The sequence below is a fragment of the Lepidochelys olivacea genome (genome assembly GCF_965140295.1).
Source record: "Lepidochelys olivacea isolate rLepOli2 genome assembly, chromosome: 25".
In the NCBI taxonomy this organism is placed as follows: domain Eukaryota; kingdom Metazoa; phylum Chordata; order Testudines; family Cheloniidae; genus Lepidochelys; species Lepidochelys olivacea.
In genome coordinates this window covers 16,640,343-16,776,939 of record NC_140435.1, presented here as the reverse complement: position 1 = coordinate 16,776,939, position 136,597 = coordinate 16,640,343, and the positions used below count along the sequence as shown (strand labels likewise).

The following is a 136,597-nucleotide window of genomic DNA, read 5'->3' as shown; positions in this document are numbered from 1 at the left end:
TTCTCGTGTATCAGTGATGGACTGTGTGGGCATGGGATGGGGGCGGGAAGACGCAGGCAGGGCTGTGACTGGGGTTGGTGGGTTGGAGTTTTGCGTGATTGTCTCTCCCCCAGCCCCTCAGGCTGGCCTGCTGGGAACCTGGGCAAAAAGAGAAAAAGCTGCAGCTCCCCAGAGCGGGAGGGGAGCACTCGACTGCTGGCTTCTCTCCCCAGCTCTGCCACATTCTCACTGAGCAACCTTCATAAATGTTTTCCTTTTCTGTGCCTCAGTTTCCCATGTAACATAGGGACGATGAAACTGGCCCCACAGAGAGGGCTGGAAGGTTTGCTTCTCTACTGTTTGAAAAGTGCTTTGAGACCCCCCCCGCCCTTGGAAGAGGATAGAAAAGAGTGGGGTCTGGATCCCCTCTCTGCTCCTTGAGAGCTGGATGGGGGTGGGGCCCAGGACAGGCCCTGTCCCTTCCTCTCACTAGATTCAAAGCTCTGCCCGCACAAGCCAGGGGCCTTTGAGCTGCCAGCCCTGAGGTGCGAAGCACCTTGCAGAGGCCAGCCAGGTCCCCAGCCGACCCCAGCCCCTGGTTCAGAGGAGCAGGGCGGGGGCAGCACCTTTCCTGGTTAAGGAAGGTGGGATGGTTCCAGCACGGCCCCTGCCCAGGCGAGAGCATGATGGACTCTCCTCGTTGGGCTGGAAGAGCTGGAAAATGGAGGGCGCTGGCGATCAGCGAGTCAACCCAGAGTCCAGCTGGGAGCCTGGTTTTCCCCAAGCCATTACTATCACTACAGAGAATTGCTGACTATGATTGTCAATGATTTGATCAAACCCACTAAGATTGTAGACTCTCTGGAGCAGCCATTCAATACTAATACATAGCTCTTCCCATCCCTACGTCTCCAAGTGCTTTACAAAGGGGGTCAGTATCATTACCCCCCTTGTGCAGGTGGGGAAACTGAGGCACAGAGTGGGGCCACCCAACAGGTCAATGGCAGGAATAAAACCCAGATCTCCTGAACCCCAGTCCAGAGCTCCATCCATTCACTTCATGTCTGTACAGCACCGGGAACACTCAGACACAAGCAGGTTAGGGCCAGATTTTTAAAGGTATTTAGGCATCTAAAGACTTTTCAAAATCTGGCTCTTTGCTACGAGACTCAACCACAGCAGAAAGGGCAAATATTTTTTTTTTTTTTTTGGCAAAGGACTTTAATTGAAACATCATTCTGTTTACCAAAAGAATCTTCCTGAATGTTTCACTCTACCAAATGTCAAGACTAATTCTAGGTTCAAGATTTTACAGAGAACATTCCACTCCCAGTTGCTTTTCAGATGTATTCTTCAGATTTATTTAAATCAAGTTATGTCTTAATATCTTAGCATCCCAAAGGACAAAATCCATTCCCATTTACCAATTTATTTTTGAGAACCCTAAATCATCCCCCATATTTAGATAATAAATAATAATCCCATTAATAAAACACCCTTAGGATGACAAGCCATCCATTTGACCAGAGGATTTTTAAAATTTTCCAGATGTTGAAAATCTGACTCAAAAACTTGACGGTCAGTAAATATTATTTTGCGGGGGAACGGGGGTAGGGTTCAGTTTCACAGCCACACGCTGTTTTATTGCATAACAACAATAAAAAGTTTACTGAAAGGGCTATTTTTAAGCGGCCTTTTAGAAAAGATTTCATGCCAGACAATAACATGGTGTCTTGCTGAAATTCAGAACACAGGACTACTAACTGCAGGCAGGAAGCCAGCTGGGGCATTTTAGTGCAACCTGTTCTTAATTATTATTACTGGGGACGTTGGTCTAGTGATTAAAAGGAAGGAAAATGGGAGCCTGGATTCATGAGTGGCTACTTTGATACATGGGGCTAATGAGCCAGTGGTGACCTGTGCCAAGGAGGCCCGATCCATACCAGCAGAAATGAAGCTTTCATGTAAATAAATAGTTTCAAACTATTTGCTGCAAAGAAATCCTTCTGATGCAGGCTGCCAGCTCAAGTCTCCAACCAGACAGCCTGAAACAATTGCTCTGAGAGGTAGAAGCAAGCTAACATCAGTCATCTCAGCAGAGACATTGATTCTGAAACCTAATGATGATGCCATTGTAACTTTCAGCGTGGTTAACTATGTCTCCGCTGCTCATAGAAGCGCAAACCCTGAGATACCCTAGAGAAGAGCTTGCTCAGAGTACCACTGACTTTCCCAGCCCAACTCTGAACCCTGACTCCAAAGGGTTAGCTACACAAAAAATGCTTCGCCGGCAAAGCCCCCTGGTGAAGACACAGCTTATACCAATAAACAGAGTTCTTTTGCCAGGATAGTTAAGCCCCCACCCTGAACAGCATAACGCTAGAACAGCAAAAAAGGCCTGAACTGCGTCTACACTGGGGCTCCATTGATTCCAGGTGTGCAGGATTGGGCCCTCCCTATGCTGTTTGTACACACACACACATACACACCACTCACTCTCTGTTAATTATTTGCCCCCCTTCCCCATTGTCTCATTCAGCTCACTTGGGATCCCTGTTGGAATTAAAACAAAGCAAAGCGTTCGACCCATGGGTCAGGCAGGGAGCCATGTATGCAGCAGGGCTCGGGGCTGTGTCTCCTTTTAATTAGGATTAGCAGAGCTTTATGAAGCAACTTTCCATCAGGCTGGGGCAGGATGATGTGCTGCTGGGAAGGGCACCCTGCTCTAGGAACATCGCCCCACAAACTATAGCCCTCCCCAGGCCCCCCGAGTGCCGACACAAAAGTCTGTGCCTGACGTATCTTTCCCAGCACCATGTGGTTTGGGGGGCACTTTGGCTTGAACCTGCCTTCTTTAGAGATTTTTGTTTTTCATAAAAGAAGAAGAAATCCATTTTCCAGCCTAAAAAACCCAACTCGAATGCAGGAACCAATGACCTCCGCAATCAAACAGGCCCAGCTTTGAGCTCCAGAGTGTCTCAGGATACCCGGAAATAATGGCACCCCGAGATGTTCAGAGGGCAGCTTAGAGACTCAGGCTAAGATTTAAAAAAAATTGGGACCCAGATTTTCAAAGGAGACCAGTGATCGAGACACCCGAAAGGGGCCCAGTTTCCAGGAAGTGCCCCGCACCCCTCCCTCTGAAAATCCCCCTACATTAGTTTCATTTGAAAATCTTGGTCTGGGCTCCTAAGTCCATCCAGGGGCAAGTAAATCAGGGGCTTGGTTTCCAAAGGGGCTGTGCTGCCAGGCATTTCGGTGGGAGCAGCTGGTTGCTCAGCCCTGCTGAAAATGAGCCCACTTATTTAGGTGCCTAAATGTGGATCTGGGAGCTGACTGCAGCCCCTACCCCCCACCCTGGTTTTGAAAACTCTAGCCCTCCCTGCCACCCGCGCTTGCTAAAGGAAAGATCCTGAGTGCGGTGCTGTGGGGGTCAGGAAATTGAGTATAACTGGCCCAAGTTATCACCGCCCCAGTGGGTTCCCCTGTGTCCTTTCTGAGATGAGGCGACCCGCACTGGACACGGTAATCAAAGGGTAGGCGCCCCAAGGATTTATACAGTGGCATTATGATACCTTTTGTCTCATTTTCCATCCCTTTCCCAATCGCTTTTTGGACCACTGCTGTGCACTGAGCAGAAGTTTGCAGAGAACTATCCAGAGCAACCCCAAGATCTCTTAGAAACAGCTCACTTAGAACCCATCATTATATCTGCACAAACATCCTTCCTTCCTGCAGACCACTGCACAACAATAGACCACAGAGACATGTCTTCCTGACCCTGCAAGTAGCGGAAACTTGAAGACTTGTACCAGTCACGGTGGTCTGTGGCCCTGTAGAGATTACTGTCACTCTTTCCTTTGCTGAGCTTTGCCTTTAAAGCATCCTGCAGCAGTGAGTTCCATAAGTTAATTATTCCTTTGTGCAATGCTTGTTGTAAGATGGCAGAGCCGCAGTGCAGTTGGAGACACTGGGCTCTGAATGCTGATTCAGAATGCTCCTGTCCCTACCAGTCTTATTTGATTGCACATTAACTTGGGCTGAGATCAAGGGACTGTTACAAAGCGCCCAAGGATGAGCTCTGCATTTTGCTTGAAGAATCAGAGCTAGCAGGGCTGACAGGGAGCTCATGGTTCATCTGACCCTGTTTGATTAGCTGGTTCCCATTGCCCCCAATAGCCCCCAATTGTCAAATCTTGCAGCTCGCCTGGGCAGCTGGTTCTATGGTTACTATTGTCATAGCAACAGGGGGGCAAAGTCTCTCTTGGCAGAAGAGAATGGGACCATTATTGCAACCGCAAGTGTTTAAACTTCATGAGATTTTTAAAAAATGATCATAAATGTGGGGCTCCTTTTACTGGCTGCCTCTTTCTGACTCCCTGGGGTCGCACGCAGCTCACGCCTGCAAGCTTCTCTCTGCAACCACCAGGGCTGGAAACGTACTTTGCTTTGTTAAGCTGCAAGCCAGGCCCATTCACTGTGGCACTCTGTCCACAGCCATGGTGTCTGGGCCACGGGGAGAGGGGGATGAGCCTGAGGCAAGCCCAGCTGACAGAGGTAGGTATTTCAGCTCAGGCTGCAGGGGTTTATGATTTAAGATCCACAGGTCCCAGGGTCGATCCCCGCTGCTGACCCGGCATCAGAAAATAAAAGCCAAGAGTCTGATGACATAGCAAGACGCCGGGAGCAGGGGCTTTAAGAAACCCAACACATGTTGTGAGATTTGCAGGGCCGGCTCTAGGTTATTTGCGACCCCAAGCTCAGGTGGGGCTGGGGCTTGCAGGCGGTGCTTCTCCCAGCGCCTGCAGGGACTTCCCCACCTCCCCCGTCCGGCTGCGCAGAGAAGCCCTGATATAAGGGGGGGCACAAGGCAGCGCAGCCTCGGCTCGACTCACCTTCTCCTCCCCAGGATGCGGCTGGGCCCTGGCAGCTCAGCATCCCGGGGCTGGGGCTTCCCCTTCCCGCTGCACCCTTGCCCCATGTAAGTGGTGTGGCTCCAAGAGCGCAACTGCCCCGAGAAACAAGGATGGCCAGAATGCTGCCCCTGGAAATGTGCCACCCCCAGCACGTGCTTGCTTTGCCAGTGCCTAGAGCCGGTCCTGCGTCTCACGCTCACTCTGTGCTGGTTTAGATGACGGCATGAGGTGATAGTGAATCAAACTCATTGAATTAGTGTATAACAGGGAGCGGAGTCAAGCTTTGGGTTCACACAAACTTACTCCAGTTTGGTTAAATAGGTTTAAACCCCCTGTGCGGGCACCCTCATTTCAGTTTGAAAGCAGCTTATTTCAGTTCCTAATAAACTGAAACTAAACTGAAATGAGCCTGGTTGAAAATGAAATAAGATCATCCAAACAGTCTTCAGCAGCAGTGTAGCTAAAGTGGTTTAAAACCCACGATTCAACTCTGCATGTAGACAAAACTCTCAGACCTGATCACTTTTATCCCCTACCAGATGTAGCCACCGCCACCTAGTGGTGAGGAGACTTTCTCTCTCATTCCTGATCCCCACCATGCCGACCAATCCCCCATCATTTCAAAAAAATTATATATTTTACTCAGAGCGCTCCACCCCATCTAACCACAATATTTTGAAATACTTTGGAGGATGGAACAATTATTATTGACTTTGGTTGGGTTCCCCCACCTCACCCCCTCCATTGTGCATTAAAAACTGTCTGCAGGAAAAAAAAAATTAAAAAAAGAAGAGAAAAAGAGAACTTTAGCACACGTACCAGGGAAAAAAAAGGGTTTAAATTTCACCACAACGGAACCAAACATTAAGTGAAATTCCGGACTGCGCCGCTCGCCAGCACAGGACAGGAATGTTGGCTATTTATATCCAATTTAAGAAAAAGCCATTTGTTTTACAACTGGGTTCGTTGGACCTCAGACAGAGTTGGATTTTTTACCCTTCTAAGTGACATGGTTTCTGGCAGCCCCGTGGGCGCGCAAAGGATTCAAAGTTCATTCCTCATGGTAAAAGCCCCTTTCACCCCTGCCAACTAACAGCCCCCTTTAAAAATTTCCTTCTGAGAGACTGGCGGTGACCATATGAAACAGGCCACTTTGCAAAAAAGAGGTTTCTCTCAGTGGATGGCTTGTAGCGGGATCTTAATAAGGTTTATGAGGCGCTGGCCAGGGACACTTTATCAATTCTCTGTCCTGCCACAGACTCCCTGGGAGCCCTTGGCCAAGCCACTTAGCCAGTACCTGCCTCAGTCCCCATGGGGACAACATCCTGCCGTGCCTCACAGGGCTGCTGAGAGGATAAATACTATACAGTAGAACCTCAGAGTGACGAACCCCTCGGGAATGGAGGTTGTTTGTAATCCTGTATATGATGGAATCTCCTTCAAGCCAAGCTAGTTCCAGCACCTCTGTTATCAGTAAGTTTCTGGGCAGCCTGTCCCTGGGTCATCTGGATGCCTGAAGCGTGGTACAAAAGGCCCCTCTGGCCCCCTAAGCCCTGGCCCCATGGACAGCGATGGGAGACTGATGCAGAGGGACGAGTGCCCCTGGCAAAATCACCAGCACCCCTTTCTGTGGCATCTCCCCTTTCCCTCGAGGGCAGTCCAGCAAACGTGTGAGCAGCCCTCTCCGCAGCTGCAAGGGGAGATCAGAGCCAAGCCTCACCGGCTGCTGGTTGTTTTCACTGAGGAGAAGAGGATCACCTTTTCCACGGTACCCAAGTTCCACTTACTCTCCCCGAGATTTGTGCTCCCAGGGGCCAGATTTGGAAAGGGGATTCAGGTGTTTTGCAGATCCCACTAGGTACCTCTGGGAATCTTTAGGGGCCTAAATCCCTTTGACAATCTGGCCCGTCGGGCCTAGGACACTTTTGAATATGGGATTTTAGGCTCCTCAGTCCCTTAAGGGTTTTTGGAAATGTGACCTCACGGCCCTCAATATTTGTTATCAGATAAAGTCGGGGCTGGGCCGTGGTTATCATCTGTATTATGGTGGTGCCCAGAGGTCCCAACTGAAATCAGGGCCACACTGTGCCAGGTGCTGCACAGACTCCCCCCTCCCCGGGCTGAGAGCAGGCCCCCATGGTGCAGAGCACTGCCCAGACACACAAGCAGGCAGGCCCTGCCCTGGAGAGCTCACAATCAGGGCGTCTCTGGTCACTACCATGCTACAAATGATAATAATTCATATAAAACAAGAGGCAGGGTGGTTCGTCCCTCTTTTGGCAGCTCGGGTACTGCTCTGACCCCCATTCCCAGAGCATCCGAGTCCCTCCCTATCTTTCGAGATACGAACTCCAGAGTTACGGACGGCTCAGTTGACCATTTGGAACCGGACGTACGCAATCAGGCAGCAGCGACAAAAGCCGAGCGAATGCCGCACAGCGCAGCATTGCGTTAAACAGTCACCGGCTAACAAAATAAAGGGAAAGTTTAAAAACAATGTTTGAGCAAGGGAAGGAAACTGCTTCTGTGTTGGTTTTGTTTCAATTAAGATGGCTCGAAGCAGCATTTTTCTTCTGCACAATCAAGTTTCAAAGCTGTGTGAAGTCAATGTTCAGTGGTAAACTTTTGAAAGAACCACCCAGACATTTTGTTCCGCGTTACGAACATGGATGGTGGAATAAACACATGGCAAGGAAAGGGTTAATGCACCATCAATGAAAACTAACGCCCTGGGGCAGCCTCCTCGCCCCCTCCTGGGACTGCGTGGGGACAAAGCCCATGAAGGCAGGGGGGCGAGCTGGCTAGCGGGACAGGTTGCTCGTGGAACTGGGGACGGGTGCTGGAGCGAGTCAGTTCCCATTCGGCTCGGGTTTCTAATAACCAGGTCGTTTCTATCTGTTTAGCGCACCCCCCTGCTGAGCGCCTACCCTGACCCCCTGCAACACAGCACCCCACCCTGGAGTATTGGGGTCAACCGGCGTGCAAGGGGAGAGCGCCCCCTACTGAGCTCCCTGCCCCCAGCACAGCGCCCCCTAGTGCCACGCTGGTGCATCGTGGAGAGTAAGGCATGTTACAAAGTAGCTACCAGCCTAGAGTTACCAGAGGGTGGAAAACCCCATTCATCCCATAGGATGGGGCCACGGCGGGGACCTCACTCCACAGGCCTCCGAGGGGGAAGCCTGGAGTCTCCCACAGGGCCATGTACACTTCCTCACTGGGACGGCTGCACATTCACCTTGTGTTGTTGAAATGCAGCAGCCATTGGGCAGGCGGATCCCTCAGGAGCTGCCGGGGCTGCCAAAGCAAACACAGGCCGGCCCGGCTCAGCCCGGTGTCCAGTTACCACTAAAATAACCAGGAGGAGAATAACACCCCTGTTCAGATTGCAGGGGGCTGATGCAATTGTGTGTGGGGTGTGCACGTCTGTGCCAGTGTGTCTGAGGGGTGTGTATGTGTGTGTCTGTGTGTGTGATTCCGGGGGTTATTGTACGATCAGGGCCAGGGCCGGCAGGACAGGGCCCCACAGAGACCAGCCTCTCAGCCAGCCAGTCACCACGACTCGCTGCAAAGCCAATGGGACCGTCAGAGACAACGGGCCCAATTCATCACATCGATGAGCCAGAACAGCTACGCCTGCTTCTTGAAAATCTCTGGGCTGCATGGACCAGGATCCAGATGCATCAGCAGAGCTGGAAGGAGGGAGCCCAGACCCAGGAGAGTATGGGGATGCGAGTCAGGATCGAGGGGCATCGGCAGGGCTGTGGCAGGGGTCCCAGAACAACAGCACGTTGCAGGCAAGACAGAGCCGGGGTACAGGAAATATGGACAGGCTCTGGTGTTGCCACAAATATTAATATTGAGCCTCCCTCCTCGTGCACCCCCCTGCTGGGGCTGCTGCACACGGCTCATACTGGGACACCGCGACCCAGCGCCGTGAGAAATGCCGGGGGGAGGGGGGGGGCAGCCACTCTGCACCCGTCTGGCGGCTCTGCTCTGCTCCCTCCCTTCCACTCACTGGCCTGCACGGACCTCTGGTGGCCTTGTGCAGCCCTGCACGGCTCAGACGCAAGAGTCTGCGCTAACTTCTCCCTGCCTTCAAAGCCATCTGGCTGCGGGGTGGGGATATTAAAGATGGAGCCAACCCAGGCACCCACCCACCCCCCCGCCCCAAAGCCTGAAGGTGCCCAGTGTTAGACCCGACACCGCCCTGCGGTTTTGTTTTGCAGAACCAAGCCAAACGCAGCTTTGCTCTCCTCTCACAGGAGCCAGATGCTGCTGAGGGACGAGAGAAGGGCCCTGGTGTTTCAATTCCTGGCACCTCCCCGGGGCAGTCCCCAGACCTGCTGGGATCTGTGCCCCTGCAACTGGGGGATACGCAGAACAATCGCTACCCTTTTCCAGGGCCCTCCTGCTGAGGATCTCAAAGCACCTGTCCAACATGGGTGAGCCGAACCTCGCAGCACTCCCTGGGTAATCAGAACCATTAGCCCCATTCTACGGGACTGGAGGAGGGGGGGAACCACAGCAGACAGAGGGAAAGGAACCGGCCCCAGGCACACAGTGGCAAAGCTGGCAATGGAACCCAGGAGTCCTGGCTCCCAGCTCCTGGTGTTTTAACGCACAGACCACAGTTTCATAGAGTTTCAGGCCAGAAGGGACCATTAGCTCATCTTGTCCGATCTCCTGCATAGCCCCCGACATTAAATGTCACCCTCTTCCCCTGTATGGAGCCCAATAACGTGTTTGACTAACAGCTTCCCAGAAGGCAGCCGGTCTGGATTGGAAGACATTGAGAGATGGAGAACTCACCGCTGCACCCGGTACTGTCCGGTCTTCTTAATGGCTGCCCCCCAGCTACTGACCCTTTGTCCAGAAGGGGAAGAGACAGGAGGGAGCAGCGAGGGGCAAGCAGGGTGGTGGGAGGAAGGGACAGTGGCAGAGAGCAGGATGAACTGTGGGGATGGTCTCTCCAGCCATAGTCCCTGGCTGCAACACACCAGCACATGTCCCACCGTGACTCAGCTGATCCGCCCGGTGGAGCGGGGACCCGGACTGTCAACCAAGGGAGAAACCACCTTGTTTGTTTACGCTGCAGACTCCTTGGGACAGCGATCATCTGGCCCTGTGGCTGTGCGGCACCCAGCCCAACAGGGGCACTGATCTTGGTTCAGGCCTACTGGGATCCCTGGCCCTACAGATTTATCCTAACTGAGTTCAGCTGTGAGACGGGAAGGGAGCATCCCGACAACCTAGAGCGACCAGCGCTGATGGGAAAAGGGGCAAAGTGAAACACAGCAAAGCTGCGTTAGCCTAAGTAACGAGGCCTCCTGCGGGAACTCAGGGACCGCGTTATGATCATGCCTGGTGACGAGGAGACGTGTGGGACCGGAAGTCAGTGAACCAAACTGGGCACGGCAGAAGTTAGCACTAACTGGTGAATAAAACAAAGAGAGGACTGACTAATCTGCCCCCCACCCCTCTTTCGGGGGCCCTTACAAAGAGACTTTGGGGGCAGGAACAGGCAGCCCGACTGAGGGTTCCCAGAGGAGTGGGAGGCTGTCTGGCCTCTGCTCCCAGGATGCTGTGGATCGCAACCGTTCGCACCCCATCGTGAAGCCCCGACTTTGGCCAGCAGCGGGAACACCTGGCCATCACTGCCGTGCCAGCGGAGACTCCAGCCAGAGACAGGTGAGATTCCGCTCTGCCTCCCCTTCCCTTGGAGGTCCTTTCTGCCCCACGATTTTACTTCTCTCCCATCTCTTTCTTGGCTTTTCATCTGATCTCCAGGTCAGCCGTGCCACAGGGCATCAGCGCACCGAGACGAGATGACCCAGCCAACTCTGCCCACCAGAGAGAGGGGTAAAGGAGCAGGACCAGACCCACCCGATGGCATCCCCGACCAGGAGAAAAGCCTGAGCCCAGGGCAACTGCTATTGAGGCCAGCCTGCCAGCCTAGAGAATACACCCGTGATGCACCAGTCGCCCGGAGTCCTGAGAACATCAACAAAAGCTGGATTTCCCCCTCTTTACGGTTCTGTCTCTTCTCCCCCTGTCTGTCTGTCAAAGGCAGGAAGTTAACTATTCCTCACATCGCTAAGCTGAGCAACAGAACTGGCCTGTTCCTTCCCCCCAGGAAAGGTTGTCCAGCAAAATAAGGGATTCTAACCGATATCCTGTTTTCTTGAAGGGACTTGGACAGGTTTGGGTTAAGTTTGTTTCATATCGTTCAGTTTCGCTGTGCTTTATAACTCCTTTTCTCTCCTGTTTTCTACTAACCAATTAACCTCTAAGCCTCAGCATGAGTTTCTTAGTTTGTTTGCCAGGGTACTAAGTGGGCTAGGGACACTGTATACCAAACCTTGCATAATGACAGGTTTCAGAGTAGCAGCCGTGTTAGTCTGTGTTCGCAAAAAGAAAAGGAGGACTTGTGGCACCTTAGAGACTAACCAATTTATTTGAGCATAAGCTTTCGTGAGCTACAGCTCAGCATCCGATGAAGTGAGCTGTAGCTCACGAAAGCTCATGCTCAAATAAATTGGTTAGTCTCTAAGGTGCCACAAGTCCTCCTTTTCTTTTTGTGTCTACCAAACCCTGGACCTTCGTTAACACTGTTTCATGCTGGACAGTGACAGGCTCAGGGGAACACCTTGGACTTTTGGGGACCCTTTATTCCATTTAAATTAATACAGCAGGCCTCTAGGTACTTGCAGAGAGAGATTCCCCAACGGAGACTCACCAGTGTGGCTGGGCACAGCATAGCCAGACCTTCCCCTCAGTCACCTCCTTCAGAGCCCTTCAACCCAGGGCTGATCTGGTTCTTCTAGTCACTTGGGCCCGCGCCACGTCCTAGCCACAGTCTCACCCCTTCCGGGGCACCAGATTCCGCTGTTCAGGTTTGAACACAAAACGTACCACAGCCGGCTCTGCCGTGCCTCGGGCTGGGACCCTCGCACCAGCTCAAAGGGGCCAGCACTGACTCCAAGAAGCAGTGAATCCCCATAGGTTGAAGACTGAACTCACTCCAGCTTCTTATTGCATCCTCTGCTCCTCTCAGACCCAGGACAGAGACCCGCCCCTCATGCAGCCAAGGCCAGGTCGCTGTACAGGGGCTGCCTGGCCTCCTGCAGCCCCAGCCGGCTGCCCTGAGCAAGAGCCAAGCCCTAATGTACCGACTGCTCCAGCACCCCTGAGCTTCCTCCGGCCAGCTCCACCCTGCCGGACACCCCCAGGTGTAGCAGAGTAGATCTGACAAGGCTCAGGTGCTCCCATTAACCCCTTCTTAGGTCCAGCTCCCATGCCTGCCCTCTCCCGGGGGGGGGCGGGGTGGGGGGGAAGTTGAACAATCAGTCAGCCCCTTCCCCTGAAAGGGGAAGACACCCTGTGGCAGTACTGTTATTAGTTGTCTAGTGGTGGAGCCAAAGAGCCCCAGCAATGGGCCTGGACCCCACTGCGCTAGGGGCTGTACATGATAATAATCATCAATGCAAAGTCCATTATCTACCAAACATCCTGGCCGCCCCCAGCTCCTGCCAGGCCAACACCGCCAGCAGGCAGGTTGGCCTGTGGGGTTCTCTGCCACATAGCAGCCACATGCCGGGCGCTCCAGAACCAGGGGCAGTTCTAGCGGGTCTGGACCCAGCATTTCTTCCTCATCCACTCCCCCGAGCTGGAGCCCAGCCCCTGCCCATGGATCTGAGCAGGCTGGAGCAGGGGGGCTGGTTTGGGTTTTGGGGGGAGGGGTCTAAAGAGGGGGCTGGCTCAGCAGGGGAGGAGGAATGGCCTGAGGTTATTGTGTTTAGCTGTGGGGGAACCTGGGAATATTGGGGAGGTTTTTTTTTTGAGGGGGGGCGTTGTGTTTAAGAAAGAAAGAAAGAAAGAAAGAAAGAAAGAAAGAAAGAAAGAAAGAAAGAAAGAAAGAAAGAAAGAAAGAAAACTTTCTGTAACTAACAAAAGAGCCAACCAGCACCGGGCTCCAAGTCCACCAGTCCCTCCGCATCGCTCGGGCTCTCTCCTCTCCGCCCCCCTGGCAAGCAGCTTCTGCAGAGAAACGAAACCTAACAAGGGCGGGGGGGGGGGGGAGGTGAGCAGGACGGAAACTAAAACTGATGAGCCCTGGCCACTTCCAGTGGATGTGGATTGGGGGTTTTTGGGCTGATGGGAAGGGGAACCACTTTCCCATCCTGGGGCAAGAAATGTGTGTTTGCAGTGGGCTGTGGCTGATGGTCACAGCCTCTCTGTGCCTCAGTTCCCCCCCACAAGGAAAGCGGGGATGATCCTCAACTGCCCCCCTCCCTGGGTGGGGGTTGAATTTATCCCAGCTGGTGACCATCTTGAGTGGGCAGCGTGTTATTAATTGATAATGTCCCATTATTGTCATCAGCATCACGCAGGAGGATGAGAATAGAATACAATGTGGCTCAGAAGAGACCCCAGCAGCCCCGGAAGTCCCAGACACAGAGACCCCAGGGGGCTGGTTCCAGGGGGCTGTGTGGCACCAGCTTGGACTGGCGCGGTTCCCAGCAGGGCACTGCATTACCTACCCCAGCAGCTCCTGTTCTGTCTGCATCTCTTTTCTCCCGGGGGAGCTCAGCACACAGACCCCTGCAGCACCTCAGGGCTTCTCACCCACACAGCACGTCCCAGACACCCGCATGCTGCCCTGGGCAGGGCTCCTCTCCCTGTCCCTGCTGCCCGCCCCTAACAGAATGGGGCACAGACCACAGCAGGGCAAAGGCTGGCCACTCCGCCACCAGCCTAGGGGGATGGCACAGTGTGCATGGAACCCGGTGCCAACCCCCCGGGCTGTGTGGGCTGCTGGGCTCTGCCAACGCAGGGGAAGGATCCAGCCGGGTCACAGAGCAGCCCAGGGGCCCCACCGTGTGCAGGAGGCACAAATCCCAGCCCCGGAGTCTGGGGTAGAATCGGAGCCAGCTGCCCTGTGTGGTAGCCCAGAGCGCTAGCCACCATGACCAGCTTCTGCAGCAGGCCCCCCTGGTGGCAACTGGGGGAAGAAGTGAGACCAGGAATCAAACCCAGGTCTCCCCCAGGGCTAACCACGGTGCTAGCCCACAGCCCTGACCGGCTTCTGCAGCACCCGGCTACAGGGCCATCAGAACAACGGACGGGGAACTGGGTCTTCAGCCAAATGACGCTGACCTCAGTGCTCCCTAGCGCCCTTTAACAGGAGACCATGTGATTTTCTAGAAAGCCCCATTCTAGGGGGAGTCCTTCCTCCCCAGCCTGGGGAATCTGGAGCTGCACCTCCCACTAAGGAGGAGCACAGCACTGAACACTAGGAGGCCAGAGAAACTCTTTTGCAGGGAGCAGTGACTGGGCTGTCGGCTCAGTGGGGTTGGCACAAGGGCAGCAGCTGCATCCAGAGACACAGCGGCAGGAGAGGAATAAACTGCGGGGAACATTTGTCGCTCAACCTCCACCCATCTGAGTCTCTGGAGCGAGAGCTGATGGGGGTCGTGCCCAGGCCCATCTGTCTAGGGGCTGAACACATGGGCACCAAGAGTAAGAAACTTTGCGTCTGCCTGGTAGGTGCCTCCGTCCTCATATTAGCTGCCATATTAATCACTCTCACTTGCTGTGTGGTCAAGTGCCAGGAGCAGCTGAAGACCTCTGATCTGGATGAGAAACTCGCCAACCTGGAGGAGGACAAGGGGGCCCTGGAAAAGCAGCGGGACGGGGCGAGGGCAGAGGTCACGGCGCTGCGGTCGGAGCTGGCTGGCGCCAATCAGACCCTCTGGGAGACGCGTGGGCGCTGGGACTCCTGCAGGAGCCTGACGGTAGGTGCTTTGAATAGGGCCCAGGAGCCCCAGTCCAGGGTCAGGGTGGCACAGTGCTGGGGGCTGTGCAAAGGTGCTGGGCCCTGCCCTGGGAAGTTCACAGCCTAGGGACCTTTCCAGGCTGCTGCTGGGGTAGTGAATGTGCTTGTCTAACCCATCCCCCCGCCTCTCCCCAGGCACAGTACACAAAGTTTCTTTCACAGGCTCTGCCACCGGTGCTATGCCCCTGACTCCCCCCACAGCCGTTCTGGCCCTGGGCCCCCACACAGTGACATGCATCACCCCCATTGGTCCACTCATGACTGTTTCCTAATCAAGGACTTTGTCCTGTTGCTCTGTGGGGTGGGCTGGGGCCAGGGGCACCGGTCCAGCAGCTCACGTCACTTGCTCCCTGCTGGGGAATTTGAACCCCGCCTTGCAGGGGTGAAAGGCTGCTGCATAGACCCTGGGGGCATCAAGCGGCTTTTGTGACCAACATCATTTCATTGAATTCTCCGTATCTGTGGGGACGTGGGGTTGGGGACAGTGTATGTTTTCTGCCAGGTTTTAAAGAAAGCCATCCACTGAACTGGTGGAAGTCACTGGCTAAGCACCTGGAACCAGAGATGGTTGAAATGCTGAACCAGCTGTTGACATTAGTAGTCATTTCTGGACATGCAGAGGAAATATTTTCTTCTGTTCAGTTTATGCCCCTAGTTCAGTTCAATGACTAGTTCATTCAAAGTTGAGAAAACAGCTGGGAGTTGAAAAAGCAGGAAAACGACACGTGAGGGGATGAGTTCTTAAATCTTAAAGGGCACAGTGGCCAGAAACGATCAGTTTCACACGTGGGTAAGGGCTTTCTGTGTTGCTTGCACACTCAGTGATAATGATTCCTTTTCCTCTCTCTCCCTCCTTTTCCGGCTCAGCATAACCTGCAGAACAACATCACTGCTCTGAGCAACAAAATCACACAGCTGGAAGCCAGAGATGCTGAGCAGGAGGCCAAGGAACAATGGTTACAAGGTGAAATGCCTGTTAGTTCCATGGGAGCTGGATGGCTTGGCAGAGATCCCTTGTGGGGGCTGGAGATGTGATGCAGCAGGGAGCGGGGAGTGCTGACCTGGGAATGTGGCAGGGGAGTTTCACTGGGGATAGGAGACCTGAGAGCCTGTTACCTGAGTCAGGAGGGGGTTGGGGGAGGTAACACCTCTTCCTGGAAACCGTGGAAAGCTGCCCAGGCCTGCGAGTAGCCAGCAGGGAGATGTACGCTAAACGCCTTAAGAGCGACCTGGTGGAGCTGTGCAGGCAGAGGGGGCTGCGCATTGGGAGGTCCACCAAGGAACAGCTGATTGCCCAGTTGGAGGAGAGGGATCGCTTGGATGACCCGATCTCTGCCTCTGAAGGAAGCCGCCCGGTGGACACAGTGTGGGCCCTGGGGCCTGACCGGGCTGGGAGGGGTCAGACTGCTGCCGAGGACATCCCGAGACCCTTCCTAACTATGCCTGGGGAAGGGGTTGGGGGAAGCCCAGTGAATACCGAGGGCCAACCCTGACCTAGGCAGCCAGCGGGGGATCCTCCCGGCGGAGCTCCCGATCCCTGGAGCAGAGGCAGCTAGAATGGGAGAGGGAGATGAAAATGAGGGAGCTGGAGGATCATGAAAAGCAGCATCAGCATGTGTGGGAGGAGAAGGAGAGGCAACATCAGCATGAACTGGAGCTGGCCAGGCTGAGGAGCAGTGGGGCCCCGGCTGCGGTGAGTGAGGGGGGACCCAAGACTGCAAGGAGCTTTGGTAAGTGCTTCCTGGCCCAGCGTAAGGAGGGGGAGGACATAGACAGCTTCCTGACAGCCTTTGAGAATGCCCGCGAGATGCACAGGGTTGACCCTGCAGACAGGCTCCGGTTTCTCACCCCCTTACTGGACCCCAAAGCCGTGGAGGTGTACAGCCAATTGACAGGGGTGGAGGCAGGGGACTACGATCAAACAGGCCCTGCTCCGTGAGTTTGGGCTGACCCCCGAGATGTGCCGGAAAAGTTCCAGAGTCAGCATAAAACGCCTGAGGTCACCTACCTACAACTGGTCAACCGGATGCAGGGATATGCCCGCAAGTGGACAGCTGGGGCCCAAGCTAAAGAGGACCTGCTTGACCTAATTGTACTGGAGCATCTGTATGAACAGTGCCCTTCCGACCTGAGGCTGTGGTTGGTGGACAAAAAGCTAGAGAACCCCCAGCACGCAGGGCAGCTGGCCGACGAGTTTGTGAACAGTCGGTCAGGGGGTAGCCGGCAGAAGTCCCAAAAGAACAGGCCCCCCACGATGCAGAGAGAGAGTCACCCTGGGACCTCCCAGCGGGGAAATATGGAGAACCCCCTCCCAAGGGGAATGCCTGGTGTCGGGACCATCCGACCCACTCGAGGGGACCAACGTGACCTGAGCTGCTATCACTGTGGTCAGAGAGGCCACGTACGAACCCAGTGCCCCAGGCTCAGGGACAGACTGAGCAGACCCAACCCACCCAGGGTTAACTGGGTAGGGACCCAGCTGGACAAGGGGCAGATGGCCCAGGCAAGGGGGGCTGCCAGTTTACCATCTGCTCAGGAGGGAAGAGTACCCCAGCCAGCCCCGCCAGAGGGCTGGAGGCTCTGGATTCAGGGTGCTCGGTTTACAGGGTAGGCGCGGGGTTGTCCCTCCGGAGAGAGTGCCTTGTTCCCCTGGAGGTGGATGGGAGGAAGGTCAATGGATACTGGGATACGGGCACGGAGGTGACGCTGGTCCGGCCCGAGGTGGTGGCCCAGATCGGGTGGTGCCCAACACCTACCTGACCCTGATGGGGGTGGGCGGGACCCCATTCAAGGTGCTTGTGACAAGGGTACACCTGAAATGGAGGGGCCAAGGAGGGCCCCAAGGACGTGGGGGTACACCACCATTTGCCCACTGAGGTTTTGATGGCGGGGGGAACCTAGAGGACTGGCCAAGCAACCCCCAGACCGCCCTGGTTGTGACCTGTAGCCAGAGCCGGCGAGGGGCACTGCACCCTGACCTTGGGGAGGGTACCACACCAGAGGCGCAGGACCCTACCCTGGTGGGGAGGGAGCGCCGAGGGGCACGGCTCGGAGAGGCTGTGGCCTCAGACCTGGCCAGTGAGAGGGAGCCGGTCCCCATCCCTTCCCCAGCCGCTGAGTTCCAGGCCGAGTTGAGGAAAGACCCCTCCTTGCGGAAGCTCAGGGACCTGGCCGACCTCAGTGTGGTAGGGACCATGAGGAGAGGCTGCCAGGAGAGGTTCCTGTGGGAGAAGGGGTTCCTGTACCGAGAATGGGCTCCCACAAGGGAAGTGGAGTCCTGTGGGATCAGGAGGCAGCTGGGGGTCCCCCAGAAGTATCGCCGCAGGCTCCTGTACCTGGCCCATGACATCCCCCTCGCAGGGCACCAGGGAATCCGGCGCACCCGGCAGAGGTTGCTACAGAACTTTTACTGGCCCGGGGTCTTTACCACGGTACGGCAGTATTGCCGATCCTGTGACCCCTGTCAGAGGGTGGGGAAGGCCCGGGACAAGGGGAAAGCGGCTTTGAGAGCTTTGCCCATCATAGAGAAACCTTTCCAGAAGGTGGCCATGGACATCGTGGGGCCTCTCAGCAAGACGACCCAGTCGGGGAAGAAATACATTCTGGGGGTGGTAGATTTTGCCACCCGCTACCCCGAGGCAGTGCCCTTAGCTTCCATTGAAGCAGACACCGTGGCCGATGCACTCCTGACCATTTTCAGCCGAGTGGGGTTCCCCAAGGAAGTCTTGACAGACCAAGGATCCAACTACATGTCGGCCCTGCTCCGGTGCTTGTGGGAGAAATGTGGGGTCTGGCACGACTAGGCCTCAGCTTATCACCCCCTGTCCAATGGGCTGGTGGAGAGGTTCAATGGGACGCTAAAGATGACACTGAAAACCTTTATGAACCAGCACCCGCAGGATTGGGACAAGTACTTACCTCACCTGCTGTTCGCGTACAGGGAGGTACCCCAGGAGTTTACCGGATTTTCGCCTTTCGAACTGTTATATGGAAGGAGGGTGAGGGGCCCCCTGGACCTGATGAGAGACGAATGGGAAGGGAAGGCCACTCCCCATGGAGAGTCAGTGGTGGAGTATGTCCTGATCTTCCGAGAGAGACCGGCTGAATTCATGGGCCTGGCCAGGGAGAATCTGGCCAGAGCCCAGAAGAAGCAGAAGGTCTGGTATGACCGCACGGCGCGGGCCCGTGCCTACGCCACCGGGGATCAGGTGATGGTTCTCACCCCCGTGAGAAAGAACAAACTACAGGCCGCCTGGGAGGGCCCTTTCAAGGTTGTCAAGCAGCTCAATGAGGTAAACTACGTGGTGGAGCTGTCGAACCGGGCGCACCACCGCCGGGTGTACCATGTGAATATGATGAAGCTATATTATGCCAGGGGGAATGTGGTGTTGGCTGTGTGCGGACATTGGGAGGAGCAGGGAGATGACCCTTTGGTAAATATATTCCCTGAGACTGGGGCTGGCTCCCCTTGGAAACAATTCCCCTCTCGGATTAGCTAACCCCTGCCCAGCAAGCTGAGGTCAGGGGGGTGCTGCATCCCTACCGACAGCTGTTTTCCAACCAGCCTGGACGCACTAATCTGACTGTCCACCGGGTGCAGACAGGATTGCACCCGCCAATAAGATGCTCCCCCTTCCGAGTCACAGGGAAAACTGCTCAGGACCTGGAAAGAGAGGTCAGGGACATGCTGGCTTTGGGGGTGATCCAGCCATCTGCCAGCCCTTGGGCCTCGCTGGTGGTGCTGGTCCCCAAAAAGGACGGGTCGATCCAGTTCTGTGTGGACTATCAAAAGCTCAATGCCATCACTGTATCGGATGCCTACACCATGCCCAGGCCTGATGAGCTCCTAGACAAGCTGGGAGGAGCTTGATACCTTACCACCACCTTACAAAGGGCTACTGGCAAGTGCCATTGGATGTAGATGCCTGGCTGAAATCAGCCTTTATCACCCCTCTGGGGCTCATCGAGTTCCTGACCCTGCCTTTCAGCCTCAAGGGAGCACCGGCCACCTTCCAGCGCCTGGTGGACCACCTACTGAGGGGGATGGAGAGTTTTGCCGTGGCGTATATTGATGACATCTGTGTCTTTAGCCAGACCTGGGAGGACCATGTGTCCCAGGTTAGACAAGTGCTGGACCGACTCCAGGGGGCTGGGCTGACTGTAAAAGCGGAGAAGTGCAAGGTGGGGATGGCTGAAGTATCTTACCTGGGCCATCGGGTGGGGAGCGGCCGCCTAAAGCCGGAACCAGCCAAGGTGGAGGTGATCAGAGACTGGCCCGCTCCCCACACCAAAAAGCAGGTCCAAGGCTTTATTGGGATGGCAGGATACTACCGAAGATTTGTGCCCCACTTTAGCGCCATAGCCACCCCCATCACTGAGCTATGCAAGAAGGGGAAGCCAAACAAGGTGGTCTGGACCGAGCAGTGCCAGGAGGCTTTCTGGGTGCTGAAGGAGGCTCTGGTCAGTGGCCCAGTTCTGGCAAACCCAGACTTTGACAAGCCCTTTATGGTGTTCACCGACGCCTCAGACAGGGAACTGGGGGCGGTGTTAATGCAGGAGGATGAAAAGGGGGAGAGACACCCCATCGTGTACCTGAGCAAGAAGTTGCTACCCCAGGAGCAACACTACGTGGCCATCGACAAGGAGTGCCTGGCCGTGGTGTGGGCCCTCAAGAAACTAGAGCCCTATTTCTTCGGGCGACACTTCACCGTGTGTACACCGACCACTCTCCCCTGACCAGGCTGCACCAGATGAAAGGAGCCAATGCCAAACTCCTGAGGTGGAGCCTGCTCCTGCAGGATTATGGCATGGACGTGGTCCATGTGAAGGGAAATGCCAACATGATAGCGGATGCGCTGTCCCGGAGAGGGGGCCCTGAACTTCCCCAAGTCACTGGTCAGAGTGACCCCGCTCAGTTCAGTCTCGAAGGGGGGAGAGATGTGACGCAGCAGGGAGGGGGGAGTGCTGACCTGGGGATGTGGCAGGGGAGTTTCACTGGGGATGGGAGACCTGAGAGCCTGTCACCTGAGCCAGGAGGGGGAGGGGGAGGTAACACCTCTGCCCGGGAAACTGGACAAAGGCTGCAGGAGGGAGCCTGCTGGGGGGGTTTTGGTTGCAGTCTGGTGCTGGGTGGAGGAATGCAGGGAACCCCAGGGCTGGGGTCTGAGCTCCCTGCCCCGCAGAAGGACTTGACTGAGGGGTCCTGGGTGTACCAACAAGCTCTGTTTTGGATTGTGTTCCTACTGTCCAATAAACATTCCGTTTTACTGGCTGGCTGAGAGTCGCGGTGAGTCCCAGGAAGAGGGGTGCAGGCCCCGGACGCCCCCACACTCCGTGACAGGAGACACACTGGGTGGGATCTGGGGTGAAGACAGACGGAGAGGCGTGCACGGTGCTAGAGAGTGGGGAATGTTAGGGGTGAAAAGCAGGCCTGGTAACACATTGACACCTGGCTGCTTTCCTTTCTTCTCTTCTTCCAGATGAAAACGGCAGGCTCAGAAAGCAGCTCTCCAGCCAGTCCCAGCAGCTGCAGGATTCCCAGAGGCAGCTGCAGGATTCCCAGCAAGAATTCCAGCAGCAAAGGTAGGACCCGCCAGTCCCAGCCCTATGGGGCTGGGGTGGGACCTGGGTGGGACCCTCCCGCCAGAGCTCTGAGCGAAAGTGCGTTTCCCTTTTGCTTGTTCCCCCAGAGATCAACTTGAAGCTAACATCCGTTGGCTGAACTTGGAGCTCCAAAGCCAGAGGAATCAGCAGTCCGGCGGGGACAGCCTCAGGGGTCACAGTGTCTCTCTCTACCTGGCTCCGCTGGTTCTGTCCCTCATTGGGACCCCTCTCCTTTAAGAGGAGCAGCTTTGTACCGGTATCAAGGAGCCTGGATACAGGCTTGTCCAGAGACCCCTCCTGCTGTCTGACCCCCAGCCTCTCGGTCTCGTCCTGTCACCTCCACCAAGGACAGCTCCAGCCTTCCACCAGCCACCGCGCTCTGTACCTGCTCATCTCTGACCATTCCACATGCTCTCCCCGCTGCAGGTGAGAGAGCCTTCTCCTGTGAGGTCCCGCTGCCTAGCACGGCTTCACTGAACCTTCCGTCTCATTCCAAGTCTCCTCCCAGAGCCCGGCAGCACAGCCAGGTCCCAGCTGAAGTCAGGGCCCCCCTGTGCCAGGCCAGAGACACAGCCCCTGCCCTGAACAGCTCGCAGGCCAAATAGCAGCACAGGGGAAAAAGAAAGATCATTATCTCCTTTTTATAGGTGGGAAACTGAAGCACAAGGCCATTTGTGAGTCTCCCCAGTAGCACATGGAGGAGTCAAGTCTGAGCACCAGCACATAACTCTAAGGCCATGCTTCCTCTCCAGTCCTCCCTTGCCTACATCTCTCCTTTCTTCCTCCCTCTGCTCTTCTCTAGCTCAGCGCAGTGGGTCAGGGGATGGGGACACAGGACTGTCTCTCTCGCTCTCTTTATTTCCATCATCCGTCCCCACTGCCCCAGTGCAGCGGGAGAGTGGAGAACCCCCAGGGGCACACGGTGTACTGCAATAGCGCAGCCAGCTCGCTCCCCTCCAAGACACCCTCAGGAGAACTGGTCTAAGCCACTAGCTTGCTACGACCTCGGCCCTTCCCCGGGTCGTGCAGGGAGACAGGCCCCCCTCCAGCCGGTCCCTGGCAGAAGGATCTCGTTGGCTCCTGCCCAGCACTGGAGGACGATAGGGAAACAGTGAAGAAGATGAAGGGCACAGGGAGGATGGAGCCACTTCACCCAGAGCCAGAGCCCCTGGGATTTCTTGGACTCAGATTATCCCAGACGACAATTGCCCTGAGCGGAGTCAAGCCCCAGCTGGGGTATTTGCTGCTCCCTTAGGGTTTCTGTTTTTCTAATACAATTTTGCCAACCCCAAAGGTTTGTGGTGTCATTTGTCCTCCCACGTCCTGCCCAATCAGAGACACGGGGCTCAGAGTGAGCAGCCCCGGAGCCGTGTTCGTGGCCATTGCACGCCTGACCTGCCTTCAGAGAGCAGGGAAGAGGCAGCTCAAACTTTGCCTCTAGTTTGGAGCACGGGGCAAACCCCTCTCCCTGCTCCTGGGCTGGGGTGATGGGTTCTGCACAGGGCGCTCTTAGGGGAAAGCGCTGTGGGCCCATGCCTAGGGCCTGCTCCGGGAGTCAGGTGATGGCATCAGACCCAGGACTTTCATATATATGTCAGTTTCTAATCCTCAAGGATGCCAAGAACAGCTCACATGGTGACCCAAGGGTAACCAATGCAGGGACACTGCCTGAGTCTGCAGAGAGCCTGAGTCGATTGGTCTGAATGGGCAGGAGCTAACAAGACAGTGACCAATGCAGCAATCCCGGCCTGCATTTACTGAGAGCCTGAGGTAATTACTTCGAGGGGGTGAGCTACCCCTGCAACTGAGGGATCAGCAAAACACTTATTGCCTTTCTCCAGCACCTTCCACTGGTGATCTCAAAGCACACGTCCAACATGGGTGAACCGAACCTTGTAGCACACCCTGGGTAATCAGAACCATTAGCCCCATTCTACAGGTGGGGAAACCACAGCAGACAGAGGAACATGCCCCAGGCACGCAGTGGCAAAGCTGGCAATGGAACCCAGGAGTCCTAGCTCCCAGGTCCTGGTGCTTTAATGCACAGACCACAGTTTCATAGAGTTTCAGGCCAGAAGGAACCATTAGGTCATGTAGTCTGATCCCTTGCATAGCCCCGACATTAAATGTCACCCTCTTCCCCTCTATGGAGCCCAATAACGTGTTTGACTAACACAGCTTCCTGGAAGGCAGCTGGTCTGGATTGGACAACATCAAGAGATGAAAAACCGACCGCTGACCCCGGTACCGTCTGATCTTCTTAACAACCACACCCCAGCTACCGACCCTTTTTTCCCGAAGAGATGGGAGGGAGGCGGGAGGGGTAAGTGGGGCTGTGGGAGGAAAAGGAAGAGAACTGCCCCCAAATTATTCCCAGAGAAGATCTTTTAGAAAATCAGCCAATCTTTATTTAAAAATGGCCAGTGATAGAGAACCACCCCGACTCCTGATAAATGGCTCCAATGGTTAATTATTAATTATCCTCACTGTTAAAAATGTACAGCTTATTCTAGCTAATAGACTTCTAGGTAGAAGAGCATCTCACTGCCTAGCATTGCAGGAACGGCCTTTGAGGGCCATTCAAGCCCCGTGGTCTGGTTCTTCTAGTGACTCAGCTCCTGGCTACATCCTGGCCACACTCTCCTCCCTTCGGGGTACCGGAGATCCAGCATCAAGGTTTGAACACAAAACATACCACAGCTGGGTCTTCTGTTCCTATTTCGCAGGGCTGGGAAACCCCCCAGTGCCTTCCCCAGCGCTCCCTCAAAACATAACTAAAGGAAAGACACCGAGGGGAGGGGATCCACTAGTGCAGTTATACTCGGCCCTCAGGGCTTCAGGAGCCAGTGTTATGCTTATAAGAAGCACACGGAATCTTTGCAAATGGGATAAGGCAATACGCCGCGTTTACTGAGAGTACAACTTAAGCATTACAATCGGCATATGCTTCCATTCATTCACACACACCAAAAGGTTCTGCAGCCAGATCTTATAGTTACCAGTCCTCACTGTTGCTCGGTCAGTTCCAGTGACCAGCTGAAACTGCACACAAGGGAGGAGGAGCTGGGCTCTGTCAAACGCATTCAAAGCTCTGAGGCTGATGCAGAACGAACCCAAAGTCCCATGGCCATACACCCTTCTTTTATAGTGATAAGATCCCATACAAGTCTATGGACCTTGCTGTGTCACCGTGGAGCTGTCAGTCACGAGGTATTCAAGGTTGCTCTGTTTAGCATTATTTTGAATTGTTACTGGGAGGATCTGCAGCTGTTTCTTATCTGTCCCTCTGGCTCAGCTCCTCAGTTCGTCCTTGGGGTGTAGGCCTTTGCCTGAGGTCATCAATCCGGGTGATTCATAATAAAGTTGGTGCCTCTCAACTCCTCCACTCCCTTCTTGACTGTCCGGCCCAGTTGTCCTGGCTCAGTTCATTACCAGACATCCTTCACTCACACCAAACAGTAAAATAAGGCAATTACAGCCCTAAAACGGCTATCCTTCTAAGAGCAAATGTTAACACAATCAGCAAAGAATAAACTCAGAACGATTTCTATTTACTAATTCAAAGCTAGCAAAATGGAGTATAAGGCAAAATAAACAAAAAGGAGAACAATTATACTTGAGACAATTTCTTCCCATTCGGCTGTTGGCCTACACCCAGGGGTAGCCAACCTGCGGCTCCGGACCCTCGTGCGGCTCTTCAGACGTTAACGTGCGGCTCCTTGTCTAGGCACCGACTCTGGGGCTGGAGCCACAGGCGCCAAATTTCCAATGTGCCAGGGGAGGGGGTCCTCACTGCTCAACCCCTGGCTCTGCCCCAGCCCCCACTGCACCCCTTCCTGCCGCCTCCCCTGGACCTGCCATGCCCTCGCTCCTCCTCCCCCGCCCCCCGAACCTCCTGCACGCCACGAAACAGCTGATCGAGAAGTGCGGGGGGGAGGCGCTGATCAGCGGGGCTGCCGGTGGCGGGAGGCGCTGGGGGTGGGGTGGGGAGCGGACAGGGGCTGCTGACGTTTTCCTGGGACTCTTTGGCAATGCACGTTGGTAAATTCTGACTCCTTCCCAAGCTCAGTTTGGCCACCCCTGGCCTACATCATTTCCCTAAAGAGCCACCGTGGTGGGAATTCATTGTTTCATTTATTATAGCGCTCGCTGTCCATATTTAAACAGTGCGATGGGGAAATATTTCGTGTCTATGATTCTCCCACAGCAAAAAGACTGAGTAGCAATTAGTATTTTATCAATGACAATCAGCCATGCTTATCCCGACTGAGGTGTTATCCAGACTTCAGATGATGAGCCTTACCTTCGAAGGCTCTCCTTCCTGAGCCGGAGACTGGTTAAGAACATGGTAAGACCCGCCTGATTGGTTAAGAACATGGAGGGATTAATAATTAAATCACCTGGTGGAGCCACCGGAGACACATGAAAGAGCCACTGGTGGGTCCCGAGCCTTGGTCTGAGTATCGCTGCCCTAGAGTGTTTAAAGACAGAGCCTGTTCCAGCTTGTACTGTCATCCTCTGCTCCTCTCTCAGACCCATGACAGAACCCCTCTCCCGCAGCCAGTGCCAGCCCTCTGTCTCTCCCCAGGGCCCGCTACGGGGACTGTCTCACTTCCTCCAGTCCTCCTAGTGTACTGTCTGCTCCAGCACCCCATAGCTTCCTCCTCCTATCCCCACCCTGCCTGACATCCCCCCTCCCCCAAATGCAGCAGAGTGGGTCTGATAGGGCCCGGATGCTCCCATTAACCCCTCCTTAGGTCCAGCTCCCATGCCTGCCCCCCACCAGGGGAGGGGTAAACGATCAGTCACAGGGGGCTGGATCAGCTCCCTCCCCTTAAAGGGGCAACCACCCTGTGGCAGTACCTATCCAAAGAACCACAGCAATGAGCCAGGACCCTGCTGTGCTAGGGGCTGTACATAATAATAATCATCAATGCAAAGTCCATTATCCACCAAACACCCCTGGCCGCCCCCAGCTCCTGCCAGGCCAGCACAGCCAACAGGTGGGTTGGCCTGTGGGGTTCTCTGCCACGTAGCAGCCACAGGCCAGGCAGTTCTAGCGGGTCTGGACCCAGCGCTTCTTCCCCACCCGCTCTCCCGAGGTGGAGCCCAGCCCCTGCCCGTGGATCCGAGCAAACCCCCCACACAGGCTGGAGCAGGGGCCTGGCTGGTTTTGGGGGGTGGGGGAGAAGGGCCCAAGGAGTAGGCTGGCAGCTGGCTCAGCAGGGGAGGAAGAAGGACGTTGGGTTATTTATTGTGTTGGGGAGGAGGGATATAAAAAGGCAAAAAGAAAGAAATTTTTCTCTGAACAAAAAAAGAAAAAGCCCCAAAGTTGTGAGCTGCAGGTAAATTAGCCCCTTTCTCAGCCCTTCTGCCCTGCCCCCCCCTTCACTCAGGCTCCCCCCTTCGCGCCCCTCCGCTGCCCTGTGTAGCAGCTTCTTCCGAGAAATGAAACCTAGCAGCTGCGTGTGTGGGGGGGATTACACCGGTGAGTGGGTGCTGGTGGAAGGGAAGCAGCGACGGCCCTGCAGCCACTTGGGGGGCAGGGGGGGAGTTGGGGTGCTTGGGTTAGTGGGGACCACTCTCCTCCCCCAGCTCCACCCCCTGCCCTGCTGAGCTGCCCCAGCCAGGGTCAGGAGATGGCTCTGCCTGGCAGCCATGGCCTCTCTGTGCCCCAGATCCCCCCCGCCCCATCATGTGAAACAGGGACAAGCTCACCTGCTCCCACCCTGGGTGGGCGGGTGGAATGATGAATTCAGGTTGCGACTGGTGGGCAGCACGTTATCCATTGACAACGGCCCGTTATTATTTTATCATCATGCAGGGAGGTGGAAATAGAATGAAACATGGCTCAAAATAACCCCCAGGAGCCCCAGAGCTGGGGGGGGTCCTCTAACCCAGAGACCCCCCCAGGGTGCTGCTTCCAGGGGTCTATTCAGCACCAGCTCGAGTTGGCACAGGTCCCAGCAGGGGGAGGACATGGCGCTGCCCCAGGTCCCCCAGTGCCAGAGGCCCCAGCAGCTCCTGTTCTGCCTCCAGCCCAAGTAAAAGCCCCTTTCTCCAGGGGGAGCTCAGCACACAGAGCCCCACCAGCACCTCAGGGCATCTGGCCCACATGGCCCGTCCCAGGCCCGGCAGAGCTCCCCTCTCGGTGCCCCCTGCCCTGCCCCTAACAGCTAAGGAGACAGAACGGGGCACAGACTGCAGCTCCCCTACGCAGCCCGGCAAAGCACCGGCCAGGCCTCCAGCCGAGGGGGATGGAACCCAGTGCCAAGCACCAAGGCTGTCTGGGCTGCAGGGTTTCCAGCCTTTGCCAACTCCGGGCAGGGATCCAGCCGGTCTCCTGCAGGGTTCGAGCAGCCCAGGGGCCTTCCACTGCACAGAAGGCACAACCCAGCCTGGAAGCAGCACTCCCCAGTTCTGCCAGTGGCGGGGGTCCAGAGATCAGGCCCGCGCCCCCTACGTGGCAGAGCACTACCCAGCAGGAGCTCTGGCACGGCAGAGCAGAGCAATGGGAATGGACTTGGAGCCGGGGGTGCCCCCTGGCAGAGAGCTGCTGGCAGCCCAGGGAAGGTGAGGGACAGGGACTCAAATCCAGGTCTCCTGCATGGCAGCCCAGAGCACCACCAGCCGTGACAGCCCTTTGCAGCGCTCCCAGCCTCTCCCAGCCAGCCCCGTTACATCACAGCTGGGCAGAGCACTGGGTCTACGGCCAAAACCCAGCCCAGCCCAGGACTCTCCGACTCCCTCGAACCACATGATCTCCTGAGGAAGTCCATCTGCCCCCAGAACAGGAACTCTGGGGAACGTCCGATATGCTAATGAGGAGCACAACGAGAAACACTAGGGGGCAAAAGCAACTCTTCATTTTGGCAGGGCGAGGCTGCCGGGCTGTCAGCTCAGCAAGATTCACATCGGGTGGCTGCAGCTGCAGAGAAGAAGGAGCCCGATATACTGGGATGAGCACTAGTTGCTGAACCATCCCCCGCCCCCTGTTTTTGGAGAACAAAAGCATGGGGAACCATGGGAAGACATCGTCCTGTATTTTCCTGTTAGTTGCCCTCATCTTAGTGACAACTGGTCTGATTGCCTGTGTGGTCTTTATCTCCTTAGCCCCGACCCGGCTGAGACAGTGCCAGGAGCAGCTGAAGAATGACACCTCAGCTCTGATGGGGAAACTCGCCAATCTGGAGGAGGACAAGGGGGCCCTGGAAAAGCAGCGGGACGGGGCGAGGGCAGAGGTCACGGCGCTGCGGTCGGAGCTGGCTGGCGCCAATCAGACCCTCTGGGAGACGCGTGGGCGCTGGGACTCCTGCAGGAGCCTGACGGTGGGTGCTCCAGATGTTGTTGCTGTTTAATATTGGCATAGGGTAGTGCCCAGGAGGCCCTGTCCAGGATCAGGGTGGCGCAGTGCTGGGGGCTGTGCAAAGGTACCAGCGCCAGGCCCTGCCCCGGGCAGCGCTCAGCCAGGGGACCATTCCAGGCTGCTCTTCCAAATGCTGCCATGATCTGCCTTGTTGCTTGTCAATACCCATCCCCCAGCACAAGCAGCTTTCTCCAGGGTCCCTCCCCACAGCCCCCAGTGCTGCTCCAGCTCTGGGCTCCCCACACCATCACATGCATCGCCCCCTTGGTCCACCCTGGAGCTTCCCTCAGCAAGGGATTTGTCCCGTTGCTCTGTGGGGTGGGCTGGGAAGACTCCCACGCAGCTCATTTCACGTGCTCCCCAATGCAGGATTTGCAGGGGTGAGAGGCGGCTGCACTAGCCCTGGGTGTCCCCTCGGTCCCTGGTGGCTTTTTGTTACGGCTCAAATTAATTTCCTTCTCTGCACATGTCTGCGTAAACATGGTGCAGGGACTCAACCCTGTCTGGGGAGCTGCAGCGTGCAGGCTGGCCTGGGGAATGCAGTCCTGTTCTGTGGAGAGGAGGTGGTCTCTCCCCTCAAGAGAGTGGGGAAGTGACAGCTGGAGGGACAGGGGAGACAGCAGCAGGCAGCATGGAGCCTGCCAGAGACAGAGAGAATCTGAGTCTGGGACGAAACTGGGGGAAGCAGGGGAAGGAGGGAAACCAAGAGGAAGTGAAGAGACGGGATTGAGCGGGACAGACAGACGTGAAGATGAGGGCCCCTTTAGTAGTGCAAAGCTGGCTGGTCTAGTCAGTCCGTGTTCGATGGCCTGTTCCTGACCCTCCGTTCCTGTTTGTTCCTGAGCATCAGATCTGGTCGTCTCCTATCATTGATCCAGGCTGTCCTGGAGATCTGGAACGGGAGAACCCGAGGTCCTGCAGGTCCAGTGGGTCTGGTCTAACATGCTGTGACGAAGCGGGACTGTTCTTAATGTTTCCTCTGAATACTGTAGGGGTGCCTCAGTTTCCCCTATGCATTTCTTAAGTCTCTAGGTGGTAGGATAAGGCAGGGGGTGTCACTGTTGCAGAGCAAAGGGCCAGTGTACATAAATGGCTGACACTGTCTCCTGGCAACTGATGGCCTGGGCCCTTCCCCCTTACAAGGTGAGAGCTAAAGGGTTGGAGAACAAAGGAATCAGGTGATCTCCTGGCCCAGGAAAGGGACAAAGCCCAGAGGAGGAGGGGCTGCAGGGGGAGTCGGTTGGGGCTGGCTGGGGACGAGGAGTGAAGTGCAGATCTATGTGGTTGTCTGGCTCACTGCCCCCCAAAATGGACCCGACTGAGGGGTCCTGTTCTCTGCACCTACAAGCTCTGTTTTAGACCATGTTCCTGTTGTCTCATAAACCTCTGTTTTACTGGCTGGCTAAGAGTCACGTCTGACTTTCAAAGTTGGAGTGCAGGACCCCCTGGCTTCCCCAGGACCCCGCCTGGGCGGACTCGCTGTGGGAAGCGCACGGAGGGGCAGAGGACGCTGAATGCTCCGAGGTCAGACCCAGGAAGGTGGAAGTCGTAAGGCTGCTCCCAGAGAGGAGACTTCCCCAGAGTCCTGCCTGGCTTCATAGGGAGCAGCTCCAGAGCCTTGCCGGGGGACTCCAGGACACGTGCACCCCCACATGCCAGCACCACTGGATTCGAGTCCAGTTCTCCCGAGAGGATGAAAGGCTGATTTGGGTGTTAGCCGGGACAGAGCTGGGGAAAGGGGAACCTTGAACTAGGAAAAAATAAGGCACCTATCAGATAATAGCCTGAGAGGCCTGTTCACTGAGGCCTGAAGGCCATGGGCCTGGTGCTGAAGGAGGATCCCTTCCCTGTGAATCCATGCAGAGCAGTGCCCCGGGGCCAGGCTACGGTTATTGCTGGAGGTGCCAGCTTTCAGGCTGTTCATCCATCTCCAGTAATTCCACTCTGCTCCCCGTGGAACAGCAATGAGTAGATGTCCACAGTCATTAAGCTGCCCTGTGGTGTTTTTCTGAGCTGCAGCCTGCACCGCACAAGTGGGCAAGGGCTTTCCTGTGTGCGTCACTGTCAGAAATGCTGATTCTTCGCTTTCGTTTTCTCGCTCAGCACGACCTGCAAAACAACATCACTGCCCTGAAGGATGAAATCACCCAGCTGGGAGGCCGAGACACTGAGCAAGGACGGGGACAAGGTAAGACTGCTGCTCTGGGAAGCTCCTGGCTAATGGCCACCAACCCTTTGGGAGGCTTAGGAGAGGTCCTCTCTAAGACAGGGGACGCCTTTCTGGGGTGCACGCATGGAGCTTCCGGGGCCACAGTCATGGAAGTGTGAAGCCCCGTGTGCTGGGCCAAGTCCTCTCAGCCTTGTAACATTACAGGAGTGGCGGCACCAGGACAAACCCTCCAGATTCAATATGACCTGGGCCAGCCTGCTCAGAGCCAGGAGGCCGGGTCACTCCAGGAGGGGGATTTTCTGTTGCCCTGAACTGGGACTTACTTCCCCACTCTTTGTGGGGACGGGGGACTGGGTGGCTCATGAGGTTGGTAATCAGCTATGGAGCCTTGCACCCCTAGGTCGCTGGTGCCCTAGGTGCTGTTTGCTGACTGGTACGATAAGCTCAGCCTGGTTCAAAGGGGACAAAGGTCTCCAGCCCAAAAACGCCCACAAGAGCCAGCAGCCAGCGGCAGCCCCAGCAGAGAGACCAAGGACTGGGCAGGGCACAGACGCTGAGCTGTCCTTCCTTGTACATTCCAGTGTGTCTATATCCACCTGTTATCTCTTGTCTTCTGCTGAGATTGTTACCTCCATGGGGCAGGGAGCATCTTTTTGTCGTGGGTTTTTACAGCACCTAGCACCGTGGGGCCCTCGCCGATGGCTGGGGGTCCCAGGCGCTGCCGCCATCCAGTAAATTATCATTATCATCAACTGCAGAAGGCCAAAATCTTCTTGGCTGATAAAGGGATGGGGGAGGTGAATAGGCAGGGCCCGATCCTGTGTTCGTATCAGTGTGCTGATGACCAGCCCCTCCAGCACCCAAAACTTTCCTTTGACCCTCAGCCCCATTGACATAGGGGCCTGGCTCATCTGAAATAGAGGCAGGAGGTACAGTGCAGGCAGCTGTCCCCAATGAGGCAGACAGAGGGGTGGGGGTGTCGAGGGAACCCTAGGATGTAGGGATGCGCTCGAAGGGGGGGGGGCGCATGCTGGGGGAAAAGCACGCTGCCTTATCTGACTGGCACTGGTGTCTGTGTCCCGTCTGTCGTCTTCCAGGTGAAATAGTCAAGCTCAGACAGCAGCTCCAAGAGGCTCAGCAGCATAGGTGAGACCAGCCCGTCCCTGCCCCATCGGGCTGCGCTGGGGGGGGGGCCCAGAGCTCTCTGCTACCATCTCCTTCCCTTTCACTTGTTCTCCCAGTGATAAACTGCAAGCTGCCATCCGGCAGCTGGAACAGCAGCAGCTCCATAGCCAGAAGAATCAGAGCTCTGGTGGGAGCAGCCTCCGGATCCCAATCGTGGCCGGCTACCTGAGCCTGCTGGCTCTGTCCCTCACCAGGGTCCTACTCCTGTGAGAGAAGCAGGTTTGTACAGGTACTGAGGAGCCTGGATGTGGACTCGGTTCAATTCCCCACCCTCCTGCTATCTCACCCCCACGCTCTTAGGCTGCAGGGCCCCATTCTGTCCCCTCCAACTGAGACAGCTCCTGCCTTCAGCCACTACCTCCGCAGCATGAGAGCTTCCTCCTGCCCTGCAGCATGGCCCTGTACCTCTCCGTCCCATTCCAAGCCTCTCCCCAGCTCGGCAGGGCTTGCAGGACTCAGCTGTACCAGGCACGGAGACACAGGCCTGCCCAGTCCACACTGGGAGTAGCCAAGCCAGGCAAAGGAAGTATCCTTACCCCCCCTTTTACAGATGGGGGGGGCTGAGGCCCAAGGAGACGAGTGAATCACCCCAGGAACACAGGGCAGAGCCAGGACATTGACCCTAAATCTGCAGAGTACCAGCTCCATGCCATAAACACAAAGCCACCCTCACTCCCCATCTCCCCTCTGCTATTAGGTAGCTCAGTGCAGTGGTTCGGTGGTGGGTAACGCAGGACTCTCTCTGTCCCTTGGGATTTGTGTTTCAGGGCTGACCACGCAGCGGGAGAGTGGAGAATCCCCACGGGAACACGGGGCACTGCATAACGCAGCCAGCTCGCCCCCATCCCCAAAACGCTCACGGGAACTATTCTAAGTCACTAGCTTGCTTGGCATTTCCTCTGGGTCGCGCAGGGAGACGGCTCCTGCCCAGCCCAGCCCTGGCGGAAGGATCTTGGCTCCTGCCCAGCACTGGAAGACGATGGGGAAACGGTGAAGAAGATCCAGAGGGTGAAGAGCACAGGGAGGAAGGCGCCACTTCATCCAGAGCCCCTGGGGTTTCTTGGCTGGAGATTGCCCCAGACGACGGTTGCCCTGAGCGGGGTTAAGCCCCAGCTGGGGTATTTGCTGCGCCCTTAGGGTTTCTATTTTTCTAATAAAATGTTGCCAACCCCAAAGTTTTGTGGTGTCATTTGTCCTCCCACATCCTGCCCGATCAGAGACACGGGGCTCAGAGTGAGCAGCCCCGGAGCCGTGTTCGTGGCCATTGCACGCCTGACCTGCCTTCAGAGAGCAGGGAAGGGGCAGCTCAAACTTTGCTGCTAGTTTGGAGCACGGGGCAAACCCCTCTCCCTGCTCCTGGGCTGGGGTGATGGGTTCGGCACAGGGCGCTCTTAGGGGAAAGCGCTGTGGACCCATTCCTGGGGCCCCGCTCCGGGAGCCAGGTGATGGCATCAGACCCGGGGCTTTCATTGAAAACCAATCAGTTTAAAACGTTGGTTTCTAGCCCGCCTGCTTGCCAAGAAAAGCTTAAATACGAGACCCGAGTGTAACCACTGGAGCCCTGCTGCCTGAGTCTGCAGCCAGCCTGAGCCCATCGCTCTGAGAGGGCCCCTTATATCAACGGGGTGCTAACCCCCAGCCCACAGCGGGACCCTGCCAACTCAGCACTGGTTTCTGCGCCTAGCCAGAGAAAAGTCCAGTGAACCCCGCCCCCCCAAGGTGAATACTGGGGGGTCCTACTGCCAGCACTGCAGAGAGGGGACCCCCGCTGCTCCTATGGGGAGGGGGCTTTGCTGTTGCTCCTGGAGCAGGGAGCCCCATGCCTCTGCCCCGCCAGGAGCTGGGGGGGGCCCTTTAACCCCGTTGGGTGGCAATGGGGGGGGCAAGCCCGAAGCCAGCTGCCCGGCCCGCTGTCCCCAGAGTTTTGGGGTCCCCCATGAACTCCGGAGCGCCCCCTCTGGCCCTAGGGGTTCGCCGCCGGGCCGGACCAGTCCCACCCCCCTCCCCGCCCCGCGGCAGCCCCGGCAGAGAAACGAAACCGAAACCTGGGAGGGGCGGAACCGAAACCGACCAGCCGGGACTTCCCGGGCCCTGGCGCGTCCCGTCGGGCTGAGGTGAGACCGGGGCGCTGCGGGGCCGGCAGGGGTGAAGGCAGCCCCCCCTTGCACCCCGGGGGCGCTCCCCATCCCCGCGCTGGCGGCCGGCTGGGCTGCCCGGGGCCGCGGCCGGCCTCCTGCCTCCCTGCTCCGGCAGCGGCTGAGCGGGGCTCACACAGTCACGCACAAAAGCCGGAGGGTTCAGCAGCAGCCAGCCCCTGCTCGCCGAGGGTCGCCCCACACCTCTTGGGCTGATATCCCCGGCTCGGGAGCCCCAGCCACCCTGGTGCCTGAAGCCCCGACCACACTCTGCCGAGCTGGCCTGAGCCCCCCGCCCCTCTCCCGTCCCCCCTGCAGAGCTGGTTCTCACTCCCCGGCTGTGGAGAAATTCAGCCCAAATCTACCCACCTGGGTATCTCCATTTCCCCCATCACCACACAGCCATGAATGGATTTAGCCTAGGAGGCAGGGTCAGTATTAGCCCCAGGTGGGATCTAGGACACCCAGAGGTGAAATGACTTTCCCAAGGCTAAACCGGGAGTCTGTGGCAGAGCAGGGAATCAAACCCAGAACACGTGAGCCCACGGCCTGTGCCTTAACCACTAGGCAACCTTCCCACCCAAGGAGGGGGAACCTCCTCTGCCACTTTGAGTGTGTGGGTGGGAGCAGGCACTAGGAGGTGGGGAGCAGGGAGAGATGGGGAAAGGGACGTAGGTGGGAAGCAAGAAGGGGGAAACATCAGGAAGGGGAGCAAGGACTTAGAGACGAGAAAGGGGCGGGGAAAGCAAGAGGAGGGGAGAGGAGAGAGACTCTCCATTGCTTGTCCCTCCCATCCACCTTCTTCCCACAGCCATCAGTGGCCTCAGCTCCCAAACCGGAGCCATCGGCCCTAAGCAGGCGTGAAGCCCAGAGCGAAGGTAATGTCTTTAAACTGGGGTGTTAGTGAAGACAGCTTGTCGCTGAGTGTAATGAGTTTAATATACTGTAATTTCATGACCATGTAATGATGTATTTCATGACTATTTTAATAATGATTACATTGTTCAGATGCCAATGACAGACACACATTCAGTAACAGAATATGAAAGATGTGTATAAATAAGCTGAAAATTGCCAGTTTTGGGGGAGGCTGAGTCCTCCCAAACACCCCTCCTCCCTCGCCTTCAAGGCAGGAGGAGGCAGAAAGGAGTGAGCAGTGGGCAGGAGATGCTCTGGGGAGAGGGGGGGCAGAGCGGGGGCAGGAAGAGGTGGAGTGGGGCAGAGTGGGAGGGGGGGCCCTTGGGGAAGGGGGCGGAGCCGGGATGGGGCACCCATCAGTAAAACCAAGAGTCATCACCTATACCTGCATCTGTACCACCCCGATGAGCCTCCCCACTGAGCCCCAACCACCTACCCCTGGACCCCCACCCAAACGAACCCCACCTCCCCTGAACTCAGACCCCCCCCACCTGCTGAGCTCCAACCACTTTCACTTGGTCCCCCCTGCAGACTCCCATTGCCCCTGCACCTGGAACCTCCCTGTGCATCCAGATCCCTCACTGAGCTGCCTGCACCCAGACTGCCCCACACAGAACCCTCTTACCCCCCACACAGAACCCTCTTTCCCCCAGCTGGATCCCTCCACACTAAGTCCCTCTGCACTTGGATCCTGCTGCCAGGCTGAGCCTCCCTGCCCACATCTGGTGTGCCTGGCGCAAAAGGGGCAGGGCCCCAAGGTGTTTCTGTGGCAGGCATGGCCCTTGTGCTATGTCAGGGTCAGGTTCAGCCTCACTGCCAAGTCCCTGTCCCAGGGGGGCGGGGGAGGCTGCAGGGTGATCTCCCACCTCAGTGGCCTGTGCGCCCCACTGCCATGGCGGAGCTTCCACATTTATTTACCGTAAAAACAAATTGCAGAATTTTAAACTATTATACCCAGAATTTGATGCAGAATTCCCTCAGGAATATGAGGCGCTGTACAGCTGTGATGGTGGGACTGTGAAGGGGGTGCGGGACAGTAGGGGCTCTGTGGGTGAGGGAGCTGGGCAGGCAGTATGGTGTGCAGGGTGCTGTGCAGTTGTTGTGGGACGTCAGCAGGAGGGGTCTCTGGGCAGGGGGTGCTGGGCATAGGGATCTGGGGGGGAGGTCTCTGGGTGAGAGGGCGCTGGGCATAGGGATCTGGGGGGGAGGTCTCTGGGTGAGAGGGCGCTGGGCATAGGGATCTGGGGGGGAGGTCTCTGGGCGAGGGGGTGCTGGGCATAAGGGTAGGGCACTGGGCAGGGGGGTCAGTGTGGAAGGGCACGCTGGCAGCGCAGGGCTGGGTGGGCCACTGTTCGCGTAGCAGTTTAGGGTTTGTAAACAGAGCCCTTGTGCTGGGCTGTGCCCCATTGCCCCCAACCGGCCCCTCGCTCTGCGGACCGCCCCCCATCACATGCCCTATTTCCCCAATGGGGGCCCACAAAAAGTTAATCCCGCCCTGCTGCTCTGCCCCAATTCGCCCCCAGCCCCGCACTTCCTGGGGAGGGCTCGTTAATGAGGGATATGCTAATGTGCGATAGGCTAATGACGAACAAGCAGCGACAAGGATGAATATATTAATGAGGTGTCTGCTAATCACCATCTTAAATATGTTAATTACTGATGGTAATGAATTTGCATGCAAATACGGACTCATCTGGGCTGTGCTATTAAGGCATATATTAATGAGGGGTATGCTAATGAGGAGGCCGCTAGAAACTCTACAGCACCAAACTGCTCCTTTCCTTTGCAGGGTGTGGCCACCTGCCTGGCTCCCGCAGGGCCCTCTGACCCCAATGGGCGATCCCGGGGGTCTCGCCTCGGGCGGCAGGAAGGTCTGGCTCGCCGTGGCCACCGCGGAACTCGCCATCATCCTCATCCTGGCAGCCGGGCTGGGCCACTTTGTGGCTGAGGAGCGCTGGCTGCACAGCAAGGTGCTGGCCCTGCGGGAGGAGATGGCGAGTACCAACCGGACAGTGCAGGAGAAGTGGGAGGGCTGGGACATGTGCAAGAACCACACGGTACGTGCGGCGGCTCCCTCCAGCTGACGGCATCGCAGCGCCTGCTTGCCAACACGCCAGACTCCTGGGAGCTGGATCTGAGCCCCCCACCCCTGCTTCCCAGGGGCCCCTTGTACGCGCCGCAGGGCACAACACAGCCAGGATTCCCTCCTCCCCTTCCTAACCAGTGCCAGGGGCTGCCAGCCCTAGGCAAAGGCCAGGGCCAAACAGCAGCAGGAGGCAGATGGGATGGGAAGGTCCCGTGCTGAGGTTAGCACTGCCTTGCCCCCCCCGCCCCCCCAGCTCTTCTGCTCACAGGAGATGCCAGCCTGAGCAGCACACTGACATGGGGATAAGCCAGGAACAGGGCACCTTGGGGGGGTCAGCAGGAGAGAGACCAGGCTGGAATCCAGCCAGGACGTGGAGTTGTTTGGCAGTCCCCAGCCATCCCAGTGCACGGCCCCCTACGAGTCCAGCCTGAGGCTCCCTCACGCCCTTCATCCTGGCCCACAGCCCCACCTCTGTTTCAGTCCTGGGCATCTAGTGAGCAAAGGCTATTGGCTGCGTGATCCTGACCAACACCTATGCCGGGTGACTGCGTCTGGCTGGTCGGCTGTTCCAGTTGGATTCAGATGTCATGCCCCACCCCAGAGGTGGCTGCAGCTCAGCGAGTGGCTGAGTGAGTCCCAGGCAGTTTGGAAAGCGCTTTGAGGATGCAGGGCTCTCTGAAGTCTAAGGCGTTTCGTCTTTCTCTCCTCCTCCAGCACGTCCTGCAGAGGAATGTCACCAACTTGACCCAGGAGGTCACCCAGCTAAACAGCGACATTGCCCAGCAGGAAGTGGAAAAAGGCAGGTTACGAGGTGAGACAGCTGCTGTTCTCAGCCCCTCTGCACAGGCAGAGCCTGCTCCTAGTTCTGCAGGTGCCTGGGGGCTCGTGGGAAAACCTTTCTGCGGGAGGGGGTGCCTCTTTGGGGGGATAAGGCAGGCAGAGACCTCCCTGGGATGTCGCCCAGTGCCAGCATCTCCAAGGATTCCACACACTGGTCCCCTTGCCACTGCTGTGTGCCGGTCACAACCCAGACCGGTCTGAGCTCCAGCACCCCCAGGGCCGCCCTGGGAAAACAGTCCCCTAGCTGTGTCCCTCACCGCAACCCTCTCCTGCCCGGTGAGCTCATGGGAGGACCCATCCAGGGTATACTGCATGGGCCAGGGGCCTGCTCTCGAGACCGGATGGGCTTCACAGGCAGGGGGGGGAGCTCCTGGGAACAGGGAATGATAAAGCGGGGAGTGGGCGGCTGATGGGAAGGGAGAGGAGGCCGCAGTGTGGTACAGGCAGCAGGGACAGGTCCCTGATGACTGGTGCTGCAGATTCAGCTAAAGGGAAAGCGCGTGGCGGCCAGTCCGTCCAACAGAACAAAGTGGGCGGCGGGGGCTCGTCAGCACAGCGCGGGGAGCGGCTCAAGGTGCCCATGTGTCCCCAGTGCAGAAGTCTGGCCAATGGACTCGCACAGAGATTGGGCACCGTCTGGTGTTTGCGTTGGCAGGGGTGGGGAGAGGAGAGGGTTAATTCTGGCCATCAGGATGGGGAGGGGGCAACTAGCATGATGGCGATTCTGATCCCAGCTTCCCTCCCACTCCTGTTTTCCAGATGAAATTAGCGCCTGGAAAAACACAGTCCAGCATCTCCAGGAGCAAAAGTAAGGCCCACTTGCCCCCTTGGGCGATCCCTGCACTGCAGTTCTCCCCCAGGGGCTCTTCCCCGGGGACCAGGCCTCACAGTTAAACGCCTGCAGTCCCTGGCTCCCAGGGCTGTGCTCGCCCCATTGCCCTTCTCTGGGCAGCACGCTGTGGAGAGGGAGGGTCTTAAAATGAACAAACAAGCCGATGTTTCCAGGGGGCCAGCATGGAAACGTGGTGCAATGGATGCAAAAGGTCGGGGTGAGTCACCCTTCCCTGGGGGCTCCTGGAGTGGATGAGTGATTGCCCCCCATGACCCCAATTCCCAGGGCAGGGGAGATGCATTGGCAGGCTATGAGGACCACTGAAGGGCTATTTTTCACTCTTCTTTATTCCCCCCCCCCTGCAGGGATCAGTACCACAGGGAGGTCACCTGGCTGCAGCAGCAGCTCCAAAGACACCAGGAACTTCGCTCAAGTGTGGGCAGCACCAGGCTCCCCAGCCTCCTGCCTCTGCTGGCAGCCCCCCTCGCTGCGCTGCTCCTCTGAACGGAGCCAGGCAGGGAGCAGTCAGCACCCAGGTATTTAAGGACTGGGTGGGGGCATGATTAGCCAAGGGCTCATTGACAGAGCTGCTGGGGCTGGTTCTGGCCTCTCCTTGGGTGGGGGGAACCCAGAGGGCGTTGATGCCCCGGGCGTCGCTGTATTTACACAGACAGGCCCCAGTTCTCAGCTTAACTGGGGCTTGGGCGAGGCTGATTCCCTCCACTGGAGTCAGTGGGGCCAGATCCCCAGCTGATGTAAATGGGCCCAGCTCCACTGCAGCCAGATCCCAGCCAGCACACTTCGGTTTATGCTAGTGCAGTCACACTGCCGTAAAGAGAATTAGGCCATGTGTGAACAAAGGCCCAGAGCCGCCCAAGTATTCAGGCACTGAAATCAGTGGGAATCAGGAACCTAAATACTTTTCAGAGCAGCAGCCGTGTTAGTCTATATTCGCAAAAAGAAAAGGAGGACTTGTGGCACCTTAGAGACTAACCAATTTATTTGAGCATGAGCTTTCGTGAGCTACAGCTCACTTCACCGGATGCATAAAAGTGGAAAATGCAGTGAGGATGTTTTTATACACACAGGCCATGAAAAAATGGGTGTTTATCACTTCAAAAGGTTTTCTCTCCCCCCACCCCACTCTCCTGCTGGTAATAGCTTATCTAAAGTGATCACTCTCCTTACAATAAGAAAAGGAGGACTTGTGGCACCTTAGAGACTAACCAATTTATTTGAGCATAAGCTTCATCCGATGAAGTGAGCTGTAGCTCACGAAAGCTCATGCTCAAATAAATTGGTTAGTCTCTAAGGTGCCACAAGTCCTCCTTTTCTTTGTGCAAATACAGACTAACACGGCTGTTACTCTGAAACCTCTCCTTACAATGTGTATGATAATCAAGGTGGGCCATTTCCAGCACAAATAGGTTGTAGATCCTTGAGGATGCGTTGGAGAGGTTTTAGTTGGGGGCTGAAGGTGACGGCTAGTGGCGTTCTGTTATTTTCTTTGTTGGGCCTGTCCTGTAGTAGGTGACTTCTGCGTATGTCAGCCATAAAAATGTTGGCGTACTGTGGGGCCATGCAGGTACCCATAGCAGTGCCGCTGATTTGAAGGTATACATTGTCTCCAAATGTGAAATAGTTATGGGTGAGGACAAAGTCACAAAGTTCAGCCACCAGGTTTGCTGTGACATTATCGGATATAGTGTTCCTGACGGCTTGTAGTCCATCTTTGTGTGGAATGTTGATGTAGAGGGGTTCTACATCCATAGTGGCCAGGATGGTATTTTCAGGAAGATCACCGATGGATTGTAGTTTCCTTAGGAAGTCAGTGGTGTCTCGAAGATAGCTGGGAGTGCTGGTAGCGTAGGGCCTGAGGAGGGAGTCTACATAGCCAGACAATCCTGCTGTCAGGGTGCCAACGCCTGAGATGATGGGGCGCCCAGGATTTCCAGGTGTATGGATCTTGGGTAGTAGATAGAATATCCCAGGTCTGGGTTCCACGGGTGTGTCTGTGAGGATTTGATCTTGTGCTTTTTCAGGGAGTTTCTTGAGCAAATTGTTTCTTTTGGTAACCCTCAGTGGGATCAGAGGGTAATGGCTTGTAGAAAGTAGTGTTGGAGAGCTGCCGAGTAGCCTCTTGTTCGTATTCCGACCTAACCATGATGACAACAGCACCTCCTTTGTCAGGTGGGCCAACATTTTTATGGCTGACTTAGAACAACGCTTCCTCAGCTCTCGTCCCCTAACACCCATACTCTACTTGCGCTATTGATGACATCTTCATCATCTGGACCCATGGAAAAGAAGCCCTTGAGGAATTCCACCATGATTTCAACAATTTCCATCCCACCATCAACCTCAGTCTGGACCAGTCCACACAAGAGATCCACTTCCTGGACACTACGGTGCTAATAAGCGATGGTCACATAAACACCACCCTATACCGGAAACCTACTGACCGCTATTCCTACCTACATGCCTGCAGCTTTCACCCAGACCACACCACACGATCCATAGTCTACAGCCAAGCTCTACGATACAACCGCATTTGCTCCAACCCCTCAGACAGAGACAAACACCTACAAGATCTCTGTCAAGCTTTCTTACAACTACAATACCCACCTGCTGAAGTGAAGAAACAGACTGACAGAGCCAGAAGAGTACCCAGAAGTTACATACTACAGGACAGGCCCAACAAAGAAAATAACAGAACGCCACTAGCCATCACCTTCAGCCCCCAACTAAAACCTCTCCAACGCATCATCAAGGATCTACAACCTATCCTGAAGGATGACCCATCACTCTCACAAATCTTGGGAGACAGGCCAGTCCTTGCTTACAGACAGCCCCCCAACCTGAAGCAAATACTCACCAGCAACCACACACCACACAACAGAACCACTAACCCAGGAACCTATCCTTGCAACAAAGCCCATTGCCAACTGTGCCCACATATCTATTCAGGGGACACCATCACAGGGCCTAATCACATCAGCCACACTATCAGAGGCTCGTTCATCTGCACATCCACCAATGTGATATATGCCATCATGTGCCAGCAATGCCCCTCTGCCATGTACATTGGTCAAACTTATCAGTCTCTACGTAAAAGAATAAATGGACACAAATCAGATGTCAAGAATTATAACATTCATAAACCAGTCGGAGAACACTTCAATCTCTCTGGTTACACGATTACAGACATGAAAGTTGCGATATTACAACAGAAAACCTTCAAAACCAGAGTCCAGCGAGAAACTGCTGAATTGGAATTCATTTGCAAATTGGATACAGTTAACTTAGGCTTGAATAGAGACTGGGAGTGGCTAAGTCATTATGCAAGGTAACCTATTTCCCCTTGTTTTTTCCTACCCCCCCCCCCCCGACGTTCTTGTTAAACCCTGGATTTGTGCTGGAAATGGCCCACCTTGATTATCATACACATTGTAAGGAAAGTGATCACTTTAGATAAGCTATTACCAACAGAGAGTGGGGTGGGGGGAGAAAACCTTTTGAAGTGATAAACACCCATTTTTTCGTGGTCTGTGTGTATAAAAACATCCTCACTGCATTTTCCACTTTTATGCATCAGATGAAGTGAGCTGGAGCTCACGAAAGCTTATGCTCAAATAAATTGGTTAGTCCCTAAGGTGCCACAAGTCCTCCTTTTCTTTTTGCTAAATACTTTTGTAGATCTGAGCCAGCCAGCATAGCCTAGAGCCCCAGGGATTCACTGGCAACATGATCCCAACCTGACAACCCTTTATTTGATTGGTCTGTTTCAGGACTGAGTCCCCCAGCTGGGAGATCAGGAATCTCACAGGGAGTATACAACCCTGGATCCTGTGGCCCGCACATGCTCCTCCTCCATGTGATCTGTACTGAGTGATCAATGGGACTCGAAGCTGACTCTTCCCTGGCATGCATGTGGAGGAAGCCTCGTCTCCTGACAGAGGACCGTTTACTGAGGGAGGGGGGCTGTGACGGACGAGAGGGACGCAGTGACGGGTCCATGGATGGAGATAACCCTGCAGTTTAGACACATCACCCAAAGCCCCAGATGATAGTTGCAGCAAGTTGGGCCTGACACATCCTGCTTGGGTAGGAAATACCCATGGACCGCAGACATTTTTTCAGAGGTGGCCATTGATTTGGGGTGACCGGTTTTGGGGTGCCCCCGGCCCCCACATGAGGCACACCCAGTCTGGGGCCCAGCACCAGGATCACCCACTCTCACACTTAGGGGAAGGCGAGGGAAATTAAAGTGACTGTAACAAACCAGCCCTCGGCTGGGAGAACATTTGCAGAATAAATGGGCTTTGCTGTTCACCACCATGTGTCCCACTCCCATTCTGCGCAGGGGTCAGTTTTGAGGGGTCTGGATTTGCCATACTGGGGCCTGCTGGGAGCACAGGAAGCAGAGTGTCGGAGCTACAGGGTGGTAGGGATGGAAGCTCCTTGTGTGGAACGGGAAATACCAGCCCTCTCCAGCCACAGCCTCCGTCTGAGTCTTGTTCTGCGCCCTAGGATGGCCCACAGATCCCTGAGCGACGCTGCTCTCTGCCTGCTTGGCAGGCAGATGAGACAAACCGTTATCTGCCACGGGCTGCAGTGCACCTCACTCGGAAGGGCTGGGAGGGAGGAAAGATGCACCGCCCCAAGGATCCTTCCCCTTGTCAGCACCCAGGCCTGGCCAGTGCCAGAGGCAGGATACAGGAATGGCTGGACCAGGGCGCTGAGCCAGTGTCTGCAGTGGTGAGGATGTTTCACCAACCAGCTGGCCTCCCCCCACTGTAATTATCTCTTCCTGAGGCGCCAGCCGACTTGCACACGGAGGAAAAGCCTCTCTTGATTCTGCCTCCTTCCAGGGCAGAGGCCAGCCCTAGGTTTTGTCTGCAACTGAAATCCATGGTTCCCTTAATCAAGCGGAGGGGTTGGGCCGAGCATAGAATCATAGAATATCAGGGTTAGAAGGGACCCCAGAAGGTCATCTAGTCCAACCCCCTGCTCGAAGCAGGACCAATTCCCAGTTAAATCTGGGGATTGTTATGAGCAAGCCATAACAGCCTGATATTTAAAGAGAGAGGATTCTCTATGCCATGCAAGAGCACTGGTCAACTCCATCAAGTGTCCAGTCTCTGCCTGTGTCCAATTTCTGATACTTCTGAGAAAGGCAAATAACCCCCAGAACACATCTGATTCCATGTGCCTGGGGAGGCATCCTTCCTCACTCCTGTAGGTGACTGGCTAAAGCCCTGGAGCATGAAATTTGATCTTAATGTAAAGCTGCAAGAGTTATGAGCATGTTGCAATGTAGGCAGTCTTGTCCTTCCCACCACAGACCATGAAGGAAGGGATGAACTGGAAGATTCATAGATTCTAAGGCCAGAAGGGACCACTACAAACATTTACCTGAATTAAAAGCATATATCGTAAAATATCAAATCTCACTTTAAAGACTCCAGATGAAAAGCAGCTCAACTTCCACATCCACTCAATTCTTAGTCTATATCAGAGGTTCTCAAACTGTGGGTCAGGACCCCAAAGTGGGTCCCAACCCCATTTTTATGGGGTCACCAGTGCTGACTTAGGCTTGCTGGGACCCAGAGCTGAAACCCAAAACTTCAGCCCTTGATGGCAGGGATCAGGTTACAGCGCCCCCTCTCCCTCAGAGCAGTGGGGCTCAGGCTTTGGCCTCCCCTCACCTGGGGCAGTGGGCCTTGGGTGGGCTCCAACATCAATTCCGCACCCTCCAGGGTCGTGTAGTAATTTTGGTTGTCAGAAGGGGGTCACGGTGCAATGAAGTTTGAGAAGCCTGGTCTATATGATGAAATCAGCAAAGGTGCCAGTTGCTATGTATATGGTTGTCCACTGAGAAGTGATCTTAGACTATCAGCTCAGTTCATGTAGGACTCTGAGACATTAGATGATAACCATATTCAACTATTACCGCGTTAGCTGGATTTGAACCAACTACTTTGAGGAGATGCCAAAATTAGATCAGTGGTAATCACCAGAGAACACCTGCAGATCACTAAAGGAAGTTGCAGAGAGCCACAAAATAGCTGCACTGAATTGTGATGTTTAGCAAATAATGCAGTACCTGTACATGATGTTGTTGCATTACACATTGATGTAACAACTTAACTCGGCAACATAAGCCTCTTTTCTTACTCTCCATTCTCAAATGCTAGGAAGGAGAGGGTTTTCCCCTCTCTTCCCATCCTACACCACCTGATAGCTACCAGCTACGAATAATCTCATGTGACTTGAGCATCACAAGTCGACTATCATATGCTAAGACATCCAGTCTTCCCAGTTCTCAATACATAACTCATTATATTACAGTCTATAGTCCAAAGACCAAAATACAAGAGCTGGGTTCTATTCCTACCCCTGCCACAGACTTCTTGTGTGCAGCTGCAATTCATCCCCCCAGCCGCACCCAAACTCTTCCCCCTGCCACGGAACAAAAGCTCCTGCCCTGCAGAGCTCTCTGCAGCTGGGGCCAGCAGGAAAGGGACAAGAAAGGCAGCCCGAGGACAGGGGAAGCAGTCTGACCCCTTGCTGGTTCCAGTGGGTCTGGCTGTTGGGTGGTCGCATGACCCAGGAATTTGGCACCGGGTGGAGTGCCAGGTGGAGACACCAGAGCCAAGTCTCCCCTGCACATCCTGCAACATCCAGAAGGGAGGGAATCTTAATGGAGAGGAAGGATTGTCCAGTGGTTAGTGTATGGGCTTGGGAAGCTGCACTCGGGGTTTCTATTCTTGGCTCTAGGCGGGAGCTGTTAGAGCACGGGGACTGGGAAACAGGACTCCTGGGTTCTATTCCCAGCTCTGCCGCTGTGTGACCTTGGGTGAACCACTTCCCTGCTCTGTGCCTCAGTGTCCCCCTCTATCAATACAGCGATGCCTGCCTGCCAGGAGAGCTAGTGCCTCCAGTGGTTGCTGCTCTCCCCCCAGAGGTGGCTGAATTTTGGTCTGGGAAGCGCAGATGCAAAGTCTGAACTCAGGAACCGAGGCTGGCCTCTTTCCCTCCCCTCCCCGTCTCGGAGCACTCGTGATTGCTGTAGAAACTCCTGAATGAAAACAGGTGGTGCTCTGCAGACGGGGGCGTTCTCAGCCACAAGCCACCGAACAGGCCAGTCACCCCACAGGAGAGCGAGCGCCGCTTCCTGCCCTGCTTAGCCCCACAGATTGACCCACCTGGGCCACTGGCTCAGCCGGGGTCTCGGCTTTTAATTCCTCCCGACGATTGGAACCAAAGAATCTGACGCTGGCTAGAGGCTGTACACGTGTCTACCAGCCAGCTCTGCAGCTGCCCTTCGGTCCTGACCCACGGTCCCCTCCACTAGCCCAGCCCTGGGCACCCCCTGGCTTTGCCGGTGCCCCCCAATCCCAATTCACAGCCCCCTGCTATTCCAGCCCTGAGCTCTCCCAGCTCTCTGTAAGGGAAGGGCCATGGAGACTCAGCCCTTGGCTCCCCACAGCCTACGGGCAGCCAGCCCCCTCCCCTTTAGACCCCCCCCAAACAAGTCCCAGTTGAGGGGTTCCCTCCAGGCTTAAGAAGCTGAGGCAGCTTTTCCAGGCTCAAGGTTCCCCTCCTGCTTAATTCAGGGGATTTTAACCCCTTCCTCTGCAAGCCCCCCCCCCTCTTTGGGGAGCCCAGAGCCCCCCGGGGCCCTCTCTAGCCTGTGACAGACAATTCTATAATGGTCCCTGGTCCGTGACCTGCGGAAACCAGAGGCAGGAGCTTTTTTGGTCAAGGAAGCCCACACGTAGTAATTAAAGTGACACAGGCAGTGACCTGGCTGCTGGTTCCCAGCACACGGCGGCAGCAGCTGCAGGCGGCAGGTCGCGGCACGGGGACCATGGACCCCGCGGTGGCCAAAGCCACCCTGAAGGTGCTGGGGCTGTGCGTGGTCCTGCTCTTCCTGGTCGCCGCGGTGACGGTCTCCGTGGCGGTGATGATGTGGCACTCGGAGGCAGCACAGAAGCTGCAGGGTTGCCGGGAGAGGGCAGCCAATGAGACCTCGGCTTTGGGGGGCCGCGTGGCCGAGCTGGAGCGGGATGTGGCCGAGCTCACGGGGCAGCTGCAGGAGGATGCCCAGAAGGAGAAGCAGCTTCGGAGGCAGCTGGGCCAGGTCAAGGATGAGGGCAGGAAACTCAATGCCACCTTGCTGTCCTGCCTGGAGCATGAGGTATGAGCCGGGGCGGGGGGGAAGTGGGGGGAGTCCAGGGAGCCCAGGATTTAGCGTAATGCTGGGCTCCCTAACTGGCCCCCTATAGATTCTCCAAGGGGCATCTGACAGGCTGAGTGCCCAGCTGTGGCCGTGAGGCTGTAGGAGATGCCCTGGCCTGGGGGTGGGTCTGGGTATTATCTCACTTGTAACCCAGCCAGCTGGCGCAGCGTCCTCCCATGCTAATGGTTTTCTCAGCTGGTGGGTCTCAGATGCTTCTCAATGTTCAGCTTGCAAACTGGGCAGGGCCTCGGGCTGAGCTGGGGGGCGGTTTGAGGGGTTCGCTGGCATCCTTAGAGGCCCTGGTCTCCCCAGGAGGGATGGCATCCAGCAAGCAAGGAGACCAGAGCTCCTGGTATCTGGGCTCTGCAAAAGACCCCAGGGCATTAAAAAGGCCAGCGAAAAGTGTTGACACTGATGCAGACCCAGTGCTGTCCCCAGGAATCCCGGATCTCACAGCCTGGAATGCATGGGAGCAGGAGGGATATGGGGTGCTGGGGTACTCCCTCTGTTAGGAGAGGAAGTGGCCCCAAGGGGCCACCAGTGCAGCTGGTGGGTTGGCTCTGGTTGGGGTATGACAGACGTTTACGGGGGTAACAGCCACACCACATCGGGGACGGAGGCATCTGTCCCTGTCTGACCATCCCCTCAAACGAGGGATGCCAGGGCTCCTGCCCCAGTCCCAGGGAGCCCCATTGCTGAGATCCCAGTAACCCACATGACTTCCCTCCATCCCTGCTGTGGGATAACTGGGCCCAGGAGTTGCTGAGGGTCTTTCACCCAGCATGGCTGTTTCCTGAGCGAACAGGACTGAGCCCTGGGGCGTGACCAGCAGCTGCTCCCGGGGCCCTGCTCAGGACAGGCCCTGCCCTCAGCTGCAGCTGAGAGCCCCTAGGATGGTGCTAGGCAGAGGTTGGAGCAGGAGTCCTGCAGCTATTCCTAGCTGAGACACAGACCAGAGCCATTTGGGACACGTATAATTAGGTGTCTCAAGGCAGCAGTGGGGGTTAGATCCTGGTCTCTCGCAGCCTGTTCTTTCCGGCAAGTTATTATTAGCTCCAGCTCCCAGCTGGGAAAGGGCCGGTCCCAAGGGGCAACCAGCCCCACCCCCATCTCCTTGCTCTCAGACTGGACTGGTCCAAAGGGCTGGCTTTGGACGCTTCCTGCTAAACAATGGGCTGCTCTAGGCAATGAAGGGTCTGGAAAAAAATCACTCCTGCTTCCAGTTGTTCTCCCAGCCCCACTTCCTGTCCAGCTGCTGGAGGCGCAGGGGACGCACCCAAGGGCCTGGGGTCGGTGCATACTTGGGGTGGATTCCATTTCTTCTAACCCCCTGGAAGGGTGAGGCCACCCCCCATGTGCGCTGACCGCACCCTGCATCCCCTTCAGAACTCGTCGGAATGCAGTTGTTCAAACAATAGGTGGGTCCACTGGGGGCACATTGGCCCTCCAGGCCACACCCCGAGTTCAGTCCCCCTCTCCCCCGGCCCAAAATTACCCAGGCTTTGTAAAGGAAACACAAACTCTCACAGGTTTTACCCCAGTGTCAGGAGGGCCCAGCTCTCCTGCTTAAGAGCCTCTGTCTGTTTCCCTGTATCTCACGCCTGGACTTTGTCCTTCTCCACAGGCTTTTCCAGCTGGGCCTGTGCAGTCCCTCCCCCTGCCTGGAGAGCTTGCTCCCTCCCTGCAATCTCCTGCAACTTCCCTCCTTTATTGCAATTTCCTGCTCTTTTTAGCCTGGGAGCCCCTGATCCAACTGGTGTAGCCCCAGGCTCTCCAGCCCATGGGCAAGCCACCCTGTTACACCCCCTATAAAAAACCCTTCTGCCTTAAATCATCACAGACCAGTGGGACAACCTGCCCTGCCACCGGGGAGCACGGCTCTGCTGACCCCATGGGGTCACACGTCTCCCCTGCACCACAGCGGACCTGGCCCCGAGAACAGCTTGGTTAAAGATTCGCCACTGGATGGGAGCTGGGTCGCGCCACGTTCAGCGCGCACGCTGCCCCCCGAGGGCTCGATTTCCAAGCAGCCTCGAGCTGGGGAACCTGGTGTGGACCCCTGTTTCGGGAGCGCAATGGCCACCCCTCTCCCTGCCCAGCCAGCCGTTTCTAAGCCCTGTGCCTGCTTCTTTCCCTTCTAACCGTATTGCCCCACAGAGCACACTCTCCGCCAACGTGACAGCCCTGCGGAATGAGCTCGCGGCCATTCAGCTGGAGGGCACCGAGATGGACACCAGAAACATCGCCTTGCAAGGTGGGGGGGAGGCAGGGGCATCTGGTGTGAGGGACGTGTGGTAGGGGGCAGGAGAATCCCCACCCCACCCCGCCGCCAGGCTCCACTGCTGAGCAGGGTGAGCGTCTGCCCCATGGCGTCGGGCCCATCCCACCGTGGGATGCTCTTGTGCCATTGCCAGGCAGCGCCCTGCATGGGTCCGGCTGCACTGGGAAATCCTGGCAGGGCCCCACATGGCAGCTCTACCCCAGCCTCATGGGAACCGGCCTCAGTCCACTATCCACCCTATCTGCCCTTCACTGAGCAGCCACAGTTGGGCTGGGCCCTTTCCATACAGTCGAACCCCACCTCCGTTGGAGCATGCCGGGTGAGCGCCTGATCCCGCTAGCACTGTTCCCTTTAAGCTGGGCGCGTGCACACAGATCCTAAACCCCGCGCACACGGCAAAACACCGCACACACAAAAATTTGCACAGAAGCACAAAAATTTGCACAAAAGAAATTTTTTGTGCACATGGCCTGTCAAAAATTAGAGGAAACATTGCCCGCTAGCCCCATCCCCCGGGGGGGGTCCTGCGGCTGTGAGCATGGCCACTCCCGGGCCCAGGGCTTGCAGGTCAGGCTCTGAGGGGAGGCGGCACACAAAGGGGGAAGACGGCTCCTGGGGTGTGAGCCCCGCTCTCTGCCTTCCTCCTGCAGCGCAGCTGACCCAGTGGCAAGGGAAAGCCACGGAGCAGGCGCAGCGGCTGGCGGAGGCCCTGCAGCAGCTCCAGGCGTCGGAGGCGCGGCGAGGGCGGTGCGAGGCCCAGCAGCGTGAGCTCCAGCGCAGCATGTAAGGAACTGGACAACGGCCTGGCCCCCCACTTCCGGCTCCCAGCCAGTCGTATCCTGGGGAGGTATTAGCTCCAAGGCAATCCTATCATCAGGGAGCATTAACATCTGGCTCACAGCCAATCATATCCTGGCCAAGCATTAACCCCTACCTCCCAGCCAATTGTATCACCAGAGAGCATTAACCACCTGGCTAACAGCCAATCATATCCTGGCCAAGCATTAACCCTACCTCCTAGCCAATCATATCGTCCCTGTCTATTGACCCTGATTCCATCATAGCCTCCTGGGGCGTTATGCCCAGCCCGCCAGCCAATCAAATCCCCAGCCATCACCACCTGACTCCAACCCAGCCCCGTCCCTCTTGCTCCCAGCCTGCCACCTCCACTGGGGCCATTAACCCCTGGCTCTCAGCCAATCACAGTCTCGGGAATTGTTCCCCCCCCACTCCTAGCCAAGCGACCCCTTGGCAACGCTGAGGTTCCTCCTGCTGCCTGGCCTCCCCATTCCTGCTGCAGGGGCCTGGAGGCTGGAGTCCCCCCATCGCTTGTGGGGGGACGGGGGCGGGACACGCTGGGGCTGCTGGCTCTTTGGGAAGGGGCATGGTATAGCCAGTGGGTTTGGCTGGAACGTCCTGACCTATCTGGGCTTTCCCATCGCAGGCGGGACTACAGGGCCGAAATCGACTCCCTCCAGCGGCGGCTGAGCTCCCGAGCCACCAGGCGCAGGTGCCCCCCATTCTGGTATTTTGTGTGGGTGATGGCAAGCACTTCTTGCTTTATTTTCTTGCTCGTAAGTCCCATGGAAATGACAGACTGAAAAAACAGCATGCGTGTGGGGGGGAGGGCTGGGCGGAGGGGGTCGGCAAGGAGGAGTCACCCCCTTGGTCACCAGGGGTATTGCTGGCACTCAGCCCCATGCCCAGTTCCACTCTTGTGTGCTGAAAACAGCTTTCCTCGCACGGCTGGACAGCAGAGCTGGGCTTGGTACACATAGGCTGCACACACCTGCACACACACACACAGACACACACACACGTGCAAACATACTCACGCTCACACAAACACAAACACGTGAATGCATGTATACTCATGGACACATCCGTGCACATAGGCCCAAGCATGGACACACACACATGTGCCTACTCACGGACACATCCATGCCTGCACACACACCCAAACAGGTGTGCGTGCACACACACACATGGGTTTTGGACACACACAGCTCTAAGGACACCCTGCCTTTTCACTGCTGCCCGCACTTTATCCTAATGGCCTCTCCCTTGTGCACATAAAGCCACTAACTTCTTCCTGCAAATCAAGACCCGTTGCCACGACACCAAGGAGAAATTGGCCCAGTAGCGATGGCTTGAAGGGCAGATGGGGAGGGTGTCCGTGTAGATGAACAGCTAGAGTCATATCTTCTTCAGCTGGCTCCCAGTGGCACAGCTCCGTTGACCTCGCTACGCCAACGTACATGAGCCAAGGACATGGGCCTTTATGTGCAGAGACCCTTCGCATGGTGCTTCGACTGTACGAACAGGCACTGCCTTGCGCAATGGGCTTTTGCTGCTGATTTCACTTTGAGTACTTACTGCTGTGTATTACCATTAACCCTCTGCGTGAATGATAGAAACAGCCTGGAGTGCAGACATGTATATAGCGTGTGTGGATAGATGTGAATGACTTACGATTCCATATATGTTCACTCTTGTGCAGGAAGGCTTGAAATCTTATGTCTGAGGCATCTAGAGGAAGCCAGGCTTAAAGGAGATGACAGGGCTCGTGAGCGACCATTTACGATCCCCCCCCTTCTACAGAGTGGGACACGCTGCAGCTCCACACCAGAGACAGCTGCAATGACCCGAAAACAGCTCCATCCCGCCCCAGAAGCCAGCAGCCTCCTCCTGCAACAGTAACAGCCATAAACAGATTGAAAAGACACTGAGTCCGCTGGATCCTACTAGGCCGAGGCATCCCAAGGGATGCTGGGAAATCTGTCACTGTATGGTTCAGAGTCTGCGGCGTGGACTTCTCTCTCTCTCTGTGTCCTGGCTCCATTCTGTCTCCCTCTCCCTGCTCCTCCCTTCCCTCCTTTGCGCCATGCTTCTGCTTGGGGTCTACTGAGCTCTGTACAGCGTGTGCCTGCATCTAAACTGCCTGGTGTATAATCTACTCACCATGAGGAAATCAGACCACCTGGTGCTAATTTCCCCTCTGGGCCTGGACTCACCCATGGGGGAGTCTAACCAGCATTTAACAGTCTGTGTTTGTATGCAGATCTGCTCATTAATATTCAAAAAGTAGCTGCCTGACAGGTCTCATTAGTGACACCAGCACCACGCCAAGGACCAGGTATCCCTGCAGTCCCTTTGGCCTCCAAGAACATAAGAACGGCCAGGCTGGGTCAGACCAAAGGTCCATCTAGCCCAGTGTCCTGTCTTCCAATAGTGGCCAGTGCCAGGTGCCCCAGAGGGGATGAACAGAACAGGGAATCATCAAGTGACCCATCCCCTGTGGCCCAGTCCCAGCTTCTGGCAAACAGGCTAGCATTTCAGAGAAGATGCTAATTCTGCCCCACACCTCCATGCAATCCTTTGGTTAGCAGGTGTTAACGCGAGTTAAGATTTGGCCCTGTCTCCACAGGGATCTTTCACCCACCACTGAAATCTACCTGCCTCTGGGGAAGAACTTAGCAATTGTTAACGCGAGTTAAGATTTGGCCCTGTCTCCACAGGGATCTTTCACCCACTACTGAAATCTACCCACCTCTGGGGAAGAACTTAGCAATTGTTAACGCGAGTTAAGATTTGGCCTTGTCTCCACAGGGATCTTTCACCCACCACTGAAATCTACCCGCCTCTGGGGAAGAACTTAGCAATTGTTTAACCGCACCCAGCCAGGCAGCATCACCACAGCAGGGTTTGGGACAGGAATAAATTCCCCAGCACAAACGACAGAGAACATTAGGGAAGCTGAATTCGATGCTTCAAGACGGGAATAGGCCAGGGTGCCTGGGTGAGGATTAGAAATGTTGTTCTAGGACTACGCCTGATTTTGAGCTGGGAGGCGGGATCCCCAGCTCCTGTGGACGTTCCCATGCTAGCTGTGCTCGAGCAAAACCAGCAGAGTGTCCTCCACAGCTTGGGCTAGCTGCTCTGAGTACAAGCCCACCTCAACCCCAGGCATGTACTCGGATGGTAGTCTGAGCCCCCACCCACATGGGCACCCTGCTAGTTGTAGGGGCTAGCACCTGGGAACCGCTACGCCCGCTGGAATCACACCTCCCTGCTCAAATGTAGACGTACTCTCTGTCTCCTCTGAAAGCTGCTATTTCCTGCCGCTCAATAGAACATTAGTCCAACCCCGACTTGAGGCATAGCCACGGGTAACTAAATTCCACTCTTTCAGTAGTTTATAAGAGTCATTTCTATCAATATTAAATACTTCTATTTTTACTGCATGGGCCAGATTTCTCTGCAGGGGCAGAGTAATGAATAGCCCTTGGAACACTGGTTACTTAGCTAGATCTGTAGAAATGCCGTTTAGTAGCTAAAAACCAAGAAGCAAAGAATTGTGCTGTTCTGTCTCGGGTAACTCTGCCCCAGTATCTGCACACATTTTACTCATACAGGTCATATACATATGCATTTAGTGCACTGGTCTTGGGTGGCGACTACTTTGGGAAGGACGTTGTTTGCCCATTGGAAGCCAGTTTGGTAACAAAGGCAGATTGGTTACCCAGAACGTCGCCATGTGTGAAGCAAATTCCAGCTTCCCCCCCCAAGGTCTTTCTCTCCTGCCTATCCCAGCCCTGAGGCCACAAGGTTAAACAGTTGGCCAGGTGGATGGCTGGATTTTAATGTTTGCTCTCTCAGTGCTAAAGCCACTGTGAATTTTCCTCTGTTAAAGCAAAGGGCTCTTCGAGTCAGGAGAGCGACTCTGCACAAATAAAGTCCCAGGGATTCCTGATCCAACCAGCTCAGTTTATGACCTGCAAGGATATTTCTAATGCCACTGGGTGCTGCTAATCCAGCCTCATGCTCCCTGCCTTCCAAGGCACCAGCAGGATTAAAAACTCTGCCATGGGGAGTTCAGCTACCACTTGTGTTAGTGGCACTGGTCAGGATAGGCGCCATTTCGCCCACCCGTAGCTGCGTTGGCTCCCAGGGGACTGGCAGGGTGACAATGCAGCAGGACAGGCCATGGAGAGCAGAGATGAGGGGTAGGCAGATGTTGTTGTTACAGAGTCATTTATCGGATTCTGCCCACACTTGAAACCAAACACAAAAGGTTTCCCGGAAAAGTCACAGATTTTTCTGCCCCTGCTATAGCAGCTTCCTGTGCAGAGGGCAAGTGGTTAGTGTTTGCATAAGAGCTTCTGGCGTGCAGCCTGCAAAAACCATCAGAGAACTACGCCAACAGCACTGAATTCTGAGACTCACAAAGCAACGGACAGGCAGAGTCCAATCCGGGTGAAAGTGTCCCAGCTGGTCCACACACCTATGCAATATGGATGCACACATACAAACGTTGTCCCATGCATGTGCTCAGACCCACCACGCGTGAGCACTAATAACACTTCCATGAACAGGCTAAGATGGGGCTGCTCGACTCTCATGCTTCAGGCCATCAGCTGATCACAGCAAGCGTCAGGAGGGAATTCTTCTCCTGCGTGTACAGCGCTGACTAGACATGCCGAGGGCACTTGCACCTGTTTGTGATGCATCAGACATTAGGCCAAGATGGTAAATCCAGTGTCCTTGCGTGCACATAAACACATTCGTAGACACCCACATATATGCAGTTATCCATATACACATCCTTGCACACTCATGCATATACACATCCCAGGCACACGCCATTATGCATGTGCACACACACGCTCCACGCTGCCCTGCCTTGCCCCACAGAGGTTTTTAAACCCTGCCGATCCTCTCCTCTCAGCATTCACAGTATGCGGGAGCCCTGTTTAGACTTCACAGCCCTGGAGATTCCGCCCAGAGAGGCAAACACACCATGAGATTCACTTTCATGGCTGGGTTTCAACCTGCTTTTCCCTGTTTGTAATTGAATCTTCTTTGAAGATTGCTCTTTGCTGGCAGAGTTTCACAGGCAGCACTGACCAGGTTGTGGAGCAGGTGCTGGGCTGGGGCTCGGGAGATTTGAATTCAGTTCCCAGCTTGGACACAGACTCCTCGGGTAAGTCCCTGCAACTCCAAGCCCCAGCTGCCCCATGGGGATATTGATTCTTCTTTTCTCCCCCCTTTGCCTGTTCAGGCTGTGTGGGCAAGTGTCAGGGTCGGGTCCGTGCAGTGTCAGGCCCGATGCCCCTGTGGGGGTATTAGGTGCTATCCCAATGCAAATAATATCCGAGAAGAAGGTGATTTTCACCGAGTTGTCCACTGCCTGCCACTGCCCATCCCCCTCTACTCCGCTGATGGCTCCCACTTGCATGTGCAAGATCGGGCCCTGCTGAAAAAGGTCCTATGGATGCACAAGCCGAGTCCTTCCCTCCCGTTGCTGGAGCTGCTCCCCTCCAGGCCTGCAGATGGCCCTGGCTCCCTGGGTTAGGATGGGGAGTCACAGGCCTCAAGGTAGGAGGAAAACTGCCTGCTGGCTTCATGGCCCAAGGGTCTGGCGGTGCTCCCTAGAACCCTCACGCAGGCTGCACAGCTAAACCACGAGGGGGAGCTGCAAGCTCGCAGGCCCGGCAACCCAGAGAGACTTATTGCTCGGAAAAAAGAACAGGAGGACTTGTGGCACCTTAGAGACTAACACATTTATTTGAGCATGAGCTTTCGTGAGCTACAGCTCACTTCATCGGACACATTCAGTGGAAAATACAGTGGGGAGATTTATATACACAGAGAACATGAAACAATGGGTGTTACCATATACACTGTAACCAGAGTGATCAGGTAAGGTGAGCTATTACCAGCGGGGGGAGACACCTTTTGTGGTGATAATCAAGGTGGACCATTTCAAGCGGTTGACAAGAACGTCTGAGGAACAGTGGGTGGGGGGAATAAACATGGGGAAATAGTTTTACTTTGTGTAATGACCCATCCACTCCCAGTCTTTATACAAAGTAAAACCACTGAATGCATCCAATGAAGTGAGCTGTAGCTCACGAAAGCTCATGCTCAAATAAATGTGTTAGTCTCTAAGGTGCCACAAGTCCTCCTTTTCTTTTTGCGGATACACACTAACACGGCTGCTACCCTGAAACCTGTCATTACTGCTCTGAGTCACCAGTGGGAAGGGAGGGTTTTAGCTCAAGCCCAGGCCACTTCATCCACAGGCTCAGCTCACAGCAGCCTCGCCAGACCCCAGGGGGAATCGATCCTGCAAGAACAGGGGAGAGGATGGGATTCACGCTCCACCAGCTTTGCAACCCTTCTCGAAGATATTTCATGAATAATGCACCAACTCCAAGGGGGCGCCCCCTACGGAGCCACCCGCCCCATTCCCTGCAACGCAGCGCCCCCTTGCACCACACTGGGGCCAGCACTGATTCCAAAGGGAGCATGCCTCCTGCTAAACCACCTGCCCCATTCCCTGCAAGACAAGACCCCCTTGTGCCACACTAGGTGCCTGGGGTCAGCACCGACGCTGAACTGCCATGGGCACTTTCTGCTGCTCCCTTGGCCCCCCATCCCAGGCCTAGCTGGGTCTCACCCCGGGTCACTGCGAAGAGTGGAGCCCCAGGAGTGATGCTGGGAGTCCGGCTGAGCTGTGTGGAACTACCAGGCCGGCCCCGCTCCCAGCCTGGGGCAGAATGACCCAGACAATGGCGAGCGGGGAGCCAGTCTCCTGTCCCAAGGGGGCTGGGCGGGAGGTGACTCACAGCTGCTATTCCCAGTTCAGGAAGGAAGCAGCAGTAGCCGGCTGACACTGGCCTCAGCAATTACAGACACTTAGCAGCCCCCAGTCAGCCCCGCTGCCTCTGGGAAGATGCAGAGAAGGGAAACCAAGATTGCTGCTGTAGATCAATGCCCGGCACGGAGCCCCCCATGCACACGCACTGCTACCCCAGGGCAGCCATGCCAGTCGCCCCAGGCAGACATCTCTCCGCACGCCCCGAGTCGCCCCTGGCCCATTCGCTCCAGGTCCGTGCTGTGCCCCTGTGGGCTCTCTAGGGCTGCAGAGGTGTACACGAGGGCCCCATGCAGGAGACCTCAGAACGAAGTCCCACCAGCCCAGCTTCGTCCACCAAGGCTCCCCCCAGCCGTGGGCAACCCCAGCTGTGACTCACATCCCGCGCTATCGCTAGGCAGGGTGAATTGGTGTCAGGACCTGCGCTCTGCCCGGCCCACCAGACCTGAGACACCCCCTGCCCGGCCCAAGCCCAGGGCCTCAGAGGCAGCTCCTATAAGTCTGGTGTGCCCCAGCCCCCACTACAGAGAACCGCCTCCAGCTGGGGCAGGAATGGGATCCGAACGGTTGCATGGTAATTTGGTAGCACCCTGCTTGTGAACGGCCAGCCCCAGAGACCCAGCTACACCCCCCCACCCCAAATGCGGTGCCGTGGTCTCGCCGCACCACCCAGCCCTGCCCCATAGAGGGCACGCTGCCCTATGCGCCTCACAGCCCCAACCCTAGCTCCTTTCATTCTATCTTCACCCCCTTCCCCCACCCCACTGGGAGAAGCAGCCCTGGCCCGAGCCTGGCCTCCCACGGCGCCCCTGTCTGGGCCATGCAGCGTCACACACCCTCGGTCCTCCACGCTCTCCTTGTAGGAACCTGAGACCCGCCCGGAGAAGGGCCCTCTCATCTCCTTCAGCCAGGCTGCAGCAGGGATCTTTCCTCCCAGTGTGACTCCAACTGGTGGCCTCCTCGCCGCGGACTCTGGATAAGCCAGGAGACCCAGGGCCCGATGCCTACTGCTGTCCAGAACTTCCACTGGCTTCCCGAGAGCACACGGTGCAGCCATACCCCGCCCCGTTCCTTCCCTCCAGCCTCCTCACACTGCGACTGGACGCCAGCATCCCGACCTTCCTGGAACTGCGTAGCCCTCCCGTTCCCACTCCTTCGTTCCGTCCACACCTCCCCGCTCCCTCCACCGAGCTTGCAACAGCCTCCCCGTATGACCTCCCCACTGCAGGGTCACAAGCTGCCTCCGCTGCATCACCTGCCATGGGGGGCAGCCAGCCTCCCTGAACCTCTCTGCCTCCGAATGTCCATGTCCCCCCGCAAATCCCAGCTGCAAAGATCCCCTTCCCCCTGGCTTAGGCCTCCCCCGCTCCAATCTGCTCTCTCACTTCACCTCTGGGCACAGTCTGTAGGGGGGACGCTCTGTACAGAACCAAGCGGGTCCCTGTGTATTTAATGCAAATGGTGCTGCTTTCCTAGCCGGTTGCAGGTGCCTCATTGCACATTTCCCTGCACTGAAAAGCCCCTTCCTGCCCCGTCCCCAGCCACTCAGCCCCTCCTGCTATCCCCACTCACCTCCCTGCCTCACCCATGTCTCAGCCACACCACCAGGCACCCGGCTCCCAGCTCCACTTTCTGTGCCCACAAGGACGCGGGCCGTAGAGTCCATCCTGGCAAGGAGGCCTGGGGCGGCTCGCTTGGCTTGGGGCTGTGTCGCCATTTGCAGTAGGCCTGGCTCGAGGGGAATCTATTCCTAGAATGGGAATGGGGGGAAACACCACAAACCCAGATCTGTTTTCAGCCAGGTCCCAAGACCGTGAAATCTGGCAGGATTTGGCAGCAGTGGAATTAGCCTCTGGCCTAAAGTATCCCCAGAGCTCTCCTACGCTCTGACAGCTTTTCCCCGGGCCAGGGAGGGAGCTGGCAGACCCTCGTAAAGAGCGAGGATTTCGATGCGCCAAGATACAATCCAAGCTCTTTCCTCCATTGTCCCGGTGCATCAGTGAGTTACACAAGTGGGCGGTTGGTACCAAATAGCCTCAAAACCCCCCAGGAAAGCTTCTCTCTGACCCAGCACTGGGTCCCCATGACCCCGAGCCCCTAGGATTAGCCAGAGAGCTGTAAATTGGACGATGGCTTGTAATTCTCTTTCCCAGCTCACTGGTTCTCTCCAATGTGTGAGCTCTCTCTTCATTTTCCAGGTAGGATGCATGGTACCCCTCCCCCAGAGCATGGCACATTATCTCCCTGGCCTGTGCGGCTATTGCCTGCTGCAAACACCTGCACTAGCAAACATCTATGGCATGAGCTGGCAACATCTGTATGAAAGCCTCCCTGCTGGCAACATCTGCACCATGAGAAACATCTGCATTATGTCCTGCCTGTGGGAACAGACCTGTGCTACCTGGTGAGAACATCAGTGGTGCAAGCTCCCTGCTGGAAACCCCTTTGCTACCTGACTGGAGAGAGCCGAGAGAAGAGGCCGGGCCGGTGCCTCCTGGCTTAGCCAGCGGAGAAGCCCCCCTGGTATCTTTAAAGGCCCAAGTTCCTGGAATCCTGACCCGGCTCTTCGGAGAGCAGATTCTGCCAGCTGTCCGTGATCAGGTTCTCCTTGTTCCCCTGAATTGCTAGTGGCTCTCCAGACGCGATGGGGGGTTGGCTCCATGCACCTTCTGCCCAGTCCAGGCATCTGGAGTTTGCAAACAGCCCCTATTACATTCACAAGACGCTGGGGCATGGAACTGGAGCCGGAAGCAGGAATAACAGGCTGATCTCCCCAAACCATCTGCCAGCTGAGAATGGCGAGAGTACAGTATTGCCCCTGCCATACCCCCTCCCACCCCACAGGTGTGCTCCTTGCTCTGGGGCAGGGGTGGCAGAGAAGCCAGCTAGTGACTCCCCCATGCTGGGAGCCTCTCAGCTTGGCCAGATCCAGAGTAGTGTAAAGGGGCCAGAACAGGTGACATAATGGGGTCCTATTATTCTCACAGGCCTGATTTCTGCCCCTTGTTTGGTCATGTACACCAATGCCCCATTTACATGTGACTCTGGCGCGTGCCCTGTGAGTGAAGTGCCACCTTCTGATAGCAGGGGTCCTGTGGGGCCCTCCCCCAGCTCCAGCCCAGCCCAGACGTCTACATTGCAGTTTTATAGCCCAGCAGTCTGAGCCCCCATCAGCTGACCTGGGCCAGCAGCGGGTGTTTAACTGCAGTGTAGACACATGCTCCGTGTCAGCCCCTAGATCTTCTCCTCAGCCATTTCTCAGGGAGGCTTCCCAGCAAACCCCTTGAAAAACAAGCCAGTTTCACTTCACATGACTTCGTTTCAGTTTCAGCCTGTGTCAGTTTCCCCTTCCTGAGTTCTGGGTTCAAGCAAACGCAGGTCGCACAGCAAGGTCGCACAGCAAGGCTCAAAGCCAGGCACAGAACCCAGGAGTCCTGAGTCTCACCCCTTGCCACACAACTAGAATGCAAGTGGGTGAGAAGAGCCAGACCCATTTGCTCCACTGCATCCTGCCCATCACCCTTGAAGGTTCCGGGAGTGCGCTGGCCCAGGGGGCTGAAGGGAGATGAGAAGAGTGGCCCGTGGAACAAGATGCAACCATGTCCAAGATGTCTAGTCCCAGCTCCGATCAGCCCCCAACGCCAGCCTCCAGCACCCACTTGTTACATTTTCTAACAAGCCACTTCATGCTTTCTCCTCTGCTGCCCCATGCCTGGGAGGTCCTCACCATAAACCTCTGCAAAGCTCCCTCATTGTCCTCCTTCTAATCCTGTGATAACACGCCCCTTTGCCAGGAGGCCTGCACCCCACTGATGGCTCTGGTGTGCTGAGATATGCTGACCCAGCACTGTCTTGCTGTTTCCTTGGGCACCCCCATCGGCCTGTCTGTACCGTGTGCTGGCTTGTTTTATACTTCCATTGTAAGATCCTTGGGTAGGGTCGGTCTTTTGTTCAGTGTTCATACAGCGTCTAATGTGGCCAGGTCCTGGTCCCCCCATTATGTTAATACAGATAATAAATAACAACAACTAGCACCTTTGTTCTGCAGGGAATTCAGGAGACCTGGGGGCAGCAGGGGTGTCAGGGCTGGGCTTTTCCTGTCCCACGTCAGGGACTTTGGGGTGACTGTGCCCACCAATCCCTTTAGCAGGTGCATAAGAGAAGATGCCAAAAACAGGGTATTCAGACATGTGACCATGCCAGGGACGGGCTGTCCCGGCTCACAGAGAGCCCCTCAATGGGCCCTAGCCACAAGCCAACACGCACAAGCCCAGATGTCTGTGCAGCTGAACCAACTGGTGTTTTGAGGGCCACGCAGAGTGACCTAGGGATTGAATCTCCACCCTGGATCCCACAGAAATCGGGCCTCGGTTTCTCAGAAGGAAACGTCACCTGCTTCCGGGCAGAAACAAACCACTGAGCGAGTGGGGTCAGGAGGGAATTTCCCCCAAGGGCAGGTTATTCCATAACTGAGTTTGTGTGTGTGGTTTTTGGGAGGGGGGTGAGGGGGTGAGAGAACCTGGATTTGTGCAGGAAATGGCCCAACTTGATTATCATGCACATTGTGTAAAGAGTTGTCACTTTGGATGGGCTATCACCAGCAGGAGAGTGAATTTGTGTGGGGGGGTGGAGGGTGAGAAAACCTGGATTTGTGCTGGAAATGGCCCACCTGATAATCACTTTAGATAAGCTATTACCAGCAGGACAGTGGGGTGGGAGGAGGTATTTTTTCATATTCTCTGTGTATATAAAGTCTGCTGCAGTTTCCACGGTATGCATCCGATGAAGTGAGCTGTAGCTCACGAAAGCTCATGCTCAAATAAATTGGTTAGTCTCTAAGGTGCCACAAGTCCTCCTTTTCTTTTTGCGAATACAGACTAACACGGCTGTTACTCTGAAACCTGTCCACTAGGGGCTTTCTTGGCCCTTCCTCTGAAGCAATTGGGCGAGACAGGATATGGGACTAGTTGTCTGACTAGGACTAGAACAGCCCCCCTGTTGATATTGATCCCAGTCCAGCAAAGCACTTAGGTACATGCATAATTCATCATGCGAGTAGCCCCAGTGATGCTGAGGGGAGGAGTCACGCGCTGGAAGTCACACAACGTCAGTTCTTAGCCCTGCCATGCACCACCAAGGGTCACTGGCTCATGAGATCCATTGTTAGTCTAGTGCAGAGGTGGGCAAACTACAGCCCGCGGGCCACGTCCGGGGACGGGGAACAGGGGCGGTTGGATAGGCGTGAGAGTCCCAGGGGGCCTGTCAGGGGCGGGGGTGTGGATAGGGATCAGGGCAGTCAGGGGACAGGGAGCGGGGGGGTTGGATAGGGGGTGGGGTCCCGGGGGGCGGTTAGGAGCGGGGTGCCAGGAGGGGACGGTCAGGGGACAAGGAGCAGGGGGGGTTGGATGGGTTGGGGGTTCTGAAGGGGGCCGTCAGGGGGTGGGAAGTGGGAGGGGGCGTATAGCAGGCAGGGGGCAGGCTGTTTGGGAAGGCACAGCCTTCCCTACCTGGCCCTCCATTCAGTTTTGCAACCCTGATGTGACCCTTGGGCCAAAAAGTTTGCCCATCCCTGGTCTAGTGCAAGTGCCCCCAATGGAAAAACCCCCTCCAAGCTAATGCAGGAGGAGATCTTTCCTATACCCTGCAGCGGGGGCACAACCCTCTGTTAGTTACATTCTACGGGCTGGCTGAAAGCTTCGGTAGAGGGGTCTTGTTCTCCAATAAGTCTGATAGGAAGCAGCGGGATCTGACATTTCCCATAAGGAGTGGAGCTGGCTGGAATCAGAACCAGGCTATTTCCTGTGGAGACCGCAGCCTGCTGGGATGGATTCGGACAGGAGATTTTCCATTGATTTCATAGAGCCTTAGACCAGGCCCTGTGAGCCCGTCCCAGGGAGCATCCCCCTCGCATACACACACAACCCAGCTGTGAAGTAGCAGCGGGGTCCTCAGTTGGAGATGCACAAATAAAGCTGGGGGGGGGGTTGTCCCAAGTTTCGCCCCTGTCCATTACAGGCTGGGAACAATAGCCCGTGTGGAAACAGCAGCTGTGTTGTACCAGCGCATCCGGAGAGGCAGGAAGGAGCCAGGCAGGAGGAAATATTAAATAGAGCAATATAAACACTCGGCTAGGGGGGATAAGAGGCGGACGCGCCCCGCCCCACCATCACTGCCCGTGAAAGTGGGGCCAGAGAGCCGCACGGCGGCAGTCAGCCTGCAGCATGGACAAGAACGCCTATGCCATGGCCAAGTTCGGCCTGGAGTCCAGGGACAACCTGATCCCCAAGCGGGACTGTGGCTTCTACATGAAATACATCTTCCTCTTCACCTCGGTCATCCAGTTCCTCATCATCCTGGGGCTGGTTCTCTTCATGATCTACGGCAACGCCCATGCCGGCACCGACGTCCACCTGCGGCACCTGGAGGAGCAGGTCCAGGAGCTCTACAGCAAGAAGATGCTGCTCAACGCCAAGAACAAAAACCTCACCCAGCAACTCAACGCCACCAGCAAGGAGAAGCTCGGCTGCTCCCAGCTGATGACGGCAACCCAGAAAGAGCTGGAGAAATGCAACAGCAGCCTGCAGGCCTGCACCTCATACCAGGTAGGCCTGCCTTGGAGAACCATCCCCTGGGGGCATGTGCCCCCGTACCCGAGCTGTCTGTCCTTCCATCTATCCCTCCTAGTGTGTGTCTCTCTCTCACCACCCTAGCATGTGTATCTATCAAGCCATCCCTTAGGCTCTCTGTCTGTCCCCCCACAAAGAACAGAGAGAGCAAGGATCCCCTTGGTCGCAGCCAAGAAATAACAAATGCAATGCTGATTTCAGAGCCAAATTCACCCTCAGGGTAATTCGGTGGAATCCCACCATGCCCGGCCCATCCGTCCATCTCTCCTTTCTGCTCAGGGGCTGACCAGGGCAATAAGATCCACTGAGGCACGGAGGTTCTTTTGCAACCAGGAAAGTGACCGATTCAAATTTCATCTCCAAATATCCTCATCCCCTGACTCGGCCGCTACAAATGATTGTTTTATTAGCGTGGGGAACCTGGGACCATGCTACCGAGCATCCTCTCCATAGGGTTTAACTGTAATACTCATAGACATGATACCACTAAGCAGGGGAAATTCGGAATTTAAAGAGAGATCTCTTCTTGAGGGTGGTGTGCATTGTTAAACATCTGTCACGCTCCACCCCAGAGGTGGCAGCATTTCAATGGTGGTGGGTGAAGTTACTCCTCTGTCATTTCTCCGTTCTTACCATGCTCATTGAAGGAGTTTCTTAACACTTCTCTATTGCTCATTAGCTAGCCATTGAATAGGAAAATGGAATGATTTTTTTAAAAAAGCCAAGGTGCTTTTCATTCTGCAGCTTTCCAATAGAAACACTGATTCAAAAGTTTCCATGAAAATTCTTATATGTTCAGTTTCTTGGTCTTGGGCTCCCCCCTGAAAAAGGAGAATTCAAAGCCACTAAATCCTATTTCATGGTTGGTTTTCGGGTTTCTGCTGAAAATGTTTGTTTTCTAACAAAGGTTGATTTTGGAGCAAAGAAAATATAAAAAGGTTTTCTTGGAAAAATGTCAGCTCCTTTGGGGTGTCCACAGGGCTAATCAGCTCCTGCAGCTGTTCTGATGCCCAGAGTGCGACCGCACCCTCCTGTGCCCTTAGGGTCTGCCCCGTGTTAAGTCCTTAAAGACACAGTTTTCTCCCCTTTGAGTGTCTAACAAAAACCAGACTGTTTTTCTTTAACTCCTCATAAAAATCAGCACCAAGATCGGCTCTCCTCAGAGACTCAAGCTCTCCTTCCTCTCCATCTTATGTTCTTATGTGACCCTGCCTATCCAAGCACCTTACCACCCTCTGTAGAAATGCTTTTGTCCACAATCTCTACGTGGGGAACCTAAGGCACAGAGAGGCTAAGGGTCTGTCTCCGTTGCAATTAGACAAGGAATCAAGGAGCAAGGCCCTGGCACGGGTTTGCTCTGAACTGGGAAACGGAAAACTCACTTTGCCAGAAATTAGAACCTGCTGGAAAAATCTCAGGTTCTGGATTGAGGGCAGCGTTCAAGCCATTTGCAAATGCAGGTTCTGTTTGGTGCCAGCCACATGCTGGGTGCTGCAGAACTTTTCATGCTGTTCCCCAGTCGACTCGGCATGGGGGCGAGAATGCCTTTCCAACTGAGTTTTGATGATCTGATTAGAGCTGGATTCCAGCTCGTTACAAGTGTGTGGGGGGGAAAAGGTTCGCTTAAACGGATCGGGGGGCTGGGAGGCACTTGCGAAACTCAACATCATCTTGCAAACCCCAATACGCCTAATGCAAAAGTCTCCCAGGTTTCCCTGGTCCCAGGCCCCCCCAGCGTCTCATTCCATCCCATGAGCTATTCTGAAGAGGACGAAGAATCCATGCCTCTTTCAGAAGCACAGACGGGGTCACAGCATCCACTGAGCAATTCTACCCTCCCCCTGAAACATACCTAACCCCAGTGAATCCCTGCTTCCCAGAGATGGGGCTGAGCCAGATCTGGATCCACCAAGTTCACTAGGGAGCTTGGATCCAGGATTTTGGCTCAGGTCTTCTTATAAAGACTTCGTATACTAACCATAATGTGTTCTGATTGGCTGAGCACCCCACAGCTCCCAGGGATGAGCGAGACCTAGAGCTCAGCACCTCTGAACATCAGAAATGAGTCAGAGGGATTCTTTAGTTACCGAGCACGGTCTGGTATGTTGCAACATTCCTGTTTCATCAATGAACATTTCTCTCCGTCCGTCCATCTGTCTCTCCCTGCTCCCTATTGATCAGACAAACAGACTCACTGGGACTCCCTGCAAAGTTCCATTGTGGTTTAGAGCGACGCCCAGGAGCAGAATTACAGAGACAGGCTTGGGGCTGGGAGCTTTGCCGGCACCAGCACTTGAGGAAAGCGAATGCACCCAGTGACTCACCCACAGCCTTTGTCCCACTGCAGAACGCACAATTCACACCACACTGCCAGGCACACGGGGAGGAAATCAGCCAGGGAACTAGCAGGCCAGGGACTACTGGCTCGTCTCTCCTGGTCACTTTGCACTGGATTCTTCCTCTGAGCTAACAACGCTTCGCCTTTCGCTGGCTCCTTCCACCTCTCAAATGTTCTGTTCAAATGTGTTCGGGGCAGCAGGAGCAGCTGGTCTGCGCAAAGCCACACTGCAGCAGCATGGTCAAGTGTCTGCCCTCAGGAATGGAAGCGCAGAGGAGGGCAAATCAGGACTGAGGGGCACTGGCAGAACTGTGTGTAAGGCGAGCTCAGGGCTGGGATAACAGGGGGGCTGCGAGTCAGGACTAAGGGGCACCAGCAGGGTGGGAACATTCACAAGGAAGCAGCTTCCATGGTGCTTGTCTCGACAATGCCCCCCGCCCCCCTTGTCTCCAGGAGTGCCCACGTTCCTCACCGTTCTGCAAAGGGAGAGCGGCCAATTCCCTCCCTCCATCTCGGCTGCCCTCCCAGGAATTTCCTGGGCAGGGCTCCCCTGGTGCCATGGTGGCCACGCATCCCTTGTGGAAGGGAAGCTCTGACGCTTTCCACCCCCCCCCCCCCCATTCTCTCCCCAGACCCAGTGCCAACAAATCTGGAACTACGCCGGGTACAACAAGATGATGGCGGACGAGTGCTACAGGAACATGAACATCCTAAACGTCACCTGCTACGGTGCGTGAGAGCTCCCAGCTCCTCTCCCTCCCCTGCCCAGCTCAGTATCAGTGGAGTCACGTCAGGGCCAGGCGGGGTCCCCGCAGGCTCTCCATGGCGTGGACGCAGCCAGCCCCCAACACTCCAGGCAGCAGGGAACTGCCTGACTGCTCACCGCACCCACCTGAGGTCAGAGATTCTGGCCTGCTTCCCCCTGACACCACTGGGGCTGGTCATCACCTAGGCATGCACATCCTCCCCGAGGGAGTGGGCCACCTGGGGCTCCAGGGTGGCCCGTGGTGAGCAGGAAGGTCACATGGCAGCATTGTGCAGCTCACTGTTGCAGAGCGTGGGGTGCAAACCCTACTTTGTCCGGGCTGTGGGAGCAGGGGCCCTCCCAGCCCCAGTTGGAGCCCCTGGGATTCCTCCCTCCAGCCCCCCAGTTTTAGCAGCAGATAGTTTTAGATTTTTAGGACCTGATCCCAACCTAGGGTTGTCAACTTTCTACTTGCACAAAACCGAACACCCTTGCCCCGCCCCACTCCATCCCCCCACCCTCTTTCGCTCATTTTCACCAGGCTGGCTCAAGGGGTTGGGGTGTGGGAAGGGGGTGAGTGAGGGCTCCAGCTGGGGGTGCAGGCTCTGGGGATGACGGGGTTGGGGTGCAGGAGGGTGCTCTGGGCTGGGCCTGAGGGGTTCAGAGAGCAGGAGGGGGATCAGGGCTGTGGCAGCGAGTTGGGGTGCAGGGGGGGTGAGGGCTCTGGCTGGGGGTACAGGCTCTGGGGTGGGGCCAAGGTGTTTTGGTTGCAGGAGGGGGTATGGGCTCTAGGCTGGGGATGGGGGTTCCAGGCTGGCGCCAGAAATGAGGGGTTTAAGGTGCAAGAGGGGGCTCTGGGATAGGGCCAAGGGGGTTGGGGTGCAGGAGGTGGATCAGGGCTGTGGCAGGGGGTTGGGGCACAGGAGGGGTTGAGGGTTGCAGGCTCCAGGCAGCGCTTACCTCAGACAGCTCCCAAAAGCAGCAGCACGTCCCCTCTCCGGCTGCTACGTGGAAGCGTGGCCAGGTGGCTCTGCGTCCTGCCCCATCCGCAGGCACCACCCCGCAGCTCCCACTGCCCATGGTTCCTATGCCAGAGGGGAGATATGCCACTGCTTCCTGGAGCCACGCAGAGCCACGGCAGACAGGGAGCCGGCTTAGCCCCAGTCAGTGGTGCTGACCAGAGCCACCGGGTTCCCTTTTCCACCGGGCGTTCGGGTCGAAAACTGGACACCAGGCCATTCTCTCCCAACCTCAGAATTCCAGTGGGGTCACCCCTGCCATGTGGGAGCAGGGTGCTGTATTGCACCCCCACGTGGCCCCCCTGGGTTTCTCCCCCACTCAGGACTGCTAACCCGGGGAGTTCAAACGTCAGGAGTCGGACCCCAGGAGATCACCAGGGTTGTGGCGGTGCTGAAGCCCCTCGCTACTGCCCACACCCCAGAGCCTAATGAATTAATCCATCCTCTTCCCCTCCCCCACATCTGCCCCTTCCCCAGCCCGGCAATTAATTCTGCACACACACCCCCACCCCCATCACAGCTGCTCCTTACCCCCAATCTCACGCCAGGGTCCTGTAGCTCCGAGGGGAGGGGGGAGCAGACTGACTCATTGTTCACGTGGGGGGGGGCGTCAGAGTCACCTTGAGCTGCTGGGCTGTTCCTGTCCCCTCCCCTCCTGTGGGAATGGTGTTGGCTGCTCCGTCACCCTCCCTCCCCTATCCAAAAACTCCTCCGGGCTTCTGGGAGGGGGTTGCACCGCCTGCCTCCTGCAGCAGCTGTGATTGGCTGCTCTTCCCCAGGAGTTTCCCCCGCCCCCAGCAGGGCTGACTCCAGTGCGGGGATTGGGTCCAGGGAGGGCAAACCGAGGGGAGTGGGTGCTGGGGATGGGGGTGCTGGGGGATAAGGGTCCAGGGGGAGTGGGTGCTGGGGATGGGGGTGCTGGGGGATAAGGGTCCAGGGGGAGTGGGTGCTGGGGATGGGGGTGCTGGGGGAGGAGGGTGCAGAGGATGGGGGTGCTGGGGAAGGAGGGTCTGGGGGGGATTTGGTGCTGGGGGAGGAGGGTCCAGGGGGATTGGGTGCAGGGGATGGGGATGGGGATCCAGGGGGAGTGGGTGCAGGGGATGGGGGTGCTGAGGGAGGAGGGTCCAGGGGTTGGGGGAGTAGAGGGCAGGCGAGCCGGATCCCAGGGGGAAGTAACCCCATCGGCCCAACTCCTGCTTTGTCCTCTCCCGGCACAGCCGAGAAGCTGAGCCTGCGGGAGACCCGGGACCGGCTGTTGCGGGAGGCCCAGCAGCAGCGGGAGAACTGCTCGCAGGTGACGGAGAAGCTGAAGCAGGCGGCCAGCACGGCCAGCGGGGAGCGGGAGCTCTGCCGGCAGCAGAGCATCGACCTGCGGGCCCAGTGCAGCGGGCTGAGTCAGGGGCACAACCTTTGCTGCAGCCTGCAGGAGAAGATGACGAGAGAGCTCCAGGCTGTCCGGCAGGACATCCAGGCCAAAGTGGGGACCTCCCAGCTCTACCAGCCCAGCAGCTGCTCCACTCTGACCCAGCAGGTGACCTCGCAGCTCCAGAGGGTGGGGGACAAGGTGCAGCAGGAGGTGCAGACCCTGGCGCAGGAGAACGGGCGGCTGCAGGGCGAGAAGCTGCGCTGTGAGGCGACCCTGCAGGCGTGCGGGCAGCAGCGTGCCGGGGAGAGCCAGCAGCACCAGCGCCAGCTGCAGACCCTGCAGGCCGCCTGCGATGCCGAGGCCAAGCGGAGCTACCAGGAGAAGCAGATGCTGACGGAGGAGAAGGGGCGCCTGAGCCAGCAGCTGCAGGAGAAGAACAAGCTTCTTGCCCAGGCTGAGGCCACGAAGGCCCAGCTGGAGAGCTGCAGGAAGGCAAAGGTGAGGGGGGCCCCATGCTGCCTGCCTGTCCGCACCCACCTCCGTCCCGACGCGGGGGGGGCGGGGAGGCGCGCGCCTCCTTGTCGGCACATAGGAACTTGCCCACAAAGCCAGCCTGCCAGCTGGGCATGTCCATCCCGCCGGGTGTTTGTCTGTTCATTAGGGCTGCCAGGCGTCTGGTTTCTGACCGGAGTGCCCGGTCGAAAAGGGATCCTGGCGGCTCTGGTTGACGCCACTGACCGGACTGTTAACAGTCTGGTGGGCGGCACAGCGGGGGCCTGGGGCTAAGGCAGGCTCCCTGCCTGCCCTGGCTCTGCGCGGCTCCCAGGAAGCAGCCGCCAGGTCCCTGCTGCCCCTAGGCACATGGGCGGTCAAGGAGGCTCCGTGCGTTGCCCTTGCCCCTGGGGGCCGGCTCCGCAGCTCCCATTGGGCAGGAACCACAACCAATGGGAGCTATGGGGGCGGCGTCTGTGGGTGCGAGGTCAGCACATGCAGCCTCCCTGGCAGCCCAGGCGCCTAGGGGCTGCAGGGACCTAGTGGCTGCTTCGCAGGAGCAATGGTAAGCACTGCTAGGACCCCGAACCCCTTCCCACACCCCAACCCCATGCCCCTGCCTGGAGTCCCCTCCCGCCCCCAAACTGCCTTCCGGAGCCTGCACCACCTCCCCACAGCCCCCTCCATTCCCTGCCCCAGCCTGGAGCCCCCTCCTGCACCCCAAACCCCTCATCCCCAGCCCCACCCCAGAGCCCACACCCCCTGCTGGAGCCCACACCCCAACCCCCTTCCCCAGCCCGGAGCCCCCTCCTGCACCCCAAACCCCTCATCCCCAGCCCCACCCCAGAGCCCACACCCCCTGCTGGAGCCCACACCCCAACCCCCTTCCCCAGCCCGGAGCCCCCTCCTGCACCCCAAACCCCTCATCCCCAGCCCCACCCCAGAGCCCACACCCCCTGCTGGAGCCCACACCCCAACCCCCTTCCCCAGCCCGGAGTCCCCTCCTGCACCCCAAACCCCTCAGCCCCAGACCCACTGCAGAGTCTGCACCCCCAGCCGGATTCCTCAACACCCCCCACCCCCATGCTCCAGCCTGGAGCCCTCTCCCACTCCCAAACCCCTCATCCCCGGCCCCACCCCAGAGCCCTCACCCCCCTCACATACCGTGCCCCAGCCCGGTGAAAGTGAGGGTGGGGGAGAGGGAGCGAGGGGAGATGCAGGGAGTGGGGGAGGGGCCTCGGAGAAAGGGCCGGGCCTCGGGAAGGGCCAGGGTAGGGGTGTTCGGTTTTTTGCCATTAGAAAGTTGGCAACCCTACTGGTCATCCATTGATGTCCTTGTAGGTTGTGGCGGGGGCATAAATAGTGTGTTTATCCTCTCCCCCCCCGCCAGCCTCCACCTCCCCACATGCACACCCGGGAGCAGATCCCCCAACCCGTACGACCCCCCCAAGGCCTCCGTGCTGCCTGCTGGCTCACGGGGCCCCCAGGGCTGGGGCAGCACATAGCAGGGGACAGAGGCCTTCCCCACAACCTCCTCCAGCCACATCCTTGCCAGGAGTCAGCCCGGGAGGGTCTCCCCAGTTCCTTCCGTGCACATCACCGTCTGGTGCCAGCTGGGCAGGGTCAAGCGTTCCGGGCTGCCCATGTGCTGGCTCCGTGGCTTGCAGCTGAGCTCCAGGCCCTGCTAGCCAGCATGTCTCTCCTCTCGTTGACAGGGCAGTGTTTTCCCAGGGAACCCAGGCCTGAGAAATCCTGGCAACCCCGGGACCTTCGGCAACCCCGGGGCCTTCGGGAACCCTGGCACATATGGGAATCCCGGCACCTTTGGAAACCCAGGGACACTGGGGAATCCCGGGACTTTCGGAAACACTGGTGAGTGCCCGTGCGAGAAAGGGCAAAAGGCAGATGTCCAGATGCTTTCCCAGTCTGGCCTGTAGCTTTGGCAGGTGGGCGCCAGCCTCTGGGCACAACCCTCACCCACTTTCCTATCCCTGCTCTGAGAAACCCCAGCCCCACCACCACCTTCGCCATCTATTGCGAACGAAACCCTGCAGTGTTGGTGAGGCTGGTGCCATGGAGCAAGTGGCATGGAGGTTTCCACCCACCCGGCTCTGCCGCTGCCCACGGCCCCTTGGGCTCCCTAGCACTGTTGTGCATTCCTGTCATTCCCGACTGGGACCCGTTATTACAGCAGCTCCAGACAGTTCCAAGGCCTGCGTGCAGCTGGGGGACGAGGGGGACCCCTTTCTGGGTCATCGGCATGCCGAGCCAGACCCCCCTTGTGTTCCTGCCACACCAGGAGCCCCATGTCCCAGACTCTTCCAGGCGTGGCGAGGCCAGCCCAGGATTGGGGGCTTCTGAGCGGGGGGGAGGCCCCTTCCCCTGCACATATGGGCAGTCGATTCCAGACAAGAGACCTCTGGTGCTTCTCACCCTGTTAGACCGAGCCAGCCTGGAGGAATTCAGAAAGCGAATCCTGGAGGAGGCCAAGCTGCCCAACCAGTTCCCCCCAAAGCCCGTGCCGCAGCCCAGGTAAGGAGCGAAGGGCAAGGCAGGTTGGGGTGTATCCCCTGCATGAGCACTCCGAGCAGCCTAGCATAGCAGCTGTCCCTCTAGCACCTCACCCCACCCCTCTACCCCGGTATCCCCCACCACCATATTAAAGCAGACCATTGGCCCCTTGCAGCCAGTATCCTGTCTCTAGCACTGGCTGCAGCTTCCCCTTCCCACAGTGCGCCTGGTTGATTGCACAGGACAGTCCGTGTGTGTCTAGAACCCTTCCTGACCCTTCACACCCTGAAGCATGAGAGCTGGGGTCCGGCAGCATCTGGCCTCTCGCTGCTGCTCAGTTAAGAAGCCCCCTGACTAAACACCATCTCAGCGTAAAGCAGCTGGCATGTGAGTGAAGCCTAGAACTAACATCTCTTGCTGGACGTGCTCAAAGAGCATTTCCTGGGGGTCGGGGCGCAGAGCTCCTGTTTCACAGCTACACGCACTTGCCCGCTGGGGGCGACGTGGAGGGAGACGTCGTTAGTGTTTGCGAAGCTCTTTGAGCTCCACCGAGGCAAGGCGCTGCGGGCCAAGGAGGTATCGCAGGCACAGTTATTGTGCAACAGTGCAGGGAGTTGCAGGGATGCCGTGGCGGGGGATCAGACCCCCACAGAGCATTTCCTGAGCGGCTTGGGGTGGGGGGGGGGCCTTGTGCACGTTACTAATTATCAGTAGCTGGACAATACTGCGTCTGGCCAGTGACTCCAGCGGGCGCAGGATCGGGCCCTCTGTTTTCTGGAGACAAGGGCTAGCCTGGGGGCAGGAGAACCTGCCGGAGCCGAGCCACAGCCTGCCCAGGCTCTTTGACGGGGGGGGGGAGGGCAGGGGCCACGGGAAATCCTGGGGCAGCAGGATACCACAGCAGCCGGCGACTTCCTCGCGGGGCAGGAACCCGGGTGCAGCCACTCGGGCTGCGTGTGCGCGAAGTTAGTGCTGACCCTCTCGCTGTTTTCTTTTCCACGCCAGCGGCTAAGCAGAGAGCGAGGCCACGGGGAGCAGGGACCGGGAGCTGAGCTGGAGCAAAGGAGAGGAAACCGCGACTTGATTGGCAAGACACTTAGGAGACTGAGCTGGTGCACGGCCTGAAATCTCTCTCTCACTCACACAGCCAGACAGACAGACACGCCTGGGCAGAGACGTACAGACAGGCGCCCGCACATACATGTGAATGCCCCCCCCCACGCACACAGCTGAAATACACACTCCCCCCAGCTGAAATCTCGCGCACACCCCCACACACACACCCCCAGCTGAAATCTCGTGCGGACAGACATTTGGACAGACTCTCAGATCATCCCACTCCCGCTCACCCCAGATACACATGCTCTCTGGGCCTCCCCCTCCTGCCCCTTATTCCTCGTCCAGTTACCCCGGTTCACCAGCCCCCGGAAGCTGATATTGTCCTTTGGCAGCCCTCCCTCGGACTTGTAGCTCTTGGGAGCGGGAGGTGGGGGTGTCTGGCCAGACCTGGCAGCACTGCACAGGCCAAGCCTGGAGGGGGTGGGGGAGGACCGTGGGTCCCTCTGTCTGACCCCGCTACTACCCCTGCTGAGATCCCCTCCATCCTCCCACCCCGGGCCTGACCCCCGCTCCAGCCTCACCCCCCGCCCTCCTCCAGCCACTCATGCATCCCTGCCCAGGCCTCGCTTCCCCCAGGCCTCAAGCCCCTGTTCTGCTCAGGCTCCGCGGCCCCAACACCCCTCCAGTACTGCAGCCTGTTCCCGGGCCCTTGCGGCTCACCCCATCCCAGGCAGCCACGGGGCCCAGGGGCAGGGGGCCAGCAGAGCAGGATGTGCCATGAATGTGATTAGCTCATGGCGCTTTGCTGTAAATTCTTCCACCCCGCATGGAATACACGCCTGACGGCAGCCTGGCCTGGCTTTTGCGTGCTTTGTTCTCGCTCGCTGGCAAGCCGGTCACTGGGGGCTGGGCAGGGAGCTGGGCGTGTGACCTGGTGGGTCTGGTTCTGCTCTTGCTGACCCTGGCCCAAATCAGGGGTAATTCCCTTGAGCCACCAGAGTCCCCTGCCCTGAGCCAAGGCTGGGGACTCGGAAGGTCCTGGAAGGCCCCTGTGCAGAGCGGGGGCTGGGCGCTGACGGTCCTGGGGTTGCGTGTGGGGGTGACATTAGCTAGGGGGCTGGGTTCCCAAAGGGGCTTTTGCCCCAGAGTTCTGACGAGGACAGGAGAATTGGGGGAGGGGACACACGTCCCCATGTGCCTCGTCTCTTCCGCCACCCCCCCGCCTGCCCCCTCCACCAAGGCCATCAGCTGCTGTCCTGAGACAACTGCCCCTGCCTTGGGCCCAGCCACGGCCAGCGTCCCCTCAGCCATTGCACCAGTTCCCATGCTGCAGAGAAGTCTGGGTGGCTGCGAGCGGGGCCCAGCTCTCAAGCCAACGGGGAACGTCCCGTTCTGGCCGCCCCGGAGGAAGGGACTGACAGGTGCCGCAGGAAGAGCCAGGCCAAGCTGGGACCCAAACAAAGGAACATTGAAGCACGTTCCCAGAACTGCTGGGATCAGGATCCACGCCTGACCCAGTGGCCCCCGGCCAGGAATTCTGCACGCTTGGCCTCTGGCCTCGTTCCTGCTCCTGCACCGCTCCAGCCTTGGCCCGGCTGCCAGCTCCAACTGCGCCGTGGAGGGGCTGGTTCCGGAGCCTGGTCTCAGCCCCAGAGGAGCAGGGTGGGGGGGAGAGGGGCACAGATGCTTACCAGAGATAAGAAGCCCCAGGCAGGCAGCCACACACCTGTGCCGCCCACGCCTGCCTTTCCAGCTGCAGGGTGGCAGGAGTGGCAAACAGACAATGCTGGGATCATGGTTGGGGGAGCCAAACTATCTGCTCCCAGGCTGTAGGCCTGTCATAACTGCCTCCCAGGAAAAGGAATCCCCCTCTCCTGCTCCCCGGAGCCAGCTCTGGTGGCCCCACAGAGGGAGACGAATCCAGGGATGGGTGGATAATCCGTGGGAGTTTTGCTGGGTAAACCAATGGCATCTGGCCCCATTTAGGTCAGTTGCTCACTTACAGCAGGCTGCACCCACCTGGGGTCTCTGCTCCCAGTCCCACCTCTGTCTCCCCCTTGGGGATGTTCCCCTTTCAGTCCCCCAGGCGAGGGGTAGCTCCCCCCAGAAGCTGACACAAGAGCTTCCCCTCCCCCCCAGGCTGGAAATCTAGCCCCAAAGCCTTGGTTTGTTGGACAAGGAAAGTGGCCTGAATAAATGGCCTCCCAGGACTTCCCCTGCAGGCCCCATTGGCTCTGTCGCCGCCAGGGAGGAAATGTGACATGGCCGCTGAGGCTGGATGCTAGAGGCCCTGGCCCTCAACTCAAAGCCACTTCCCCTCTAGACCTGAGGCCACCCATGCTGAGCTGGGTTTCAGAAGCCCTCCGCTGGGGCTCAGCCATGAAAGTTAGTTAAGTCTTGGAGCTGCTCCACAAGGGAGTTATCAGGCCCACTTACAGAGGGGTAAACTGAGGCAAAGAGCAGTGGAGTGGCAGAGCTGGAAGTAGAACCCAGGGGTCCTGACTCATGTGCCTCTCACTGCTAGGCTGCACTGTCCCTCCCAGAGCCAGGAACAGAACCCCAGCGTCCTGGCTCCCAGACACCCCCCCATGATTCACTATGTACAAACAGTGCCGCAAAAGTAGGAAACCGAGTGACTGACAAAGCAATTCCTGTTAAATACATTAATTGCGCCTTGCGGCTCAGTTCTGGGCCAGGCTGCATTTCCTAAGGATGCCCCTGAGCCTTGGCAGGATGAGAGGGTTAGTTTACAAACCCGCAGGACACGCTAGAGCCAGCAAGCAGCCGTGTTGTTGCCGGGATATGATTTATGGCTGGACTTTATCTCCCCTTACTAGTGTGTAATCAGTCTCTCCTAACACAGTGTGCTAGATTGTAAACTCCTTTGGGAAGTCCCTGCATCCTCCTGGCCCTCTGCACAGCGCTGAGTGTGTGGTCAGGGTTTTAGATTACATCCTAAAGCCAGTCACAAGCCCTGTTCACAGGAATCACTTACTTTCCCCTGCCACCAAAATGCGGCCACCTCTGGGGGAGAAGGCAGCAGCTTAACAGTGCACAGCAATGCTATGGGAGGACTAAGGGATCATTATGTATCCAGCTGACATTTAGAATTGGGTGGGGAGCAGGATGTAGGAAGGTCAAAGGAACCCCCAGAGCTGACGTTGGGTCAGGACAAGGGGGTTAATGAACAAATGGTTTCATGAGATCCTTCAGGACCTCAGTCTCACACAGCGCCCCCTACCTGCAGGGCAGGGCTGAAGGGAGAGTGTCCCCCCCCGCACTGTGCAGGGACAGTAGGACCAGCACTGGCTGCCAGGGGAGAGCCCCCCCACCCTACTTCCTGCCTTTTCTCTCCCACACAACGGCAAATTGGCCTGAACCCCAATTAGCAGATAAGGTCACAGCCCAGGGGGAGCAGCGACAGGGAACAGAACAGCCCCCCCACCCCTCCAGGAAGGGGTCATTCATCCAACAATGGATTGCTCTCTGGTTACACAAGGCCACAGGGTAGGCGCTTGCCACAGTGGTGGACCTGTCCCACGCCACTGGGACTGAAACAGCTTCCTCCTGGCCTACCGCACGTGGAACCCAGGACCCGCCCCATCCTTCCTCTCCCCGCAGCTTCTGGCCGCACGCTCAGGAGGCGGCGCAGCCCAGGGGACGAGCACCCAAGGGTGACGGCTATCAACAGCCCTGCTACACCCTGGGAAATGCTGCGGCAGCCACATGCACCAGGGCTGGAAAGGCCCCCCGGAAGGCTAGATTGCCAAGTATTGCACCCTAAACCTTGAACTTCCTTGCACCCTAAACTCCCCTCTCCCCGCTCCTGCCAACTAATTGGCGCCCAGCAGGCTCAACCTGGGCCCAACTCACAGCTACACCAAGGCCCTGCTAGGCCCCTCTGGCCGCACAAGGGGGCCTTAAAGCAGGTGGAAACAGCCCCCCGCCACTCCCCCTGTGCACGGACCTCCCTGGCCCCCATGGAGCTGGCATAAGGACTCTGCACCCACCCTGTCCCCAGTCCCAGGGGACAGAGCGGGGCCAGGGGGGAGACACTGTGCTGCACCCTTCCCTGGAGTTATGGGGAGCAGAGTGTAAGTTAGAGCAGCCCCGAGGCTGCTGTGAGTGGCACCAGCCAGGGCCCTGCTCTAGAATAGGGGGTGCACAAAGGTGGCTTAAAGCCAGCCAGACACCCCCACAAATACACACGCTCCAGGAGAAAGTAACAGAGAATCAGGCCTCTGCAGTGGTTTCACCCTGGGCCCTGCTGCTGTGCAGGGGGAGCTCACCCTGCTGCTCCCAGGGCACAGGGCAGCAGCCCCAGGGCTGTCACTCCCGCGCCCGTCCCCAGTACTGCCCAGGACAGGCCTGTAGGGGACTTGGCTCCTGGGTTCTGGTCCCCCCGCCCCACTGGAAGAGCAGGGGGAGAGCTCGTTACTTGGAGGAGCATCAGGAAATCCTCTATAAATAACTGTCAAAACAAGGGCTTCCTCAGTAGGAGGCCAGGAACCCCAGCGGTAATGAGCCCCAGGGGGGAGCTTGGGGCCAGTGAGGCAGAGAAGCCAAAGGCCACACACTGGAAACAGAGCCAGGCTGCCAAGGGGGGGCCGGCACAGGGAGCAGGCTGCAGCAGAGAGTGGGGGGAAGGAGGGCTACTGCAACCAGTGCTCAGCTCTGAACCAGCACCAGGTGGGATCCAGCGAGTTGGGAGCGGGGGGTTAGGACCCCTGGTTTCCATTCCCAGCCTGGCAGTGGAGGGGACGGGCGTTCAGGACCCTTGGTTTCCATTCCCAGCCTGGCAGTGGAGGGGACGGGCGTTCAGGGATACGCACCTGGAACACCCTCAGCCACCTGTAACATCCCAGAAATTGGATGCACCTCTGCCCTCTGCTGGCTGGACTCTGAACTGCTCAGCTGTGTGTCATAGGCCCCGTACAGCTAACAGGGGTTCTCCCTTAGCTCCAGGGGTCGCCACACAGAGGGCCCAGAGTTCAAGTCTTGCAGTAGCCGCCGTGATCCCCGACAGTTGCCCAGACCTGTCCCAAGGCCTCCAGCTGTGACAGTTCAGCCACCCCACAGCCTGCGGGCAGGGCTCCTGGTGCCACGGCCCCATCACCCAGCAGTGCTGCGGGTGCGTTCGCTGAAGGCTACAGCTCTCACCTCCTGCCAGACAGGGCCCCGGCTTTCCCGGCGCTGACTGAGGGGAAGTTCAGGCCAGTTTTTCCCCTTCCAGCTGCTTGAGGGCCTTGTTTACTCTCCTCCTCTGGAAGCAGAGCCGGCTCGCCCAGGTGACCCCTGCTCCGGAGACGCCCCCCCTGGAAGATAGGCAGGGAGGAGCCACCACAGACAGGCTCCCTCACCCCCTTGGCACCCTCCACACTCAGGAGGTGCCCCCAAATATAATCCCCACAAGGGGAAGGGTGCTGCCCCCCACTCCTGGGCAGGTTAGACCCTAGGGTTGCTGCTTTTGCCAGCCCTGCCTGTAGAGAAATGGCCTAACCTTGCTCTGTGGCACCCCCAGCTGGTTAGTCTAGGAACAGCACTGGCAGGCTCCTGGCTCAGCCTGGGCCCCGGCAGCAGGGGAGAAACGTGCATCCATGGCAGGAGCAGAACCTGCATGGCCCCAGAACCATCTCCTGGCGAACCCACTGCGCCAGGGCACCCAACGCCCAGCTGCTCCCTAGCTGCTGAGGTTTGTGACCAGAGCAGGCGGCTCGAGGGGCTGGATGCCTGGGTTCCATTCTTGGCTCTGCCCCAACTCATGGACAAGCCCAGGCAGCTCCAGCACCCCAAGGCGCTACCCACCCCTCACTCCATCAGCAGCGCTAGGCGAAAACCCTCCCAGCACACCCCTCCCCGCTGCCTTGTAGCAGCCAGGCCCTGTACAGCTCCGAGCACACGGCTGGCTCGGAACGGAGAGACTCCCTCCCCCGTGACTCAGTTTCCCCCCTGTAAAGTGCAGCTCCTGGGGCTGGGAGGCTGAATTCATTTGTGTGAGCAAAGTGTTCTCAGACACTGCACTGGCAAAGGATCATTAACCCTCCATGTTGAAGGGAGCACCTCCCCAACCCCAGCCAGCCTCCCCACCCAGCTGGTAAGGCTGTACAGGTATATGCATAGTCCCTTCTCCCCCCCAGCAGGACGATCTCCCCTTGCCTCCCCAGGACCCGATGGTCACAGCGCAATGGAAGGCTGGGCACCTCCTTGGTCCTCATGCTGGCGGGAGGAAAGAACAAATCACAGGGCAGGGAAAGGGACCAGGGGGTTTAATAAACACAACCGGGGGGGCAGACAGCCCCGAGAATCAGGTACAGGTGCGGGAGGGGGCTGTCCTCTGCCTTCTGTGCCCCCAGCACACCCAGCTGTGCCGCTTCCCCTCAGTCCTGACCCCCAGCCTCCTGGGCTCCCCCCGAGACCTCTGCCATTGCCCTTCAGTCCCAATCATCAGCTTCTCCAGCCCCGAGGACAATTGCTGTGGGAGCTAAGCTGAGACTGGCAATTTCCTCGCTGCCGAAGCGGATCGCAGACCCAGCTCCTCCCGCGCCCGGCGTCTCTCAGTTGAAATATCCCCTCGCTCTTCCCACAACGCCGCGCGGGGGCCCCGGCCCCTCACTTCCCAACACAGAAGTCCCTGAAGACGATATCCAGGATCTCCTCGGCGCTGACTCGGCCCGTGATCTTCCCCAGGTGCCTGCGGGCCAGCCGCAGCTCCTCGGCTGCCAGCACCAGATCCAGGGACTTGTAGCCGTGGTACCGGCCCAGCGAGCCAAGGCAGCTGGTGAGGTGGAGGCGATGCCGTGCCTGCGTGAGGCTCGGGGAGCCGGCCAGAGGGTCGCCGCACCTGGCAGATGAAAGGAGGGGTCACACCCGTAGCCCAGCTCACCTAGCTTCTCTTTGGGCTCCTTCGGGCAGGTGGTCACACTGCTGCTCTCTGCCTCACTGTGTGTCATAAAGCCTGTACCGCTCACAGCTGATGGCGATTCTCCTCTAGCTCCTAATCCCGCTGCCACCGGAGCAGAGCCCTAGGGCATCACCAGCCTCAGACACTATGTGCACGGGGCCAGTCTTCCTTTGCTGTGGACTGGCAGCACGGAAACTCCCTGTGGAGGATCCACTCCCATCATCCAAGGTGTTAAGGCACCGTGAATGAGCCAAGGTGCCTTAACAGCTCCATTTCCAACCCTCGCAAAGCCACCCCCCCCACACACTGAGCTGGGACGAGGGCACAGAGCAAGGCTGAGGGCCAGCTTCGCCGGTGGGAACCGCTGGAAATCGGAGGCCTCTCAAACCTCTTGCCAGTTCTATTTGTTCTGGGTGTATTCCACACGTCCAACCCGCTAAGCAGTTCCGTGATCTGAAGGAGGCCGTGCTGTCGACTCTTGGCTGGGGCTTGGGGAGCTGGGCTCTATTCCCACTTCTCCCACTGCCTGCTGAGTGACTGCACGTGCGTCTCGTCACCCTGTGCCTCAGTTTCCCCCCCAGCCTTTATCTATTCTGGCTGGGAGCTCCGTAGGGTAGGGCCTCTCTCTGTGCAGTGCCTGGCACAGTGGGGCCCTGATCGCACCTGTGGCTTCCAGGTGTTACTGGGACACTGATAACAGACAGCCACAGTATGCGTTCGGGCCTTGCCCCCCGCGGGGAATGAGGCCCCGCTGGGCTGCGAGCTGTGTGGACACGGATGGGATGAAGCTCAGCCGCTGGCTCTGAAAGGCTCCGGTGGTCAGAGCTAAGCCAGCAGCTGAGTTAACACCCCAGAGAGTTTGCAGCATCTTCCCCGAATTCCAATGTCAACAGATCCCCTCAGCCCCACTCCCCACCCCAGACAGCGCCCCCTGCTGCCAGGGGGCATCACCGAGTTCTCTGTCACAGCAGTCACCTGGGACAAACCTGGAGCCCAGCCCATGAGATGCCTCCTCACCCCCAAGGCCTGGCCTAGCTTGTCCCACCCACCCCTGCCCCTCATATCACACATGCAACCCCACCCTGCCCCACAATCCCAACCCCTGGGAACTCACATCTGCTCCAGCTGTGTCCCCAGCAGGCTCAGGAGGCTGTCCACGCCCTCTCCGGTCTTGCAGGAGAGCAGGCAGGTGGGGGGCAGTGCCCCCTCCCCACAGGCTCCCAGCAGGGCCCCCCCACACCCCTCCTCCAGCAGGTCAGCCTTGTTCAGGACCAGGATGCAGGGTGCCCGCTGGGCCGGTGGTCCGGGCGGCAGGACGGCTCGCAGGGCATCAGCAAAGCGCCTGGGCTCCGGATCAACGTCCACGGCGGCCAGCACGGCCAGCACCACGTCCGCTCGCTGCAGCCTGCCGGGGAGAAGGGCCACGACACTGGCCACCGAGACACCCCCCCCCCATGCACACCCTGGGAGTGCTGCCCACTGAAGAGGGGGTGCTTGCTCCGAATGGACGGCAAACATGGGGTTAATGGTACCAAGAGGGCACTGAGCATGACTCCAGCCTGCCCCATCTCTGTACCTGCCCCACACCCGGAAAGGGACATGACCCTGCCCCCCCTCACAGCCCCCGTGAGCAGGTCTTGGAATCTGCCCCACAGTCAGTGCCCCCCCACCAGGGAGCCTGAATGCACGGGACAGAGAGAGGCCCAAGCCGCACGCCCTTTGCCAGGGGGCACTGGATGTCTCGGGTGGGGCCGGGATGGGCCTGGCTCACGGGAAGGATCCGTCTGTTTGTTTAGCGCCTGCCTGACACCCCCAGGCCACGGCCAGAGATGGCCAGCCCCATGCATCCGGCCCCCAGGGACCCGCCGGCCCGGGAGAGCCAGCAAGCAGGGGCTTCCCAAGGGGAGGGGTTGTTTGGCAGGCAGCTGGGAGAGGAGCCTGCATCTGGGCTGTGGGTCACTGAGATGTCAGCTCAGCAGAGCAACACGGACCTTACAGCTAACGGGAAATCACTGCAGCTCAACCCTGCTGGCACCCCCCCGTTCCGACCCGCAGCCCCCTGCTCTCCCAGCCCTGCTGGTGCCCCTCAATCCCGACCCACAACCCCTGCTCTCCCAGCCCTGCCAGCACCCCTCAATCCCGACCCACAACCCCCTGCTTTCCCAGCCCTGCCAGTTCCCCTTAATCCTGACGCACAGCCCCCTGCTCTCCCAGCCCCCTGCTATCCCAGCCCTGCCGGCACCCCTAAATCCCGACCCACAGCCATCTGTTCTCCCAGCCCTGCCAGTGCCCCTCAGTCCTGACCTACAGCCCCCTGCCTGCCGGTGCCCCTCAGTCCCAACCTGCAGCCCCCTGTTCTCCCAGCCCTGCCAGTGCCCCTCAGTCCTGACCCGCAGCCCCCCGCTATTCCTGTTTCTCAGAGCAAAGCCGCTGTGAGGCACACGACAGGGCCACGAGGAAAGGCTTCCAGCTGCCTTTTCACCCGCCCTCAGCCAACACCTGCCTCACCTCTCCCGAGCTCGGCTCACACCCTCCCGCTCAACGACGTCCTGGGTCTCCCGCAGCCCGGCCGTGTCACTCAGCACCACGGGGTAACCACCAATGTTCAGCGCCGACTCCACCACGTCCCGCGTCGTCCCCGCAATGGGGGACACGATGGCCGCAGGCCTCTGGCCTAGACAGAGAGAGCGAGGGGAGAGCGGGGCAGTTACGGGGGAGTTCAGGGACCACGCTGGGAACAATCAGTGGGGAGGCCTGATGCTAGGAGTGAGACTGGAAGGAGGAGCCCTCAGCACAGGGGTGCCGCCCCCCCAGACACACCTTCCCTGGCCCCGAGATCTGGCAAGGCCTGGGCCCCCCACCTCTCCCAGGGCCCTCGCCAGGGGCTGCTCTGTGAAGAGTCATCCCATGAAGCCGAAGGATCCCCACCTTGTATGCCCCGAGCCTAGGCCTAGCCTTCCCCTCCCTCAACAGGGCACTCTCTGTACGGCCACCTCCCCCCATGGAGCAGGGGCCAGAGGCATCTTGTGGCCGTCGGGGCCCGTAACTGGCGAGGCCGGGGGCCCAAAGGGACAGCTGCAGACATGTGGGGAGGCCAGACCCAGCATTCCCCCCCCCCCCCCCCCGAGTCTAACCCATACAGGGGGAGCACCCCCACCCCCTGACACCAGTACAAGGCCACTTGGCCACAAGGCCTTCATGCTGTCACCGGGGGGAAGGCGGCCGTGTCACCCCCATGCACCTCCTGGGGCCCTGATGCGCTCGCTGCCAAAGCCAACCCATTCAGTCGGTGCCCAGCAGCCCCTGGTTACACAAAGCTAATGAGCAAGAGACTCCCTGCCCCATGACAGCACCTGGCCCAGCGGGGACTCGTGCTGCCATCTAGTGGGCACTGGGGAGCTTTCCTGCACGTTTCCTAACCCCGGGGAAATCGGGACGGTTTCTCATTAGCAATAACAAGCGACTCACAAGCCCAAATAAGTAGGTGGAGTCCCCACCCCTGGGGCTCGTGCCCTGATCCAGAGCCTCACCCCGACCCTGTCCCATCGCAGCCACTCATCCAGCCACATGCTACCAGCGCAGGCCCCGAGCCTGGAGCGCGCAGGGCCCAATTCGAGCAGCGCCGGGCACCCACAGTGCTGGCTCCAATCAGCAGGAGCTGCAGGGATCAGCACCGCAGAGAATCAGCCCCAGGTGTCTCCGGTTGTGCTGCGCCCTGCCCCCAACAAACCCAAACCCTGGGGCAGCCAAAAATCAGTGGCAGGTTTTAAGGACTTTGGCCCCAGGACCAAATTCTGCACAGGGGTGGGGGGAGCAGCAGAATCAGCCCCCACGGCTTTGGTGTCTGGGGTGCAGAGGCAGGAGGCACCATTGTAGCTCAGCGGCCAGGGCATGTTTTGTGTTGCACTCTGTACCGGATCCACAGAGCGAGGGAGTCTGGCCCAGCCCCCTGTACAGATCCGGCTGTGGAGCCTGGCGCTGTCGGCTCTGGAAGCCCCAGCCCAATCCCTGGCATCGGCCATGACACTATAATGAAGACCCTGGTGCTGGGGCAACTGGCATCCGTGGCACAGATGCTGGCCCAGAGAAGCCAGGACTGAATGGAGAGCGAACTCCCCCCAGCAGCGGGCGGTGGGAAGCTCTCGCAGGTCCTGTACCTGTTGGGTGAATTAAGGGCCCTTGTCCTTGGCTGTCCAGCCAGCGCCTAACCCCACACGGGACTGAACCATCCTCTGGGGTGGGCAAGGCACCGAACAACTGGGGACACCAAGAGCTGTGGATGGAGGTTCGCCTGCCCCGACTCACACAGGAGGTTAAGCAGGCTGCTCTTGCCAGCGTTGGTGGGGCCGGCGATCACCACGTGAACTCCTCCGCGCAGCCGCTCCCCGCGCCGCCCGTCCTGCAGGTGTCCGCTCACCTCCTCCTCCAGCGTCCGCACGGCAGCATCCACTGAGACCGGGGCACCGGGTCAGCACCCCAAGAGCAGGGAGAGGAAGGAACAAAAAAAGCAAAGTGAAATGAAATGAAAACACAGCACAGACGAAGGGACCCCAGCAACGCACTGCGGCCCCAATCCGGCTGTCAGGCCCGCACAGGGGACAGCTGCCTGGGCAGTCTGTTATCATTTCATGCATTACGGTAGCACCTAAAGAAAGACCCCGCCCAAGAGCGGGGCCCCATTGAGCCAGGTAAACCTCGCCAGAGAGCGGGGCCCCCTCCTGCAGACACAATCTCTGCCCCACAAAGCACTCAGTCTGGAGGGACAAAGAGAGGACCGTCACCCCCCCCACACACACACACACAGCATAAATGGAAACGGAGACCCACGGTGGATTAAGTGACTTGCCCCAGGCCACACAGGGAGTCTGTGGCAGAGCTAGGACTTGAACTGGACCAGTCCCAATCCAGTGCCACAACCAGAGCAGCGCTTCAATTGACCACCAGATAGAGGGCTCAGGATTTAGATTTTGGTATGAAATCAAGGGGAGTTCACCAAACTAAACAGGAACTGACAGTATTTTTCAAGAGTTCCAATTAAAACAGGCTCCCTCCCTAGTATTTAAATTCTTTCCCCTGCTGTCATGGAAACTGGGCCACAGCTGCTGTGTGGTGCCCTATGAAACTGACCAGGGACAGGATGAAACTGACCCCTGGCCAGCAGAAGGGTGGGCACCTTTCGCCCCAGTCTGCTCTGTGGCACAGAACAGGGCCATGACTGGATCATGGCACAGCCTGTGTCGAACCAACGAACCAGACAGCAGCAGAGGAAATTCAGATTTCCGAGAAGTCTTTGCAATTTAATGCTCCAGGGTGTCGCAGACAGAGATCTGCAGGGTCCTAGAAGTCACGGCCCCAGGTCACTGCTGTCCGGACCCATGTTGTCATGCACACCAGCCCAACCGAGCAGGGAACGCTGCCATGGCAGCATCTTGCCCCTGCTTCGCCCTAGCACAAGGGACAGCGCAAGGTACAAGGCACGGACGGACACTGACCCTTTAAGGGCAGGCCAGCACCACTCACCTTGAGCCAGCACCCCCTCCTCTAGATTGTCATCTTCGCTGAAGTCGATAAAGGCTTCTACATGGGCCAGAGCCTAAGGGGTGGAAAGGGGGACAGCACATCGCGAATTACAGCCCCGATCCTGCCGTCAAGTCAGACTCCCGCACCCAGGCTGAGCCTCACCTGGCTCCAACGGCAGGATTTGGGGTCTATCTTTGCTCCCCCAGGGCCCCTCCATGTTCAGCAGCGACCAGCAAACCTGAGCTCAACAGCCAGAGCCCAGGGACCCTTCTCCGGCTCCCGCAGGTGTCTTAACCTCCTGGGGTGCAGGGGTCTCTTACACCAGGCCAGCTACTTCAGTGACCCTGTGAAAGCCACTAACGCCTCGCCCTTAGCTAGTACTTCCCTCCTGGGAGCTCAAAGCAGGGTCAGCACTAGGGCTGGGGACATGGACACCAGAGAGAGGACGCCACGCGCCCAAAGCCACCGACGGAAGCGGGGTCAGAGCAGGGAGCGGACTCCCCAGCCCGCTCCTCAGACACCCCACCGGGAAGCCTTTCACATTACCCCTTGCACTGCGGAGTTCTGGCCTCCCAGAAAATGCCCCAGGCGGGCACAGGGTGGGCATGTTCAGATTCAGTGTCTGCGGATGGAGTCCAGTGCTGCCAAACGCAGCCCTTGGGAACATGGGTAATACCGCTTGGTGCAAGAATATTTAACCCCTCTGTGCCCATGGAGCTCAAAGGAGGGCTGATACCAGCACCCCCATTACAGATGGGAAACTGAGGCCCACAGGGATGAAGTGACTCAGCCAGAGTCACACGGAGTCAGGGACAAAGCCAGGAGTCCCCCCTTCCAGCCCATGCCCCTAGCCACGCTGCCTCCCTTTGCTCCCAGCATGGGCATTCAGGCCCCAGGCAGGGTTTGGGGGGGGGGGGGGGCCTTGCCTTGGTGAGCTCCTCACTCCAGCGTTGGTACAGCTGACCCAGCTCCCCCTCCATCTGCCGCAGAGCCTGCCTCCTCTGGGCCTCTGTCTCGGCGTGGATCAGGTCCCCCAGGCCCTCCACCTCGGTCAGGCCCAGCTTGCCGTTCTGGAAAGCTCGCTTGGTGAACTCGCCGGGGTCGGCTGGGCGCAGGCCGGGCAGGCGCCCTAGAGAAACCGCACGCAGCAAACCTGAGCGGGGGCCCCCCCAGGGCATCGCTCCTCATGCAGTCAGGCAGGGCTGGGCAAGCTGCCCCAGTTCTAGGAGACAAGAGCTCCCCAGCAGGGGAATCAGTGCCCACGGGGGCCATATTCTGGGGCCATGCAGGACCCCTGCCCAGCCCCCACTGTCAGTCACAGGCTCCAGGCTGCTCTACCTTATACTCGGGGTACCAAGATACACAGAACAGCCGCAGCACGCTCCGGCCATGCCCCCGATCTGCCCCCGATGCCTGGGTGAGGGTCCCAACGCCAGCTCAACCCAGCCAGGGCTTGCCAGGGGCCGTTTCTCCCCCTCCAAGGCCCAGAACGCAACAGGAACAGAGTGACTGAGAATCCAGGACGGAGAGAGACACTTACCCAAGGCCTGGAGCACGCCGCCCACCACTGCCGGCCCCCCGTGGACGTGCAGCTCGGAGCAGTCCTCCCCGGTGAAACTGTGGGGCCCTGCAGAGCACAGAGCCCATCAGAGACCGCGCTCCCCGGGGACAGGGGTAGGGCATTAGCAACCACTCTGTCACGCGGAGGGTGGTGAAGCCCTGGCATGGGTCCCCTGGGGAGGGGGTGGAATCTCCAGCCTAAGAGGTTTTTAAGGCCTGGCTTGACAAAGCCCTGGCTGGGGTGGTTTAGCTGGGGCTGGTCCTGCTCTGAGCAGGGGGTTGGACTAGAGGACCTCCTGAGGTCTCTTCCAACCCTGATCTTCTCTGATTCTCTAACAAGTGGCCCTTGGACAGCAGGGGAGAGGAGGAGCCACCCAAAAGGGGGGGGGGCAAGGGATGAAACATTAAAGAAACTCTTTCTGTCTCTGTGCTGGTGCTGTCAGGACGGGACACAGGCCCATCAGCTGGCATGAGGACGACGGGCTCACGTGCTGCCAGGAAGGGACAGACAGCTGAGACTAAGGACAGCAGAAGGAAGAATCAAAAGCTCCATCTGCAGAAAAGAACCAGACAGTGACTAGGGATGGAGAGGGAGGAGGCCTCTCCTGAACGGTGCCTTCACATGGAGCCTCATCTACAGATCGCTTCCCCCCACCCCTAAAAGGCAGCCACCTCTGGCTGGAGCACAGCAGCTTGCCTGACAGTGCCCAGCGATGGTCTGCAAGAGTTCAGCAGGGAGCAAAGACGACTCCTCTGGCCAGGGCCTCAGAACAGAGTTAACGGCCCTGCTCTTGCAAAATGCGCCAGGGGTATCCCAAGTGCTTCGGGTCTGAGCTTGAGGGGCCAGAGAGCCAAGGGCCCCATGCTGAGGCACTGGAGTCTGTACTGGCAAAGGGAAGAGTCACCCACACCGTTCCCTGGTTCCACCCCTGAGGCAAGCAACCAGCCCAACCCTGCCTGGCTTCCTAGCGCAGAGATTATCCCAGCCCCCGGAAATCCAGCGTGTGTGCCATGCAGGCTCAGCAGCATGGTGCTGTCCCCCTCGGGACGACGGTCTATGGCTGCAGAGGTTGAGCTAAGGCGCCCGAGTTCGTTAGCTCAGACAATACAGACTGGTTTCAGAGTAGCAGCCGTGTTAGTCTGTATTCGCAAAAAGAACAGGAGGACTTGTGGCACCTTAGAGACTAACACATTCATTTGAACATAAGCTTTTGTGAGCTACAGCTCACTTCACTGGATGTATTCAGTGGAAAATACAGTGGGGAGATTTATATATAGAGAGAACATGAAACAATGGGTGTTACCATACACACTGTAACCAGAGTGATCACTTAAGGTGAGCTATTACCAGGAGGAGAGTGGGGTGGGGGGAACCTTTTGTAGTGATAATCAAGGTGGGCCAGGAACAGTGCGGGGGGGGGGGGGGAATAAACATGGGGAAATAGTTTTACTTTGTGTAATGACCCATCGAATCCCAGTCTCTATTTAAGCTTAAGTTAATTGTATCCAGTTTGCAAATTAATTCCAATTCAGCAGTGTCTCGTTGGAGTCTGTTTGTGAAGTTTTTTTACTGAAGTATTGCAACTTTTAGGTCTGTAATCGAGTGAGCAAAGAGATTGAAGTGTTCTCCGACCGGTTTTTGAATGTTATAATTCTTGACGTCTGATTTGTGTCCATTTATTCTTTTACGTAGAGACTGTCCAGTTTGACCAATGTACATGGCAGAGGGGCATTGCTGGCACATGATGGCATAGATCACATTGGTGGATGTGCAGGTGAACGAGCCTCTGATAGTGTGCCTGGTGTGATTAGGCCCTGTGATGGTGTCCCCTGAATAGATATGTGGACACAGTTGGCAACGGGCTTTGTTGCAACCACTGGGTTAGTGGTTCTGTTGTGAGGTGTGTGGTTGCTGGTGAGTATTTGCTTCAGGTTGGGGGGCTGTCTGTAAGCAAGGACTCGCCTGTCTCCCAAGATCTGTGAGAGTGATGGGTCATCCTTCAGGATAGGTTGTAGATTCTTGATGATGCGTTGGAGAGGTTTTAGTTGGGGGCTGAAGGTGATGGCTAGTGGCGTTCTGTTCTTTTCTTTGTTGGGCCTGTCCTGTAGTAGGTGACTTCTGGGTACTCTTCTGGCTCTGTCAATCTGTTTCTTCACTTCCGCAGGTGGGTACTGTAGTTGTAAGAACACTTGATAGAGATCTTGTAGGTGTTTGTCTCTGTCTGAGGGGTTGGAGCAAATGCGGTTGTATCGTAGAGCTTGGCTGTAGACAATGGATCGTGTGGTGTGGTCTGGATGAAAGCTGGAGGCATGTAGGTAGGAATAGTGGTCAGTAGGTTTCCGGTATAGGGTGGTGTTTATGTGACCATCGCTTATTAGCACCGTAGTGTCCAGGAAGTGGATCTCTTGTGTGGACTGGTCCAGGCTGAGGTTGATGGTGGGATGGAAATTGTTGAAATCATGGTGGAATTCCTCAAGGGCTTCTTTTCCATGGGTCCAGATGCTGAAGATGTCATCAATATAGCGCAAGTAGAGTATGGGTGTTAGGGGACGAGAGCTGAGGAAGCGTTGTTCGAAATCAGCCATAAAAATGTTGGCATACTGTGGGGCCCTGCGGGTACCCATAGCAGTGCCGCTGATTTGAACGTATACATTGTCCCCGAACGTGAAATAGTTATGGGTCATATATGCCATCATGTGCCAGCAATGCCCCTCTGCCATGTACATTGGTCAAACTGGACAGTAAAAGAATAAATGGACACAAATCAGACGTCAAGAATTATAACATTCAAAAACCAGTTGGAGAAAACTTCAATCAATTTGGTCACTCGATTACAGACCTAAAAGTTGCAATTCTTTAACAAAAAAACTTCAAAAACAGACTCCAACAAGAGACTGCTGAATTGGAATTAATTTGCAAACTGGATACAATTAACTTAGGCTTAAATAGAGACTGGGAGTGGATGGGTCATTACACAAAGTAAAACTATTTCCCCATGTTTATTCTCCCCCGCACTGTTCCTCAGATGTTCTTGTCAACTGCTGGAAATGGCCCACCTTGATTATCACTACAAAAGGTTTCCCCCCCGGGCCCGCTCTCCTGCGGGTAATAGCTCACCTGAAGTGAGCTGTAGCTCATGAAAGCTTATGCTCAAATAAATTTGTTAGTTTCTAAGGTGCCACAAGTCCTCCTTTTCTTTTTGACAACAGAGACTGGTGCTTGTTTAGCTCAAGAAGTCCCGGGTTCAGTCCCTGCAGCTGCTGCCCCAGCGGCATCACATGGGAGGGCGGCCACTGAAAGGGGACCCATGGCCAACCCCACAGAGGGGATCGGCTCGTTGGTAATTATGGTATCAGTGGCAGCCATCCCCAGCCCTCTGATTGCCAAGGAGGTCAAGCCCTGCATGGACTTTACCCGGACTTAGCCGCAGGAAAGAAAGGCTTCCTGCAGCTGGGACTATCTCAACCCTTCAGCATTTGACAAAGAACCACTCACGCCTGCTAGGAAACCCTCAGACAACATCCTCTTTGGAATTCTGCCCGGGTGTCGTGTGCTTTCTGGGAGGCTCCGCTCTATAACCCCACAGGCCACCTGCACCAGGTGTTTACTCCCCACCGAGCTGCAATAATACAGCAGCCTCGTGGGACTGGGTGGGGAACAGACGAGGGAGCAAAGATCCTGTTTTCAGACCAAAGTACTTAATAATAGGAAAGCTGGGGGGGGGGGGAGTGGGTACAGCGAATAGGCCGGAGCATGCAATCCTGTTTGTAAATGCCATAAGAAACCCATATCCTCTTTGGAGCATCATGGAAGCACCAAAAATAGAGCCGGGATCTTCCTACTCCACAAGCTCTTGAGCTAAAGGAAAACTCCCCATTAGCTGTTCTCGGTATAGGGCTTATGATGCATAGAGCTAAGCAGTTCCGATTCCATCGCGCGCACACAGGGCAAGACGCCACCAGAGTTGAGAGAGAGGTTGCAGATTTATCAGAAAAATGGAAAACCCATCTCACCTGCCACATCTCACAGGCCAGCAAAGGGTGCGAGGCTGCAGGGTGAACATACCCTCCCAGGACTAGCGCGGCCCTGGTGCAGGACAGGCCGGGGGGGCAATGCCTGCTCTGGTATCTAGTGTCTGCACAAAGCCAGGCAGGAAGGGAGGTGCTACCCCACTGCCAAGTGCTACTAGCCTCCATTTCAGGCCTGATCCTGGAATCTCTCTGCTTGCAGAACCCCAGACAAGGTCAGTGCAAGATCCGCTGGGAGGGTCAAGCCCAGGATGTCATTTGGCAGGAGCTCACTCTTGGGGGAGCGACCAGGAGGGCGGGGACAGTTCTTTAATGACCAGGAGAACACAACTGGGAATCCACCTGGTAGTGGGGGCTGGGAAGGAGGAGAGATCCCTGTGGGAGAGAGGGGCTGTGAATACACAGGCATGTGCCTACAGGGGCTGGGCTGGACACCTTGCTGCAGGTTAATGCTGGGAACTGCAGACAGGGGCGAGCAAGCGATCCGATCTAGAAGGGGCTGCAGGAGCACACGCAGCCTGCGCAGGCAAAGCTGACCAGCGGCAGGTGTCCATTTTGGGGGAGCTCCCACCAATGAGCAGTTTCCATCCAGCTACTGAAGGCAGTAAGAGCCAAAGCAACTGTTATGGTTTGCAGCACAGAATCAATATCCCCCAGTGTCTACACTCCCCATGTGAAGCCGAGGTGGGAACTGCCCAACAGACCTCCAGGGTGCAAGGGCCGGGCACCGCGGCCCTACAGAGTCTGCTGCAGCCTTCAGCTCTAACCTGGGAACCAGATGACCAGGCCCCTGTCCAGAGTCTCCGCGGAGCTGGGATCATGGATCCTCCGCAAGGCGACAGCTCTAGGCCGGGGTAACTCCTGCTGTCCAGTTAGACTCCGCAGGGCTGCCCCGCTGGCGGGGCCGCTGGTCCGGACCACAGCCACGCCGCATTTCCCATGGCCCGAAGACAAGGCGAAGATGGTGTCTCTCTTCCCCGCAGGGCAGTGGAGCCACTTGACAGCCCTGAAAGCAACCAGAGACAAAGCCCAGAAGTGAGACTGCCCCGAGCGACGGGCACAGGGGCAAGAGAGTCCCAACACCCACATCTGCTCAGTAACCCACGGCTGGATACAGCAGCAAAGAGCCTCTCCTACCCCACGAGCAGCACCATGCCATGGGCCAGGTGCATTGTGGGGTGATCTTAGCACCTTCCGCTGAAGCACCTGGTACCAGCAGCTGCCAGCAGACTCAATGCACCACGGCCAGACCCAGCGCCCTCATGCCGACGCTCCCCACCCCTGCCCTGTCATGCAAGAGGCTGGGATCTTCGCTCAGGTTGGTTCCAACCATCCCATCCAATCCCCCTAGGCTGCAGCAAGGGCTCCTGCCAGGCCAGGGGAAACCGTCGCGGATGCACAAACTGCTCCACCTGGGCAAGCAGATGCCCAGGCACGAGCAAAGGGACTTGTTGCTGTTTACTCAGCCAGAGCCAGCGGGGAAATGTCAGGGACTGCAGGCAGGCCCGTGTGCGCCCGTGTATCCGAACCCAGCTGGGACGGGACTGCACGCCCCCCCGACTCACAGACGGCAGCCACCCGGGGCCCCGCAGTTAGGGGGCGGCCCCGGCCAGGTCCGCAGAGAGAATCCCCATTAGCGGTTTGCCGCACGGGGTCTCTGACACAGCTGAGCAGTTCAGATCCCGGCTACTGGCGGCCCGTGGGCCACAGGCTCCAGACCCCACGGCACGGCAGGGACCCCAGCGATGAGGCAGAGGCCCCTGGCTCCAGGTCACGCAGCCAGGGGCAAGCCAGGGCAACGGCAGCCGATGCCACCGGCGGCGGCTGCGCCCCAGAGGCTGACCCCCCCCCCCGCACCTGAGCGCAGCGCCGGACACGGGGTTCAGCGCCGCAAGTAGCTTCCTCCACGTGCCAGGCCACATGGCCCCCCCGGCAGGGCGCAGCCACAGGGGGAGGGACGTGAGCGAGCCCCCGCCCCCAGCGGCGCCCCCTCCATCCGCCCGACCCGCGGGGGGCAGCCGGCACCGCGCCCCGGGGCTCCTGCTCCCGGAGCAAGCGCCGGGAAGCTGCAGAACCCCCGGGCCGGCCTCTGCCAGCACCTGCCGACGCGCTCGGCAGCCTCCAAGTGTGGGCAAGAGGCCCCGCCTCGGCTGCACACGGATTGGTCAAGACCCAAGAAAGGGGCGGGCCGAGGCTAAGTACCGCCTCCTGGCTGGGTTTTGGGGAGCCCGCTGGCCCCGGCCCTTTCCCTGCCCGCTTGCGAGGGCTGGGGCCCAGGGGAGGGCAGCTGGCTCCCAGCCCTGGGACGAAACGGCCGGAGAGTCAATCCACTACTTCCCTCTTGCGGAGACAGAATTTCAAGTGAGCTGTAGCTCACGAAAGCTCATGCTCAAATAAATTGGTTAGTCTCTAAGGTGCCACAAGTCCTCCTGTTCTTTTTGAGAATTTCTGGGGTGATGCTAATTTACCCCCAGCACCCAGGATCTCAGCTCTGCGCCGTCGAGTGGGGGCTGGGCCCGGCGTGCATCGGCGTTTGCACCTGCTTGTGCCCTCTGCACGAGGGACTCCGAACTCCCCCGTGCAGAAGGCCAGCCACCTCAGCGGGGAGGCGAAGGCGCAGTGAGGGAGCGTTGGGTTGTCCCTGCCCCTAAATGAAAATACTAGTTTCTGGCGTCGTTTTAAAAACGAACAGACCCTCTAACTGGAGAAAGAAAGAGATCGGCCGTTGATCTCATGTGTTTCGCGGGTGGTGGGGAGTGTTCCCCTGGGAAGAGACCGGAGTGAATTATTTATTGCAGTGAACTGATAGATCCAGGAAGCTTTCTGGATCATCATATACTGCAAAACAAGGTGACCTCATCCACCCCCAGGGCAACCCCACCCTCCTGGATGACTCCCTGGGACTCAGTGGCACTGTCCCAGGATGCAGACACGGCTGCCCCGAAGGGGAAAAGGACACGAGACAGGGCAGGTTGGTGAATGGACTCTGGAGCCAGGTCCTGAGGAGGACTCCTCTCCTCTTAAGGCTTTTTCTAGGCTTAAATTTAAATGTCAGACACTGCTTGGCCCGGAAATCATGTCCCATTGGCTCCCAGGGCCCAGCATCAAGCTGCTCCCTAGCTAGCCCCCCTCCTCACCCCACTAACCATGTCTAATTCCCGCCACCTTCTGCATCCCTCTATTGACCCAGCTGCTCCCCTTTTTCAATCTTTTCTTTCCTTCTTCCTGGGATTAAGGGCAGGAGGTTTATTTAGCGCGAGTCACTGGGTGGAGACGAGAGTTTCTCATTCACCCCTTCCCTTCCGGCCTCCTCTGCTCCACTATCCCGCCTGCTGCCACGGTGGCTGTTTCCGTGTGCCATTCAAACCGCAGAGGGGTGTAGGTGCCCCACCCACTGCATGGGGCTGGCCAGGTGAGCGTGGCTGGGCCAGCCCGGAGCTGGTCAATTGCGAGGTCAAACAGAGAGGGCAACTCACTGCATGTTGTCCTGCCCTCGGTACAAGAGACGAGATGCCACCATCCAGCCTCCCAAAAGAGGGAAAGCCAGAGACATGCCCCACGGGGGCCCCGACCCAAGCTGCATCCGGCAACTAGAGCCAGATGGTCTGACAGCACCCAGGCAGCTCTTGACAGAGAAGGAGACTCCAGGAGCATGTTATAGGGGCTCCCAGCCTGGCCACCCTGGATCTCCCAAGTCAAGGCAGAATCCCACTACCAGCCAGGGCTGCAAATGCCTCGGGAGCTGGGAATCCAAGCGGATTCTGTCCACCGCGCACATCCCCCAAGAGAATAAAGACAGTGGAGTTGGGAAGAAGCCGGGATCTCCATTAACACTGGGCAAGGCAGAACAGAGACCTGCAGGACAGGACAGAACCCAGCTCTCCCCCTGCAGGGACAACAGTAGTCAGAGCTTGTGTCTGAGGATCAAGGAAGTAGCTGGGACTCCAAAGGTGTCTGGGGTAGGAAGACTGGTCCAGTGGGCACTAAAGTGGGGCTCAAGAACCCAGATTCCTTTTGGGCAAGTCCCCTAGGGGCTGGTGTCAGCATATGCTACAGCTGCGCCACTGTAACCCTATAGTGTAGACGCAGACTAAGTGACAGAAGGGGTTTTTCCGTCACTGTAGGAACTCCACCTGCCCACGCAGCGGTAGCTAGCTGCGATTAGGTCAATGCAGCTTCATCTCACTGGCAGAAAACAGCGAGGGCAACCAGTTTAGGTGTTCAGGGTCCCATGCAACTTAGAGAGCCCCAGAAGGCTCCAAGGTTTGTATTATTAAGGCTGCAGATCTGTCTCAGCCCCCAAAAAAGTCGCAGTTTGCCCACAACTTTTTTCTGCCTTCGTGACTTGCCCCAGAGCCCTGGCTCCGGCGTCCCGTCAGGTGGCCTGGCACCCTGCACTAGGCATTGCAACCTAGCATCTGGGGCCACAGCATGGGTCAGCTTTGGTGCCAAGCCTGAGTGGGATGGCAACTCCACACACCAGGTTGCAACTTCCAGAGTTCGGGGCCCGGCCCAGCCCTGTGGGGCACAGGAGCCTCTGCTGGGGGCAGTGAGTGCGGGGTTGGCATCCTCTCCAATCCTGCGCCCTGCTCCCCCGGCCTCCCCGCCAAATGGTGACAATTAGAGTTACGGAGCCGCGTGGGGAAGGGTTCTGCTGCAGGCAGGGCTGCTGTGGGAGGGGGCCAGGATCAAACCTGCACGGGGGCCCATCTATCTGTTCCTCGCCGCTGCTATGGCTCTCAGGGGTGGGACCTGTTAGTACAGACCAGACCGTTATCTCCCCTGCACCTCCATCCCCTAGAGGTTCTGTGAGGACAGATCCGTTAGGGATTGTGAAATGCCTAGAGACGAAGCAGAGGAGAGAGAGAAAGGGCCATTCATACAGCGTTTTCTGCCCCTCCACAGCCAGGGCTGGGGATGTACATTAGCTGGGATCTTCGGGGATTCCTCGGCTATTATCCGGAGCAGCCCCCGTCAGCCTGGCTTTAAAGTGCTGACTCTTGGCTACCACACGGGCACCGATAAAATGGGGATCCACCAGCCCAGAGCACCCCGCTGTGCTCTCCGCTCGCTGCTACACAACGCCCTGGTGCCCGCCGCAGGCTCTGGTGTCGCCTCTCGAAGGCTAGTCGCTCGCCCGCTTGGAAAAGGCGGCCTCCCGCAGCGAGCTGCATGTGTGAACCACAGAATTTATCTCCAGGGAGGCGGTGTGTGGCGGGCAGGCGGTGGAGGAGCTGGACCAGCCGGGGTGGGCGCTGCCTGCCCCCCCCCCCAGCCCCAGGACACAGGAGCTGCAGAAGCCCCTGGCCCGGCACAGAGAGGGAGCTCGAGGCCGCGCTGTCGAGCTAGGGGCTGGATCTAGTGGTTACAACAGGGGGCTAGGAGCCAGGACGCCTGGGTTCAATTCCTGCCTCTACCTGTGCCCACAGGTGAGACAGTGTCGTGCCTCAGTTTCCCCCTTGGTATAAGGTCATTAATGACACTTTCCTACCTCCCAAGGGATCTATTCATTTGCCCTTTGTCCTGTCAGTCCCCAGCCAGGGAAGGCCTTGGGAGGGGGTGGCTGGCTCAGATGAGCATTGTAGAGATCGGACCAGGGAAAGGTGGGATAAAGCCACAGTGCCATCATGAACTCCAATCCCAGGGAGATTTCCCCCCACATCAGGACTTACTAGCGTTATTATAACTGTGTCCTGGCAGTAGGTAGAGGTCTCAACTGCGAGCCCAGGGTCTGTCTGTGCTGGGTGATGCCCAGACACAATAAGAGGCAGTCCCTGCCCCAGAGCCTTCCAGTCTAGATCCTGACTCGTTTAACCAAGTACATGGAGTCCCACCCCCAGGCCAGGTCTTTCTGTGCAAAGCTGAGGAATTCTTGGCTAGAGGAGTGTTTCCCAAGGGAGACCGTGCAGCCAGCCCCACAAATACACCTCACCCCCCGCCATCCTAAACAGCAAGAACAGGATCTGGGGTTCCCAGCAGAGGAGGGTGATTCAGGTGGCAGGGCCCTGACCCAATTCCCTCCGCAGGCAGGTTTCACACATGTTTAAGATGATACACAACATACACACACACACACAGAGTATGTCTCATGCCCACACACAAACAGACACACCCCAGGTCACATGCACGTGGTATATACACACAGACACACATACAACCATCCCCACATCAAACACACCCAGGATGTGTTTCCCACACTCCCTATGGTGCATGTGTATACAGGACAGTCATGACACACAAATACACATTTCCATATATATACACCTCCCACATGTACACCCCCCCCCATAAAACATTCTATCATCAAAAGAGAAACTTATCTGCTAATATAACCATTCTAAATAACTTCACACACTCTCTCACACGAACACATGCGCACACACTGCAGGTCCCCAGAAACCTTTTCTGGCACCGATCCCTCCCATAATAGGTTTGAATAATTCAGAAAGTTCTGGGAAAGGTTGCCCCCAGGGATGGGGGAAAAGAAAGCCCAAGTCACAGCTTACAGGGGCATTTGCTGACAATAGGGGCAGCACCCCCCCCCCCGATGCCCTGCTGGAGCCCTGACTCCCACTCCCTGACAGGAGCAACTAGAGGAAATTCTAACCCAGGGGAGTGGGGGTGGGGTGGGGTGTGGGGAATAAGCACACATGCCTTACTGTAAAAGCACAGAGGAACCCATGGGCTGCGGGGACAGTTCTGTCACTGCTTGGTTTGTGGCACGATTGTCAATATTTGTTATGGCAGCAGGCCGAGAGATTTTGGTCTTTGATTAACACCTTCTTGGTCTGTCTGTCTAACCATGCCTGCCACACTCAGATGCCGCACCCAGAGAGGTCAGGAGCTCGGGATTGAGATAGATTAGACAGACTGGACTGGACTGGTGCTCTAGAGGGGAAAGGCCCTATACCCTGTCCCTGATCCCCCTGAGCCAGTCAGTCCCCGACCTGGGGTGGGATTAGAACTGGCAGCCCCTACTGGTGAAAGGCTCCATATCCCATTCCCATGCACACACACTTGGGGTCAGCCAGGTCCCCTGACCTGGGGCTGTACTCTCTAGAGAGGCGAAGGGCCCCATTCCCCATTCCCAATGGCCCCATCTTTCAAAGACCCAACCCCACCGAAAAAAAATAAGCGCATAAGGGAAAAAGAATCCGCTTTGTGGGGCCGTACATCGTCCCGGTCGGATCTGGCGCCAAATATGCTGCACTAGAATAGCTGCCAACGAGCAGCTTAAAGCACTGAGGAAGTTGGGCAAGACTTGCATTTGACACCAGCTGCGACAGCCACATTCTCGTAAATCGTGGAGCCTGCAGAACACGAACCCCCAGCTGCGTACCTGCGTATCAAAGCCAGCCCCACCTACTCCCTACCCCCATATCTACCCCTCCCGCCTGTGTTGGAAAGCGCGACTGTCTAGGCTGGCAAGTACAGTGCGGGGTAATATCTAGCTATGCCCCATGGCCTGTGCACAGGGGGCTGCATTACAGCAAGAGATGGCAGTAACGGTGTGAGAGTCAGGCCTGTAGTGACTGATGGCATCAAAAAGAGTTACATAGCGTGTGCCCCCAGAATCTCCCCAGGGAGTTGCTGGGGGGACAGAGAGGTACTGAGTCATGCTACACCAGGGGATCAGAGAAGATTTATAAATGGATCGCTAAAGATTAGCAAGGCATTCTGTAGCCCAGGTCAGGTTACCTGGATGTATTTCTGTGCTAGCCTGGCTCTAGAAATAACAGCATGACTCGGGGGTTGAAAGCAATCCCGGGTCATGGCGGGAATACCAAGTAGTAAGATGTGGGGGGGGGGTAAGGGGAAGTGTTGCCTGGTGGCTAGAGCAAGGGGACTGGGATTCAGAGCTTCTGGGTCCTGTCCCCAGCTTTGGGAGGGCAGTGGAGTCCAGGGGCAAGAGAAGGGTGAGGACTCCTGGGTCCTACTCCCTGCTCTGCCCCTAACTTTCTGCCTCTGACAGTGGGCAAAAAAGGGGGGTTATTATTGGAGGCGTAGAGAGCAGGACTTGAGATCTGGACTCCTGGGTTCAACTTCCATCTCTGCCAATGCTTTGCTGTGTGTGATACTGGGAAAGTCAGTTTCCCCATACCTCCCCTTTCATCCATCCCCCCATACATCCCCCTTCATCCATCCCCCCATACCTAACCATCCATCCCCCGCATACCTACCCCTTCATCCATCCACCCCCATACCTATCCCTTCATCCACCCACCCCATACCTACCTCTTCATCCATTCCCCCCATACCTCCCCTTCATCCATCCCCCCATACGTACCCTTCATCCATCCCCCCATACCTATTCATCCATCCACCCCCATACCTACCCCTTCATCCATCCACCCCCATACCTACCACTTCATCCACCCACCCCATACCTACCCCTTCATCCATCCCCCCCAAACCTATCCTTCATCCATCCACCCCCATACCTACCCCTTCATCCATCCACCCCCATACCTACCACTTCATCCACCCACCCCATACCTACCCCTTCATCCATCCCCCCCAAACCTATCCTTCATCCATCCACCCCCATACATCCCCCTTCATCCACCTCCCCATACCTACCCTTCATCCATCCCCCCATACCTACCCCTTCATCCATCCACCCCCATACCTATCCCTTCATCCACCCATCCCATACCTACCTCTTCATCCATTCCCCCCATACCTCCCCCTTCATCCATCCCCCCCATACCTATCCTTCATCCATCCACCCCCATACCTCCCCCTTCATCCATCCCCCCCATACCTATCCTTCATCCATCCCCCCCATACCTACCCTTCATCCATCCTCACATACTTACGGCTCTGTTCATCCATTCATCCACCCCCATCCCTACCCATCCCCCACCTAAACCCGTACCTACCCTTCCCCCTACCTACCTGCCCCCCTCCTCCCACCGACCCCCAAACCTACCCCTTCATCCATCCCCCCCCCACCATTCCCCCCCATCCCTCCCCCTCCCCGCCGTCCCCCCAGAGTTCCGGATTGCGCTGGGGCGGCGGAGGCCAACCAGACTATTCAACCCGCCGCTCGCCGCGCCGCGCCTCCTTTGTCCCCTCCCCCGGCTCGGGGCGCCGCGGCCGGGCGCGCGAGGACCAGCGGGGAGCCGGAGCGGAGCCCCCATGGCGCGGCCCCCCGCGCGCCCCCCGCCGCAGCCCCGCTGAGCCCGCGGGCCGCGGCTCGCCAGGATGCCCGAGGCGGGCGCGCAGGAGGGCGAGCGGCAGAGGCGAGCCCCGGCGGACGCGGAGCCGGCACCGGCCGGGGTCTTGGGTAGGCTCGAGCGTGCGGGTCCTGCGGGGGGGGGGCGCCCCCCACCCGCAGCCTCCGTGCGGGGCCAGCCCCTGCAGCGCTGCGGTAAAATCCCGCTGGCCCGGGCTTGGACCGACCCCCGCAGCGAGAGCAGCCCCTGCCGGGGGGGTCTCGTGTTTGCTGTAACCCGAAAGCGCCTTTGCAGGTTCCCTGCCTGGCCCCCGCGCACGGCCGCTGCCCGCAGCCCCGGGGGGGCGGCAGCCACGGCGCGGGGGTCGCTCCTGCCTCTGCTTTGGGCCCTTCCCCATTGACCGTGTGCAGGACGTGGAGCGGGGGGGCAGGAGCGCTCCCTGCAGATGCCACCCAGCTGCTGCCAGTGAAGCCAGCAGGGGTTTGGGGAGCAGAGTTGGGGGAGAGCTAGGCTGGGGGGGGGCAGGAATTCTCCTTCAAGGCAGCAAGATGTATGGCGGGGGGGGGGTGTCCTAAAACGCCCTGGACCATGTGGTCCCCCCCTGGCTTCCTCGGCGCCTGGGCCCGAGGAGTTGCGGTCAGGGCCCGTCGGGGCGTTGTGGTTCTGCTCGGATCCAGAGGGCTCAACGTGCGGCAAATGGGGAGAAGAGGAAAGGGGGCTGGGGGGCAAGAATCCCCAAAGGCCCCGGTAGCCGCCTGGATCTGTGATACGGGAAAAACCCTGCAACTGAATTTCCCAGACGGATGCGGGCGCATGAAGAGTGACCTAATTTATGTCCTCCCAGGAACTGGGCGTCCGTGGCAGCGTAATTGGCGATGAGAACCTAGTAAACAGCAGCGCTGCGGGTCAAAGCGCCGCCTTGGGCTTCCCTGGGAGGCCGGGCTGGTGATGTATTGGTACCAAAACGCTCTGCGGCTTTCGTGACCTTAGTCTGACGAGCCCAAGGTTAGCTGCAGGGGAGCCCGGCGACGGGGGGTGCTATGAACGGGAACGGGAAATGCAGCTAAACCCAATCACTGGCGTTAAAGCCCTGAGGCAGCCCCTGGCTTGAATGGGAGGTTTCAAGCCCAAAAGGGTCCACTGATTCCAAGGGAGTCACGCCAGCGCTGAGTGTGACCAGTTATTTCTAGAAGGCCAGGTTTTGCTCCCATTTACACAAGGGTTAATCTGGAGTCACTTCACTGGCACCAGGAGAGTGACTCCCGAGTTGCGGTGGTGGAATGGACACGAGAATTTGGTTTTGTCTCGTGAGTTCTGCAGGGAGCTGTCAGCGTTGCTGTTGTGTCTGTTCTCACAGGGGGACTAAACCAGGACTCCTGGGTTCTATCCCCTAGCTCAGGGAAGGGAATGTGCTCAAGTGGCTAGAGCAGGGAGCAGTGAAAGTTGAGACACCTGGATTCTGTTCTAGTCTCTGAGTTGGAGCAGGGTTGGAGCTGGGGGCTGGCAGTCAGGACTCCAGGGTTCTTTTCTGCCTCAGCCTCTCACTTGCTCGGTGACCTTGGGCAAAATCAGTTCACTACCTGCCGGGATGGGGCTTGTCAGGTTTGCTACATTCAGGTTTGTAAAGCGCTTTGAGATCCTCGGTGGAGACGCGCCAGAGATGGGCTCTGGATTATTATTACCTGCTCCATCCCTTGCATCAAGGATCTCTCCAAGGCCTGGAACAGGAGGGCTGCAAACCTCTCTGGCTGGCACATGATCCTGCCATGGGAGAAACAATTACATTACCCAGAAAGATGCGCTATTCATGAGGCTTTTGTGATGGAGCAGTGGGGCTTCCTGGGAGCTAGGAACGGGAGCACAGGCTCCTGCGTAGAGCCTGGGTAGCTGACCCTGATCGCAGAGGGGCCCGAGCCAGGCATGATGCAGCTGCAGACTCAGCGCTGAGGGCAGCTGGGCTCTGGCAGGACTTTCCTGCACTAAGTTTCTGTCTCCCACAGTGGGAGCTGGAAATGAAGAACATGGGAGGGGGCCGGCTTTGGATGTCCCATTGCACCAGGGAGGGAGCAGGGCCCAGCCCCCAGAAGCAGACATGGTACTGGCATGGGGGGAAATGTAAGGCCCCGGGCCCCTCCCCAGCTGGGTGGTTGCAGGGGGCCCTGCCTTGCCGGGGTGGTGGTGGAGGTTTTGTTCATTCACCGCCAGAGAGTGGAGCTCTGCCCAGCCTGCGCGGCCAAAGCAGAAAGCACGAATCACAGACAGCAGCAGTGCTGGCCCTGGGGACTCTCGCCTCCCCATCACATACATGCTCCCGTTTCCCAGGGGTCTGGGAGGCATGTTCACATCCGGGCATGTACGTTCGCATGCACACTTAGCACGTGTATCTGTGTGCACGTGTACTGGCTTACACTAGCGTGTGTGCTGGCAGGTGCAGGGGATCTGAGTGCTGGCGGGTGCCTCTCTGTGAACGCGTGTGTGTTAACATGCCTGTACATGTGAGTGTGCATGTGTGTGAGTGGCGTGTGCATCTGCATGAGTAGCACACACTCCTGCCTTCCCAGAGCAGTGCCGCCTGCCTGCCCACTTGAAGCCCTTTGTTTCCCAGCCTGTAATCACAACTCTTGGAGCAAGGCTTTAATAATTCATGATCGGCAGGAGGATGAGCTCATCCCGCCTGGTGCGAGGAATCTGCTTCTTGGAATCAATCGCAGCTTGGGGTCTGGGGGCTTCGCTTCATGGGGCGGACACCCCTGGGCCTGGCTGAGCCGCGTCCCAGCTCCTGCAGTGCAGAGATCCTTTGGAACCCGGCACGCCCGGGACCCGTGCTGGCCTTCGGCATAAGCAGCGTGTGCTCGTTGCTTGGATCTCTGCACCAATGGGGCCCAGCACAGACTCTGCCACTTGCTCGGTATGCAGTTCTGGGGGAGTCCCTGTCCTGCTCCCTGCCTTAGTTTCCCCATCAGTAAAACAGGGATGAGAATCCCCTACCATTCAAAGCCGCTCCCGTGGAAGGAGCTATGTACAGTCAAGGCAAAGCATCATCAGCCAGACAACTGGCAGGACCCATATCTAGCAATGCCCTGGTTGCTGGTGTTTGCCAGTGAAGGAAGAGCCCTTGGGCATGACTTTATTCTCTCTCAGGTTTGCTGCGGGCAGGAGTTTATTTCTCCGTTTCCTAGATGTGATGAACAGAAGCTTGTTAACAATAAAGATCTGGAAGAAGCTCAAGAGAACGAATGTACTTGGAATCCAGGCAAAGCTGAGAAACGAGTTTCCTCCCTGCAGAGATGGGAAAGGGCTGCGTTTGGAAGAGAAGCCAAGACGCCAGAAATGAGACGGTTAGAAACAGAGAGAACCCGGCTGGGAGACAAAGCAGGGTGGGGACATGGAGATGTGGAGCTGTTTCTTTAACCATCAGGAGTTCTTTCATCGAACCTGCTTTCTCCTCTGGGGCGGCGGTGCTGGGACTTGGCTCTGGGCTGGGAAATCAATAAATGGCCGGTGTGGAAATGCTGGGAAAGCCCCCTGAGGCTGAAGGCTCTTTGCCAAGCAAACCTCTTCCATGTGGCTGGGAACATGGTGGAGGAGGGTTCCCAGTTGCCGGAGCCACGGCTCTGGGTGTAGCTTATTCGTGAATTCCATCCCGTGTGGTGGGCCGGGGCTGGACTCAGATCACTTTAAAGCCGTGCCCATGTGAACACCCCCCTAGGCTGGCACTGCAGCAGCTGATGTAGCCCTTAGCAGCTCCTTGCTTTGTCAGGGGGAGAGGGAGGCTGCCCTAGGCCAGGGGTTCAGCGCTCCCGCTGGGCTGGGTCAGCACTGGAGTAGGAGACTCCTGGGGCTGCATTGCTGACTCAGCAGGTGCGGCTCTGACACCGAGCCGGTGCTGTAGAGGGCGCCCCACTCGATGGCAGTAGGAGGGGGCCAATTCCAACGTAGGCTCATTCCATCCTTCCTCCCAAATACCCAGGGTGGTGGTGATTGGATGCAGGAGCCTCCTTCACTTCCTGTCCTAAATTCCTGGGTAGTGACTCTTTATATGGCTCTGTGGATCCTTCAGGCTAAGTAGGGTGAAGAGCGTAGTGCAGCGAGTTGAATGGGAGGTGTGTGCACACTGATGCCCTCTATTGGATGGAGCTAAACTGCTCATCCGTATGTCATAGGCCCTATACAGCTGACTGCGTGTGGTGAATTTCCTTTAGCTGAAGGGGTTGGAGCTTGGGCTTTCAGAGCACAAAGATCAGAGTTCCTGTTCAGTCGGTCAGCAGTGTGACGATGTGACTCAGCAGGGAGGGGGGAGTGTTGACCTGGGAATGTGCCCTGGGGATGGGAGACCTGAGAACCTGTCACCTGAGCCAGGAGGGGGAGGGGGAGGTGACACCTCTGCCCAGGAATGTGAACAGGGGCTGCAGCAGGGAACCTGCTGGGTGAGTTTAGTTTCAGTTTGGGGCTGGGGAGAGGAACACAGGGAACCCCAGGGCTGGGGTCTAAGCTCCCTGCTCCCCCAGAAGGACGTGATTGAGGGGTCCTGGTTGTACCCACAAGCTCTGTTTTTGGACTGTGTTCCTGTTGTCCAATAAACCTTCTGTTTTACTGGCTGGCTGAGAGTCTCAGTGGATCCCAGGAAGAGGGGTGCAGGGCCTGGACTCCCCCACACTCCGTGACAAGCAGGGAGCCCTTTGCTTCCGAACACTCCTGGGTGGTTATTCCACAACCTGGACTCTTAGGGCTGCTTGGTCCCTGCTTCTCTTCGGGCATCCGACCCGGTGGTCCCTGAGCTCGCTGTGTCTGCAGTCCAGCGTCACCATCACCACAGGCTGTGATCACTCCGATCCCAGGGGCACGAGCTGCTCCAGAGCTGGGCTTCTGCCAACATAAGCAGCTTTTCTGGTGGTGGGAAAGGAAAGGGTCCTGCTCTCCCAAGCAGGGTGTGCTGCCCCAGGTTCTCTGGGAGCCCAGCTGGGTCCTCAGCCCCGTGCAGAGGTGTGAATTAGAGGGAGTTGGGCTGGGAGCTGTTTCCTAGGGCTGGGGGCAGTCAGATGCCAGCAATGGGGGTGCGAAGCAGAATGCAAATCGGGTGCATTAGCAGGAGACCGACTGGGGGCTGGGCTCAGAGGCCAGGCCAGGCTCTGCAAGAGCCACATCTGCTGCGGGGAGGAGAAAGCAGAATGGCACTTGTTGGGCAGGGTCCAGGGCAGGGACAGTCGCTCTCTTTATTGCACTTGAGCTTGGCGCGGATCGGCCCTTGGAGACGAGGGGCCTTTGTTCCCGCGTCAGGTGCGGTACGGACAAGCTTCCTGTAGGACACCCCCCCAGTGGGCCCCCAAGGATCCCCCGCAGATTCAGTCACTTTGGCCTGTTCAGTCCTGGCATTACCAGCGCCTCAGCATCTCCCATCAGCAGCGAAGGCAGCTGTCACCAGGACTCCTACAAGGACGAGGACCCAGTGCAGGGCCTCCAGCCCTTGGACCAGCTCTGTCACGAGCAGTCTGAGCCTCGGTCGCTAACTCCCGCCTTCAGGGGGGCTCCGCGGTCACGTGGCTTCCCTCTCGCACCAGTGAGAGGGTTGCGATGCCAATGCCAAGAGCGCTGGAGGAAGGGTCAGCACGCAGGCTGCCAGGTCAGGGAGAGCCGCAGGACCTGCAGCTGCCGCTCCTGGTCAGGGGAGCTGGGGCTGGGGCAAGAGAAGCCCACAGACATGGGGAAAGTTACGAGCAGCCTCATTACCGCACATTGATCAGGTGCCTTAACGAACTAGACGGCGGCAATGATGCGGACAGAGAAACCACCAGACAGGCCGACATGTGAGTCACTGACATATAAGGGAGCCCACAGTTTCATTATAACCCTGCTACCATGTCTGTGCACCAACGGGGTCCCTGACAGCTCACCAGGCAGAATTCCAACACCGAGCTCCATGGCCAGCCAACCCTGAGCACTGCTGGATGCAGGATGCTTCCTCACTTCCTGCTCGGCTGCCACGTCCCACCCCAGAGGTGGCTGCATTTTGGCCCTGCAGATCACTTTGTTGCATGCAGGATCCCTCAGCACCAAAGACCAAGGATTTTAGTTTGCTTAGCGTGGTTGTGGCTAACCACAGCACAAGGGCTCTCAGGCTTTGCGCTCCAAGACATAGACGGATTGCAGGCTGTGGCCAGGAAGAAATGTCTTCTGCAGTATCAGGCAACTGTGTGCATGGTGTGTACCAGCCAGCATCGACCAGCGTCAGAGCCAGAATGCTAGGCTTGATGCACCATGTGCTGTTCTGATGTGGCAGTTTCTTATGTTCTTCTGCTGGTCCGTAAACAAGGTATTTGCACGAAGAAGGCAAGACGGGGGGTGGGGTGCAGCTATCTACAATCGAGGTGCTGGTGGTGCACCCCACTCTCTGCAGTCTCTCCTGGATGTTGGTACCAGAAGAATCCTCTGGGTTGTTTTTTTAGTATCACCTGGTTCCTCCAGACATCGCTCACGAGTCAGGTCTGATCAGAGGAGCTGTCAGGCAGAGCCGCTGATACGAGCCCACGTCCCCCGTTCAGATGGCCTCTCGGCTCGAGATCCAAAGACTCCACTTCAAACAATGCTCTTTGTGAAGTTCCCTGTGGGGGGGCCGGATCCTCAGCTGGTGTGAGGTAGCCTGTGGGAGGGGATGGAGCCACGTCGCTGCACCCGCTGACACCCCAGGGGAGCTGGCCTGCAATTTGTTACAACAAGCAAAACTGAGCAAGGAATTAAGAAGAATCCTTGTAATTTTCATCTCAAAGCGCTTTACAAAGGAGTATCATTTATCCCCATTTTGCAGATGGGGAAACTGAGGCACAGGAAGGGGACGTGATTTCCCACTGTCACCCATCAATTCCCAGGTCTGCCACTGGCTTGAGCCCATGTCTCCTTTGGCCTGTCCAATGTTCTGTCCAATAGGCAACACTGTCTCCTCTGCCATTCCTGCTCCTGCCCTCTCTAGAACAGGAGGCTCTTGTGTCCAGCATCTATGTGGCTCTAGGAAGAAGGATAAAGGAGTTGGAGGCGCAAGTGGTGTTCTCGTCCATCCTCCCCGTGGAAGGAAAAGGCCTAGGTAGGGACCGTCGAATCGTGGAAGTCAACGAATGGCTACGCAGGTGGTGTCGGAGAGAAGGCTTTGGATTCTTTGACCATGGGATGGTGTTCCATGAAGCAGGAGTGCTGGGCAGAGACGGGCTCCATCTTACGAAGAGAGGGAAGAGCATCTTTACCAGCAGGCTGGCTAACCTAGTGAGGAGGACTTTAAACTAGGTTCACCGGGGGAAGGAGACCAAAGCCCTGAGGTAAGTGGGAAAGCGGGATACCGGGAGGAAGCACAGGCAGGAATGTCTGTGAGGGGAGGGCTCCTGCCTCATACTGGGAATGAGGGGCGATCAACAGGTTATCTCAAGTGCTTATATACAAATGCACAAAGCCTTGGAAACAAGCAGGGAGAACTGGAGGTCCTGGTGATGTCAAGGAACTATGACGTGATCGGAATAACAGAGACTTGGTGGGATAACTCATATGACTGGAGTACTGTCATGGATGGTTATAAACTGTTCAGGAAGGACAGGCAGGGCAGAAAAGGTGGGGGAGTAGCACTGTATGTAAGGGAGCACTATGACTGCTCAGAGCTCCGGTACGAAACTGCAGAAAAACCTGAGTGTCTCTGGATTAAGTTTAGAAGTGTGTGCAACAAGAGTGATGTAGTGGTGGGAGTCTGCTATAGACCACCGGACCAGGGGGATGAGGTAGATGAGGCTTTCTTCCGGCAGCTCACGGAAGCTACTAGATCGCATGCCCTGATTCTCATGGGTGACTTTAATTTTCCTGATATCTGCTGGGAGAGCAATACAGCGGTGCACAGACAATCCAGGAAGTTTTTGGAAAGCGTAGGGGACAATTTCCTGGCGCAAGTGCTAGAGGAGCCAACTAGGGGGGGCGCTTTTCTTGACCTGCTGCTCACAAACTGGGTAGAATTAGTGGGGGAAGCAAAAGTGGATGGGAATCTGGGAGGCAGTGACCATGAGTTGGTTGAGTTCAGGATCCTGACGCAGGGAAGAAAGGTAAGCAGCAGGATACGGACCCTGGACTTCAGGAAAGCAGACTTCGACTCCCTCAGGGAACGGATGGCCAGGATCCCCTGGGGGACTAACATGAAGGGGAAAGGAGTCCAGGAGAGCTGGCTGTATTTCAAGGAATCCCTGTTGAGGTTACAGGGACAAACCATCCCGATGTGTCGAAAGAATAGTAAATATGGCAGGCGACCAGCTTGGCTTAATGGTGAAATCCTAGCGGATCTTAAACATAAAAAAGAAGCTTACAAGAAGTGGAAGGTTGGACATATGACCAGGGAAGAGTATAAAAATATTGCTCGGGCATGTAGGAATGATATCAGGAGGGCCAAATCGCACCTGGAGCTGCAGCTAGCGAGAGATGTCAAGAGTAACAAGAAGGGTTTCTTCAGGTATGTTGGCAACAAGAAGAAAGCCAAGGAAAGTGTGGGCCCCTTACTGAATGAGGGAGGCAACCTAGTGACAGAGGATGTGGAAAAAGCTAATGTACTCAATGCTTTTTTTGCCTCTGTTTTCACTAACAAGGTCAGCTCCCAGACTGCTGCACTGGGCATCACAAAATGGGGAAGAGATGGCCAGCCCTCTGTGGAGATAGAGGTGGTTAGGGACTATTTAGAAAAGCTGGACGTGCACAAGTCCATGGGGCCGGACGAGTTGCATCCGAGAGTGCTGAAGGAATTGGCGGCTGTGATTGCAGAGCCATTGGCCATTATCTTTGAAAACTCGTGGCGAACCGGGGAAGTCCCGGATGACTGGAAAAAGGCTAATGTAGTGCCAATCTTTAAAAAAGGGAAGAAGGAGGATCCTGGGAACTACAGGCCAGTCAGCCTCACCTCAGTCCCTGGAAAAATCATGGAGCAGGTCCTCAAAGAATCAATCCTGAAGCACTTGCATGAGAGGAAAGTGATCAGGAACAGCCAGCATGGATTCACCAAGGGAAGGTCATGCCTGACTAATCTAATCGCCTTCTATGATGAGATTACTGGTTCTGTGAATGAAGGGAAAGCAGTGGATGTATTGTTTCTTGACTTTAGCAAAGCTTTTGACACGGTCTCCCACAGTATTCTTGTCAGCAAGTTAAGGAAGTATGGGCTGGATGAATGCACTATAAGGTGGGTAGAAAGCTGGCTAGATTGTCGGGCTCAACGGGTAGTGATCAATGGCTCCATGTCTAGTTGGCAGCCGGTATCAAGTGGAGTGCCCCAAGGGTTGGTCCTGGGGCCGGTTTTGTTCAATATCTTCATAAATGATCTGGAGGATGGTGTGGATTGCACTCTCAGCAAATTTGCGGATGATACTAAACTGGGAGGAGTGGTAGATACGCTGGAGGGGAGGGATAGGATACAGAAGGACCTAGACAAATTGGAGGATTGGGCCAAAAGAAATCTGATGAGGTTCAATAAGGATAAGTGCAGGGTCCTGCACTTAGGACGGAAGAACCCAATGCACCGCTACAGACTAGGGACCGAATGGCTAGGCAGCAGTTCTGCGGAAAAGGACCTAGGGGTGACAGTGGATGAGAAGCTGGATATGAGTCAGCAGTGTGCCCTTGTTGCCAAGAAGGCCAATGGCATTTTGGGATGTATAAGTAGGGGCATAGCGAGCAGATCGAGGGACGTGATCGTTCCCCTCTATTCGACATTGGTGAGGCCTCATCTGGAGTACTGTGTCCAGTTTTGGGCCCCACACTTCAAGAAGGATGTGGATAAATTGGAGAGAGTCCAGCAAAGGGCAACAAAAATGATTAGGGGTCTGGAACACATGACTTATGAGGAGAGGCTGAGGGAGCTGGGATTGTTTAGCCTGCAGAAGAGAAGAATGAGGGGGGATTTGATAGCTGCTTTCAACTACCTGAAAGGGGGTTCCAAAGAGGATGGCTCTAGACTGTTCTCAATGGTAGCAGATGACAGAACGAGGAGTAATGGCCTCAAGTTGCAGTGGGGGAGGTTTAGATTGGATATTAGGAAAAACTTTTTCACTAAGAGGGTGGTGAAACACTGGAATGCGTTACCTAGGGAGGTGGTAGAATCTCCTTCCTTAGAGGTTTTTAAGGTCAGGCGTGACAAAGCCCTGGCTGGGATGATTTAACTGGGAATTGGTCCTGCTTCGAGCAGGGGGTTGGACTAGATGACCTTCTGGGGTCCCTTCCAACCCTGATATTCTATGATTCTATGATTCTATCTCTCTGTCCTTTCAAACTACCCTGATTTCCATGACCAGCTCAATGAAGCACTCGGAGTCTGTCATGCGACATGCAATCACAGATATTACACAGCTGCTGTTTGCATCTTTAGTTTACAAAAGCATACAAACAGGCTTCCACCCAGCTTGAGTTCCAGCTTTGTCTCTCTTGTTTACTAGAGGCCACACCCTTGTTTGGAACTATGTATTAACATGCAGTATATTACTCAGCTAATCTTACTAATCTACTGTATTGTTACAGGGTGCAAAAGTTTACAGACAATCATGCTGGAGTCTCCTGTCCGTAAAATGCACCCATTTGTCCAGTTATCAAACCTGCTGCAGGCTTTATCTTCATTTGCTGTTCCAGACTCTTAGGTAGCATTGCTGTGCAGCTGTTAAAAAGCTGCCACGCGTTCTGCCCCAGAGGCGGCTGCATTTTAGCGACAGCAGGAAACGATCCTTGCCTCTGGTTTGCCAGGCACTGAGAGGGTGAGGGTCAGTACAAGGTTACACACTGCTCCAGTCCCACTTAAACTCTGGGCTTAAATGGGACGTAAGTGGCCCATATGCAGACTTTGTCAACTTCATCCAGAGCTAACGTGGCATTTAGCACTTGTGTCGCCAGCCCCTTCGCACGGGGGTGAACGTCTCCCTTAGGGATGAAATGATCCAGTGGGAAGTCAGATCTTCTTCACCATCCATCTCCAGCGTCTCTGGGAAAATGAAAAGCAAGATGTTGCTGGTATTGGAGAGCCTAGACAGAAACCAAGCTGCAGGGACAGCGGGCGCGTGGCACTGGCATGCTTCAGGGCGGTTATGGCTGCGAGGCCCGTCGCTGATTAAAGGGAGAGCAAAGAGCCAAGATTTTTCACAAACCGCCGCCTTGGGTTTGGGGGGGTTGATTGGTTTGTTTCACTTCAAAGCTGGAGCTTTAAGGACTTGCAGTGAAATGTGGGGTGGGGGGGAAAAGGGTCATTGGAACAGACTCACAGACACCTGCCTCAGAGCCAGAGATTAACCCCTGGCTCCCAGGGCCGGAGGGCGTCCAGCTGGCTCCCTGGGACTCACAGACGCTTGAGGGATTGCCACCGGCATGCGCAGAGTTAAAGGAAGAGCGACTGTGGAGGGATGGGAGAGGTGAAGAAGGGAAGGTGGGTGCGAGGTGGGGTGGCAGGAGCGGGCGATGGGCCTGGGGGGAGCCTTGCCCCTTCTGTCTGTGCAGTGCAGGGGGCAGCGCTAAGGGCTGGGGTAATCTACAGCCCTGGGAAACTCCCCAGCTTAAGGAGGCCAGGAGTAGGAAACCTCCCAGCCACCCTCCCCCCAGCTTCCTACCCCCCCTCCCTGCTGCAGCTGTGCCCAGGAACCCTGGGCATCCACAATGCCGGGCTTGTGCTTTCCGTGCCGGAGCTCGGCGGCAGGCACTCAGAAAGCCCTGCTTGGTTCCATGCCCACAGTGGGCAGCCAGCAGTGCCTAGCTGGGAGAAGGGCAGTCTCATGGCCAGGGCCGGCGGGGGGCTTTGGGAAGGTGTCTGTGCCCAGGTGCGGGGTCCAGCCTGGAATGCACCCTGCGAGCTGGGGAGGCTGCCTCATGAGCTGGGGCATTGGCCCAAAGTTGGGTTTGCAGTCACAGAGCATGCCAGCTTGCCCCTGCCAGGCTCCCCGTTCCACCGCACTGGGGAAAAGCCCCGCATCCAGTCTCCTGTTCCTCATAGGTCATAGGAACAGGAGGAGCCCCAAGAGCATTGAGTCTGGCCCCCTGCGAGGGCAGGGCACAAGCCCACCCCATCCCAGCTCCGGCTCCTGCCAGATCAAGCCATGGGGCTGCCTAGCACCGGGTGTCTGCAGGACGTAGCTCTGGCCGTGTTCGGATTCTGGCCATGCCTGGAGATCGGAGCTAGGGCCCTGCAGATGGGACAAACCTCGGGATTGTTCCCTCCTGTACATGCCCCAGGGCCTCGATGCCTCTGGCTCATGTGGGGTCCCCACCCACCCCTCGGGGAGATGACTGCACAGGCTGACGGGCCGCTCGCTCCTGGGACAGGGTGCCTGATCATCTGCCTCTCTTTTCCCCTGCTCCCTTTCCCTCCACAGCCCCTCTCCCCCGGTGGGGAGTCCCCAGACACACGCTGGGAGCCCACGGGAACCTCAGTGTCTAGACCCCGGGGTAAAGGGCAGCCAAACTGTTTGTTGGAGCAGAGGGGGCTGTGCAGAGCGCCGTGGTGCCCGAGGGGTTAAACAAGGCCTTCGCCCACGCCCAGCCAGAACAGGGCATCCTTTCAGCAGCACTCACCAGACTGGAGAAGCCTCAGGCCTGTTCTCGCCCCCTCTCCCACCCCCACGCCGGGGCCCAGCTGAGTCACATGAAATGAGTTTGGCGGGTCTCAGCCTAGGTGCTCGTGACCATCTTGCACAGAGGTGGAGCACACTTTGGCACAGTTGGTGCTGTTTGCTCAGGAGGGACCAAGGACCGGGACAGCCGGGGGGGCTGCGGGTCAGGACTGAGGGGCATCGGCAGAGCTGGGAGGGGGAGGGGCAGGGGCCAATGTCTGGGATAGCCGGGGGCTGTGGGTCAGGACTGAGGGGCATCGGCAGAGCTGGGAGGGGGAGGGGCAGGGGCAGGGGCTAATGTCTGGGATAGCTGGGGGGCTGCGGGTCAGGACTTAGGGGCATTGGCAGAGCTGGGAGGGGGAGGGGCAGGGGCCAATGTCTGGGATAGCCGGGGGCTGTGGGTAAGGACTGAGGGGCATCGGCAGAGCTGGGGGGGAGGGGCAGGGGCAGGGGCCAATGTCTGGGATAGCCGGGGGGCTGCGGGTCAGGACTGAGGGGCATCGGCAGAGCTGGGAGGGGCAGGGGCCAATGTCTGGGATAGCCGGGGGGGGCTGCGGGTCAGGACTGAGGGGCATTGGCAGAGCTGGGAGGGGGAGGGGCAGGGGCCAATGTCTGGGATAGCCGGGGGGCTGCGGGTCAGGACTGAGGGGCATCGGCAGAGCTGGGAAGGGGAGGGGCAGGGGCCAATGTCTGGGATAGCCGGGGGGCTGCGGGTCAGGACTTAGGGGCATTGGCAGAGCTGGGAGGGGGAGGGGCAGGGGCCAATGTCTGGGATAGCCGGGGGCTGCGGGTCAGGACTGAGGGGCATTGGCAGAGCTGGGAGGGGGAGGGGCAGGGGCCAATGTCTGGGATAGCCGGGGGCTGCGGGTCAGGACTGAGGGGCATTGGCAGAGCTGGGAGGGGGAGGGGCAGGGGCCAATGTCTGGGATAGCCGGGGGCTGCGGGTCAGGACTGAGGGGCATCGCAGACCTGGGGATGGGGAGGGGCTGAGGTCTGGGATAGCAGGGGGGCTCTGGGTGAGGATTGATCTGGGGGAGGGACTCGCCCTTCCCCATGGTGCCTGCTCTGCTTGGGTCCAGCTGGTTCCTCTAAAACCTTCACTCTCCCAAGGGCAGAGTCTCAGGGAGAGATCCGCTCCCAGGCCAGGGGCCTGCTGGATCAGTTCCAGCGAGGGTCCCTGGGGGTGCGGGGCTGGGTCAGCTTGTGGGACATTCAGTGCCTCCAGGGGAAGGTCACACGGCAATGAGGCAAGTGCCAAGGAATAGTGGAGTTCGTTGTCTGTGGATGGACGGGGAACCGGAGAGGCAGCCGGGGTCTGGATTCCCCTTACCGCAGGGCAGAGCCCAGGCAGGGCCCAGCCAGCCGCGGGTGGTCACCAGCCAAAGGCAGAAGAGACATGGCCAGGAGCCCCTGGGGTGGGGATCAGTCAATTTGTCTGCTAAGACCCCCACCTTACATTAGGGGTGTAGCCCATTAGTGGGGTTCAGGCCTTAGCCTAGATGGCCCCAGGCTCCTGGCTCAGGACAGGTTCTGGGAGCTGCCCGGCCCTGCTGCCCATTAGCATTGGAGGTGGGAAGGGCGGGTGCACCTGGGCCTGAGCCAGCCTCTCTGGCGATGCTCTCCACTGGGCCAGCAGGCACAGCCGGTTCCCAGGGTGGGGCAGGCCCAGGGTCATTCCCCTCTCCCTGCCCAGACAGCACCTGCCTCCCCAGGAGCCCTGCTGCCACCCAGAGCACCCTGGGGTGTGGAGCTCGGTGGGTCTGAGCCCAGATGCCCACCTCATCCCCTGGCACCAGCCAGCCCCTTCCCTGGCAGCCTCAGTGAAAGATGAATGGGCCACAGCGACGGGCCTCCCCCGGGGCTGGGCTGGGCTGGGCCTCTGTGCCGCCCGGTGCCATGGAGCTGGGAGCATTAGCAGCCGAAGGTACCAGGTGGAGGGGCAGGGCTTCATGTCATCATTGCGGGGGGAGGGGTCACAGTTATAAACTCCCCCGGATTCCCCGGTGCTGCTCCCCCCCTGCCATCTGTTCTGTGCTCCATGGCTTTAGGGGCGGGAGGGGGATTGACGCATCAGGGGCAGTTTGGGCCACCAGTCCCAGCAAGGGGCAGCTTTCCCTGCCCCAAAGAGCTCCTGGTCCACGGGCCCGATCCTGCAAGGTGCTGGGGGCCCTGGTCTCCTCTTGGCACTGACAGGAGACGAGGGAACTCAGTCTGGTGCAGGATTGGGCCTTGGTGCATGTGTGTAGCGCCCACCCCTCAGGGGCAGGGTAGGGGCGGTGAGCTCCCCCAGTGCCCCTCCGGGGATCTCCGCTTTCTGGGGGTTGTTGCTGCTGTTTTGTGGCATTTAACTGCAGCGAGGATGGGTGTGATGGGGGTGGAGGGGATTCATCTGAAGGTGCAAGGGGCATGCAGCGTGCCCGAATATGGGGAGGGGGCTTGTGGATGCACAAGTGTACAAGGGCATGCAAGCCAGGGGCACCTTGGAGCGCAGAGAAGCCCAACACAGGGCTCTGTATGCCAGGGTTGCTTCTCCCAGCCAGGCAGGGAGCCAAGGATGTCCTGCCTGCCCAAAGAGGGGGGCCGGGACCCCTACTGCAGAGGGGGCTGGTGGGGCAGAGCTGGGCAGGAGCCAGAGGCCTCGGAAGGCAGCGAGGGAGAACTAAGGGAGGGATTTTCGGCTGGTGCCGTCCAGCCATCGTCCCCTTGCCAGGGCGGCTTAGAGCGGCACCTGGAGAGGCAGATTGGCCTCGAAGTCGGGGTTTCCTGGCTAAGCGGCCGGGGAGATGAAACGGAAGCGACCGGCGGGAAGGAAACAGGGACCAGCCCCCTGCTCCCATGGGGGCTGCGGCGTGGGGCCTGCCGCAGGTTTCCATGGAGACGGGTTGCTTTTTATCCTGTCAGTTCCCCTATCTTCCCGAGCAAGCGTTTCCAGGCAGGGGCTGCGGCAGGCCCCCCGCGGCGGCTGAGGAGGGGGCGGCTCTGCCGTGGGCCCAGGGAGGGACGTAGGTAAGAAGCTGGTGGGAGAAGTGAGGGGATGGGGGGTGGGAGAGGACACACAGCTGGGCTGGGGGCGGTGTAGGATGGAGCTGGGACGCTGGCTGCTGGAGCGAGGGGGCAGTTTGACTGGGGGTGGGGCAGGATGTGGTGTTCAGCCGTGTGCCTGGAGGGTGCACGGCCCCAGGTCCGTTCCATCCTCCCAGGGAGGCCTCTGGGCTGACCCTGGTTCGGTGGCACTCGCCGTCCCTTGATGAACGCGGAGCGTTTGCCAGTCAAGCTCCTCTCTGGGCAGTTGCCAGGGAGCCCAGCCCAGCCACCAGGGGAGGAACCCGAGCCCGGGCAGAGGCGAGCGTAGGACAGGCTGGCCAATGGCTGAGAGCGGGGGAAATCGTTCTCTGGCTCTGTGCCAGGCTGACTGACCCGGGGTGTCTCCGTCCAGCTGGCACGTAGAGGGACAAGTGGACAGGAGGACATGGACTCACTGTCCCGCAGGGTCCCTTCCAGCCACCCCCTGCGCTGGGCCCAGATCCAGAGCCCCTGTAGCTCTCCGGGCAGTCGGGGTCTGCAGGGAGCCCCCTTGCTGCACTGCGTTGTTGGAGCTTTCGACCCCGCACGCATGCTGATCTGGGGAGAGGGTCTGGCCAGCCTGTGCTGGTGCCAGATCACTTGGCCAAGCTGCCAGCCCAGCGACCGGCCTTCTGGGAACGGGGACGTCGTGCTGCAGCCTGTGCCAGCCCCTTTTCACAAAGCAGGGTTCCCAGCCGCCACCTGCCACCTCCGTCAGGAACCGCTGGGGAAGCCCGGGAGAGTCTGGCCCAAGTTGCCTGCAGGCCGGCGGCTGCACAGATAGATGGCAAGGGAAGAACATGCCTTCCTGGGAGAGACCCCCGTAGCCCGCTGCAAAGGGCCGACCTAGTGGGGAGCAGAGATGGGATTTCAGCAGGGACCTTCGGGGGGTGCTAGCTGTCCCCCTCAGGGAGCTGCCCCCTCCAGGGCTGGCTTTGATCCCCAGATAATCACCTCCACCGAGTGCCAGCAGCTCTGGCTCATCTGTTCTGATGGAAGCGCCCCCAGCACGAGGCTTTGAAGAGACAGAACAGGTGGGGCTGCAAACAGGGAAAGATGCAAGAGGAAACCCCTGGAGCCTGCTGACTCGGCCGTCTGGCAACTTTCTAGACAAGGGGCCACGTGTCCCTCTTAGCCACGTCTGGAGGAGACTGAGGAACCTGGCTGAGCCAGGGGAACAGGCAGCCTGCTGACGGCAGAGGAGTCTGGCCCTGGCAAGCACAGGGCATTGCCCATTGGCAGAAATCCTCTGAGCCACGCTGACGCCTCGCTGGGTCCTGCACTGACTGCAGCTACTCAGCAAAGCGACCTGCGTGTCGCTGGAGACGGCTCAGTGGAGACCCCAGCTCAGTGCACGAGGAATGGGACAGAGGAGAATGTGATCATACCATTATACAACCTTCCCACCGCATCATTGGGGTTCCCTGACCCGGACTGCTGGTCCCACCATCTCCGAAAGGGCAGAACGGAAGTGTGTGTGTGTGTGTGTGTGTCGGGGGGAGGGTCAGAGACAGGAGACGAGAACAATTATTTGTTATTTGTATTAGTTATTTGTATTGTGGTAGGGCCTAGGAACCCCAGCCAAGGAGCAGGTGCTAGGCGCTGTACAACCCAGAACCAAGAGACAGCCCTGCCCCTGCAGGTTCAGCTGCCTGGAGAGACTCATACAATGGCACTGTTTAGAGAGGAGGCAGCTACGCAGAGACAGGATGAAGGCAAACCACAGGCATCTGGCTTACCTCTCCGTATCAGGGCACAGCCATGCCTCAGTTTCCCATCTCTGGCCTCCAGTTGCCCTCTGAAGACAGTCCCACTCTTGGGCCCAGACTGATCCGGAGCTGGTGATCCGTGTGCGAGAGTCCCCATGTGTCTTTGTGTGCGGACGGTTCTGGTTGGGTTTGGGGTGACCTGGTGCACACGTGTGTGGGGGGAGTGTATCTTGGACACATGTTGTGTAAGGTGTCGAGGGGGTAAGTGTGTGGTTTGTGTGTCTCATGCATGTCATGCCTGCGTCATGATTTGTGTGCATGTTGTGTTGTATCTTGGGGTATTGTGCTTTGGATTATGTGCCAGCCCTCAGCCCTGGCCAGCTGCTGGCAGCTCGTACCCACCTCTTGCGTGGCCCCCTCCATGGCTCAGTCTAAGCGATGCCAGTCACATGCCCTGAGGGTGAGGCCCAGTGTAGAGCCGGCCAGCGCCCTCTTTGCTCTGACAAGCCACACCTCAGCCTGCCCCCACCCCATCGCCCCCACTCCGTCACCCCCTCCTCCTGGGGCCGCCCCTTCCTTCCCCCATCCCCTGGAGAGTCAGAACTCCGGGATCAATGTCCCCTGCATCTACTTCCAGCCCAGCTCCCTCCCTGCCACGCCCTGACCCCCTTGTTCTGGCTCCCTTGGCAGACAAGCTTTTTGGGAAGCGGCTGCTCCAGGCCGGGCGCTACATCATGTCCCACAAATCCTGGATGAAGACGGTGCCCACCGAGAACTGCGACGTGCTGATGACCTTCGCTGGTAAGGGGCTGCTCAGCCGCATGCGCCGGGAGCACTCTGCTTGCTGCTGGAAGGCAGCCACCTCTGGGGTGGGACATGGCAGCTGTTCGGCGCAGCACAACAGCGTCAGGACAGGAAGAGGCACCGATGGTTGCGTCCAGTGGACGCTGCGTGAGGGAGACAGCATGGGCTGATCTCCTCTGGGATAGGGCAGGGTGCCCGGGCTAACACCCTAGCACTTGTGGAGAACGCCTGGGGGGTTAGGGATCCCAAACGCTCAGGCTTTCAGCTCATCGGACAGAGATTGCTCCCTGCAGTACAGCACCCGCTACGCCGTGCTGAGGCATCGGGGTCAGCACTGACTCCTACTACGCCCCTCGCTCCGTTCCCTGCGGCGCAGCGCCCCTTAGTGAGGGCATTGGGCTCACACTGACTCTGAAGGGGGAGCCCCCCTCCTGCTCCCTGCAGCACTGGGGTGCCACCTCGCTTCCTGCAGCAGCCAGAGATTTTGCTGGTAGCCGACCCTGCCAAGCGTTGGCCCATAATAGCCTTTTGGCCCAAGTCCTGGTGTCCAGAAGTGGAATAGCCTGCGGGGGGGGGGCACGAAATCCCCAGAGCCCGCAAAGCAGGATGTTGCGGGTGGGAGGTGCCCGCTCCCTGCCTGAGCTGCTGCCCACCTGCGTCTCCCCACGCCTCTTCCCTCAGACACGACGGACGACCACACGCTGCTCTGGCTCCTGAACCGTATCCGGCTGGGCATCCCCGAGCTCATCGTCCAGATCCGGCACCACCGGCACACCAAGGTGTACGCCTTCTTCGTCACCGCCACCTACGAGAGGTAGGTCATGCCCCCCCATCCGTGCTGGGGTCGCTCTTTGGCTCGCTCCCACCCTGTCTTTGGGGAGGGCTGGAGGAGGGGAGGCATGTGGGTTCGTCCCGCGCCCTGCTCCGCAGCCACCCAACCTTCACGTCTCCCCCCATCTCTCTCCGGGGCAGCTTGCTGCGCGGGGCGGACGAGATCGGGCTGCGGAAGCCAGTGAAGGCCGAGTTCGGGGGGGGCACACGCAGCTTCTCCTGCGAGGAGGATTATATCTACGAGAACATCGAGAACGAGCTCTTCTTCTTTAGCTCCCAGGTGGGCACTGCTGGGCCAGCCCCGGGTCTCTGGCATTCGGGGGGGACCCTGGCACTGCAGTGGGGTCAGGCCTCCGCCCTGGCAGTTCTTCTCGCCTGCAGGGCCGGCATGGGTGCTGTGGAGTAGCAGTGGGATTGGGAATCCATGGGGGAGGGTGACTTTGGAGCTAATGTCCTGGGCCTCTGGCGGGAGTTCTGGTTCCCCTTACACAGCCTCCCCTGTGTGCATCGGGCGATGCTGTTGGAAGAGATGTGGGGGGGTGGTGGTAAAGCAGGGGTCCCTTTGTGCTGGGCACCATCCCTGGGGCTCACCCCGGCTGGCATCACCACTCACTCCCGCCTCTCCCTGTCCGGCCGCAGGAACGGCAGAATATCATCAGGTACTGGCTGGAGAACCTGCGAGCCAAGCACGGGGAATCGCTACACAACATCCAGTTCCTGGAGGGGCAGCCTGTCAGTGAGTGCGGCGCCCGGCTCGCAGGAGGGACCTGATCTGACCCCACTGCCCCCTCGCGGCCCTGCCCATCTCCATCGCCAGCCGGGCTTCAAACGGACTGGCACAGGGAGATGAATAGCCAGCTGCTCTGGCACCAGCTGCAAATAACTGGCTCGGCTCGTCTGACCCATTTCCAAACAGGCTGGGATGGTGGGGTGTGGGCATGTGTGTGCGTGTGTATGAACATGTGTGTGTCACATAGGCCGTGGGCCAAGGCCTGACCACTCTTGGCTGGGCCAAACCTGAGTGGTGCTGTGGCCCCGGGTGCCAGGTCACGATGCCACTCACTCTGATTTTGAGGGTGCGGGGTCAGGCTGCTGGTGGGGGGGGAGAGTGGGCCTGAGAGAGTCAGAGGAGGTTCAGACGGGGGGAATCTGTGCCCCCACCTATAAATGATGCGTGGCAGCCCCCGTGCGTGTGGCAGCAGGAGGCTCAGAGCCGTGGGCAGGCGGGAGTTGCTTATCCTGCAAGGACTGTCCGTGACTTTTGCAAGACCTAAATCATCCCCTGGCACCTGTCCCCAGCTCCCAGCCCTGGCTAGGGTCCGGGGGAGGGGGAAGATCCGTGTGTCTTCCTGGGCAGGGCAGCGTGGGTTGGGGAGGGGCAGGCCGAGCGCTTGGCCCCTCACTGCTCTCCCTCCTCACGCAGTCCCCGAGCTGGTGGCCCGCGGCGTCATCCAGCAGGTGTTCCCTGTCCACGAACAGAGAATCCTCAACCGGCTCATGAAGTCCTGGGTGCAGGCGATCTGCGAGGCCCAGCCCTTGGGTACGTACTCGCCACCCGCTGGGGAGTTGGGTTCCCCCCCCGCGGGAGGGACTGGTGCTGCAGCATAGCCAGGGCCACTGCCAGGACCCTCGGGGGTCCTGATTTCAGGGGTCAGGAGAGGGTCTGAAAAGGGGGATTTCCCCCTGGAGTTGCTAATAGCCAGTCCATACACGTGTCCCTCGCCGGACGTGTCCCAGCCGTGCACGTGTCCCTTGCTGGTGTGCCCCATCCACACGCATGTCCCCAGACAGATGGGAGCACCCAAAAACCCAGACAGACACTAAACGCAGCCAGGAAGGTCGGTGCCCACTTTCCAGTGCCTGGCTTGAGAGTCGGGCTCAAGGCACTGGAGCTTCTCCTGCCCCCTCTCCGTCCGCCCCCGCATCCGTTCATGGGCCCCGACCTGGCTGCTGACTCCTGCTTCCCCGTCGGCAGACGAGATCTGCGATTACTTCGGGGTGAAGATCGCCATGTACTTCGCCTGGCTCGGCTTCTACACCTCGGCCATGGTGTATCCCGCCGTCTTCGGCTCCATCCTCTACACCTTCACTGAGAATGACCAGGTGAGGGTGCTGCGCCCGGGGAAGGGCTGGGGGAGCCCCGAGAGATGGGGGTGGGGGTCAGACAGTCAGGCTAGGAACACTACAGTGGAGCAGGGAACTGCAGTACTCGCTAGTGCCCCCTTGGGCTGATGCTCAGTGCTGCGTCCATCTGTCACTTCATTACAGGAGTCAGGACTCCTGGGGTCTATTCTCAGCACTGGGATTCGGGAGGGCAGTGGAGTCGAGCGGTTAGAGCAGTGGGGACCAGGTGTCAGGACTTCTGGGTTCGATTCCTGGCTCTGCTGCTCATTGCTTGTTATTTGTAACCTGACCCCCATCCCTTGCCCCCGGGTCTGTCCCTCCCCCTCCCAGACCAGCCGTGATATCTGCTGTGTGGTCTTTGCCATCTTCAACGTCATCTGGGCCACGCTCTTCCTGGAGGAGTGGAAGCAGCGGGGGGCCGAGTTCGCCTACAAGTGGGGGACCCTGGACACACCTGCCGAGTCCATTGAGGAGCCTCGCCCACAGTTCAGGGTGAGTGACGGTGGTGGGCAGCCCAGGGGAGCCTGAGGTCGGGGTGAGCTGAAAGCTCCTTTGCCTGAAGTGAAGTCACTCCTGATTGGCACCAGGCTATTGCAGGAGCGGGGCAGCCATCTGCAGAGCTGAGCCAGGCCCTCTGCACCCACAGGGATCCCAGGCTCTGGCGGTGAAGGCTTCCCCATCAGCCAGCGCCCAGAGTGCGGCCATGTCCTCAGCTGGTATGAAGTGGGGCAGTTCCCTGGAAGCCGCCCGAGCAGGACCACTTAGATCATAGAATATCAGGGTAGGAAGGGACCTCAGGAGGTCATCTAGTCCAACTCCCTGCTCAAAGCAGGACCAATCCCCAACTAAATCATCCCAGCCAGGGCTTTGTCAAGCCTGACCTTAAAAACCTCTAAGGATGGAGATTCCACCATCTCCCTAGGTAACCCATTCCAGTGCTTCACCACCCTCCTCGTGAAATAGTGTTTCCTAATATCCAACCTAGACCTCCCCCACTGCAACTTGAGACCATGGCTCCTTGTTCTGTCATCTGCCACCACTGGGAACAGCCTAGATCCATCCTCTTTGGAACCCCCTTTCAGGTAGTTGAAGGCTGCTATCAAATCCCCCCTCATTCTTCTCTTCTGCAGACTAAACAATCCCAGTTCCCTCAGCCTCTCCTCATAAGTCATGTGTTCCAGTCCCCTAATCATTTTTGTTGCCCTCCGCTGGACGTTTTCCAATTTTTCCACATCCTTCTTGTAGCGTGGGGCCCAAAACTGGACACAGTACTCCAGATGAGGCCTCACCAATGTCGAATAGAGGGGAACGATCACGTCCCTCGATCTGCTGGCAATGCCCCTACTTATACAGTCCAAAATGCTGTTAGTCTTCTTGGCAACAAAGGCACACTGTTGACTCATATCCAGCTTCTCGTCCACTGTAACCCCCAGGTCCTTTTCTGCAGAACTGCTGCCGAGCCATTCAGTCCCTAGTCTGTAGCGGTGCATGGGATTCTTCCGTCTTAAGTGCAGGACTCTGCACTTGTCCTTGTTGAACCTCATCAGATTTCTTTTGGCCCAATCCTCTAATTTGTCTAGGTCCCTCTGTATCCTAATCCCTACTCTCCAGCGTACCTACCTCTCCTCCCAGTTTAGTGTCGTCTGCAAACTTGCTGAGGGTGCAATCCACACCATCCTCCAGATCATTAATGAAGATATTGAACAAAAGTGGCCCCAGGACTGACCTTCACACCAGCTGAGGATCTGAGAGCTGGGCTCTGACACTGACGAGAGCCAGTGAGGGGCAGTGCCCCCATCCAGCTGTGCAGGAGAGCTCCAGCACTGACGGCCTCAGCAGGCACAGGGGTCTCCCGGGAACTGTAGGGCAGATCCCTGCCTCGGTTGCTCCAAAATCCTGGAGGGATCTCCCCAGCCTGGGGGGGAGGTGTCTGGCCCATGGGGGGTCACAGGCTGCCGTCTCCCCCACCAGGGCATCAAGAGGATCAGCCCGGTGACCAACGTGGAGGAGTTCTACTACCCGCCGTGGAAACGGCTGCTCTTCCAGTGCCTGGTCAGCCTGCCCATCTGCCTCATCTGCCTCTCCTTCGTCTTCCTCGTCATGCTGGGGTGCTTTGAGCTGCAGGTGGGTGACGCTCCCCCCGGCCCAGCCCCGCCGGCCGCTGCCACGTGCCTCTCCTCCCGCCAGGAGTGGGCACTAAACCCTCCACGTTCCTGGGAGCAGTGCGGGGGCATCATGAACCCCTGGCTCCGTCACGATTCGGCCCAGCCCCAGGGCTGGTGCAGGCGCGTATGGGGTCTGGTCACCTGGGGCTTGAGCCCCCGGAACAGGAAGCTGATCTGTGCGGAATGGGGCAGGGCGTGGTGAGAGGAGACGGGAAGCTGTTTGCACGCCGGCGTGTGTGTGGGGCTGGGAGAGCTTTCCTGGGCGCGTGAGCGTGTCCGTGGATGTGCGTGATGTGTGTACGCAGGAAGATTTGTGCATGTGTAAGTTAAATCTCACCTGGCCTGGGAGGGAGACTCTGGGGCGCTCTGCGGCTGAGCTTCCCCTTCGTCCCTGGCTGGCCGGCATCGTGCCAGCCCCACGCCATGCTGGCTCCATGTCCCCTTCCTAGAGCACGGGTTGGGCAGAGCCAGGTGCAGGTGCCATCCCAGCAGGCTACTTACCACCCACCCTGGGGCTCCATCAGTGTCTCTGCGCCCTTTAGACTCCCCTGCGCCAGGGCTGACGGGGTCCCTGCCCCTCGTGTCCCCGCAGGAGTTCGTGCTAAGCATCAAGGAGCTGCCCCGGCTCATCCGCTTCCTGCCCAAGATCGCCTTGGCCCTCATCGTCACAGCCTGTGACGACGTCTACCGGAAGATCGCGTACTGGCTGAATGACATGGGTGCGTCATCGGGCGCAGGGGGGGCTTGCAGCTGCCACGGCAACAGGGTCGGGATGTGAGCACACTCCCAGCCCGCTCTGTCCCCCACGATCCGGCCGGCCTCAGCCGAGCTGGGGCAGGCCAGCCAGCAGCTCCCAGGAAGGCCGTGGCCACCTCCAAGCTCTGCTGACTCAAGCTTGGGAGAAGCACTGGGGTTCTGGGGACTTCTCCAAACCCGTGTCCTCTGGTGTCAAATCCCTGGGCCCAGCGGCTCCTAGCAGGAGGTCCCATCCCGCTGCAGGAGCCGAGAGCCTGGCTGGGGCCACGCCGGTCATTTGCCATTGTAACACGTCCACACTTGCAATCCGCTGCATGTCCAGGGCTTGGAGATGCTCCAGCTCATCTCAGGGGCTAATCCAGACTCGGGGATCCCAGTTCTCACCGGGGTCAGTGCTTGGGCCCAGTGGAGCGCGGCTGGAGCCGGGCACTGAGGGTGCTGGTTACTCCTCCTTGGGGCCCTGACTCACCCTCCCCAACCCCGGGCCTGAGTCTCTCTGTCCTCATTCCAGAAAACTACCGGCTGCAGAGCGCCTACGAAAAACACCTCATCATTAAAATGGTTCTGGTGAGCTAGGGCGGGGTTGCTGTGGAGGAGGGGAGGGAATGGACCCTGCTCCCCCCGTCCCTGGTGCCCTTGCTGGGAGCAGCCGCAGCGGTGCAGGGTGGCTACCGCAAGGAGTCTGCGGGAGAATCCTTCGACCCAGGTGACCCCAGCTCCGTGCAGCGAGCACGTCGCCCCCTGCTGGTTGGCAGCAGTGACCGTACCAGCCTGTGGCTTCCTGACAGCCAGGGGAGCCTCCCTTTAGCTCAGGCTGCACAGACCCAGTCTGTCACGGGGAAGGGCCCCGGCTCAACCCTGGCTGCCGACCGCTGTCCCCCAGGACCCCCCAGCGCCAGAATCCCAGCCTGCGGGGGAGACCCCTGCTGGTCACAAACACCCCGGAGGGTTAAGAACAAGTGAGGATCCTAGGGCTTGCTTGGGACCTCAAGCTGCCCCCAGGCCCGATGGGCATGAGTCAGCCGGGGGTGTGGGCTGGAGGCCCCAGATCCTGATCCTGAGGGGGCAGGGGTTCACTCGCTGTTTCACACTGACCCTCCCTCTTTCTCCCTGGCAGTTTCAGTTTGTAAATTCATACCTAAGTCTTTTCTACATTGGTTTCTACCTCAAGGACATGGAGCGGCTGAAGGAGGTAAGTGGTGTCTCCGCCCCGGGAGCCCGTGCTGGGCCCGGTGTGCGAGCCGGGGAGGGGACTGTGGGGTCCGTGTGGAAGTAACTCCAGCTGGGCTCTCAGCTCGGTCCCAGGTACCCAGCACCATGAGGGACCATTGCAGCTCTGTGGCCCCCTCTGCTGGCACCCACAGTCCCCTGTCGCCTTCAGACGGAGCTGTAGATGCTGCTCAGACCCACGGCTTCTCACGTCGCCCCCCCCCCCCAAATCACTGGCCCCCTTTAGGAAGAGAGGCTTAACCTTTCCATTTGCTCCCGCTCCCATCCGCATGCTGGGCCGCCCTAAGCCCTGCCTTGATTTGGGGTCTCAGTTGATTTCTCCTTTTCGTTGTCTCTCTCTCTCTCTCTCTTTGTTTGTCTGTCCCTTCCACAGCTCCTGCTCATCTTCTCTCTCTCCCAAAGCCTCGTGCGTCAGCTCAGAGACGCTCTCCTTCCCTTCATCACCCTTCAGCTCCACCTCTTTCTCATCTCCTTTAAGGGCCTCCTGCGCTTTGGCTGGAGCCTGGCAGTATCCAAAGTAGGAAGGGTGGTGGGCGGGGGCAGGCCGTGCATGCCACCCACTGGCCGATTCATCCTGCACCAGAGACCCTTTGGCCGTGTGGGTCCGCCCAGCTGGCTCGATAGTCTGGCGCTCCGCAGGGAACAGCCATGGGACAGTTCTGGTCTCCTGGGGCGCAGGGGAGCCTTTGAAAGCAAAGGAGCAATAACACAGGGCAGGAGGTGGTGGTGAGATCCGGGCCTTTCCCCTCTAGGGGGCACCAGCTCTGGTCTGGCCCCAGGGTGGAGGGACTGGCTGGCTCAAGGGGGCAGAAAATGGGACATGGGGCCTTTCACTCTTAGGGCAATTGGTTGCAGGTAACAGGGAAGGAGGCTCCGTGTCTTTTGTCTCAAGGGTCCCAGTTCTGATTACACTCAACGGCAGCAGACTGAAATTTGCTGTTCTGTGCCGGCTTGTTGTGGGGTCATGTGTGATGAGTTTGGCGTGTCTCAGCCAGGCTGTCAGCTGATCAACACCGTACGATCAACTGCCACCCTGCGGGTCCCTTTCACCCCAATTACGGTGGGGTCCACTCGGACACTTTTGGGGAGTAGCTGAGCCTTGTGTGCACCCCCTGCTTGCCCCCCCCACTCCTTCCCTTGCCCCCGGGGCGGGGTAAGCCTCTGTAAAATAGCGGCTTGAGCCCAGCTTTGAGGCAGCGCCGGCGGGATGGAGACAGGCAGGGGAGCAGGTTCCCCAGATGTGACCCGCCTCCCTGGTGCGTCTGTCCCTTCCCCAGATGCTGGCCACGCTGCTCATCACCCGCCAGTTCCTGCAGAACATCAAGGAGGTCTCCCAGCCCCACCTCTACCGCAAGATCCAGCGGGGTGACCTGAGCCTGCAGAACATCCGCGACGTCTCCCACACCATCTTCCGCCTGCTTGCCCAGAGATACACGGCGCCCAGGTTGGGCCCCGAGCCCCGGCCTGCAGAGCAGGCGGCCAGGCTGGGCCCCGAGCCTGAGGGGGCAGGCGAGGGGCCCCAGGGGGAGAAGTGCCTCAACGGGGGCTGCGGCGTCCCCGAGGAGGAGGAGAAGCGGGAGTCGGACTCGGAAGACGAGAGCATCCTGGACTGCGGGCTCAAACTGAAGAAGGTGAGCTTCATCGAGCGGGCTGAGCGCCGGGGCCGGGAGCTGGGTGGCATGGAGGATGCCAGCTTCCTGGAGGAGGGCAGCCCCACCATGGTGGAGAAGGGCATGGACCCTGCTTCCATCTTTGAGCTGGCCGAGGATGAGGAGGAGACCGAGGGGCCCTCCGGCAGCCCCCTCCCGGAAGCCAAGGAGCTGGCAGTGACCCTGCGGGCTCGGCGGGGCCGGGCGGCTGAGAGCCAGGAGGAAGAGGAGGAGGAGGAGGGCAGAAAGCGGAACCGGGCCTCCTGGATTGACCCACCGGAGGAGAACTACTCCCCCCATCTCACCCAGGCCGAGGTGGAGAGCTGCATGAAGAAGTACGAGGTGAGGGGCTGCTGGGACGGGGGAGCCCCGTGTGCTGGCCTCTGGCCCCGAGGGGCTCCGTTCGAATCCTGCCTCAAGCAACAGGCGAGAGGAGTCTCTGTAATTTCCCATAGTACTCACATCATAAAGGCCCCCCTGGATCTACCCTGCTTGGTGCTCTCAGAGCCAGGGCTGGGATAGAGGGGGGTCAGGGCAGGACTGAGGGGCACTGGTGGAGCTGTGGGGGCAGGGAGCCCAGGGCTGGGATAGAGGGGGGTCGGGGGAGGATTGAGGGGCACCGGTGGAGCTCGTGATTGGGGGGAGCAGCCCAGCGCTGGGATTGCAGGGGGGACTGTGGGTCAGGATCCTGGGGCATCAGGGTCTCGCACCAGCATGACTGGTCTTCCCCCTCCCCCCAGGACACGTTCCAGGATTACCAGGAGATGTTCATCCAGTTCGGCTACGTGGTTCTCTTCTCTTCCGCCTTCCCTCTGGCTGCCCTGTGCGCCCTCATCAACAACATCATCGAGATCCGCAGTGATGCCTTCAAGCTGTGCACCGGCCTGCAGCGCCCCTTCGGCCAGAGGGTGGAGAGCATCGGGCAATGGCAGGTAGGGAACAGTTGGGCTGGCGGCCGGGCCCCCATCCCCACAGGGCAGTAAGAGCCACCGGGAGGGTGGGCACTCGTGTGAAAGTAGGGTGATCAGATAGCAAATGTGAAAAATCGGGACATGGGGTGGAGGGTAATAGGTGCCTATATAAGAAAAAATTCAAAAAAATCAGGATTGTCCCTATAAAATCGGGACATCTGGTCACCCCATGTAAGAGCCATGCATGGTGCTTTCAGTCCCAGGAGAGGCTGTAGAGGGGCGGGATCGTGGCCTGCTTTGTGCTACCAGGGGACTAGCCTGGCTCATGGGATCCCTGCAGGGCACAGAGCTGGCACAGCTAGGCACCCAGTCCTGAGGATCTGTGACCCTTGGAAAGCAGAAGAGGAGCCAAGGGTCTATTTGATGCAGCAGGAGCCAGGAGGCTCGCCCCAGTGTCCTAGGCAGCCTCCGCGTTTACCTCCCTAGTCCCTCTGGTTCTTTCAAATGGATACAGGACTGCGCTTTCCTCAGCGCTGTGCCGTGCTCCACCCCAGAGGTGGCTGCATGTCTCCGGTGGGAGAAACGACCATGTATTCTCTGTCAAGAGCTGTATGGCGGGAAACATGAGTTACCGTTTGTTAAGGACTCGGCACAGGCCTTGCCATCCCGGAGCGTCCTTTGGGGCAAATCCTGGCCTTGCAGCCTCTCTGCTTCGCTCTCTTCCTCAGGCTCCCAGTGTCTGGGGTGGTGACTTGACTCTGTAGCTGGGTCACTCTATGCTCTCGCCCCAAACCAAGACTAAAAGACTCTTCAGCCCTGCTGAGCTCAGCCATCAGCCCCGTTCTTTGCCAGCAGCAACGGCCTGTCCTACTGTCCAGCTGCTGGCTCCTGGGCTCCAATCATCCCCACCATCCAGGCCAGGTCTGCCCTCCTAGCCAGGGCCTCTTGCAGACGGGAACAGTCAGACAGTGCACAGCCCAAGTCAGACTCCCAGCCCCCACCTCACCCATAGGAGCAGCCTGGCCACTTTCCTCCCCGGCCAAATGCTGGGCTGTCTTCCTCTTAAAGCTAACGCCCCCATACGGGTGTAGTGAGGTGAGGCTTGTCGACCAGAGTTGGCTGGCCCCAGCCTGCTGGCCCTTAAGGGGGCAGGCTGCCCTGTTACATGTGATTCTATCCAATGACAGGCAGGTAGGAGGACGGCTCAGCCTATGCCATAGGGCTAGAGCTTGAGTGGAATCAAAAAGGCCCCAATTTGATGGCGACTAAAAATGAGGAAGCACTTGTTCAACCTGTGGAACTCCCTGCCACAGGATATTACTGGGGCAAATACCTCAACAGGAGGAGAGAGAGCTGATTAAGGATTTCATTGGCAGTGGCACGAGCTGTGAGCCCCCTGCACCAGGGGACAAGCTGGGGAGCTCTCTATTGCCACATTCGGTGCAGCTCAGGGATCTCGTGCCTTCCCCTTCAGCATTTGCAAGGACCTCTCAAGACAATCTGCCACCCTCGGCAAAGGTTCAGTGTGTTTCCCACGTTGTCCTAGACCTAGGGTAGCAGATTTGGCTTGGCCATTCCGCCATCATGACAGAGGGGCGGCCAGGCCAAATCTGAGTCAGTGGCGTTGTGACCTGGTACACAGGTTCCCATGGCCACTCAAATTTGACCCAGATGCCCCTCCATGAGGGGGGCTTGGCGAGATGGGCTGGGTTCCCAGCTCAGTGCAAGAGCCGGCCCGCAGGTGGTGGGTGTGAGTGGCACATCTCATCCCATGGTGTTTGTCTTGCAGAAAGTGATGGAGGCCATGGGCGTCCTGGCCATCGTGGTGAACTGCTACCTGATTGGTCAGTGCGGCCAGCTGCAACGGCTCTTCCCATGGCTCAGCCCGGAGGGGGCCATCATCTCCGTGGTGGTGCTGGAGGTACGGAAGTGCTAGCAGGGCTGAGGTTTGTTATTGTAGGGTCTTCTGAGAGTCCTGGGGCTGTGCATGTGGTTTGTTATTGCATGGTCTCTGGTTAGAGCTGGAGCGGTGCATTCGCTTGTTGTTGGAGGGTCTCTCCTTGGAGCTGGAGCGGTGCATTCGCTTGTTGTTGGAGGGTCTCTCGTTGGAGCAGGGCTGCTGCTGTTTTCTTAGCACAGACCGGCACAGCATTTGCTTTGGGGTGGGGCAGCTCAGTAGAACTGCTCCGGACGGGAATCAGAGGGCGAGGAGCCCAGGGGGCCGGTCAGATTTTGGGCTCCTAGCCCCATGCCGTTTCGAAAGCAGCCATGCAGTGCCCTCTGCTGGCACGGCCAAGACTCTCCCCACAGCTCTCTGCCCGTCTCCTCCCCGCAGCACTTTGCCCTGCTCCTGAAGTACCTCATCCAGGTGGCCATCCCTGACATCCCGGCCTGGGTGGCAGAGGAGATGGCGAAGCTGGAGTATCAGCGCAGGGAGGCCTTCAAGGTGAGTCCGGCTCCCAGGGGTCGAGCGTCCGCAGCTCACGCACCCCAGCTGCCCGGCTGGGCGCGAGCGTGGGGGTGCCTCAGCCTAGAGGTCATGTCCCCAACCCCTCCCCGGTCCCCTCGCCGGTCCCCTCAGCAGAGGGGCCGGGACTTGGGTGGATCAGTCGCGGGCCTGCCCTCTGGGTGCCGGCCCGGGCTGACGCACGTCAAGGAGCAGCCTGGGGGTTGCTCTCCCTGCCCCGGCCCCTCTTCTGCAGAGTCCGCGCCCCCCCCACCCCCGCCGCGGTTGCTTCTGCGTGACCGGGGCTGGAGGCAGCAACACCCCAGGGGAGGGGCACCCGGAGCCGCGCCGTGACGAGCGGGAGGCTCCCCGAGTCCCCTGCCGCGCCAGGCCCCTGCCGCTAACCAGCCGCTGTCCCTCCCCTCCCCTCTCCTCAGAAACACGAGCGGCAAGCGCAGAACCACTACCAGCAGCAGCAGCGGCGCCAGCGGGAGGAGGAGGAGCGGCAGCGGCAAGCCGAGTACCACGCCCGCAAGGAGCGCGAGACCAGTCGGGACGAGGGGAAGCCCGAGGCTGCCGGGCAGGACCCCGGCCACGAGAAGAGCCAGGCCAAAACCAAAGGGGCCGGCGGCTCGTCCCATGGCTCCGAGAAGCCCAAGAGGCCCAGCTCCCTGCTGGCCACCAACAATGTCATGAAGCTGAAGCAGATCATCCCGCTGCAGAGCAAGTTCCTGTCGGGGGGCGGCACCGGGGCAGCCAGCGCGGCCGCGGCCCAGTCCCCGACGGGCAGCGAAAACAAACTGCCCGGCTTCCTGAGCTTCAAGTTCCTGAAGTCGCCGGAGACCAAGAGGGACGGGGGCACCGAGAAGGTCCAGTCACCCACCAAACCGTTCAACCCGGGCAAACTGTTCAACTTCGGCAAGTCCGAGGGAGCCGGGGCCAGTGGCAACGGTGCTGCCGCCCCCCCGCCGCAGCGGCCCGGCCCCTCCTCGGAGGGTGGCGAGAAGCAGCTGCCCGGCAAAGCCCACCTCAACGGGCTGGTGGACGAGGGTGGCGTGGAGGAGGGTGAGCTCAGAGCCGAGGAGGAGAGCACAGGCCATAAACTCTAACCGGGGGGATGGGGGGACAGCGGGCAAAGGAGTTACGGATCCCGGGTCTGTTCTTCAAGCAGAATGAGGATGTGCCCAGCCTGGCGTGGGGCTCTTAGGACACCTGCACCCCCCCGCGCCATCAGGAGAGTGGAGGTGGGTGCGTAAGGTGAGCGGTGGCCGTCCCATCCCCCGCGGCACGGGAAAGCAGAGTTCAGGGGCTGGGGGGCTGTGGCACCTTGGGACTTGAGACAGGCAGCTTCTGCTCCCAGCTTTGGTGACGGGATCGGTGGCCTCAACTCAGTGCCAAGAGGCGGTTCGGCATCCTCAGCACAGGAGAGGGGCGGGAATGGAATCAGGGAGCAAAGGTGTGGGCAGCAAGGCAGGGTCGAGGGGTGCCGGCAAAGCCCTGGACTGGAAAACTAGTGGGGGGGCGGGAGGGGCCTGCACATCGGGGGGGTGGCACTGCGTTGCAGAGGGGGCCCATGACACAAAAGTCCGAGTGACTTGACAGAGCAGTGCCCGTTGAAGATCGAGGGGCATTGGTGGAGCTGGGGGATTGGGGCTGGGCTAGCAGGGGGCTGTGGGTTGGGAGTGAGGGGCATTGGTGGAGCTGTGTGTGTGCAGGGGGAGGTCAGGGCTAGAATAGCTGCGGGGCTGTGGGTCGTGACTGAGGGGCAGCAGCAGGACCACAGGTGGATTTCTCCCTGTCTCCTAGCTGAGCCAGGACCCGCTGGGGCCCTGTGCTCTGGGCATGAAGCGCTTGGGGGGGCAGGGGGTGTATGGGTGCTGTACGTGCACGTTCCCCGAGCACTCCCTGTGGTAAATCTACCCTAATGCAGCACCCAGAGCCAGGCACAGAAGCTGGCCGTGCAACCAGGGGCAGCCTGAGCTTAAAGCTGGAGGGGTGGGTCAGGCAGATGGGGCTGGGGAAGCAGAGGTAGGAGCCGCCCGCAGTGGCCTTGAGCTCAGGAGCTCAGCTGGGGTGTGCTCAGAAGTCCTTTCCCCTGCGTCCCAGAGTGAGTCAGAGCCCTGGGGCCCTGCAGGCTCTCAGCAAGGACTCTCCAAAGCTCCCTTGGCTCCTGCTGAGCCCCTGGCATCTAATGCAGGGAAGCTGTGCCCCTGCGCAGGGAGAAGGTTATCTCCTTTCCTGCCAGCTCTGTCCCCCTGACTGCAGGCGTTCGGCCTTGGCCTGGTGTTGTTACTGCAAACACACACCAGAAGGGGGCGCTCCCTGCCTGCATCCTCACAGGGCTCAGCATTTGCTGCCACAGCTGTCCCAGCCCCTGAATCTGGCCCCCTGGGTCCAGGTCTTCCTCAATCCCTGCTACCCTGGCGCCAATTTCGCCATGACGGCCTGCTTGTGCGAAGAGTGCAAAGTGCACCCTTGTGCAAAGTGCCCAGTGCCCCAGGCAACAGCTGGCGATGGGCTGGATGAGCTAATGGGTCTTTCGTGTTCCTAAAGTCCAGGGTGGCATGAATGGGGTTGGCGCCACACCCGCCTGACTCGAGTGGCAGCCATCCATCAGCCGGGGGATGGGGAATTTAGCTCATAGGCCACCCTTGTCAAAGTCTCTAGTCCCTTTGGCCAGCTGGGGATGGACAGCAAGGGAGCTCAGTGCTGCAAGATCAGGCCGGAGCCACCAATACCCCTGGGGCTGGCAAGGTGTCACAAGCATCCCAGCTGGGGGAGCACGGCAGGAGGAACGGAGTGGGCGAGCCCAGGTACAGCTGGAATGAGGGGGCTGGGGGCACAGGCCCACAGGGGCGATGTGGAGGCAGAGATCAGGAGGAAGGAGAGGTGGGTCACCACTGAATCATTCACCCCTGCCTTCTCACCAGGCAGAAGCTGGCAGAATCCCATATGCACTAGATGCAGAAGGGAAACTCGCCACTATTCCATCTCACCGCTTCCAGAGCTCTCCTCCCAACTTTCTAGCCTCAAAATGATTTGATTTTTCCAGTGCAGGGACATCTTTCTGCTTGAAGAACAGACTGAGGGGTGGGGCAGCGAATTTGAGCCACATAATTTCCATGCATGGTCGACATTTGTTGCACTAAAAAACGCCCCCAACCTAACAGACTCTATTCCGTTCTTCTTTAGACAGCTTAAAAGGCGGAGGCAGGATCTGGGAGCTGCTGCCTCCCCAGCTTATGCAAAATGTTGAGCTTTACGGTTTCCAGAACAAAGAGCACCCTGTAGTTATTTCTTCAGAGTTCCACTGGCAGGGAAGAAGGGTATCCAGCCCTCAGTAACTTTGGAAGAACTGGGACGTTCCTTCCCCCCACCAGCCCCGCAATAAGGAGCTTGCACATAAATGTCATGTCAGACTGGGAAAAGAATCCGCTGAAGGTGGGGGGGCTCAGTGGGGTGGGGAAGGATAAATAACCAATGATCTTAGCAACCAAATAATTGCGGGGTCTGTGGAATTCGGGGTGGGTGGGAGGGATTGTCTTCACTTCAGCAGCGGGGAAGTTTTTGCCGTAGCTAGTTTATAGTTTTATCTAGTGCTTTCATGACTGAAATCTCAGAGAGTGGCTGAGAGCTCTGCAGGTCACCCAGCGTTTCAGCCACACTAGGATTAGCAAGCGAGCTTTTGGTCTGCCAGGGCTCGTTACTTACGTTGACAGATCAATGGCTGATACACTTCTCTGCTTGTGGCTGACTTAGCTTTGCGATTTAGTTTTGGATTGGGACGGAGGAATCTTTGACTATTTACCAGAGGGATGCTGTATGAGGAGGAAGGAGCTGGGGACTCGGCAGGGCACGAAAGGAACTGCCAAGGAGGCAAAGTGTCTAGAGGAGCATTATGCCAGGTGGTGGCAAGGGACAGCGTCCACCAGGCTGAGTCTGGGGACTGATAGGTGCGTTTACTGTCGGATGTTTTGGTTTAACTCTTTTTACAGACGTCAGTGGTCCCTCGGTTGCTTTATCATAGGAAGGAGACAAGTCCAGAACCTGTAGAAATTCTCCCCTACCCCATGCGTGCCCCACAGCAAGCTGTGTACTCTCACGCACACTGACAAGTGAATCGCTAGATGCGTAGAGCGTTTAGAACTAACATATCTGGAAGGGGACATACCCACAACAACCCGAACAGAGAGATGGGGGCTTGGCTGGCCCCATCGCTGACATCCAATCTTTAGGGGGTTTGAAAGCAGCCAGTCTCCCCAAGTAGAAGGGACCTGGAGTTCTCAGAGTGGGTCCTCCAATGGCTTGTTTGCAGCTCTGTCTTCTGCAACTGGCCCAGTACTGTGACATTCCAGGCTTGGGGATACCAGGAGATATCTCCCAGGCCCGGAGTCTTAGGAAACAACAAAATTTTGTATTTTATTTTTATTCTTCCTCCACAAAAATGGTGTTTTTGTCTTGTAACCAAGCCATTCTGTAGCAGCAATAAAATAGGCCCAGATGTTTGAGGATCTAACCAGAGCCAGAGAGGTGTAACACAGACTAGGGGTGGTGAAAGTTTCCAGCCCTCTCTCACCTTCCGCTGTCTAATGGACAGTATTGACTAGACACCAAGAAGGGAGAGAATCTGTGTGTAGAAAATAGCTCTGTGCTACCAGGCACGTAGGATAGGCAGGCTGGGGAGGCAACAGCTGGTGAAACTACTATGATTACGTGCCGTTACTCAGTTTGGTTGGTTGCATGGTGAATGGATGTTTAATGCAGCTGCATGGGGGCCTAGTGTTTCCTTAAATGCGGGTAAGCATGGTATCTCCTCTTTGCAAGATCAGACAGGGCTGGGTCATGCTGCTCTGAGCCACAAAAAGCCTTATGGACATAAAGTCTGGGGCAGAGTTATCTGAAGAGCAGGGAGGGGAAACCCCTCCAGTTACGTGCCTGGATTTCCCTTCCTCGGAGATTTGCCAAGAACCTTCTGATCTCTCCCCTGCCCTCTTCGCAGCCTTGATCATGGCTGTTTGCGTCTCACTGAGATGGACTAGAAGGGGCCTCTCTCCTGCAGGGAGGGTATTATTGAGCAACTCGGCATCTCTGCCACTGCCCCCAGCCGTTGAGCGTACTGCTTTGTAGCATGTCAGCCCAGGGACCCAGCCCTGGCATCATGTCAGCAGATGCGTCCTGGGTCCCATGATAGACAGCAGGAGCCGTGACTGTCTCACACCGTGGTGCTTTGGGGTGGGGGGTGGACACAGGGTCACCCCAAGAAAAATTGGGACAATCCCAGAAAGAGCAGGAAGGATGGGAACTTGGGATTCCAGGGGGCCAAGAGGCCGTGGTGACTGGGGATCAGAAATCCAGCAGGCGCTGGGAACAGCTGCTGTAGCAACTCCTCCTGGCTGCCACCTGCGCCGCAGACAGCAAGTTGGCCTCTCCCCGTCCCCTCTTTCAGCTGCCATGGAGCAGCAGCTAGAGAGCAGAGCGGTGGCAGCTGTGGGATGAAAGGTGGGGAGAGAGCACCCCCCAACCTCACATTACCCCAAAGAACCTCCCAGACACCCCAACTCCATCCCAAGGCCAAGGGTGGGATGAAAGAGGTAACCTAAGAGGCCTTTTCCATCTGCCTCTGCTACACTCCTAGGAAATGCTTGTCACTAGCTTATTTCTTGGCTGTCAGCGATGCTGATCCCATGCCAGCAGCTGGGCTTTGTGGCCCTACAGAAAACCTGGGCCCAAATCTTGCCCTGCCTTCCAACCTCTTTGATCCCACCAGGGCAGACTTTGGCCCTAGCTCTACTAAATTAAGGTCTGGATGGCACCAGGGGTGGTGAGGTTCCTCCTAACACTGTTTCTCTGATGACTATCATACACCCCAACATTATCACCTTTCCAGAGGGCAATCTTCTCCCCTCTGGAGGTCCCAAGGATT

The 136,597-nt window shown here is 57.9% G+C and overlaps 7 protein-coding genes across 9 annotated transcripts; 6 read left to right on the top strand and 1 right to left on the bottom strand.

The window, feature by feature from the left end:
- The first annotated feature begins 4,491 nt into the window (after positions 1–4,491).
- Positions 4,492–22,626, top strand: LOC311513086 (uncharacterized protein). Of its 2 annotated transcripts, XM_084614695.1 has the most exons (5): positions 4,492–4,536; positions 14,501–14,689; positions 15,598–15,694; positions 21,210–21,312; positions 21,420–22,626. In XM_084614695.1, the coding sequence occupies exons 1-5, from the start codon at positions 4,507–4,509 to the stop codon at positions 21,568–21,570; spliced, it is 570 nt and encodes a 189-aa protein (XP_084470821.1). In that variant the 5' UTR covers positions 4,492–4,506; the 3' UTR covers positions 21,571–22,626. The 2 variants fall into 2 exon arrangements, with proteins under 2 accessions (XP_084470821.1, XP_084470820.1); XM_084614694.1 differs by lacking the exon at positions 4,492–4,536 and having other exon boundaries at positions 14,166–14,689.
- A 5,427-nt stretch (positions 22,627–28,053) lies between these two features.
- Positions 28,054–33,229, top strand: LOC311513183 (uncharacterized protein). Of its 2 annotated transcripts, none has more exons than XM_084614854.1 (5): positions 28,054–28,661; positions 30,803–30,887; positions 31,967–32,015; positions 32,111–32,283; positions 32,822–33,229. In XM_084614854.1, exons 1-4 carry the CDS (start codon positions 28,347–28,349, stop codon positions 32,262–32,264), a joined length of 603 nt encoding a protein of 200 aa, XP_084470980.1. In that variant the 5' UTR covers positions 28,054–28,346; the 3' UTR covers positions 32,265–32,283; positions 32,822–33,229. The 2 variants fall into 2 exon arrangements, with proteins under 2 accessions (XP_084470980.1, XP_084470979.1); XM_084614853.1 differs by having other exon boundaries at positions 28,056–28,661; positions 32,111–32,273.
- An 837-nt stretch (positions 33,230–34,066) lies between these two features.
- Positions 34,067–43,197, top strand: LOC311513156 (uncharacterized protein). The gene is made up of 6 exons (XM_084614802.1): positions 34,067–34,168; positions 36,897–37,164; positions 37,908–38,004; positions 38,793–38,841; positions 39,231–39,401; positions 42,654–43,197. The coding sequence occupies exons 2-5, from the start codon at positions 36,940–36,942 to the stop codon at positions 39,367–39,369; spliced, it is 510 nt and encodes a 169-aa protein (XP_084470928.1). The 5' UTR covers positions 34,067–34,168; positions 36,897–36,939; the 3' UTR covers positions 39,370–39,401; positions 42,654–43,197.
- A 3,541-nt stretch (positions 43,198–46,738) lies between these two features.
- On the top strand, positions 46,739–52,571 carry CCDC194 (coiled-coil domain containing 194; the record flags this gene model as incomplete). Its single annotated transcript, XM_084614906.1, has 5 exons — positions 46,739–47,068; positions 49,268–49,364; positions 50,042–50,174; positions 50,836–50,965; positions 51,892–52,571. 5 exons carry the CDS (start codon positions 46,739–46,741, stop codon positions 51,913–51,915), a joined length of 714 nt encoding a protein of 237 aa, XP_084471032.1. The 3' UTR covers positions 51,916–52,571.
- A 10,613-nt stretch (positions 52,572–63,184) lies between these two features.
- Positions 63,185–74,061, top strand: PLVAP (plasmalemma vesicle associated protein). Its single transcript, XM_084614881.1, has 6 exons — positions 63,185–63,653; positions 66,648–66,744; positions 68,997–69,643; positions 71,353–71,509; positions 72,079–72,169; positions 73,154–74,061. The coding sequence occupies exons 1-6, from the start codon at positions 63,273–63,275 to the stop codon at positions 73,158–73,160; spliced, it is 1,380 nt and encodes a 459-aa protein (XP_084471007.1). The 5' UTR covers positions 63,185–63,272; the 3' UTR covers positions 73,161–74,061.
- A 5,395-nt stretch (positions 74,062–79,456) lies between these two features.
- GTPBP3 (GTP binding protein 3, mitochondrial) lies at positions 79,457–93,334 on the bottom strand. The gene is made up of 9 exons (XM_084614667.1): positions 93,075–93,334; positions 91,985–92,223; positions 87,169–87,255; positions 86,555–86,757; positions 85,629–85,701; positions 84,414–84,557; positions 82,617–82,782; positions 81,223–81,513; positions 79,457–80,048 (listed from the first exon to the last, which is right to left on the bottom strand). The coding sequence occupies exons 1-9, from the start codon at positions 93,137–93,139 to the stop codon at positions 79,817–79,819; spliced, it is 1,500 nt and encodes a 499-aa protein (XP_084470793.1). The 5' UTR covers positions 93,140–93,334; the 3' UTR covers positions 79,457–79,816.
- A 6,988-nt stretch (positions 93,335–100,322) lies between these two features.
- Positions 100,323–132,182, top strand: ANO8 (anoctamin 8). The gene is made up of 17 exons (XM_084614206.1): positions 100,323–100,506; positions 118,449–118,559; positions 119,244–119,376; positions 119,535–119,673; positions 120,033–120,129; positions 120,817–120,933; positions 121,369–121,496; positions 121,848–122,009; positions 123,489–123,641; positions 124,275–124,401; positions 124,950–125,005; positions 125,556–125,630; positions 126,946–127,659; positions 128,058–128,249; positions 130,018–130,149; positions 130,564–130,674; positions 131,112–132,182. The coding sequence occupies exons 1-17, from the start codon at positions 100,425–100,427 to the stop codon at positions 131,781–131,783; spliced, it is 3,201 nt and encodes a 1,066-aa protein (XP_084470332.1). The 5' UTR covers positions 100,323–100,424; the 3' UTR covers positions 131,784–132,182.
- The last annotated feature ends 4,415 nt before the right edge of the window (positions 132,183–136,597 follow it).

What these genes read in the sequence shown, in the direction of transcription:
- LOC311513086 (XM_084614694.1), top strand. Translation starts at nt 14,360, where the DNA reads ATGGGGGTCGTGCCCAGGCCCATCTGTCTAGGGGCTGAACACATGGGC. An exon ending in ACTCCTGCAGGAGCCTGACG is followed by an intron (nt 14,690 to 15,597) that starts GTAGGTGCTTTG and finishes TTTCCGGCTCAG; the next exon opens with CATAACCTGCAGAACAACAT. An exon ending in CAAGGAACAATGGTTACAAG is followed by an intron (nt 15,695 to 21,209) that starts GTGAAATGCCTG and finishes CTCTTCTTCCAG; the next exon opens with ATGAAAACGGCAGGCTCAGA.
- LOC311513183 (XM_084614854.1), top strand. Translation starts at nt 28,347, where the DNA reads ATGGGGAACCATGGGAAGACATCGTCCTGTATTTTCCTGTTAGTTGCC. An exon ending in TGAGCAAGGACGGGGACAAG is followed by an intron (nt 30,888 to 31,966) that starts GTAAGACTGCTG and finishes GTCGTCTTCCAG; the next exon opens with GTGAAATAGTCAAGCTCAGA. An exon ending in CAAGAGGCTCAGCAGCATAG is followed by an intron (nt 32,016 to 32,110) that starts GTGAGACCAGCC and finishes TTGTTCTCCCAG; the next exon opens with TGATAAACTGCAAGCTGCCA.
- LOC311513156 (XM_084614802.1), top strand. Translation starts at nt 36,940, where the DNA reads ATGGGCGATCCCGGGGGTCTCGCCTCGGGCGGCAGGAAGGTCTGGCTC. An exon ending in GGAAAAAGGCAGGTTACGAG is followed by an intron (nt 38,005 to 38,792) that starts GTGAGACAGCTG and finishes CCTGTTTTCCAG; the next exon opens with ATGAAATTAGCGCCTGGAAA. An exon ending in CAGCATCTCCAGGAGCAAAA is followed by an intron (nt 38,842 to 39,230) that starts GTAAGGCCCACT and finishes CCCCCCCTGCAG; the next exon opens with GGATCAGTACCACAGGGAGG.
- PLVAP (XM_084614881.1), top strand. Translation starts at nt 63,273, where the DNA reads ATGGACAAGAACGCCTATGCCATGGCCAAGTTCGGCCTGGAGTCCAGG. An exon ending in AGGCCTGCACCTCATACCAG is followed by an intron (nt 63,654 to 66,647) that starts GTAGGCCTGCCT and finishes TTCTCTCCCCAG; the next exon opens with ACCCAGTGCCAACAAATCTG. An exon ending in AGAGCTGCAGGAAGGCAAAG is followed by an intron (nt 69,644 to 71,352) that starts GTGAGGGGGGCC and finishes TCTCGTTGACAG; the next exon opens with GGCAGTGTTTTCCCAGGGAA.
- GTPBP3 (XM_084614667.1), bottom strand. Translation starts at nt 93,139, where the DNA reads ATGTGGCCTGGCACGTGGAGGAAGCTACTTGCGGCGCTGAACCCCGTG. An exon ending in GTGTCCGGCGCTGCGCTCAG is followed by an intron (nt 92,224 to 93,074) that starts GTGCGGGGGGGG and finishes GGTTGCTTTCAG; the next exon opens with GGCTGTCAAGTGGCTCCACT. An exon ending in GTGAGCCGAGCTCGGGAGAG is followed by an intron (nt 81,514 to 82,616) that starts GTGAGGCAGGTG and finishes TCTCCCCGGCAG; the next exon opens with GCTGCAGCGAGCGGACGTGG.
- ANO8 (XM_084614206.1), top strand. Translation starts at nt 100,425, where the DNA reads ATGCCCGAGGCGGGCGCGCAGGAGGGCGAGCGGCAGAGGCGAGCCCCG. An exon ending in CCTGGAGGGGCAGCCTGTCA is followed by an intron (nt 120,130 to 120,816) that starts GTGAGTGCGGCG and finishes CTCCTCACGCAG; the next exon opens with TCCCCGAGCTGGTGGCCCGC. An exon ending in TGGGGTGCTTTGAGCTGCAG is followed by an intron (nt 123,642 to 124,274) that starts GTGGGTGACGCT and finishes GTGTCCCCGCAG; the next exon opens with GAGTTCGTGCTAAGCATCAA.